This window comes from Eschrichtius robustus, chromosome 6 (genome assembly GCF_028021215.1).
Source record: "Eschrichtius robustus isolate mEscRob2 chromosome 6, mEscRob2.pri, whole genome shotgun sequence".
Taxonomy (NCBI): domain Eukaryota; kingdom Metazoa; phylum Chordata; class Mammalia; order Artiodactyla; family Eschrichtiidae; genus Eschrichtius; species Eschrichtius robustus.
This window is the reverse complement of record NC_090829.1, coordinates 107,083,903-107,228,081: the sequence shown is the minus strand read 5'-3', so window position 1 is coordinate 107,228,081 and position 144,179 is coordinate 107,083,903. Positions and strand designations below refer to the sequence as shown.

General features: G+C 37.4%; 1 protein-coding gene and 2 pseudogenes across 4 annotated transcripts; all 3 read right to left on the bottom strand.

Moving 5' to 3' along the window:
• Positions 1-11,691: 11,691 nt before the first annotated feature.
• Positions 11,692-14,100, bottom strand: LOC137765948 (eukaryotic translation initiation factor 3 subunit E-like; annotated as a pseudogene).
• Positions 14,101-64,657: 50,557 nt separating this feature from the next.
• Positions 64,658-66,604, bottom strand: LOC137765812 (uncharacterized; annotated as a pseudogene).
• A 159-nt stretch (positions 66,605-66,763) lies between these two features.
• Positions 66,764-114,504, bottom strand: VGLL3 (vestigial like family member 3). 4 transcript variants are annotated; one of them, XM_068546906.1, is made up of 4 exons: positions 114,042-114,500; positions 102,123-102,408; positions 92,589-93,122; positions 66,764-73,068 (listed from the first exon to the last, which is right to left on the bottom strand). In XM_068546906.1, exons 1-4 carry the CDS (start codon positions 114,165-114,167, stop codon positions 73,025-73,027), a joined length of 990 nt encoding a protein of 329 aa, XP_068403007.1. In that variant the 5' UTR covers positions 114,168-114,500; the 3' UTR covers positions 66,764-73,024. The 4 variants fall into 4 exon arrangements, with proteins under 4 accessions (XP_068403007.1, XP_068403008.1, XP_068403009.1 ...); XM_068546907.1 differs by having other exon boundaries at positions 102,123-102,405; XM_068546908.1 differs by having other exon boundaries at positions 102,123-102,240.
• Between the last annotated feature and the right edge of the window lie 29,675 nt (positions 114,505-144,179).

Below are 144,179 nucleotides of genomic sequence, written 5' to 3'. Positions count from 1 at the left end.
TTTGTTATTAAAATAAAATATATGGATAACTGATTGGCTGACCAAAGTGTACTTTCAATAACACTAGAATTAGTACATATTTTTGAATTAAGAATGGATTTAATTCAATGTATATAAGCTTTATAATTTAATTCTCTATTATATCTGAGTCCTTCAGGTGTGTTTGAGAAGCAAAGCAAAGTACAATTGTTTTTTAAAGTCACAGGTTAAAAAGTATGTGAAATACTTTGGGAAACATTTCAATTGGTTGCTGCACAGATAATAACCTTCAGCATGTGGTCGTGAATTAAATGCAAAATAACATCAGGAGCCCTGCTTCAAGAAATAATTAGGCCTTCTGCAGAGTCATTCAGTAAAATTACATTATTGTGTTCAACTGAGAGGAGCTGTGTAGAATTGTATTTGTAAAATATAATTGCAGGGACAGCTGGCCTGAAAAAAGACGAATCTTAATAATATACGTTGCTGAGGTGGTTGGTTGTTTACTCCCCATTATGAGAGTGGTTGATAAGAAGAACAGTCATTTGTTGCATGGGAAAGAGAAATTAATTCAGGAAAATGATGATGTAGCTTCTCATGCAGTTTAACTGAATTTTAAAGTGAAATGTATTGTTAGCCATGCAAGCAACATGCCTGGAGGATTTGTGCTCCTTGCTCCCACTCTTGAAGCTTCAAATCTTCTATGTGGCCTTTCTCAGTTGGCTTCTTCTTTTATTTTCTTAACTTCCCTCTTGTAATGTAAACATGGGAAAGAGAAAGTGGTGGAAGAACAAAGGATAAGCATACAAAATAGCTCCACTCCTTCTGCATAAAGCTTTAATAGGGAAATGGTACCACACTGAGATTTTTTGAATAGATTGATAATAGCACGTTCATTTAAACCAAATGGGGAGCCACTGTATGTTTTGCCATTTTAAAGTCAATTTCACTTTTACTTAAAGGCCCTCTAGATTTCTTTCCACCCTTTGTCAAATAGGATGATTGATTTTATCAACATAAGTTTTCAATGCCATTATAAACTCACATGTGCTAAAATAAATGTCTTGACACCCTCAGGATCCTGAATTATACAGACTATCACATGAAGTGTGGAGGCTAGTATTTCACATACAACTTACTGTCATGTAAATTAAATCAAGGGAAGACAAAGAAAACATTTTGGTTGATTATCAACTCCACAGAGAGCTATAAGATTTAATATGACATTTAAAAGTAAGTTAAATTTTAAATGGCTTTTGATTATACAAATGAATATTAGGTAAATATTTGAGGTAATTATCCCTTAAAACCAAAACTTTAATAAATGCATTTTATTAGTCTTTATTGAGAACTGAATATTTCTATATTTAGACAATGCCATAATACCTTTCTCTTTTAAAGTATTGGGGTGACATAGCTTTATTTCTAAAAACAAAGTTTGTAATTTTCAGGTAAAATATCTAAAGACAAAGTTTTAATTCTTCAGCAAATATTTATTGAGGCACTGTGTGAGAGTCACTGTCCTATGCAGTAAACAAAACACAGTACACTCAGGGAAGTGATATGCAAAAGTGAAGGTGGACATTTGTAATGTCAGCAGTGATAAATGTAACAAGAAAAATTAAGCGGAGTAAGGAGATCAGTAAAGCACGTACACGCAGGTTGGTCAGGGAAGTCCTCTCTGAAGAGGTGACATTTAAGCAGGGCCCCATCTCTGATTCTGGTGGGGGTTTTTTTTGGAGAATTATTTAATATTTTTATTATTCTGAAATTGAGGAGAAGCCAAAGCTGCCAGAAAATTGTAAGATATACATGGAGGAATTCTGTTCTATCACAGGAAACCAAGTCAGATGACTTGGATATATGTACAGCTGAGATTCACAGAATGCTTTTATTAACTTCACTTATACAGAAAATATGATTTCAATGAAGCAGTGGGAGCTATAAGGAACCGATTTTTAAGTTATCATGTCTTATGATCTTACGGATCAAGAATTCAGGAAGAGCTCAGCTGGGCTATTCTGTCCTGTGTGGTTTCCACTAAGGCCACCTTGGGGTTCAGCAGAAGACGGGCTCATCTGGAAGGTCCAAGGTGTCTTCGTTCACACATCTGGCGCCTTGGTGTGGATGACGAAAAGGCTGAGGTTGGCCAGGGGCTGCCAAGGAGGGGGACTACACGTGCCAGTTAGCATGGCAGGCTCAGGGTTGTCGGGATTCTTGTGTGGTGGCTCAGGGTTACTCAAGAGAACGTTCCAAGAAACAGTAAGTAGATGTTTCTAGCCTCCTAAGATCTAGACCCAGCACCTGCCCACAGCATCATTGTGGCTGTATGTTATTGATCACAGCGGTCACGGTACACACACAGATTCATAGGCTCCAATTCTTCATGGGAGCAGAGTCAAAGAGTTTGTGGCTACCTTTAATCTGCCATAATATCCATTTTAAAAATGACAAAATTTACTCAAAAACGGTGATAATAAGCAAACTAACCTAAAGTGATTGGATAGCTCTATAGATCTGTTACATTTGGTGTGGGTGTATGTTTGTGTGTATAGTATTTGAACCAAACCTAAAATGATATTGGTGCCATAAGAACATGGCATTTTCCCACTTGTATACTCTAGAACCCGTAAATTAAAATCCAGTCAGAGAAACATTATTTAATTATATATTGAGGGTAGTGACATGAATCTATGAAATGCAGCAAAAATTAATGCACTATTGGTGTTTCTCTTATAAAAGGGGATTTACAGATGGTTTATTTTCACCTCAATGCTGATTTTAGGATCTTTCAACTCTTACATAAAAGATACAATGACCACTCATTGTGACATAATGATCTCCTTTATTTTTAAATTCCCACTGAAAAAAATTATAAGTATGATGCCCATATTTGACTTACAGGCTGTGTTGTATCTGCTTGAGAATTAATTTGCAAACCATTCTTTTGGTAGCCCTGAGCTGTCAATCCAGTCAGTATGGTCTCTGCTTCTGATGTCTTCTTTGATAGATAATTCTAAGTTCCAAGCCAATTACTCAACCAATTTTACCTACAGTAGCAATAAAATCATCCTAGTATTTTCCCTAACTGTGGTACATTTTTTATTCATGTTCGTTCACTAGGTCTACTTTAATAGGACAAATAAGATCACTTAGAATATCTGCTATAGCCATGGAAGTCCTTAATTTAGGTATTAAGGATTTATAATAATTGGGATCTAATGGTCATTATGAGTTAATATTTTTAAATTACTTTTTTCTGTGTAAAAATGCTTTATCTAAGATATTTAAATAGCCAAACTTTTACTGTGATATTGTTAAAACTTTGTTAAATTAACATTTGTTAAGTGGAGCACAGGGTACTGAATGGTGAGTTATGGTTCAACTACAGACCACAAGAAAGTTGAACTAGAGAAGATTATTACTCACAGGTCCTGGGGGAAGTACATGGCACTCTAAAGAAGTTACATAGATTTCTCCAGATATATGCCCAAGAGTGGGATTGCAGGATCATATGCTATGGCAGCACTATTTACAACAGCCAAGACATGGAAGCAACCTAAATGTCCATCGGTAGCTGAATGAATAAAGATGTGGTATATATACAAAATGGAATACTACTCAGCCATAAAAAAGGATGAAATAATACCATTTGCAGTAATATGGATGGACCTAGAGATTATCATACTAAGTGAAGTAAGTTAGAGAGAGAAAGACAAATATCATATGATATGGCTTATATGTAAAATCTAAAAAAAAAAAAATGTTACAAATGAACTTATATACAAAACAGAAATAGACCAACAGACATAGAAAACAAATTTATGGTTACAAAAGGGGAAAGTAGAGGGTGGGAAGGATAAATTGGGAGTTTGAGATTAACATGAACACACTATTATATATAAAATAGGTAAACAATGACCTACTGTATAGCACAGGGAATTATATGCAATATCTTGTAATAATCTCTAAGGGAAAAGAATCTGAAAAAGAATATATATATATATGTGTGTGTGTGTGTGTATGTGTATATATATATATATATATATATATATAAAACTGAATCAGTTTGCTGTACATCTGAAACTAACACACCATTGTAAATCAACTATACTTCCATTTAAAAAAATTAAATAAAAAAAAGTTACATAGAGAGGTCAAGGCAGAGTGCAGGCAGAGAAAGAGGCAGGTCCTCGAGCACATGCTTTTATTAAGGTTCCTAGGCGAAGTGCTTTGGGGTTCCCAGGCTAAGGCAAGATTGGTTAATTCAATTCAAAAGAGTGGGGTTTTGGTAAGCTCCACAGGGGTCTTATCTAAAGGGAGCACACGGAGAAGGCACTGAGAGGTGGGAAAGATTGTTGATCACAAGAGCCGTTGGGGAAGTATTATCAGAAACTTAATTTGCTTGTGACTCTGCAGACTGTTATTTGGGGGCACTTTCATGAGGGGCTAGTGTCAGTTTAATACCCTCATAGGCTACTTAACCAAACAAAATGGATGCAGAGGCAACAATATCATGGAGTAGCTTAGCTAAACTCTCAAAATATATATTAAATAACAAAATGTAAAATTCTAGAACAGTATTGGCTCCACTATAACAGTTTTCTGAATTATCTAAATTCTGGTCTGTTTGGACAGCAAGATTTATATTTTGCCTGAAATCACTTGAGGTTTAGCAGGGATTCCTATTTCTTTATATTTAGGAAAATCTGAAGATAGCTACGTGTGCTATTCTGAATGCAACACACTTGCTTTTGACATTTTCTTTCATTTTTTTCCATGTGAAGTCCCTCTGACACTAGGTATGACTAGAGCCTATATTAATAAGATCTTTCAAGACTTAACTTCTCATAACTTATTTTTAAGGTAAAGAACCTGGAAGACGTATGTCTGCATGAGTTGGAAACCAAAAATTCCACTTGCATTTTTGCTCATTAAACACACAAAAGTTATTCAGAAACTGACCCAAGACACATGCCAGTTGAAATAACTTAAAAAGGAAATGACTTTCTTTCTCCTTGTGCTGGCCTCATGGAACAGTCTCATTTACTCTTCAAAACATGTTATAAAGTTTGATCTTGACCAGGAAGTTGAGAGAATGTAATCACAGTCTGTTCTCTTTGAACTGGCTGGGTCTGCCAGCCAACTTCTCTTCTGGCATTCCCAGACTCAAATTAGTCTTGCGATTAATTAATAACCACTTTAATTCCTTTCTTGAAAAGCATGATAAAAAAAAAATCATATCCCAACATTTAAATGCCTAGCATTTAATGTCATATAATCACCTGAAGGTGAAAATAATATCTGCCTGGCTTGATTTCACAGTTACAGGAATGTCTGGGTCTAGATATCTGGGAATATTTGAAAGCCTAATGAAACTTTTTGGTTTTTATTTTTTTTTTCAAAGTTATTCTCTTTCTTTCTGGGCTTTGGCATTAGGTAAGTCTATCTAGAGATGATCTGATAACAAGTGATTTTTATAGGAAGCACTCATAGCTTTGAGCAATTTATAGGAAACATTCATAGCACTGAGTGTTCCTTTAGGTTTACCAATTTTATTTTCTAGAACCCAAAGGTAATTTTTATAGTGGTGGATCCATGAGCATTAAAAAATAAGAGTTAATTCTTATTAAGTTGTTACTCCAAGTGCTTCTTTGTGTATTAACTCATTTAATCTTCATGATACCGCTATGAGGAAGATACTTTTTTGAAGGGGAATAAGGGGTCATCCCCAAATATAGATGGGGATTCTGACCCAGAGAAGGTCACAAAGCCAGTAAATGGTAGAATCAGGATTTGAAGTCAGCCTGTTCAGCTTGCCCGGTCCTTATCTGCAATATTGTTCTTCCTCTCTATATTAGATTTAGGAAGAACTATCTGTAAAGATTCAGTGGCCTTAGGATAACTCATAACAGAACCAGCATATTCAAAATTGCTTGGTATGAGTCATTATGTAATTTTCAAGTTTTCAGGTCTATGAACTTTGTTTATGCTAAACTCAATACCTTAGAGCCTGTAGGAATATATAATCATAACCTCTTTTGGCAATGGACACTTCTATTCATAATTTCCCATGTATAATATATGAGAATCATTTGGACAGAAATATATGTATATATATATATGCATATAATAGGGAAATGTTATTATGATTATTATATTTTAAAATATAATTTTCCTTTTAAGTTTACCTTGTTTGGAGGAGTTTCTAGAAGGAAAAAAAAAAAAATGAGTCAAATTACATTTTAGAATTTCTTTTTCCTAAATTAATGTTTTACCCTCAGTGACCTCATGAAGATATTCCAGAAAGGCTGGGGTGGGGGGACATCTTTAAAAGTTAGAAGTATTTCATGTATTTTGGTGTTCAACACCATGGTCTTTCAAGTGACTGAAGCATTGCTAAGAAAAAGTAAAACTCTGATGTCAAAACAGTAATTGCTTTTTTTATATTTGCAACTGATCATAGGACTTAAGAGAATTTTGATCTTATGGATATGTCAAACACGTAGTATTAGATATATAGCAAAATTTACTCTAGGCAATTTTCAAGGTGATTTTAAAAATCATCTTAAAATTAGTTTTTATATTATAGATCATGGAAATATTTCTTAAATATAACGACAGAAATAGCAAGATAACATTTTTCAAATTGGCTGTTTCTTATAATTTGTTAAACAAAGACCTTCTTGTGGAATTAAAAAAAAAAAAATTAACACATCAGCAAAATATGCTAGCTAACTTTTAGCATGTGTGAGATGAGTAGCACATTTTACTTAAACTGCTATTACACAGTGTGGTGTTTCTGCTCTGACTACCTAAGGTTTGGACTTATGAAAGTATAAATTCAAGAAATTTTGATTTGAAAACATAATAACTAGGTCCCCAAATAGGTCCTCCTTGTGATCTCCTCAGAAGTGAACAGTTTTTTTTCTTTTTTTCCAGGTTGTTTAGCTTTCGCATTTGGTCAGTGAATCAATAAATATAGAAGTTATAACTTCTATGGCTATTGTAAAACGTTCGATGCTTGGTGTGGATATAAGAGGGCAGGAGGTTTTGAGACTTTATCTTGCCAATGTTTTGTGAGAACATCAGAATGTCCCTGAGGCTGGGACCATATGTTTTTCATCTTGAGTCTAGCACATTTCCTGACACATAGTAGGCAGTTGAAAATATTTGTTGAATGGAAAAATGACTGAATGGCTGAATGTGCTAAACTGTTCCTGCTTCACATTTACAGGTTATTTTTAAAACTGTTAGAGTGAGGAATATACTCATTGAAAACAGCACAAAATATTTTCTTTTCACAAATCTCCAAGGATTTTTGATAGGTGTGTTTGTTCCCCAGTGTGCCAAAAGCTTTAGTCACTGTTCTCTTTTCAATACAAGCATCAAGGAAGTCTTTGGTTAACTCTCAAAACACTTAAATTTGCTTTTCCAATTGTTCTCTTTGCAGAAATGTTAATTTACATGTTGAATTTTCCATTTTTTACATATCATTAACAGCTTTTATGCATGATGGCTGACAGTTATAAGCAATTTTTCTTAAAACAGTTCTACCTATTGAATATCATGTAACCATTATTTTATTTTACATGAACTTCTCAACAACTCTAAGATGTAGGTATTGCAATTATCATTCCTATTAACCTAGGCCTAGAGTTATTAAAGAATCTGACCTAGTTTGTTCCACTATTAATAGGGCCAGACTTGTCAGATTTGAAATTGTTCCTATGGTCTTTGACAAGGCTGTTTTTGCTGGCATTGTATTATGTGTATGTATGTACCACATTCATTGCTTTAATGTATTTTTTTTAAATAATTGGTTCCTAAGTTATGCATAATCAGTTTAGAGCCCTTGCTTTAAGCAAATTCCTTCCTTTACCTTTAAGTCTAGAACCAAAAGTGCATGGCTGGAGATGTCAATTTTTCAGCATATTTTATACAAATAATATAACTTATTTTTAATATTTGAAAACCTATCATATTTTCTTTTACGTTTCCACATTCTTAAGCATATATGCCCAGAGATATAAAAGCTTGAGGAATAAAAACAAATTTTACTTTTAAGCACCAGATTTGTTTTTCATATGGTAAAGTCTTTGATTTGTTTTGTTTTCCTGCTTCCCAAACCTGCTAACATAGTCCTGCCAGGATACAGGCAGTTGTTTATGACATTCTAGTATTTTTCAGGCAAAGAAAAGGTTCTTCTTTTTGTTTTTTTTTTTTCATACTCTTCTTTTACTAATGTAAGTCAATATACCATCAAAAGTTATTTTGATTTTTGTAGAAATGTAACAACTGATTTAGGGGCTTAATATAAAGCTCCAATTCTATTATAATACTCTTAGTCTCCATATTTTTGCTTTAGACTGTCTAGATGGACAAATAAATTGACAACTTTAATCAATATGTCACATTCGTAAGTCAAGAAAATCCATAAATTTATATGGATGGATTTCCCTGTTTATGCAGATAATCAATCCTTTAGTCTATCTACATATTTATGAAGTAAATTAGAGAACAAATGAATGAACTAAGCCTACTTCAGCTGTTTGTGAGAAAAGCCAAATCAATGAGGCAGTGAGACCATAGTGGGAGGCCATGGATGCCCATTTGAATATTATAGGTCCTAAGAGAGAAAATCTTTTCCTTATTTTAATTATTGACGTTCATTGGCATAATTTGAAGATTATTGATTCAGGAGTCAGAGGCCTGATTGTTGGTTGGTTCTGCCATACAATACTGTGTGACCTGTTGTCATTTACTTAACCACATTAGATCCCAATTTCCTCATGGAGACCATCACAACTTTCGTTGACTCATAACTTTGCGGTGACTATCAAAACATATAAGATACTACGCAAAAAATAAAAACATTGTAAAAACTGCAAAGAGCCTTAATAATAGATTTTTCTTATTAACATAAAATCAAAAATCATCTGGAATTTGCCTCATTTAGATGGAACCCTAAACCCCAGTAGCCTGTTTCTTTTTAAACCTTCATAATTTTCCATGTCTACCCCAAGAATAGCAAATGGGAATTTTCCTTGAGGAGTTTACAGATCATAGAGATGAACAAGGCAAGTGAGCATCTGTCATTAGATCAGATGACTAAACTAAAACCATTATTTCAGATTGCCTTAGGTCTCATGTACTCAAACCAGCAGCAGTAGTCTTGTGTATACGTGTGTTATGGGCACGAGCGTCTTTGTGCCTGTGTGAATTTTTGCCTTTATAATAAATATATATTATCCTTTCAACAAAATAAATAAAATTTCAACTTCTGAATGATCCACTACATGTTGGAACTATTCTAAGCCAATACTCTACGTCTTAGAGGAAACCTCTCACACAAAAAGAAAATAGATTTATGTTTCCCACAGGACAGCAGAGCTGGAAGACATTATACAGAAGAAACAACTAGTTTGTTCAAAAGGACCAGTATTAAAAAGACACACATTTTATGTTATCATGTAGAAATGATGAATGATACTTCTTGTAGATGGTATCAGATAACAATAAGAGGAAGCATATCTGATAGCTACAATATTGAGCCCAATTAGACGAAATGGGACAGCAGTACCTAATGGACAGCACACATCTGTTGTTACAATGTGAAGTACTCCGTGGAATTTGAGAATTACCCAAGAAAGTGTAGGGAAATTTCACACAATCTGACTTTGTCTCTAGTTGATATTTCAGTTGCAGAGACACCATAAACCTGTTTTGATGCTAGAGTAACAGCACTCCACCAAAAAAATCTAAGTATCATAAAACGAATGTTGTTATTACTAGAAAGAAAGAAAGAAAATGTTGTATATTCAAGACAGAAATAACTTTGTTTTCCAAGTAGTTAACTAAAAGAATATATACTATTTCTTCTGTTGCAAAAGTTGATTCAGTCTTGAAATATAAAAATAAAATTCAATGATACAAATGGCAAGGAACTAATTTATGATGACCTCATAGATATGTATTCTTTTTATTAAGAAACTAAAAAATGACATTTTTTTAAGTTGTGCTGGGCTTCAGCAGCTGTGATCGTATTATTATAATCAGCTATCTAATTATGTTGGAATGGTGCAAATTTTTTTATGTTTAATAGCTCAGTGGTCAAGATACCCAAAACTAGCACAAGTAGAGATTTGAAAATGAAAGTAACTTAGTCTAAACCTTTTTAGAACAATATACATATATTTTTGTAAACTAATGTAAAACTGATTTTAGTATTAATCTGTTGTTCAGTTTCAACTACACCTATTCGGAGAGTTGCGACTACTTTCCTATTTGGAGAGTTGTGACTGAAAATAAATTAATGACCCTTTCTTTAATCAGAACATTTAACCCAAGAAACTTCATTTACAGTGTCTAGTTTTAAAATAAACCACAATTCAATGAACAAGTATGATAACTGAGTACTGAACCTATGCTCTAAAACCTCTGACATATTTTTTTCTCTGATGTTAGGAATAATGAAGTAAAACTTAAGAAATAGATGTAAGAAATGTACAAAAAGATGTTGCAGTATTTTCTTCTATAAAATTGGCAGACAGTGTTTACTGTGAAGCCAATAAGGGCATTTGGTATGATCGTCATCATACCACTTTCTTTTTCAGCATGCTTTCAAGTTTCCCTAAGTTACACATGCTATTTGGGAAAGAGAAATATAAGCAAATTTAGTAGCATAATTGGAAATGAATGGGTCATCACGTGTGGTTGTAATATAAAATATTTTAGGAGTAAGGCAAGTAAAGCATAATGGTTTAGATCTGTTGCTCTCAAACTTCAGTGCACATCAGAATCACTCAGTAGTGATTCCTGAGTGGGCCCAAGGATTTTTATTTCTAACAAGTGATGAGGTGATGCTAATACTTCTGAATCAGGGGGCATACTTTGAGAACTACTAGTTTAGAGGTACATGAGTTGCTAATTTTACTTCTGAATTAAACTTAGAGAATGTAAAAAATTTTATTGTTTATAATTAGTAGAACAAGATGTTCAATTTTAGCCTAATGTTAAAATCCTATGAGTGAAAGGGTAATTGAATATAAACTTAAAGGGTATATTGAGAACAGATTTATTACAATGGAGTCTGCAGTTCATATGACTGTATAATAGAGTGCCTGCTCAGAGCCCTAAAGATGAAAGCACTGTTGATATTGGCATAAGACCAAGACAATCCTAAGAGCAATAACTAAAGCAACAATCAGTGCTTGTTGATATTTTATAGTAACATATCAACAATACACCCCAAATGGAGACTAGAGGAGCAAAGCAACACCATGTGACAAAGTTAAAGGAGATGCCGTGTACGAAGAGACAAAAGAAAGGTTTTTGAAGTCTCTATTTGAAGAGTGACTACAAATGGTCATGAATTGGTACATAGCTCAAGGGTATCCAGCTGAAGTGGATAGGGGGAGTTAAAAGTCCACCTCCAATCCTTGCACCCAGATACCTGACACTGAGGCGGGGGTGCAGTTTTAATTGCACAAAATCATCATTTGTCCAAATGGTACATCTTTTTCTAATTCATCTCCCTACTTCAGGAGTCTATGTTTTATTTTATTATTTTTTTATTTTTTATTTTATTTTTTAATGAAGCACAGCCAATTTTATTCAAAGTCTCCAAAATTTATATTTAACATGTTAATTGTTTCTAAGATGTTTCACCTTTGTAAAATGGTTTTATTTCACCTTTCTTTTATAGATTTTTCATTTTTTCTGTACAGTTCTTCGGGAGAAGCCAGAGTCCTGAATTACACAGTTAGGAACCTCTGACCTACTATTCTGATTTTCTTCTCAACATTCATGGCCAACACCTGGCTTTTAAATGAAAAGCTTTTGGTCTTTTCAATCACTTGCTGATAGGGTGAGACTGCACTGTTACCCATAACCACATGACATAATTTAGAATCAACCTTGGCATCCAGTCTTGTATTTCTAATCAAATTTACAACCCACCTTTCAGCTTCTTCTGGAGTCATGTTCAGTTTATCTGCCAACATGTTAATGCTGATACACTGATGGATGCGACAAAAAGTCTCAAATATGAAGAGACAGACATTTTTAATGAAGTCCTCCAGACAAGCCACCAAGAAAAAACTCATTCACTAGCACTGATTCACATTCCCTCAGCTTTTTCTGAGCCCCGTCAAAGTGAAGGTTAACATATAAGCATTCAACAAACTCTGTAATTGGGTCTTTACATGTGTAAGACTCCTGTTGAATAACGTGGCCCAGATCTTTTAGCACCTGCGGCGTTTTCAAACATCTTTCTTTGTTATGACTGCTGTGGTCAAACAGTGGAGAATATGTGGACACATCGTCTGAATTGCATTAAGATACTGCGGATGGTACAGGAAGAGATCGATAATGTTATCACGCCCTTGGGGTTATTGAAGAAAACAAACAGAGACTAATGAATCAGCCATGTTCGCTGCTGAAGAGACTGAAGCGGAGAACTCACAGAATTGTATCTATGGTCTCTTTTAGCCATGTAAGGTCTTCCATGGCTGCATCCCAATTCTGCATTAAGATTTCAGAAGCCAGTTTTCCCCAGAGTGAACTCAAAGCATTTCTATCCGTTGCTGGAACTGACACTCTAAAGAAGTAAAGATATTCTGCAGCTCAAGAGTAATTTCCACATTTATATAGGAATTTTGCATACCGAGAGTGTCTCTAAAAATTCCTGCCTAAAACCATGTTTGTCTGCCAGGTAGTCAAACCGCATCTGACCATCCCTGTTTGACTGCATTTGCTTTGTAGTTTCTGGATCTTCAAACATCTTCACAATTGGTTCTGTTTCTGCCTGAAGCTGTTTCAGTTGTGCAGCAACAGTGGTTCTTTTTTCTCTCAAAGCATGAGGAATATCATCAGAACAAAGGTTTTAGTGTACATCCATAGCAAAGGCTACCGTATTGTTATCACTAAGAAGATCCACTTTCCCTTGTAATAATTCTTTTTCATTATATATCTCCTTTACAGAGAGAAACTCAAGCAATGAAAAGACTAGATGCCGATCCGAAAAGTTTGCAATGTGAGTAGTCAAGTCGTACTCCACCTTCTTGCCAAGGAAAAGTAAAGTGTAGGAGTCTATTTTTTAAATTTAAACCCAGTAAGCCAAGGAATTTAGGCCAATTTGTTAGTTCCTGAAATATGGAAAGAAAGCAACCACAATTAATGCTGGTGCTATAGTATTGGGTTGGCCAAAAAGTTCCTTTGGTTTTTAAGTTAAAAATAAAAGACATATTTTTCATTTTCACCAAGAACTTTATTGAACAACTTATTCACCCTTTTGTCCCACTACCTTCTGCTATTTTCCAGGCAACTTCATAATTCCATCTTCCCAAAACTTTTTATTTTTTTGAGCAAAGAACTGTTCCAGGTGCCTTTTACAGTCATCCAGGGAATTGAAATTTTTTCCACTAACAGAATTTTGTAAAGACCGACATCAATGGAAATCTGAAAGTGCAATGTCTGGTGAATACAGCAGATGAATCAGAACTTCCCAGCCAAACTGTAACAGTTTTTGCCTGGTCATCAAAGAAACGTGTAGTCCTGCGCTATCCTGATGGAAGATTATGCATTTTCTGTTGACTACTTCCGGACGCGTTTTGTCGAGTGCTGCTTTCAGTTGGTCTAACTAGGAGCAGTACTTGCTGGAATTAATCGTTTGGTTTTCTGAAGGAGCTCATAATAGAAGACTCCCTTCCAACCCCACCATATACACAACATCACTTTCTTTGGATGAAGACCGACCTTTGGTGTAGTTGGTGGTGGTTCATTTCGCTTGCCCCACGATCTCTTGCGTTCCACATTATTGTGCGCTATCCACTTCTCATCACCCGTCACAATTTGTTTTAAAAACAGAATGTTTTCCTTACGCGTAAGTAGAGAATCGTATGCGGAAATATAGTCAAGATTTTTTTTGCTTAACTTATGTGGAACCCAAACATCAAAGTGATTAACATAATCAAGCTGGTGCAAATGATTTTCAGCTCTTGATTTGGATATTTTGAGTGTGTTGGCTATCTCCCACGTGGTATAAGGTTGATTGTTCTCAATTATTGTCTCGATTTGATCACTATCAAACTTCAACTGGTTTACCTGACCGTGGAGCATCGTCCAGTGAGAAATCTCCAGCACAAAACTTCACAAACCACTTCTGACATGTTCAATCAGTCACAGCACCTTCACCATACACCACATAAATCCTTTTTTTGCGTTTCAGTTGCATTCTTACCTTTCTTGAAATAATAAAGCATAATATGCTGAAAGTGTTGCTTCTTTCTTCCATCTTCAATATTAAAATGGCTACACAAAAATTCACCAATTTTGATAAGTTTTTTTTTTTTAATGCATGCTGATATGATAGCTGTCACAATACAATCTAACAAAATTGTTTCTAATGAAGTTAGACAACTAAGCGCTACTAGAGCCATCTTACGGAAAAAAACAAATGAACTTTATGCCCAACCCAATACTTTATGGTTACATGACCTTAACTAAGTGGTCTAACTCCTCTAGGCTACAGTTCCCTAAAACATGAATTGAAGTTGTTGGAATGAGTAATCTCAAATGCTCTTTCATCTCTGAAGTCTAATAATCTTACGTTTAAAATAAAGTAAGAGAGTATCTGAATAGAAAAAGATCATGAGCATTGACACCAGGCAGATCTGGGTTCAAATCCACATTCAGAAAACTTCCTTGCTGAATGGGTTTGGATGCATCATTTAATCTCTCTGAGTTTCAGCTGACTTATCTGCAAAATAGAGAAAACAATTCTTGCTTCATAAGAACAAGTAAAACTGAAGAATAATGAGTTCCAATATAAATATTCAATATTTTCTTAAAATCATTGAAGAAAAAAATTATCCCATTATATTTCTGTTCTTGGTAAGATATAAAATCACATAGAATGAAAAATCACACCTACCCCCATATCAAATCTCCCCTCTCCCAATACTGTAAGGTTTAAATACAATAGTTAAATTTTTTAAAAAAGATTGGAAAGAAGGAAGGAAGAGATAGAAAGACATGGAGAAAAGAAAAGAGGAAGGGCTGTGGGGAAAAAAAGAAATATTTTTTACTTCCAGAAGAGAACTCTTTCTCCTTAACCCAAAATGACTAAGTTAAATCATGACAGTAGAAAGATATATAGAACATATGGAAAGTTACATACTATAAAAATTAACTTGTCAACAGCTATATATGAAAGGTATGACTACAAAAGGAATAAACATAAGCACTATAAGAAATATCTAACAGGTAAATACTACTTAAAATAGTTTTGGAAGTCCTAGCCAGAGCAAGTAGGCAAGAAAAATAAAGGCATCTAAATTGGAAAGGAAGAAGTAAAACTGTCACTCTTTGCAGATGACATAATATTATATGTAGAAAACCCTGAAGTCTCTACCAAAACACTGTTAAAACTAATAAATGAATTCAGTAAAGTTGTAGGATACAAAATCAATATAAAAAATATGCTGTGTTTCTATACACTAACAACAAACTCTCAGAGAGAGAAATTAAGAAAACCATTACACTTATAATTGCATCAAAAAGAGTAAAATACTCAGGGATAAATTTAACCAAGGTGAAAAACCTGTATTCTGAAAACTATAAGACACTGATTAAAGAAATTAAAGAAGACACAAATAAATGGAAAGATATTCCATGCTCATGTATTGGAAGAATTAATATTGTTAAAATGTGCATACTACACAAAGCAATATACAGACTCAGTGATTTTTCACAGAAAAAAAAATCCTAAAACCTGTGTGGAGCCACAAAAGACCCCAAGTAGACAAAGCAATCTTGAGAAAGAAGAACAAAGCTGGAGGCATCACACTCCCTGACTTCAAACTATATTGCAAAGCTATAGTCATAGAAAAAATATGGAACTGGGCCTAAAAAAAGAGACATAGATCAATAGAACATATAGGTAGTTCCCAAATAAACTCAATGTATATGGAAAATTAATTTATGACAAAGGAGCCAAGAATATACAATGAGGAAAGGACATTCTCATCAATAAATAGTGTTGGAAAAACTGGACAGCAGCATGCAACAGAATGAAACTGGACCACTTGGACCACTGTCTTACACCATACACAAAAATTAACTCAAATGGATTAAAGACTTGAATGTGAGACCTGAAACCAGAAAAATCCTAGAAGAAAACATAGGAGGTAATTTCCTTGGCATAGTTTCTGTGGTTGTTTTTTTTTTTTTTTTGGATTTGAAACCCAACGCAAGGGCAATAAAAGCAACAACAAAAGTGGGACTGCATTAAACTAAAAAGCTTCTATACTGCAAAGGAAATCATCAACAAAATAAAAGACAACCTACTAAATGGGAGAAAATATTTTCAAATCATACATCTAATGAGGGGTTAATATCCCAAATATATAAAGAACTCATACAACTCATTAGCAAAAACAATTCAATTTAAAAATGGGCACAGGGCCTGAATAGACATTTGTCCAAAGAAGACATACAGATGGCCTACATGTACATGAAAATGTGCTCAGTGTCATTAATCATCAGGGAAATGCAAATTGAAACCACAATATCACCTCACACCTGTTAGAATAGTGTTATCAAAAAGACAAAAGATAAAAAATGCTAGCGAGGATGTGGAGAAAAAGGAACCCTTGTACACTGTTTGTGGGAATGTAAATTGGTGCAGCCACTATAGAGTATGTAAGTCCCTCAAAAAATTAAAAATAGAACTACCATATGATCCAGCAAATCCACTCTGTGTATTTACCCAAAGAAAGCAGAAACACTAACTCAAAAAGATATATGCACCCTCATGTTCATTGCAGCATTAGGTACAATAACCAAGATACAGAAACAACCTAATTGTCCATCAATGAATGAAAGAATAAAGATGATGTGGTGTATATTTGTATACACTGGACTATTATTCAGCAAAAAAAAAAAAAAAAAAAGAATAAAATCTTTCCATTTGTGACAGTATAGGTGCTGAGCATATTATACTAAGTGAGCATATTATACTAAGTGAAAGAAGTCAGACAAAAAATGACGAATACTGTAGAGTCTCACTTATATGTGGAATCGAAAATAAAAAATAAAAAGAAGCTCGTAGATACAGAGAACAGCAGATTGGTGGTTGCAAATGGATGAAAGGAGTCAAAAGGTACAAACTTCCACTTACGAAATAAGTAAGTCATAGGGATGTAATGCACAGCATGGTGACTATAGTTAATAATACTGTCTTGCATATTTGAAAGTTAAGAGAGTAGATCTTAAAAGTTCTCATCACAAGAAAAAAAATATGAAGCTGTGTATGATAACAGATCTTTCCTAGATTTACTGGTGATTATTTCTCAATATATACAAATATCAAATCATTATGCTACATGCCTGAAACTAATATCATGTTGTATATCAATTATCTCTTTATAAAATAAATTGTCAACAGCTGTATATGAAAAATATGACCACAAAAAATGTATGGAAGCACTATGAGAAATATTTAACAGGTATCTATAAAAGAAAAGATCAGTCATTAAGATGGCAAATTCTCAAGAGTGTTTTTAAAGGATGGTAAATGGTATACTATTTTCTAGAAATGCTGGAAACGGTGTGGCCATAGAGACTCCAACTAAATCTTGTTTGAATCTTTATTCCAACACTGTGCTCCAGTAATGTGACTTTGGTCCACAGCCTTGATACCAACACCTATCAAATGTAGATTATACTACCTACTTCTCTAATGAATCTGTTGCTTACTAGCCTGGTGACCACATAACAAAATCAATTTAAATGCTCCCAGTCAGTTTCTGATCTATCGCTAAGTTTTATCTCTTCTGAGCATTAAATGAGATAATGCATTTAAAGCACTTGCACATAGTAGTCATTCAATAAATATCAATAAATAATTAATATAAAGATTAGCATAAAAGTTCCAGTAACATGCAGTTAAAGATATTTACATGTGGATACCATCATTTCAATTATTTTAACACCCTAGGATTTTTAGCTCTGTCAAATGAGTCTAAAATATTTATGGTTTCTTCAAAAACTGATAAAGGTTAAATGAAGATGAATTAATTTTCTACAGATTCTATTACTTTTCATGAGACAAAGGAAAAACATGGCTACCTTAAGATTCACATTTTCCATAGAAGTCAAGTCATAGCACTACCATATCTGAATGTTGGTCAGTGTATCCAAATATCCAAACATAATAACACAAGCAGTACTTGCCTAAAACACAAATAAGTCCACTATTTATGTGTGGGCCCTGAACATTGTTTTTTAGAAATCCCAAGAATATGATAATGTCTCAACAAATATCTTTTTATCTTCTTAGTATCTGAAATTCCAAAATTTAGTGCTTCTTTAAGTTTAAAGCTGTGATCCCTCTTATCATATTCAAATATTCCTGAGAAACATACTTTTTAATGTAATCATTGGTCCTTCATACTTATTCTCATCTATAATCATGATTTTGACCAACTGCTTCCCCTGACACAGCCAGCCCCATAGTCCAGGTGACTTTTCCACTCCTCTTTGGCTGTGTACTTACAGTCCAACATAAGCCCATTTGAAATGATTAAACAGCAGTGAAACTGCTCACACTACGAACTAAATGTCTTTATTTTTATGTTTTATTATATTTTATAAGTAAATATGTAGGTATATTCACAGATCTTAAAAAATGCAAGTCAAAGAAAATCAGTATCATATTTCACTCAGAGATATCCTATGTAAATAGCATCAAAGAATTCATACCCTGCTATTTTCATATATCAGAAGTATTTTCCCTGATGATTAAGTATTTTTATAAGTAACTGTTCTAATGAATGTGTAATACGCATTCACACACTTGTGCTATAATTGTTTTCAACAACCCTGATTGTTAATGCTAATTTTTCTGCATGACAATAAGTATATTTATAAATAAACACGTGAGAACCTACGTATTATTTTAGCTTCCTAAGAGGGGAACTCGTGATCCAAAGTTAAGAAATCATCTACTTCTGCTAAGTACTTTATTTGCTTTCCTGAAAGATCATAGAAGTTAACTTTAAATAAGATCACTATCTAAATCCTTCCAGTAACATTTACTTTTAGTTTAATGGAAAAATAACTAATTCATGTTCATTGCAGAAAATTTAGACGATACGGGGAAAAATGAAAAGTTCTGAGAAATTTTACCATTTACAGTGAATAGTTGTCCTTGTTTTCACCAGAGCTTTTCCGTGCATATTACACACATATTTTTTAAAGGACGATACAGAATATACAATTTTGAGCTCTACTTTCTTTTTCTCTTTACATGGTATCATAAGCATTTTCTAATGTTCAATTCTCTTTTTTTCTTCTTTATCCCAGTAGTCACCACTGTCTACACTGTTGCCTTAATCAGAAACTCAGAGGAATCACTCCAGACACAACTTTCTCTCCTTTTCCAACATCAACAGCTTAAGCCCTCGCATGCGCTCTCCTAGAATAACTCATGTGAGCTTCAGCTTCCCTCCAACCATATTTCCACTGTTTCTCTCACTTGTGCTATTGCAGGTACCCCTTACCAGGTCTTTCTACCTCCAACCCAGCCATCTTGTATCCCATAATCCATGATGCTAGAGAATCTTCTTTCTAATATTGAGACAAAATCCTGTTATCCCAATGATTACAATGATTCGTTTAAGATAAAACCCTGGTTTTTCAGTGTAACATCGTTCTCATTCACTTCTTTAGCTTCCTTCATCTCTTGACATTGTCCCAGTTATAACTTGCCCTCAGGAAATGCCAACCCACTTGTTCTTCCTTGACTGTGTGTTGCTCTCCATGAGTACGTAAATTCCCTATTAAAAGTCTCCTGTAGAGACTATGGAGACACACAATACCTATATTTAAGTCCTGGCTGTGCCTGCTGTTGACCTTGGGCAATTCACTTGACTTGTAGGTACTTCAGTTTCCTCACTTGTAAAATTAGGTTAGTAACAGTGCTTACCCATGGGATAGTGATGAGGAGTGAATGAGTTCATATTTGTAAGGAGCTTGGAACAGTAACCAACACAAGTAAGTGCTATGTAAATGTCTCCTAAATTGAGGCTTTCATGTTGCCCTGTTATAATGCTTAGCTTGCACACCCTGCTTAACTTTGAGATCGCTCCAAAAGCATTTTTCTGAAACTAGACCGAGATGCCTGCCTCTACTCTTTGACCTTTGTGCTATCACTCTGTGCACAGTGTTGAAATCGTCTACATTTGTGACTCCCAAAACTGTTCAGTTGTCTGAGAGAAGAGGTTGCCTTTCCTCTCTTCATTGCCAGAATCTAGCACAAAGCCTAAGCAAGGCCCTGCTGGTTGTGGGCCATCAGTAACTGTTTTGCAAATGAACTGGCAATTTTGATTAAGGTCTTGTTCACTACTTGTTCTTTTCATGTGCACTGTGTTTTCAAGACCCTAGTTAAATTTAAGAAAATAGTTTAACGACCAGTCCTTACAATAGATTACAAGCATGCAATCTAATTTTAAAAAGAGACCGAGTCAGAATCCACTTTTATCTGCCATTTTACTATATTATTTTCATGCAGAAAGCAAGTAGCACATGCCACATAGTACTTTAAAAATTAGCAACCCACCACTCATATTTACTAAGATTAAAAGTTGTAGCAATCAGAACTAAGCATGATAAGAAGACATGAAAGAAATAAAAAGACATAGACCCTACTTTTAAAGGTGCTTGGGGGTGCTCTTGAGTTTCAGAGTATACATCCACAAGATTATTTAAGATTACTTAAAGACCTGTGACAGGCTATAATTCAGAGGATAAGCAAACTAGAACAATGTCTTATCCATAAGTATAAAGAATACATAAATGGAACCAGTAGGACAGAATCATTCAGCTCAACAATGAAATGACTTTTAATTCAGATTATTAAGTCAGACAATTGTACAAGGATTTGAAGAGAGGTTAAAAATAGCTATGAGAGATGAATAGCACACTTAGTCACGAAACTAGAAATAAAACAGATGAACTGAAAAGAAGATTTTTGGAGGTTGTAAAGCAGTTGGCAAATTCTCTCTTTCTGACATTCTCTCAGGAAATGAAATAGGTGAGTACACTACAAAGCCTGGAATTCTCTTTCCATACAAGTCTTTAAGGAAAGATGAGTAAGATAAAACCACTTTGTAAATGAAGATGCTGCAAATATATAGATATTCTTGTAACACCACTAATGTTATTATGAAGTTTATAACAACAGTACTAATAGTAAATAATAACATAGTAATAGTATAACAAAGGATATAATGGTGAAGATTACCATTATATTAATAGAATAGGGAAAGCAAGAAATAAGGACAAATATAAATATTCTAGATTATGTTATTTACATACTTGAAAAACTGAATACCTGAGTATCTAACATAAACTATACCAAAGCACATGCTATTACTTTCCTAATAAAAAGAAAGAGCTTCAAAGGCAAACAAATAATTTCCAAAGTCTTTTTGTCTCCAAGTCACTCTTACACAAGAGGAATTTGATGAGTTAAGTGTAAATGAATAAGAAACATGTGGATTACATTTTCTTTAAAAATACACAAGGGTTTAAAAATAAAGGAGAAAAAGTGTTTGGCACAATGCATTTTCCGTAAAGCCAAACCAAAAACATTTGAGACAGTTTTAGATTGTAGTATGACCTTCCACATTGTTGTATTTGTCTATTAACCTAAAAATAAACACTATTTTTCAGTAGGAGAACTGAAGCCATAAAATATACACCAAGGTATGGATATGAATGAATAATTTCTTAAGGATTTAACTGAGTTGTTTTTTTTTTTTTTTAATAATCTCCCATCCAGAGATGTTGAAGCAAATGCCCACCACATGTGTCATACTCTGTGTCTATTCCATTATTTCTTCATAATGTTTCTGGTTCATGTATTAGAGGAGACAACATCTGAATATGTGTAAAAAAAAAAATGTCAACCTTCCCCTAGTGGTAAGATTGACTTAACCTCAACTTGTACTCTTCAAATAGTTCCAATGTATTCTCAGTTTGCATCATTTTTAATACTTTGGTCCACGCTTTATTCCAATTGCTGCCTATGTATTTGTTGGAAACACATTGTCTATGATGACACTCTTTTCCTGTAAATAGGCAAGAATTGTACTGAAACTTGAAGAGCTGGGTTATTTTGAGATTTACTGGTGAGTAAGTCAAGATTGTGGAACACACCATTATGCCAGGCAATGTCCAACTTGACAGCCTGCAACAAGTGGAGAGAACAATTAAGCAAGAACACCAAAAATAGTTGGTGTTTTTATTTTTGTTGTTTGCTGCTGTCTCACCTGGTGTTTCTATTCAAGCACGCCTGACACTTCAGTGATTTGGGATCATTGTTTTGTTCTTCTTGAAATACTGATATTGTAATGATCATTTTGCTATTCCTCAAATTCTCCCAATCATCATGCAACTTTATCCTTTTATCCCTATACCAACTTCATCAACTTTATCCCTTTTATGCCAAGCACAAAGTTTTGTCAGTTATTTATTTACCTTTCCTCAAAGTCATCCTTTCTTTTTTCTTTCCATGGCCAGCTTCCCAAAGGAGACACTTATCTCTCTACCTCTAACCTGCAGTTACAAAAAGGAAGAAATCATCAGTCTCCCTTCCACTTCAAGTATGAACCCATAGCCTGATGACAGCAACTGGGGTTTCGGCACTTATTCTGCATTTCTGGGCTGCTTTGCTGATACTGCTTATTCTATCACTTTTCTACTTAATAATCTTTGAAAACACCCCATTGTTCAAAAGCTAAAATCCTAGCCCAGAATACTAGAAAGCAGTATTTACTCAATAAATATTTGTTGAAAGAATGGAAGTATTCCTCTCATTTATAGCTGTCTAAAATCTATCTCCAAACCACCTCTTACTACATTTTGAAGCACATAAACTCTGTGGTAGGCAGAACGGCTCTCCAAAGATATCCATCCCCTAATCATTGGAACCTATGGATATGTTATGCTACATAGTAAAAGAAACTTTGTAGATATAAATTAAGGTTACAGACTTTAAAATAGGGAATATAATATGGATTATCCAGGCATGTTCAATATAATCACATGAACACTTAAAGGTAGAGAATCTTTTCTGACTGGAGGCAGAAAAAATGTGTCAGAAGAGAAAGCAAGATATATGTGACAGAAGGGAAAATCAGAGAGATTCCAAGCACGAGCCAATTTGATGTGCCCTTGCTGACTCTGAGATGCAGGGACCCACAGGGAAGGACCTAAGAGCCACTAGATGCTAATAACAGCCCCCAGCAGACAGCCAGCAAGGAAATGTGGACCTCAGTCCTACAATCACAAGGAACTGGATTCTTCCAAAAACTTGAATGAGTTTGGAAGAAAATTCTCCCAGGGCCTCTTGATAAAAGCCCAGTTGAACAACATCTTTATTCCAGAGCAGAGAAGAGAAACAGGGCAGAGCAAATAGCCAGCGAACAGAACTGTAGGATAATAAATTTGTGTTATTTTAAGCTAAGTTTTTTTAATTTGTTACAGAAGCAATAGAAAACTAATACACTCTCAAATAAGTCGTCCTTGAGTTATACCCACGTGTGTCATTGCCTTCACCTCTGATTGGCACACTACTTATGACAGTAACACCCTTTTTATATCAATTCCCAACCCAACTCTAACTCACAGAAACTTCTTTAAGATAATTGCACTGGGTCCCTCCCAGCAAAATATTTTAATTAGTTAAGGTTTGTAAAAGAAAATACTTAGGAGAATCTCTTTGGTTTAATTAAAACAACAGTATACCTTTTGGATTACTTGATACTGTATATGACTTTCTCTTTTGATTTATAACTATAGGCATTTAAGAAAAAAAAATGGAAGCCAGTGCTTAGCAAACCTAAATATGCATGTATAACATCTAGAGATTCTATTAAACTGCAGATTCAGATTCAGTAGGTCTGGGGTAGGACTGGAGATTCTTCATTTCTTGTGAGCTTTAATTATATTCTGTCACTTATTTTTTTGTGTGACCTTGGGTAAATTATTTCAGAATCTGAACCTAAATTTTCTCATCTGTAAAATGGATATAATAAGTAAAAATGTGATCATGAACATAAGAGAAATGCTGCTTCTTGTGCCCTATGACACAACCCCTTAGCCTACTGTAATCTAAGCTGCATTTTTCACAGACAGAGCTCATCACACTTATCACATCCCATATGAAACTATAGCCATATTTTTCTACTTTTCTGTTATAGCAACTCAGGAAGTATCAGCAAAGCAGCCCAGAAATTCAGAGAGTGAATGCCCTTGGATGAATCCATCAATCAGTGGAGCTAGGGATTAATAATCAAGGTCCCAGGCTCCGCTTCTTCATTCAACAAGTACATTCAACACAGTTCTTTAGAGAGAATGAAGCCCACAGTGGGATTAAGTGCCAGTTGTTATCAGTGAGAACAAATAGCTTCTTTACCTGTGTCACTTTCCTCATCTCTTCATTTATGTTTCTGGGTATCACCCTCTAAATAAGCTACATTTTAATAAGTCCTTGTCTTAAGTTCTGCTTTTAGCACCACGATCACTCATACTTTCACCTGTTTTAGAATGGGTTGAGCAGCAGGAGAGAGAGAGAAAACATCGGCTTATGGTGTAACTTTAATATTGAACTATATGGGGACAATGGTAATTTTAATGACCATGGAATAAGCCGAATTTTTAATTTGTTTGTGTGTTTGTTTGTTTGTTTATATTGGAAACCTTGCAGAAAGAGAATGACAGTCTGACGTTATACACCTATGAATTCAGGGAATGCTGGGAAAGCCAAAGGGCCTTCATGGAAATTTTTCAAAACTTTCGTTTCCTACAGCTAGGGGTAAACTTTGCTGAAATTCAAGCACAGGATTTAATAGTAAATGTAGAAAAACTGCAAAGGAGACAATGTTCGGCCTCAGTGTCTTCTAGGCTAAAATTATGGTGAAGATACAGAGTAAGCAGGAGCCTGAGGTCTGGAATGGTGATAGCTGTTGTACCCAAGAAGGCATGCATTAGTGAGAAGGACACTCGCATCTTTGAGAAGTTCATTGTGGCTGTCTTCTGTAAGACAGAATTAGCAGGAGGAGATGATGCCCTGAGAGATAGGGCCCTCGTGTCAATGAAGATGACACGGTTCCCGAAGAGCAAAGACCAGATGGTGGCACATAGCCATCAGGAGCAAAGTCAATATAATTACTATAAAGCACAGCAATACTAATGTGATAAACAAGGGGTCCTTAACTTACGGGGTTCTTTGACAATTATAAGACACTGTGATATGTCTAGGAGTGAAATAAATGAGCAGCCAGCAAGGGTGATGCTGGATATGAATAAAAAACCTCAAGAGGTAATAAACCAAGGCTTCTATTAGCTTCTGCAATGAAAAATCACTATTCCTTGCCCAGTTTCCAGATCTGAGCTAACCTCACACATAGGGCCTGGTGACCAAAAGGGAGATAAATTCTCTTGAGGAAAGACTCTGTCATGCCACCAAAAGCATGTATAATAAATGTTTCACCAATCTCTCCTTGAAAGAACCTATGGCCTTAAAGTAACTGCATACTGAGGAGGAAGAATACCCAAGATCTATCATGAGGCATTGAAAACTGAGCCTTACTTGATACTGAAATTAAAGTGACCCTAATCCCTAATATATTATTGCAAGGCAGTAAATGGATTTCTGGCCTAAACCTATCTTGCAATGGATCCAATCATTCATGGACTTACCCTATGTCATTTTCTAAAACCCTGAGTTTTTAATCAGGGTTTAAATAAGTATTTAGAAGTTGTTGGAAACCTTACGTTAGATTTCTGATCTAGAGAATAAGAGATAATAAGATAATAAGGGTAAAATATCAAGAGCACACTTGAGGTTACCCTACTCTTCCTGATCATGGTAGTGAATCAGATGTAATGCTGCATCTAAGGTGGAAGCATGTCATCACAGGATCAAAGAAAATCTGACAGAATGTAAGAATAGTCTCATAAAAGCTCAGCCAAAATGCCAGCATGGGGACGACACTTTCTGTGGTTAGGACACTGCCTTCTCTGATGCAATATTCATATTTAATCGACAGGTATTATATCATGCCTGTACCCAGTACTAGAATACACAGGTGTGGGAATCAAATGTTGAAAGAAGGATTAACCATTGTCACCATGCCTCTCAGTGACCCACTGGGGAGTTTGTGCTGCTCATTCCTGCAACTTTAAATTCTGCAAGATTCAAGATCTTTAACCCCAGCAGGGAAATGTTTCTTCTAAGGGATATACTAAGGAGTCCTCCAATCCTAAAGCTTCAACATATGATTAGTAATTCTGGGCCCCTCATACCTGTAGACCAGCACGTAAATAAAGGAATTAGTAAACTGACAGCGTTGTTGACTGTGATTATCGTGAATTTCTATGGTTGCTGTCACGTCATGGAGGCATGGAGGAGTATTGGGGGCACTGAGGTGGATCACTGTGGCTTCTGTCGGCCTTTCTATGTTCAACGATAACAGAAAAAGGCATTTTCAGCAATAACTGCCTGAAAAGGGGCAAGGCAACCAAAGACTCAGATGCCTAAGGGATGAAGGTCTGTGCTTCTCTTTTAGGCAAGCAGCTTATATGTCAACTGGGGAGCTGGCCAAGTGTGAGAGGACTCTAGAATAGGTGGTAGAGGAGGGAAATGATGAACATAAGGCATAGAACTGGGACGCACAGCTGTAGCAGGAAATAGAGCCCGCTATACTAACCCTGTCTTTAACCCTTTTTCTCAAGAGGTGGTGGCCAGACACACCTTTGAAAAGTTATTAAAAAGCTGAACTTCATGTGAGGCAGCGACATTTCTGAGCAGTGAAAAGGGATGCCGGGGCTTCCCTGGTGGTGCAGTGGTTGAGAGCCTGCCTGCCAATGCAGGGGACACGGGTTCGAGCCCTGGTCTGGGAAGATCCCACATGCCGTGGAGCAACTGGGCCCGTGAGCCACAACTACTGAGCCTGCGCGTCTGGAGCCTGTGCTCCGCAACAAGAGAGGCTGCGATAATGACAGGCCCGTGCACCGCGATGAAGAGTGGTACCCGCTTGCCGCAACTAGAGAAAGCCCTCGCACAGAAACGAAGACCCAACACAGCCATAAATAAATAAATAAAAATTTAAAAAAAAATAAAATAAAAAGCAGAGTTTAAAAAAAAAAAAAAAAAAAAAAGGGATGCTGTAGAATACCATTTGGGGGCTCTGTGTTAAGGTCCCCTGAGCAAACCTGCAATGTCAGCCGCAATTGTGGAGTGCTCCCTGCCATGCACTCAAGCAGCATCTCACCGCATGTGCCGGCTGCTTTGCTATTCTGATTGATAGTTTTTGCAGAAGTTACAGGAAGCTCACTCACCCTGCACACAGGGTAGCTTGGAAGTGTGAGATGACTAATGCCCATAGGGCACAACCCTCAACAGTGATGGACAGACGTGATGGCGAAGGACCCAGCTTTCTCTCCTTCAGAGAAACAATTCTAAGGGTCCCCAGCAGGACTGAGCCGCAGTTGCCCTCAGTGGTAATTTACTCTTTATTGGAATCTAGTCCTTCCATGCCTTCCATGCCTCATCCATCTTACTCTATCATACAGTCGGCCTACTGTCATTAGTTTACAATATTTATATGAACAAATGCGGTGTCCCTAGGCCCCTTCTTCTCAGGGCAGCTGGTTAAAACCCTATGAGAAATGCCTGAGCCTTGCAATATCTCATCATCCTCCCGGCCGCACCTACCTCAACCTAATGTGTTTTTAAATGTATGAATCTAGCATGGTCAAACCTGGAGTAAAACATTTAAGATGATGGCAGAGTTTAAACTTTGGGAATTATAAAATTCCAGATTCAAGGTGACTCCTAATTGATTCCATTTAAAACAGAACCACTTATCTCAAGAAAATGAACTTGAATAAAATTGTAAGTAGGTGAGAGTATGAGTAGGCATGCTACAGTTAATTGATAGGAAACATAGTTATTTTATCAGACTAGATATGCCCAGTGAATAAATATGAATAGTTAGAACCTTTTATAAAACTTCTGAAGAAATAATATCTTTATATATTATTTCTGCATGTATTAGATTCAAAGACTTTAAGAGAAATCATTGGATCATAGAATGTTAAACAGGAAGGACCTTGAAGAGCTTCCAATTCTGTCCTCTGTCTTTCTGTTGTCTTTCTTGCCCAGGAAAATCAATGTAGCATTAAGGTTAAACACAGAATCTGGAGCCAGATAAGCTTGGTTCCGGCCCTGACTGTGACCAAACTAATGCATTTTTCCATCTCTCAGTTTCTCACGCCTGCAATGAGGATGATAATAGGAGTAGCTAATGACAGGGCTATTGGAGAACTGAGTGACTTAACACATAGGAGATCTTAAAACAATTTGTTACATGCTACCAACACAATAAGTTTTATTATTTTTGTTTGTTTGTTTTCCTTCATTCAGCAACTGTTTATTGAGCACCTGCTATATGAAGTCACTGACCAGGTGCTAGAACTATAAAGACAACTGTCATGGTCTATGCCTTCAAGATTCTGAGAAACTGGGAAGAGATGAATACAAGATGGAAAGGACAGTGCAACAGGATAAATGAATATATTTCCCTGGAGCAGTCTTTTCAGATGAGATGATATTTTAACTAGCTCTTGAAGGTTAAGTAAGAACATTCTGGGAAGTTGTTGCTGCTGCTGCTGCTGATAATGATGATAATAAATAGTAATTAATAATACAATCTTTAGTTAGTGGGTAACATTTACTTGCTCCTCACGATAGGCCAATTTGTAATATCAATATGTATTATTTTGCTTAATCTTCATGAGTTTGGTTTCATTTTTTTGTTTGTTTCTTTATTGAAGTATAGTTGATTTAAAATGTGTTAGTTTCAGGTATACAGCAAAGTGATTCAGTATATATATATATATATATATATATATATATATATATATATATATATATATATTCTTTCTCAGATCCTTTTCCACTATACATTATTACAAGGTATTGAATACAGTTCCCTGTGCTATAGCGTAAGACCTTGTTGTTTATGTAGTTTATATGTTGTAGTGTGTATCTGTTAGTCCCAAGCTCCTCATTTACCCTCCCCCTTCCCCTTTGGTAACCATAAATTTGTTTTCTATGATGGACCTAGAGATTATCATACTAAGTGTAGTAAGTCAGACAGAGAAAGACAAATATCACATGATATCACATGATCACTTATATGTAGAATCTAAAAAAATGAAACAAATGAAGTTATATACAAAACAGAAACAGCTTCATTTTTATCTCTAGCCTTGAATTTAGGAATCTGAGGCAGAGAGAGATTCTGACATTTTCCCAAGGTCACTGGGAGAGTTAATGGCAGAGCTGCAGAGCAAGCTGGGGCAGAAAGGCATTTTAAGCAGTGAGATAAACAGTGGAGAGCACGCTTAATTATGAAAAAGCAAGGTTTGATGCTGAAGGAGAAAAAATTCAGAGTGGCTTGAGTACTCAGTGTTCAAGGTGTTAAAGATGGTGGAAAATGGTGAAGAATCCTGAATATTTTGCTAAAAGCTTGAGCGTAACACAGAAGGACCCAGTAGGAAAGGAGTAGCTTGTGGAAGTTTATGAGGAGAAAAACAAGAGTAATGCTACCTTTTACAAAGAAATTTACATCCATCATACATCATCTCACTTAATTCTTTCAACAACCTGTGATCTATGTAACAGTATTCTTGTTTGAAAAAAAGGAAGCATACATTTAGAGAGGTCAGTTATTTTCCTAAGGATTTAGGGATGACAACTCTGGAGGTGGTATACTTGAGTCACATCTTAATTGGAGGCAAGGGTTAGAGGGAGGATATGGTAAAGTCAAATGTGACTGTGGTTTCTGGAGTAGGGCACTGAGTTAGAAATGACGCCATTAAATGAGATTTACAAGAGAGTGTGAGGGTTACAGGAGGACATAAAGAATTCAGCTTTTGCATAAAGACTTCGTACGGATTATCAGACTTCCTGGTAACAGAAGCTTTTAGATGGGCCGTTGAAATATACATCTAAGTTCTAAAGAGATGATAGATAAAAATGGCAAAAAAGGTAACTATTTGAAAAGTATTAATGAACTTTATGCTTTTACTTTTCTGCATATATAACCATCATGCCTATTGACCTGAGGTCCAGGGCTATAGGCATCAGTCACTGGGGGATGAGAAAATTAAGGTCTGTTTCAGAAGCAATGGAAAGAGAAAAAGAGATGATGACAGAGTACCAATAATATTTTACAATAAGACAGTGATTTTAAATCCCAACACTGTAGAGAAAAATAAAGATTAGCTTGATTTCTTTAGTTTCTATTAATATATGAAGGACTAAACTAGGTGTTTTCCAGTAGAGAAAGCAGCCACATTCCCCTGAGGTCAATATGGAAAGAAAGGTGACAATATGATAAGTGAAATAACACTTCACCCTGACCTTGAAGGTTGGTCAGAAAATGGAGGTGGGGGAGAGAAGGAGATTGCCTTGTGACTCAGTATTCCCTCTCTGCAGTTGATCTGGAGGTGAGGAAAGTCTATTAGACAATTTGAGGAGAGTACCAAATTCAGGGACTTGTGACTCACTCCTTCCATTGAGATCATTTGTGTCGACCCAGGACACTCTGCAAACTGTGCTAACGTGAGGTACCCCAGTCTGATCAAGAAGGTGGAGCAGGGACTTCCCTGGTGGCGCAGTGGTTAAGAATCCACCTGCCAATGCAGGGGACACAGGTTCGATCCCTGGTCTGCGAAGATCCCACATGCCGTGGAGCAACTAAGCCCGTGCGCCACAACTACTGAGCCTGTGCTCTAGAGCCCGCGAGCCACAACTACTGAGCCCACACGCCTAGAGCCTGTGCTCCACAACAAGAGAATCCACTGCAATGAGAAGCCCTTGCACCGCAATGGAGAGTAGCCCCCCCTCGCTACAACTAGAGAAAGCCAGCACACAGCAACAAAGACCCAACGCAGCCAAAAATAAATAAATGAAATAAATAAACTTAAAAAAAAAAAAAGGAAGGTGGAGCAGCGGGGTAAGAGACATGGTTGACACTCTGTTGGTCCTGCCATAGTTCTATAGAAGAGGGACCACATTGGAAGTCACCAGGTCTGTGAGTAGCCCTACTGTAGTGGGATCAGTTAACTTGGGTCAAGACCAGACAGATGCATGGAGGAGAACTGCATGTCTCTGTCAAATGAAACTGAGGGTCAGCTGCATTAACCAGGTGGGAGATGCCTATGCTCCTGGAAGGACAGTCACAACCCTAAGTTCAAAATCTCAAACTTTAGTTTCAGAGGCATGTAGGAGGGCTAACTACAAAGTAGACAAGACTGATGGCAAAGATATCAGTTAGTGCATGTGCAATAAACAGAGGGAGGCTGAACCAAAATAAGACAAAACTAAGAGCCACCATGAAGATATATGAATGACATGCCCCTTCCTCTATCCTGAAAATTCAACTTCTTGGCAAGTGAAGTAAGAGAAGGCGAAAAATAGCTGAACCCAATTTCTATTTGTTGTCTTTGCTCTTTGTGCCTATTTTTATCTTCTACTTTTTTGTGTGTGCCTTTTGTGGTTTTAATTGAGCATTTTATATGACTCCATTTTCTCTCCTTTCTTTACATATCAGTGATACTTCCAAGACCACTTTCTTACTTTGTTTTCAATTCTGCATTTTTAAATTGAAATATAGTTGATTTACAATATGAGTTTCTGCTGTACAGCATAGTGATCTCATATTTTTATAGATTATACTCCATTTAAAGTTATTATAAAATGTTGGGTGTATTCCCTGTGTTGTACAATACATCCAAGTCCACTTTCAATTAATACTTCATGGGTAGTGTGAGTACTTTAAAATAACAAAATAATCCTAATTCCTTCCCCTTATCCCTTGTATTACTATCATCATTCATTTCACTTATATATAAGCATACATAACAAATATACATAAGATACATACATAAGCATAACTAAAACTTTTTTCTATCATTAACTTGAAAAAAATTGTTAGAACAATGAAGACTAAGAAAAAAAATTTTTTATCTTACCTTCACTTATTCCCTTTCTTTATATAAATCTGAGTATCTACATTATTTTCCTTTTCTCAAAAGAGGTTGTGTTTTTCTTAATATTTCTTGTGAAGCAGGTCTAGTGGCAAGAAATTTCCTCAATTATTGCTTGCCTAAGAAAGTTTCTATTTCTCTTTCACTTTTGAAGGATAATTTTACAGCATACAGAATTCTCATGTGGTATATATATATTTTTTCCTCTCAACACTTGAAATATGTTGTTCCACTCTCTTCTTACTTGAATGCTTTCTAAGGAGAAGATGGATGTAATTTTTATCTTTATTGCTCTATAGATATGGTGTTTTTCCCCCTCTGGCTTCTTCCAGGATTTTTCCTTTATCTTCAATTTTCTGTATTTTAAAAACATTACCCCAAGGTGTACTTTGTTTGTTTGTTTTCGCTTTTATCCTGCTTGTTGTTTTCTGAGCTTCTTGGAGCTGTGGTTTGGTGTCTGACATTAATTTGGGGAAATTCTCAGTCATTATTGTTTCAGATATTTCTTCTGTTCCTTTCTCTCTTTTCCTCCTTCTGGTATTTACGATACGTGTATGTCACACCTTTTTGTTTTCTTACAGTCCTTGGATATTCTTTTCTGTTTTTCTTGGTCTTTGTTCTCTTTCCTTTTTAGTTTTTGAGGATTCCATTGATGTATCCTTCAGGTCAGAAATTCTTTCCTCAGCCATATCCAGTCTACTAATAAGGTCATCAAAGGCCTTTTTCATTCATATTACAGCATTTTTTATCTCTAGCATTTCTTTTTTATTCTTTCTTAGGATTTCCATCTCTGCTTACATTGCTCATCTGTTCTTGCAGGCTGTCTACTTTAGCCATTAGAGCCCTTGGTATATCAACCACAGATTTTTGATTCCTAGTCTGATAATTCCAACATCCCTGCCATGCCTGGTTCTGATACCTGTTCTGTCGCTTCAAATTGTGTCTTTTCCTTTAGTGTACCTAGAAATTTTTCTTGAGAGCTGAACAATGGCAATACTGAGTAAAAGGAGCTGTTGTAAATAAACCTTTATTGATGTGGTGGTGAAGTACAAGGGGAGGGAAACTTTTTATAGTCCTATGATTAGATCTCAGTCTTTCAGTGACCCTATGTCTCTGGACTGTGAAACACTTCACAGGTTTTTCACAGGTTTTTTCTCCCCACTTAGCTGAGAAAAGATGCTAAAGTGGGCTTGAGTTAACTACAATCATACCTTGGTATCTGTGGGGATTGGTTCCAGGACCCGCCACAGATACCAAAATTCCAGGACGCTCAGGTCCCATAGTCAGCCCTTAGTGTCCATGGCTCTTAATCTGCATATTCAACCAGCCAGGGATCATGTAGTATTTATTCAAAAAACTTCATCTATAAGTGAACCCAGGCAGTTCAAACTCATGTTGTTCAAGGGTCAATTGTATTTCCCTTCTGCCACATGGAAGACTAGAGTAGGCTAGAGTTGGGTGTTTCCTTTCCTCATGTCATTTAGCCTCTGATAAAACCCCAGCAGATTAGGCTCTGGTTAACTAGTTTCTCCTGATGACAAGCCTTGTTAAAAGTAACAGACTAGGGCTTCCCTGGTGGCGCAGTGGTTGAGAATCTGCCTGCCAATGCAGGGGACACGGGTTCGAGCCCTGGTCTGGGAAGATCCCACATGCCGCGGAGTAACTGGGCCCGTGAGCCACAACTACTGAGCCTGTGCGTCTGGAGCCTGTGCTCCTCAACAAGAGAGGCCACGATAGTGAGAGGCCCGTGCACCGCGATGAAGAGTGGCCCCCGCTCGCCGCAACTAGAGAAAGCCCTCGCACGGAAACGAAGACCCAACACAGCCATAAATAAATGAATAAAATTAAAAAAAAAAAAAAGTAACAGACTAAGTTTGGGATTGACATGTACACTCTGATATATTTAAAATAGACAACCAACAGGGACCTACTGTATAGCACAGGGAACGCTGTTCAATATTCTGTAATAACTAAATGGGGAAAGAATTTGAAAAAGAATAGTTGCATGTATATGTATAACCGAATCACTTTGCTGTACACCTGAAACTAACACATTATTAATCCACTATGCTCCAATATAAAATAAAAATGAAAAAAAAAAAAAAAAAAAAGAACAGAGTATAGGTATCCCCTGCTTTTGAAAGTCTGCTTTACACCTCTTCACTTTTATGAAAGACCTACCTTAGTACCTGCTTTCACTAACCAAAAGAAATCTGAAGAGGATCTTGGCATTTATGAAAAAGGCAAAAAACAAAATTAGCATTGCGTGTTTGTTCTGCAGCGAGCCATTATAGAGGCAGCGTGCACCCAGAGCAGTAAGGGTGGCCCCGCCAAGCTCCTTCCCCGGGAACTACACTCAGCATCAAGCCACCAAGGCTTTGAACTGTGTCTGTGAGCATCTGTGCTTTAGCTCGATTTATTTTATGCATCCACTGGCAAAATGTATCCTAAGGTAATTGCTTCTTTACACCATTTCAGTTTATGAAAGGTTTCATGAACTCCCTACTTTGAAAATGAGGGAAACCTGTCCTCTTGGGTATTTCATAATAGTTCCTTTTCTGCCTCCCCCTGTGGGAAGCCTGAGGGGATTTTTCTCAGACATTTACTGTGAGAATCTGGTCAAGCTCCTGGAAGTAAATCTCGCAATAATGTGGGGGGACCCCTATGACTGAGTCCCTCTAGAATTTTTAACTCTCAGATGTGTCCACGCAAAGCCTCCAGAAATGGATCAAGTACAGTTTAGGTTTCTCTACCCCAGCACTGGCTCCTGCAGCAGTTTTTGCTGGTGAGTCTCTGCTCCTATAAGCCAAGACTCCCTGTATTTGCCTCACTGTCTCTCCAGTCTTGGGGGCAGCAGCTTGCCCTGTGGGCATTCCTGTCTCAGGATGAGTTGTTGAGTTTTTCAGCCTGTCCAGCTTTTTACTTGTTGTTAGAACTGAGTGGTGACTTCCGATCTTCTTCCACACAGAACTGGAAACCAGAAGTCCACCCGTGCTCTTTTGCAGTGTGCTAGCAGGCCTCAGAGAAAGAGCCATCACTGTATTTGTGCATGCATGCTGTGGATGAGAGAACAAAGAACATCAGAACAGCAAAGCATTCTTCAGGCTATCCAAAATGAGAAGGTAATTTGAATGTATTATAGCAAGAGAGCCTTCTTGCTGGGAATTGGAATCCCTCTCCTTGCTGCAAGAGATCTCTGGCCATCCATGAGCATAAAGAAAGAAACCCTGGGGCAGTAGCCCCGGAGACTTGCAGTAGAGTCAGTGCTGTCTTCCTTGGCCATTCATAAGCTTTCACAGACTCAGCGCCAAACTGAAGTGCTGAGGGTAGAGAATAAGAGATCTCAGGATTTGTTTGGAGAGAAATGTCTATTTGAAATACATATACTAATAACATCTGATAGAAATGTGATCAAAACAATCTGATATGGTTATGACTCGAACCACTTTAAATATACCTTGTATGGAAGAAATATGTTGCAAAAATCTATATTGGGGCTTTAAGATGGAGGAAATGCCAAAAGAATGTGTATATTTCTTAGGGGGTCAGATAATGGGGGACTACAAACAGCTAAACAAGGTTAGACTGAAGAATTATTGGTTAGTGGTAATTCAGTTTCCTTCATTGTGTTCTTAAAAATATTTCTAGGAATTGCAAATAATTTTGAAACCTTTAAAAGTCTCAAATGAAAGCCGAATGTTTATAAAAATGGTTGGACCATTTCAAATGCTGCAGATTTTGCAACTACACTGTCAGGCATCCCAGGATGTTCTTTCAAACTCCCTGGGCAATAAGTAGAGGAAGTAGGTGTAAAAAAGAACAAGCTTGTGAAACAATTTAAGATTTTCCTCCCTGTTCCCTAAACAAGCATGTATTTTACTACCATAAGGACAAGAAATACTCTTACTTGAAAATGTGAAAAATCTTCTCATCAGTGCTTGCTTTTGAAATTTAGACTTTGGCTATAGGTAGACACCTAGAAAAGGAGCTGCTTTATTTTGCCAGAGTACACTTTTATGTATTTCTTTAAGGAAGGATTTACACGTAGTAAACTATCTGAGTTTTTACATTTCCAAAATGCTTTTGTTTCTCACCTTGATTAATAGTCTTCTTGTGGATAGATATCAATTTTTAAAACCATTTATCCTAGACATCTATTTGAAGGAATGTTCCATCATCTTCTATCCAAGGATTCTTGTGAGAAATATTTATGATGCCCATCTTAAAACCAATCCTTTGTTTATGGCTGTTTAGTTTAGTATTGATTTAACTTTTGTTTTAAGTCCTCCTGCCAACAACTTTTAAGATCTTCTCTTGTTCTAAATTTTGTGATATGTCTAGTTGTGGTGTTTTTTGTTTGTTTGTTTTTTTCCATTGAATATTGTTTTGTACTAGAGGGGTTCATTCAATCTTGAATGCACCGTTCTTTTTTGTGCCCTCAGGAAATTCCATTTTATTTTCCCTTTGATTATTTCATTCTCTCTCTCTTAGTTTCCCACTACTTCTGTAACAAATTACTACAAACTTAGTGGCTTAAAACAACATAAAGTTCTTATCTGTAGTTCTGGAGATCAGAAGTCCTAAAATCAAGGTGTCAACAGAGCTGCATTTGTCCTGGATGCTCTAAAATGAATCCATTTCCTTTTCTTTTCTAGCTTCCAGAGGCTACATGCCTTCCTTGGCTCATGGCTCCTTCCTTAAATCATTCAGACTTCCACTGTCATCACTTTCTCTGACTCTGACCTTCCTACTTCCTCTTATAAAGACCCTTGTGACTACATTGGGCCCCCCTGAATAATTCAGGATACTTTTCCCACTTTAAGATCCTTAGTTTAATCCCATTTGCAAATTCTCTTTAGCTATGTAAGGTAACATATTCACAGTTCTGGGAATTAAGATATAGATATCATTCGGAACCACTGTTTTATCTACCACACCCTCTATTTTCTTCATTTGGCATTTCTGGAATTCCTATTTCATAGATGATGTCCTTCCCAGAATGACTATCTCTATCTCTAATACTGATTTCTTACTTTTTCATCTCTTTCTCTTCTTGTGTATATTCTGGTAATTTCCTAGATTTTTTCTTCAAGTCTATTTTTAACATTTTATATTGGTGATTGTTTTTCTCTTTTTATACATAGCAGTTTATTTTTATTTTATAAGTTCTTCTTTATTGGCTTTAAACTTAGGTGCCCTTCATCTGATTTATCTTTCAAATAAGTCCATCTGCATTTCATTATTCAGAAATTAACTAAATATTTGTTCTGATGATAGCTTCACTTTACTCAGCTCTGTTTTTTGTCATTTGTGTTGTAATTTCACTGAATTTTCAGGAAGAAAGTGAAATAAATATATGTGCTCTCTGTTACAACTTGAACTGGAAGTTCTATAAGCCTTTATTTTAGTTGCTTTACAAATAGTAAAAGATCTTCTGTGATGGATGCAGGAAATGATAAGGAAACCTAAAGAAAAGCATCTCTAGGAAGAGAAATAGTGGCAACTGGAAAGGCAGATGAATATCAGTAATAGTCAATAAAATGTTTAAAAACAAAATTTAAAAAGCTGTGAGAGAGGCATCCTAGTAGCCAATGGACCAAAATCTGAAATATTTGAAAGAAAATAATTACACTTCAGATGAAAGTTAAATTGACCTCCTATACAAGAATGGTAGAATGAGAAATAAACACAAGGCAACACATTAATTGTTGGGCTTCACCCTGAAGGCCTGCAAGGCCTGTGCTTGCCCAGCTTCAAGACTGAAGAAAGAGCCTGGAGTCGGCAACAGAGACATCATTCCTTTAATGGATGGGGGAGCTTACACGCCGGAAGCAAGGTGCTGGAGCTACACCCTACCATGTACGGTGCACGGCAGGTGGGCTCATTAGTTACCAGGAAACCAGCAGAAAACCAGCAGAGGGACACGCCCCTCACTGCTTCTGATAAGAACAATCACTAGCTGGGGCCTGGGGCAAGGATGTAGGAAGGTCAGTCATGTGAGTAGGATAAAGGTGAGGCAGGCAGTGGTTGGGCAGAGGATGTACAGAGAGCAAGAGAACAACCTTCACTTAATGAGTGGCCATACATTAAGCAATAGAGATTCTCTTAATCTAACTGCCAAATGAGAAAATAAATTTAGAACATGAGAGTAATGGGAGTTGCAGTGGTCAATATTTAGGTTTTTAATATTTTCAAGTGTTGAAAAATATTTAAGGAGATAAATTTTAATCCAAATAAATTGGCTTGAGTTATGTAATAGTTCAGGTTCTGTGTTAAACATTCAACAAAATACCAAGATGTGATGCATGAATATAGTGGGTTTTTTTTTTTTTTTTTTTAAATTTTATTTATTTATTTATTTATGGCTGTGTTGGATCTTCGTTTCTGTGTGCGGGCTTTCTCTAGTTGCGGCAAGTGGGGGCCACTCTTCATCGCGGTGCGCAGGCCTCTCACTATCGTGGCCTCTCCCGTTGCGGAGCACAGGCTCCAGACGCGCAGGCTCAGCAACTGTGGCTCACGGGCTTAGTCGCTCCGCAGCATGTGGGCTCTTCCCAGACCAGGGCTCGAACCCGTGTCCCCTGCATTGGCAGGCAGACTCTCAACCACTGCGCCACCAGGGAAGCCCCTATAGTGGGTATTTTTACCATCCGATCGGCATAAGAAATGTGGTGTTTCTACAAACATTGTGGGTATGAAATTTGTTAGACTGGGGGTGTGACTTGACCTTCACTCAGTGCTCTATTCTACTCTGTGAGTCAACCAAGTGACACTAACTGCAGACAAACTCTAGGGCATCTTTACTGACAACGCATAGCAACTCCGACTTGAAGAAGGAACCACTACAGGATAGGACCACCTATCAGCATCAGAATCACAACTGTGCTAAAGCCAGGGATGTGGAGAAAACTATGGCTTCCTGGATTGTTCTTGGGCAAGCACAACTGCCAGCACCCAGCCTGCTGATAGCCAAGGACCTGACATATTACCAAGCAAGGACTCTAAGGATGTATTAAAATGTATCCATGCAGAGGTACCCTCATTCAGGACCAGAAAGAAACCATTGAATAACCAATGTACTAGTTGCCTGCCTTCATCAACTGCTCTCAAATTCCAAATGTTCTGTTCGGATTACCAACTGTAAACTTAGAATCTGTCCCATCCTTGTCCAATTCTTGGCACAAAACTACTTGAAATATCTAATGACATGTGAGGTGGTTTAGTGCGGTGGTTATGGACCTTCCCCTTGGATCCAGACTCTCTGGGTTTGAATCCTATTTCTTCCACTCACCAGCCATGTACGAGCTTGAAACTGTTGCTTAAATTGTCCATGCCTCTGTTTTTCCTTCTGAACAACCAGGAAAATAACAGCACACACCTCTTAAGGTTACCGTAAGAATTAAGAGACTCAATATACACAAAGCCGTCAAAAGAGTGCCAAGACAAATAGGCACTAAAAGAATGCAAATTTGATTATATGCCATTTCCTGTTTCCCTTCCTTCCAGGAATAAATGAAAGGCTACCACATCAGTGTATCAATATATTGATATGAATAACTCTCACATTAATAATTACTTTTTCAAAATTTTAGTAGTCATGAGGCTGACACTTGAAGTACTTGAACGATAGTCTTGGACATCCAACAACATTGCAAACTCATTCTCAACTCAAATGACCCCATGGAGAAAGTCCGACCATACTTAGCTCCTCTGCTATAGCTTCTTTAGTACAGAAGTTGATCTGGACTATCAGTATATTTGAGGCCAACCACATGTGTTCTTCCTCCAACCTCTTTCTTTCATCTTTTGGTTCCAATCTTCTTTCTGTCTACATTTCCAGTAATGACCCTTGTCTTAAGTTTCAAAGTTGTAAGGGTTAAACTACTTTCTCATTCTTGCTCTGAGAATAGCATTGCATTCCACCCTCTTTCTGGAAAAGGGCTCTGCCCTTGAATAAAAGGCAAACTTGAATACTATTGAGTCATGATAAATGGTGAAACTTAAGCCCACAGGACTTTATCTTTGAACATATTTTTACCCTGACATCTTGAAAGTATTACATGATGCAGTTATCTCCACAAGTTTTTTTAAAACTATTTTTCCATCCCAAACGTACCATTTCAAATGAGACCTCAATTTATTACCATCATCATCATCATCCTTTCATAAACTCCTACTGAGTAAGTTGCTTCAAAGATATTGTTAACACTGAAAAGTGTATCACAGGATCTTGGTCACGGAGAAGTTAAGAGTCTATATGGGGAAATTGTACAAGTGCCGAAAGATTATGGACCCAGGTAAAATTTACTGTGTAGCTTATAATTTCAGCAGGTAATAAATGCTACATGCAGAATAAAGAATGGGTTTGAAGAGTCTTAAAAAATGAGTAAGATTGAGACAAGAAAAGTGAGTGTATCAGAGCATCCTCAAAAGGATATACGTAGTGAGCACACATCGCAGAATCTGGAAGGCATGTGACACGTCTGAGAAATAAGAATAGGATGATTTGGTCACTGTAAGAAATTTTAATATGGAATCACTTTTCCATCTAGTAAAAACTACAGAGTTCATAAGAGAAGAGGAAAAGAACCCAAACATCAACAAAAAACACAGTACGGATGATGGCTATTAGGCAAATATTCTTCTTGCTGTAAACTAGTATTCCTTTTGTATGTTTTTCTTCTTTCCCCTTCCTTTTTAATGGGGACCTAATGTTCCAAGAATCCATTTGACTTTGGCAAGCTGTATGAGACACCAAGCAAGAGCATGTTTAATATGCTTACATGAAACAAATAAATAGAAAGTAAAAAACCAAACATGCAACAAGCTAGAATGATTGTCACCTGAAGAATCCAGAAACTGAGAAGAGCCTGGGTGGTGTACCCTATGTGAAATGGGTGTCAGTGTCTCCAGAAGACCCCTGCTCCTGCTACACAGGCTAGCTTTGTTCTATTTCATGAAATGGCCAAGCTCTGTGGTATACTCATTCTTTTTTTCTTTCTCTTCAAAGGTTAAAACAAACAGGAGAGATCAGATGATGATCATAATAGGAAGAATGTGGGTGTGGGAGGTGTGAGAAATAACTGCCTGGGGCCTGAGTTGGTTCTCCCTTGGATGACTGGAAATCACACTGTGGCTGGATGACCAGAAAGTACACCAAAGACTTTGAGTAAAATCTACAGGCCAGGCCCATAGAAACAGTATTCTGCGAAGATAAGTCCGATCATCACTTACTCATATTTGCCAAAACAATCAGCCAGGAGAAGAACGTCCCTCTCCCCTGAGTCTCTGCTTCTTTCTCCCAGGATGTAGTGTTGCCTATTAGGACCATTGGGATTGCCGCAGACATATCCTGACAGCTGCAGAAGATTTTGGTAACAGCCCTAATTCCACTTTCCCTTCCATCTGTCTGCAGATGGTTTAAATTTGACCCCTCAGGAAAAAAAAAGAAAAAAAAAGAAAAAAAGCATCCTACCAAGAAATAATTACTATGCTTGTAGATTTCACATCAAAAAAAAAAAAAATGACAGGATTGTGATTTGCAGGAGTCTTGTAATTGTAGATTATGTTGGGAGTTTGACACTCATTCTGAGCATGGAGGTTTTGACACTATTTGGAGCTGGATTGCTAATATTTCGTGTAGATTTATTCAAGCTGTCAATCATAACAACATAGAAAATAATCAGAAATGTCAGCCAGGATGCTGAAGGAAGTCAGTCCTTTCAAAACTATTAGAATTGCTTTTATTTTTCTTTTTCAAAATATCTTTCAACTACAACAGGATGATACAACACCAGAATGTTTCTGTTTATTATATGCCATCTGGATTTCCTTTATTAATTATAGAATTCTTCTTTCTACAAGATTTTTCTTCTAAAAATTGCAAAACTATTTAAAGGTATTATTTTAAAATTCACTATACTTTAAGGAGATTATCTTGGTGTGAATAACATAACCGAGATAATTTAGGAGAAATAAAAATGTAAATAAAGTCCTAGAATATTTCAAAGAATTATAGACTCTTAGAATCTCTATGGCCTTAAAGTTCTCTGGTCCAAGCCTCTCCTTTGTTAAGTGGGGAACTCAGGTGCAGGGAGAGTTGACATGCCCTGAGCCACTCATTTTGCTTACCACTGAGCCAGAAGGAGATGCCAGCTCTCCTGATACCCAGTTCTGTACTCCTTCCACCAAATTTCTCCTGAGATGTCCCTTTGACACATAAGTCACACGTAAGTTGTTCTTTTAAAATAAGTCAATTTTTCAGATGAACAGATAAAGAAGATGTGATACATATATACAATGGAATACTACTCGGCCATACAAAAGAATGAAATAATGCCATTTGCAGCAACACGGATGCGACTAGAGATTATCATACCAAGTGAAGTAAGTCAGAAAGAGTAAGACAAATACCATATGATATCACTTATATGTGGAATCTAAAATATGGCACAAATGAACTTATCTACAAAACAGAAACTGACTCATAGACATAGAGAACAGACTTGCGGTTGCCAAGGGGGAGTGGGGGAGGGAGAGGGATGGACTGGGAGTTTGCGGTTGGTAGATGCAAACTATTACATTAAAATGGATAAACAACAAGTTCCTAATGTGTAGCACAGGGAACTACATTCAATATCCTGTGACAAACCATAATGGAAAAGAATATTAAAAAAGAATGTACATATGTGTATAACTGAGTCACTTTGCTGTACAGCAGAGTGGCACAACATTGTAAATCAACTATACTTCAATAAAAAAAATAAAAATAAGTCAATTTTTTGTAACTATTTCATTAATCTTCAAATAAAAATCTCTGAAATAGAAGGAATTTCATTTTTAACATATTAAAGCCATATTTTAGGGTACTGGCTTTGTGAACAGTGTTGTAGAGCCTACCAAGAAAAGACATAGCTCCTTATGTCAAGAAGCATATCATTCTTTGGGGAAATTATCTTGGGAAATCAAGGTCTAGGCACGTGAAACTGTAAGATTCTAAGGCTGTATATGAGGGAAAATGAATGGCACAGAAGATACAAAAGAAAATAAAGCTTTTCCTTAGTTTTCAACAGGTGCTCTGTGAATACTTGTTGAGTTGCACTGAGTGTTTTCACTTGGAGAGCAGCTTCTCTCTGGGAAGAGGAGGGGATAAGACAACATTGTCAATAAAAATTCTGTAGACTTGGGTTTAATTATGGATATTTTTAAAACATATTTAAATGTAAAATGAGTCTGGAAAGACATTTGAGTGTTATGTATTTATTCTAAAAACACTATGTTAAAAGTACAGATTACATTAATATGTGAGAAAAAAATTCTTCCTTTAAATAATTTTCTAAGTATTTTATCAGTAGCTTTCTGATCTGTGATGATGATTTTATGTGTCAACTTGAATAGGCCATGATACTCAGATATTTGGTCAAACACTAGTCTAGACATTGCTGTGAAGGTAGTTTTTAGGTAAGTTTAACATTCAAATCAGTAGACCGTGAGTAAAGCAGATTAGCCGCATAATATGGGTAGGTCTCATGCAATCAGTTGAAATAAATGTTTCTTGCATTAAGCAACTGAGGTTGGATGATTGTAATCACAGCCTAACTTTCCTCTCCTTTCTAAAATAAAAATAGGTATTACAAGAAAAAAGAATGACGTCCCCCAAAGAAGAGAAAATTCTGCCTGTCATCCACAACATTAGCTCTTCCCTGGGGTCTCCTACCTGCCAGCCTACTCTGCTGATTTTGGACTTGCACAATGAATGAATGAATGAATGAATGAATGAATTAAAATACGCACACATACATATCCTATTGCTTCTGTTTCTCTGGTGAACCATGACTAATAGTACACCATCAACTTACCCATCTAATAAAGTATCATAAAAATTGACTGCTCAAAGGAAGATACGTCTCAATGCTTTGACAGAAAGTACCAAAGTGACTTGGAGATCAATAGAGAACTATCACTGTGACCATATGATTACTGCCTTGGACTGTGGTGGTTGGAATATTCTTTTGCAGAAGAAAAACTGCTAAGTTCTACCATAAAGGCAGGTAGTCTGGGCTCTAGACTCAGAGATGAATTGTGCCTTGTCTCAGTATTTATTGGCTGTATGTGTTTAGTTAGGCATATCAGCTCTCTGAATCACAGGTTCATCAGTTTAAAATTGTAATTTATTTAAAAAATTACATATAATAATAAGTAACTATGTTCCCATCCATAGGAAAAATACTCTACGGTATTTCCATTAATTTTTACTGTATATTTTCTTTCTTCCAAATGTGAAAGGACACTTGATTTGTGGAATCCTTTGGAGAAGTTGTATCATTTCAACTGGATGACTATTATTGAAGAAATATTTCCATGGTTGGCTTATAGGCTTCCTAGGGCCAAATGAGAATTAATATCTTAATATGCGTTCAGCTTTTTGCTCAGTGATTAACATAAGTAAAAGTAATCAATAAATATTTGTTATTGTTCATAGCTGCGGTAGAGAAAATGTTCACCAAACATTTCTTGCCCACATTTCTCTGTGTTCTTGCAGCTTGATAGGACCATGTGAATAGTTTGAGCCAATCAGATATAAACAGAAGAAGGAACATGTTTAATGTCCAACAAATTGGAAACAAATTGCACTTTCACTGTGCAAGTCCAAAATGAATCCATTAAAAAAAAAAAAAAAAAAAGTAAAAGCTGAAAAGACTAAGTGTTTCAGACGTTGCAACTTCAAGATGTAAAGAAAGCCTTCCTTATTCTGGGTTCTAGAGCAGCTAGGTGGAGTAGAGGTCCCTTGTCAACCTCTACAGTGAGTGTGAAATAGAAGTTTCTTGCTTGAAGCCTCTGAGATTTGATGATTGTAATCTCAGCCTCACTTTCGTATTCTGTTTAAGATGATGATGAACCATGCTTGCCCTTCAATAAGAATAATCAGTGACATTCCCAAATAACCAGAGACTCCAAACCACCATTATATTAAGTAAAATATATTGAATTATCTACATAATTTGTACTAAGACAACATGATGAGGTGATTCAGATTGAAAAGAGTGTTTTCTTTTTAACATTTTGTTTGTTTATACATTTGTTTTTAAAGTTTGACTTTCAGTGAATTTATATACTTTAATTTCCTTTTCTTTTCTACTTCATGTAGACCTTTTAACATTTCTTGTAAAGCCAGTTCAGTGTGATGAACTCCTTTAGTTTTTCCCTGTCTGGGAAATTATTTTCCTTCAATTCTGAATAATAACCTTGCTAGGTACAGTATTATTGGTTGTTAATTTTTTTCATTTAGGACTTTAATTATATCATGCCACTCCCTCTGGCCTGCAAAGATTTTGCTGAAATATCAGCTGATAGGCTTATGTGGATTCCCTTGCATGTGACTAATTGTTTTTCTCTAGCTGTCTTTAAATTCTCTCTTTATGTTTAATTTTGACATTTTAATTATAATTTGTCTTGGTGTGGATCTTTTTGGGTTCATTGTGTTTGGGGGGGGGGGGTCTCTGTGCTCCCTAGACCTGGATATTTGCTTTCTTCTCCAGGTTAGGAAGTTTTTCAGCCATTATTTCTTCAAATAATTTTTCTGCCCCTTTCTTTGTCTCTCTTGTCCTTCTGGGATCCATATAATGCAAATTTGTCCCATAGATCCTTTAAACTATCCTTATTTAAAAAAAAATTTTTGCTTTCTATTTTGCTTGGGTAATTTCCACTATTCTGTCTGCCAGATCACTGACCATTCTTCTGTACCATCTAATCTACTGTATTTTTTATTTCAGTGTTTATATTCTGACAAGTTCTTTCTTATGTTTTTTCTTTGTTGAAGTTCTCACTGTGTTCCCTCATTCCTCTCCTAAATTCAGTGAGCATCTATTTTAACCATTATGAACTCTATATCTGGTAAATTTTTTTTTTTTTTTTTATCTCCATCACATTAGGTATTTTTCCTGGGGTTTTATTTTGTTCTTTCATTTGGAATATACTCCTCTGCCTCATCATTTTGTTTGACTTTCTGTGTTTGTTTTCATGTGGACAAAACAGATACCTCTCTCAATCTTGAAGGCATGGCTTCTGTCAGAGTGTCCCCTGTGCAGACTGTGTGTACCAGGCAGTTTTGGCATGCCAACTAGAGCTGAAGCAGGCACATGTGGGCCATGGAGTCCTGGGGCACACTGTGATGGGGCTGCCCCAGTAGGAGAGCTGGAGCTGGAGTGGACATGGGCAGGGAGCCCAGGACATTCCAAACTGGTGCTCACTTGGGGATAATGGCTGTAGCTTGTGAGGGTCAGGATTCTGGGGGCACACTGGCACTGCCTTAGCTGGTCAGTTAGAACACCTGGATTGTATTCCCACCTGAGCTATCAAGGTGGAAGGGGAATGTCAAAAGTGGTGCTTTTGGGTACCTCCTACCTCAGAGAGAGTCTCGTCATTTCCCCACCCATTTAGCAGACGCTCTAGGGTTAGTAAATGAATATCCTTGATGCATAAACTAGGTGCCCTTTAAACCACTGTTTTTTGGGGGGTTTTTTTGTTTATTTATTTTATTTTATTTTATTTGCTGTGCCCCAGGTCAGGCAAGTCTGCACATGGTTCCCTCAGTGATAGCCCTTCCTACTGCACGTTGCCACATCAGGGGTGGGATTTCCATAGATACTGTGTCTGTGACTCATCTGCCCCTCTTTATGTGGTCCCTCTATCATATAATGTGCAAAAGCTGTTCAATCAGCCCTCAGTTCTTCTTTAGGATGAATTGCTCTATATGTAGGTATAGGTTCAGTGTGTCTGTGGGAGAGGTTAGTTCAAGGTCTTCCTAATTTGCCATTTTGGACTGGACCAATTCTGTTATTTTCTTCATCTACTTTACCCAACTATGTAGTCAGGAATATAACCAAAGGATGGATTCAATAGGCCCACTTTGAGATAGAGGTTTGGCCAAAGTCTATTTACCAGCCACCTTCCATAAGCCTCAGCGAACCATAGTCACATCTCAGGTCCACAGGGATTAAGGTCAACTCAGAGTCAGTGTCTGGGATTTTTCCCTTTCTCCAGTGCAGAGTCACTGGCAAAATGACTATATACTATATCAGGGGATGTTTAGAGGATGATTTACAGTCTGTACACATAATGGTTACAAGGCCCTCCTCAAGAAGGCCAACTGAGTTACTCCATTAAATCCTGTATCCAATAGATATAGCCTATCTAACTTTCTATTCCACCTCCTTAGTCTAACACGCTCAGGATCCATTCATGTATATGCTTCTCAGCTTCCAAATGGTAAATATGAGCAAGTTCTTTCAATCTCTGTGATGTGTAAGCTGTCTTCTCCCAAGATAATTAGTGATTCTCCCCTGGGTCTTATTGGAACCTGACTCTCGTTTTTGAAGAATGATGTGGGTATTTTATGAAAGAAGGTTAGTTTCCTCTAAAAGAGGAAGGGAGTTGTTTGAACTGGCAAATGAATTTTGGGACTCAATTATGGGATTTATTTAATTATGGGGGCCCAGGTTTTCCAGCTTCCTCTGAGAACACCCAAATATTTCTGCCCACGTCTAAGGGAATCATTCTTCCTCACTAAGAAAATTGGTAAAGTTGTCTGTCCAACTTGCTTTAAAATTCTCCAAACTGTACCATAAAACTTTGATTCTGATCTTCAGCTGTGTCTACAACTGAATTAAAAAATCCATTTAATGCTGTTATGAAGTTCTCTGGTTTTCTACCAGAGTTTTGAGCTAAGAGTTCAAAACTTTCAGTTAACCTTTTTTTTAAAAGCTTTCGCTGCCGTTTCATATACTCTTCTATCCCTTACAATATTTATAACCATTACTGCTGCCACAGTGGACGAGTTCAGTAGATTTCTTAGTTCTTAGAGCCCTGATACTTCAAATGGATTTGGTGACACTGCATACCATGGATTACTAAAATTCTCCTTTTTGCCTGCAAGGGGGTCATTCCTACATTCATGCTCTAACATATGAACAACTCTATGCCACATAATTTCTTGAGGATTTTTTTCCTAGGACCATTCCTTATAGGCAAAAGTGTGTCTGCCACATTTCAACCAGGTAAACGGAAATCACTCTGAATACTCAAAGTAGCAAATTCAATGCAGGATATTAGTTTCACAGTGATGGAAAAGCTAAGGGGATGGTGAAGTGAACCAGAGATTAGTAACATCAGGAAGCTTCTTCCACCCGTAAGTGAGGATCAATATTAAGAGATCCTGAGGCCAGGGTACCTGGCATTAGCTGGGAGTATAGCAGGAATAGAGGCTACAGAGAAGCCATAGTCATCTCTGGAGATATAGCTGCTGCCAGAGATGTTGTTCAAAGTAGAAAAGGAGAAATATCTCAGCTTCTCCCTGACTCTTGGTCTCATCCCTCAATCTCCTGCCATTGCTGGGAGTCAATCCTCCTGTGATACTGAGGGAAACACTGGAAAGTTTAGGAGGAGATCTGAGAGCAAACAGTCCCTGGATCTACAAATAAATAAAAGTCGTTGCTCTTTCCAGAACAGAGTGGTTTACTAAGGAGGAGAAAAAATTTCCCCCTCCACCTTGGAGTGAACTGTTCTGTTTACATTGAGCAGCTACCACTGTGTAATGAGGATGGCATCAGGCATCATGTGCATAATCTACCTAGAATAAAGCTATTACAAGGAAAAAAAAACAGACCAACTATGCATTAGGACATTTACCAGGAGAAAGAAATTGAGGAGAAACAAGCATTTACTTTTCAAAAATAAAGGAAAGAAGATTTGGTCAAATTGCTGATAAAAGACAATGTGAGAGAGACTCAAACACACAGTACAGCCAGACCAAAGAGGTTGAGGATGTTTTTAGAACACAGAACTCTATCCATTTAACTAGCTTTATCCCACATGAGAGATGGCATTGTGAGGAGGTAGTAAATGTTTTTAGATTATGGTGATAATTGTTCTTCCTGGTGAAATGGTGAAAGACTGTAGGTAATTACATGGAATTTGGATGCAAGGAAATGAAGTGGTCAACACATTAATTGAGGCTGGGGTTTGAGGACAAGATGATGGAGTAGAAGGACCTGAGTGCACCTCCTCTCACAAAAACACCAAAATCACAACAAACTGATGAACAACTATCAACGAAAAAGACTGGAACCTACCAAAAAAGTTATTCTACTTCGAAAGACAAGGAAGCCACAATGAGACAGTAGGAGGGGCGCATTAACAATACAATTAAATCTCATACAGCCTGGGTAGGCAATCCACAAACTGGAAAATAATTATATCGCAGAGGTTCTCCCACAGAAGTGAGAGTTCTAAGCCCCATGTCAGGCTCCCCAGGAGTCTGGAATCAGGAAGAGGAGTCCCCACAGCATTTGTCTTTGAATGCCAGTGGGGCTTGATCACAAGAATTCCACAGGACTGGGGGAAACAGAAACACCACTCTTGGAGGGCACACACAAGGTCTTGTGCACACTGAGACCCAGGGGAAAAAGCAGTGACTTCATAGGAGCCTGGACCAGACCAACCTTCTGGACTTGGAGGGTCTCATAGGGAGGTGGGGGAGGGGGTGGCTGTGGCTCACTGAGCAGAAAAGGACACTGGTGGCAGAGGTACTAGGGAGTACTCATTGTCGTGAGCTGTCCTGGAGGCTGCCATTTTGATGCCAAGACCTGACCCCATCCAACAGCCCTTAGGTTCCAGTGCTGGGATGCCTCAGGCCAAACAACCAACGGGGCAGGAATACAGCCCCACCCATCAACAGACAGGCTGCTTAAAGTCATCCTGAACCCACAACCACCTCTAAATACACTCCTTGACATGGCACTGCCCACTACAGGGGAAAGACCCAGGTCCACCCACCAGTGGGCAGGAACCAGTCCCTCCCACCAGGAAGCGTGCACAACCCTATTAGACCAGTGTCAACCACCAGGGGGGCAGACACCAGAGCAAGAGGAACTACAATCCTGCAGCCTGTGGGACTGCACACACAGAAAGTTAGACAAGATAATATGGCAGAGGAATATGTTCCAGACAAAGGAACAAGATAAAACCCCAGAAGAACAACTAAATGAAGTGGAGATAAGCAATCATCCGGAAAAAGAATGCAGAGTAATTATAGTAAAAATGATCCAAGATCTCAGAAAAAAGAATGGAGGCACAGATCGAGAAGATATAAGAAATGTTAAACAAAGAGCTAGAATATATAAAAAACAAACAAACAGAGATGAACAATACAATAACTGAAATGAAAAATACACTAGAAGGAATCAATAGCAAAATCAATGAGTCAGAAGAACAGACAAGTGAGCTGGAAGACAGAATGGTGGAAATCACTGCCATGGAACAGAATAAAGAAAAAAGGATGAAAAGAAATTAGGAAAGTTTAAAGGACCTCTGGGACAACATAAAATGCACCCATATCTGCATTATAGGTGTGACAGAAGGAGAAGAGAGAGAAAAAGGTCCTGAGAAAAAATTTGAAGAGATAATAGCTGAAAACTTCCCTAAAATGGGAAAGGAAACATTCACCCAAGTCCAGGAAGCAAAGAGAGTCTCATACAAGATAAACCCAAGGAGGAACACACCAAGACACATATTAATCAAACTGACAAACATTAAAGACAAAGAGAAAATATTAAAGGCAACAAGGGAAAAACAACAAATTACATACAAGGGAATCCCTATATGGTTATCAGCTGATTTTTCAGCAGAAACTCTGCAGGTCAGAAGGGAGTGGCACAATATATTTAAAATGATGAAAGGGAAAAACCTACAACCAAGAATACACTAGCCAGCAAGGCTCTCATTCAGATTTGATGGAGAAATCAAAAGTTTTACAGACAAGCAAAAGCTAAGAGAATTCAGCACCACCAAACCAGCTTTACAACAAATGCTAAAGGCACTTCTCTAGGCAGAAAAGAAAAGGTCCCCACTAGAAATAAGAAAATTATGAATGGGAAAGCTCACTGGTAAGAGCAAACATACAATGAAGGTATTAAATCATCCACACACAAATACGATATCATAACCAGCACTGATGAAAAGAGGAGAGTACAAATGAAGGATATTGGAAATGCATTTGAAGTTAAGAGACCAGCAACTTAAAACAATCTTGTATATATAGACTGCTATATCAAAACCACTTGGGAACCACAAACCAAAAATCTACAATAGATATACACACAAAAAAGAAAAAGGAATCCAAACACAACACTAAAGATAGTCATCAAATCATAAAAGAAGAGCACAAAAGAGGAAGGGAAGAAAAGAGACCTACAGAAAAAAATTTAAAAAAAAAAGATTTTTAAATGTCAACAAGAACATATATGTCAGTAATTACCTTAAATGTAAATGGATTAATTGTTCCAACCAAAAGACACAGACTGGCTGAATAGATACAAAAACAAGACCAATGTAATATGCTGTCTACAAGAGACCCACTCCAGATCTAGGGACACATAAAGACTGAAAATGAGGGGATGGAAAAAGTTATTCCATGCAAATGGAAATCAAAAGAAAGCTGGGGTAGCAACACTCATATCAGACAAAATAGACTTTAAAATAAAGAATGTTACAAGAGTCAAGGAAGGACACTACATAATAATCAAAGGATCAATCCAAGAACAACATAAAACAACTGTTAAATATATATGCACCCAGCATAGGAGCACCTCAATATATATGGCAAATGCTAACAGCCATAAAAAGAGAAACTGACAGTAACAAAATAATAGTGGGGGACTATAACACCCTACTTATATCAATGGGCAGATTATCCAGACAGAAAATCGATAAGGAAACACAGGCCTTACATGACACATTAGATCATATGGACTTAATTGACATTTATAGAGCATTCCATCTGAAAGCAGCAGAAAACATATTCTTTTCAAGTGCACATGGAGCATTCTCCAGGACAGATCACATGCTGGGCTATAAAGCAAGCCTTGATAAATTTAAGAAAATTGAAATCATATCAAGCATCTTTTCCAACCACAAGCTACAAGATTAGAAATCAACTACAAGAAAAAAACTGTAAAAAACACAAACACGTGGAGGCTAAACAATATGCTACTGAACAACCAATGGATCACTGAAGAAATCAAAGAGGAAATCAAAAAATGCCTAGAGATAAAATGAAAACACAATGATCCAAAAACCTATGGCACACAGCAAAAACAGTTCTAAAAGTGAAGTTGATAGCAATATAATCTTACTTCAGGAATTAAGAAAATAAACAACCAAACCTTACACCTAAGGCAGCTAGAGAAAGGAGAACAAACAAAACCCAAAGTTAGCAGAAGGAAAGAAATCATAAAGATCAGAGCAGAAATAAATGAAATAGAGATGAAGAAAACAATATAAAAGATCAATGAAACTAAAACCTGGTTCTTTGAAAAGATAAACAAAATTGATAAACCTTTAGCCACACTCATCAAGAAAAAAAGAGAGAGGGCTCAAATCAATAAAATTAGAAATGAAAAAGGAGAAGTTGGCAATGGCACTGGAGAAATACAATGGATCATAAGAGACTACTACAAGCAACTATTTGCCAATCAAATGGACAACCTAGAGAAATAGACAAATTCTTAGAAAGGTACAGTCTTCCAAAACTGAACCAGGAAGAAATAGGAAATATGTTGACCAATCACAAGCACTGAAATTGAAACAGTGATTTAAAAACTCCCAACAAACAAAAGTTCAGGACCAGATGGCTTCACAGGAGAATCCTATCAAACAATTAGAGAATACTTAATACCTATCCTTCTCAAACTATTCCAAAGAACTGCAGAGGAAGAAACATTCCCAAACTCATTCTATGAGACCACCATCACCCTGATACTAAAACCAGATAAAGATACCAAAAAAAAAAAAAGAAAATTACAGGCCAATATTACTGATGAATATAGATGCAAAAATCCTCAACAAAATACTAGCAAACAGAATCCAACAACACATTAAAGGATCATACACCATGATCAAGTGGGGTTTATCCCAGGGATGCAAGGATTTTTCAGTATCAACAGATGAATCAGTGTGATACACCACATCAACAAATTGAAGAATAAAAACCATATGATCATCTCAATAGACGCAGAAAAAGCTTTTGACAAATTTCAACACCAATTTATGATAAAAACTCTCCAGAAAGTGGGCAAAGAGGGAACTACCTCAACATAGTAAAGGCCATATATGACAAACCCACAGCAAGCGTCATACTCAATGGTGAAAAACTGAAATCATTTCCTCTAAGATCAGGAACAAGACAAAAATGTCCACTCTCACCACTATTATTCAACAGAGTTTTGGAAATCCTAGCCACAGCAATCAGAGAAGAAAAAGAAATAAAAGGAATACAAATTGAAAAAGAAGAAGTATAACTGTCACTGTTCGCAGATGACATGATACTATATGTAGAAAATCCTAAAGATGCTACCAGAAAACTACTAGAGCTCAGCAATGAATTCCATAAATTTGCAGGATACAGAATTAACACACAAAAATCCGTTACATTTCTATACACTAACAACAAAAGATCAGAAAGAGAAATTAAGGAAACAATCCCATTTACCATCACATCAAAAAGAACAAAACACCTAGGAATAAACCTACCTAAGGAGGCAAAGACCTGTACTTTGAAAACCATAAGACACTGCTGAAAGAAATTGAAGATGACACAAACAGATGGAAAGATATACCATGTTCTTGGATTGGAAGAATTAATATTGTCAAAATGACTATACTATCCAAGGTAATATACAGATACAATGCAATCCCTATCAAATTACCAATGGCATATTTTGCAGATCTAGAACAAAAAAATCTTAAAATTTGTATGGAAACACAAAAGATCCCGTATAGCCAAAGCAATCTTGAGAAAGAAAAACACAGATGGAGGGATCAGGCTCCCTGACCTCATATACTATACTATAAAGCTACAGTAATGAAAGCAGTATAGTACAGGTACAAAGTGAGACTTATAGATCAGTAAAACAGAATAGAAAGCCCAGAAATAAACGCACATACCTATGGTCCATAAATCTACGACAAAGGAAGCGAGAATATACAATGAAGAAAAGACAGTCTCTTCAATAAGTGGTGCTGGGAAAACTGGACAGCTATATGTAATAGAATGAAATTAGAACATTCTCTAAAACCATATACAAAAATAAACTTAAAATGGATTAAAGACCTAAATGAAAGACCAAATACTATAAAACTCTTAGAGGAAAACATAGGAAGAACACTCTTTGACATAAATTGCAGCAATATCTTTTTGAATCCACCTCCTAGAGTAATGAAAATAAAAACAAAAATATACAAATGGGACCTAATTAAACTAAAAAGCTTTTGCACAGCAAAGGAATCCATAAACAAGACGAAAAGACAACCCACAGAATGGGGGAAAATATTTGCAAATGATGCGACCAACAAGGGATTAATCTCCAAAATTTACAAACAGCTCATGCAGCTCAATATCAAAAAACCAACAACCCTATGAAAAAATGAGAAGACCTAAATAAACATTTCTCCAAAGAAGACATACAGATGGCCAAGAGACACATGAAAATATACTCAACATCGCTAATTATTAGTGAAATGCAAATCAAAACTACAATGAGATATCACTTCACACCAGTCAGAATGGCCATCATCAAAAAGTCTACAAACAATAAATGATGGAGAGGGTGTGGAGAAAAGGGAACCCTCCTACACTGTTGAAGGGAATGTAAATTGGTACAACCACTATGGAGAACAGTATAGAGGTTCCTTAAGAAACTAAAAATAGAGCTACCATATGATCCAGCAATCCCACTCCTGGGCATATATCTGGAGAAAAACATGGTTTGAAAGGATACATGCACTCCAGTGTTCACTGCAGCACTGTTTACAATAGCCAAGACATGGAAGCAACCTAAATATCTATCGACAGATGAATGGATAAAGAAGATGTAGAACATATATACAAAGGAATATTACTCAGCCATTAAAAAGAATGAAATAATGCCATTTTCAGCAACATGGATGGACTTGGAGATTGTCATACTAAGTGAAGTAAGTCAGACAGAGAAAGGCAAATATTGTATGATATCCCTTATATGTGGAATCTGAAAAAAAAGGTACAAGTGAACTTATTTACAAAACAGAAATAGACCCAAAGACACAGGAAACAAACTTATGGTTACCAAAGGGGAAGGATGTGGAGAGATAAATTAGGAGTCTGGGATTTACATATACACACTACTATATATAAAATAGATAACCAACAAGGACCTACTGTATAGCACAGGGAACTCTACTCATATAGGTAATAACCTGTATGGGAAAAGAATCTGAAAAAGAATGGTTATATGTATATTTATAACTGAATCACTTTGCTATACACCTGAAACTAACACAACATTGTAAATCAACTATGCTCTAGTATAAAATAATTTTAAAAGTTGTTTATTGAAATTTATTTATTAATTTTCCAGTGGGAGTCATAGAAGCCAACATGGATTGTTAAAATTTGGTTGGACACACCATAAAAGATTTTTTAAAAAAAAACTAAATAAGTAAGGGCAAGGCTGGATAACCTGTTATGTCTTTAGTGTTGTATGTAACATTATCTTCTGTGTTGGAAATAATTATTTATAGGAATGCTGTAAATTATTTTTTTTAATTCTACATTTCTATTTTGCAACCATTGAGTAATTCAATCCTGCACACTGAATGCATGGGATGAACAAAATTTCTAAATTATACACAGGTTTGAACATTAGCTCCTTGAAGGACAAGCTATGATAAAAATATAAATTCCAGGATGTCAAATTCCTAAGGGAATTGTGTCTCTCCTGCTTTTTTCCTGTTAAGATTACATAAACACCAATGGCCTTTGTTGCAAAGAGATTTGGAATTTTCCTTTGTTCCACTGTGTACAACATTGTCATTACTGAATTTTTATAGTCTAGTCTTCCACTGACATCCGAAGAAGCAGTCAAATAAAATTCCAATTAGATTATTCTTTCCAAAATTTTCTTGCCCTGGGAAAATATTAATGCTGATGTCTAAATAGGTTATAGCAGTATATTTTTTAAAAATACACATAGAATCAGAGAACTTTTAGAGCTAGAAGAAGTCTTAGAGGTATTCTAGTTTTGTTTACCCTATTTCATAGATGAGGAAACACAACAAGGATATTTAGTAAGTTTTCCAGAAGCACATAGGCTGTTAGTGACAGTCAGGTCAGGAATACATTTTTTTCAGATAATCTAAGAAAGCATTCTTTCGGTAATATTTCATTGCACACTAAGACTTCATTTTGTGGGGAGCATGTGATGTGGTTCTTCTTTGTGATCATGAATAGTTGCAAACAACACATAGACTTTTTTATTCTTGAAGAAAAATAAGACTGGCTTATCCAGGGGGTAACTCGTTCCTCACTATTCTCAGCTTCAGGTTATTTGTACATAAATTCTTCAGTTCAAAGTCATCTTACAAACTGTTTTTCTCTTGTTTGTCTATGTTGAATTCCTTCCAAAATTTTCAGCTTTCGTTTCTGCCTTCCTCTCTCAACCTGAGGCCTTTTTTAATCTCGGCTATTCAAGATGGAACTCTCTTATCATCTTTGAATTTATAGTTTAATGTACTACAACGGACAAGAACTGGAAGTTAAAAATACAAAGCCAAGACAGCCTAGAAATAAACACACATACTTATCGTCAATTAATCTACGACAAAGGAGGCTTGAATGGATATATAATGGAGAAAAGACAGTCTCTCCAATAAGTGGTGCTGGGAAAACTGGACAGCTACATGTAAAAGAGTAAAATTAGAACATTCTCTGACACCATACACAAAAATAAACTCAAAATGGATTAAAGACCTAAATGTAAGACCGGAAACCCTAAAACTCCTAGAGGAAAACATAGGCAGAACACTCTTTGACATAAATCGTAGCAATATTTTTTTGGATCTGTCTCCTAAAGCAAAGGAACTAAAGCAAAAATAAACAAATGGGACCTAATTAAACATAAAAGCTTTTGCACAGCAAAGGAAACCATCAACAAAAGGAACCATCAGTTTTCTCCTACTGAATAGGAGAACATATTTGCAAATGACATGACTAATAAGGGGTTTATATCCAAAATATATAAACAACTCATACAATTCAACATCAAAAAAAAAAAAGAAAAAATCCAATTAAAAAAAGGGGAAAAGACTTGAATAGACATTTTTCCAAAGAGGAAATGCAGAAGAACAACAAGCACATGAAATGGCTCAATATCACTAATCATCAGGGAAACACAACCAAAACTACAATAAGATATCACCTCACACCTGTCAAGATGGCTGTCACCAAATATCAAACAACAAATTTTGGTAAGGATGTGGAGAAAAGGGAACCCTTGTACACTGTTGGTGGGAATGTAAATTGGTACAGCCACTATGAAAACAGTATGGAGGATTCTAAAAAAACTAAAAATAGGACTACAATATGATCCAGAAATTCCACTTCTGGGTATATATCTGAAAAAAACAAAAACGTTAATTTGAAAAGGTACATGGGGTCTTCCCTGGTGGCACAGGGGTTAAGAATCCGCCTGCCAATGCAGGGGACATGGGTTCGAGCCCTGGTCCGGGAAGATCCCATATGCCACAGAGCAACTAAGCTGGCGAGCCACAACTACTGAAGCCCATGAGCCACAACTGCTGAAACCCACGAGCCACAACTACTGAAGCCCGTGTGCCTAGAGTCCATGCTCCGCAACAAGAGAAGCTACCGCAATGAGAAGCCCGCATACCACAACGAAGAGTAGCCCCCGGTCGCCACAACTTAGAGAAAGCCTGCGCACAGCAACAAAGACCCAATACAGCCAAAAATAAATAAAATAAATAAATTTATATTAAAAAAGAACTTGTAAAAATTTTTTTAAAAAAGAAAAGATACATGCACCCTAATGTTCATAGCAACATTATTTACAATTGCCAAGATATGGAAGCAACCTAAGTGTCCATTAGCAGATGAATGGTTAAAGAAGACGTGGTAAATACACACAATGGAATACCACTCAGCCATAAAAAAGAATGAAATTTTGCTACGTGCAACAACAAGGATGGAACTTGGAGGGTATTATGCTAAGTGAAATTAGTCAGACATAGAAAGAAAAATACCGTATGATATCACTTATACGTGGAATCTAAAAAATACAACAAATAGTGAATATAACAAAATAGAAATAGACTCACAGATATAGAGAACAAACTAGTGGTTACCAGTGGGGAGAAGGAAGGGGGGTTGGCCACACAGGAGCAGGGGATTAAGAGATACAAATGATCATGTATAAAGTAAGCTGCAAGAATATATTGTACAACAGGGGCAATATAGCCAATATTTTATAATAACTATAAATGGAGTATAACCTTTAAAAATTGTGAATCATTATATTCTACACCTGAAACATATAATACTGTACATCAACTATACTTCAATTAAAAAAAATAAGCAGTTGAAAACCACCCTGCTAGAAAGGAACATCAGAAGTAGAGAATTAAATGTTTGCCGGTTCTCAATCTGTGGCATTTCAGGAGCAAAAACAGACACAGCCTCTGACTCGGGAGAGAGCATTTACCTGAGAGCCTGCCGTTTCCTCCTCTTTCTCCTCATGCTTTGGATTGTATCCTCAGGCAAGATTATGTTGCGGAATCACATCTGCATCTTGAGAACATACCTTCAAAGGCATCAGCACAACTCCTTCGCCTGCTCCCACTGCATCCAGAGAAAGAAGGACCTTGAAATGCTGAAAATGCCAACCTCTCCAGTCTTTTGTCTCAGGAGAAATTCAGGAACAATGAACTCCTAGATGAAGACCAAATTGTGATTTGTTTTCTTTCCTGTCTGCATGTGCTCTCCCCTTACACAGACACCCAAAAATTCTGCTAAAGCATGAAGTCTGTTGGTTGCACTGACCTGCCCCGTCCAAACACAGGCAGAGCAGGTTCTGTTACCCGCCCTTGGACCAATGCCTGGACACAACTCTCACAGATATACCCAGTAGCCCTCGTGCTTAATCCTGGCCTTAGCTTAGAATCACCTGGAGCACTTAATTAAAATAGCATTGATGTTTCCACCCAGATCAATAGACGGGCTCTGAGGGGGAGGCACAGGTGATGTTATTTCTCAATACTCCTCATGTGATCCTAATGGATGGGAACCACTTAGCTAAGCATTCCTTTTAAAGCTTTAAAGTGCGTGCAAAATCCCTTAAGGATAAGGGGCCCCAATCTAAGAAGCTATGATCCTGCAAGTTCGCACTGGGGCCCATGAAATGACGTCTTTAACAAGTATTTTGCTGCTTATGTTGTTCCAGCAGACTCGTTTTCAGCAGCACTGAGTTTGAGGTGTCACACAGCACACCTGAGTCCTCTGCATGCCGTGAAGCTTTGGGAAGGGAACATCCAGAACTTCGGGCTCCCATGGGCCAATTCCTAGTGTCTGAGCTCATCCTGGAATTGGCGTGGCTGTGTTGTCGCCTAGAGCACATGCGGCGGCCATGGAGAGAATCACATGGTGCTTCAGGGTTGTCTAAAACGTTCCCCTCAGAATTCTACCCAATGCTACCCTTTGTCCTCGAGTCCTTTAGCCCCCTGTCTCCTCAGGGCCCATTTGATTCACGGGGCAATCCATGGTGTGAGCACCTGTCCACAGGTGAGCAGAGCCTCCATCCCCAGGAGACCTGAGGCATGAAAGTGTTTACATCACAGCTTTGCCTGAAAATAAACCAAAGACAGCAGCAGAGGATAGATTAGCATTTTATGTTTGGAATGGAGAGAAACCCTTCCAAATGATGCCATGAATGCACATTTAATGATGCACAAAGGAAGTTATGATACATGCTAATTAACAAAGGAGATTATAACTGGAAAAAAATGCAAAGCCACACACCAATATCCGGTGAGTAGGACTTCTCTTTACCACGGAGACACGTTGAAGTGGCATGTACACAGACAGATTTGCCCGGAAGCAAATGAGGCTAAAGCTTCAAGGCCCCTTCCCAAGCCCTGGGATGCATCCCAGCATTCATGTTGACATATGTTTTTGCAAATATTTCAAAAATAAGCTATTTTAACCACAATCATTTCAGAGCACTCTCTTTTTCACTCAGATGGTCCTTATTACACTTTCCCTGCATGGGGTAGTGGATATTAAGCTAAGGGAAAGTTTAGTTGGTAGATATACACAGTTTGGATTTGGATTGAGTGGGATATATTTATAGCATTCTCAAACATTTCCAGGGGTAGATAAGTAATCATATCCTAATGTAATGGCTTCTAGGGATACTTCAGCCCCTCACTGTGCTGTTTCAAAAGGGGCTGAGAGCATGTTACTTTATGAACAGGTCCTATGAGGGTTCCACTACCAAGTATAAGAAGAAGGTACTGGAAAAGGAACATGTTTGAAATGTGATAATAAAAGCACGTTGTTTGAAGAGTGCTATGTTATACCATACTTGTGTCTTAAGCAGGTAGTTAATACAAATTTACATGATTTTTCTAAGTTTTGTGGTTATAGTATTCAGTCTCTCAAAATCTGTTAGTTGTGATTTCTAATTCTAAATAAATATTCACTTTCATACATAATTCAGCATTCGTTTTGTTTCTTTTTCTTGAAAAGCCCCCTATCCCCCAAACTTTTATGTCTCAGGTCCCACAAATCATAGATCAGCCCTTGGGTGAATAACTTCCCGGAAAGAATCCTTTTTGGCTTCGGACAGCCTGATCCTGGCTCATTCCAGGAGCCAGAACTGAGCCAGGCAGGGGTAGGAGAGACCTATTATGAACAACCAAAGAAGTCAAAACCTCTTCTGAGAAGTGCAATAAAAAGATCAACATCAGAAAGGGTTGAATTCTGTTGACAAATCAAAGGGGCTCATCATGGGGCCAGGAAATAGACGAGTTCAGAAGTTTCACAGGCCCAGATGTACCACAGAGAGCAAGGAGCAGTGGTTCCATCAAAGACATTTCCATGAAAAAGCTGGCATTCCTAAGACTTGTTTTCATGAATGTGCACTGCCTAATAGGAGGGTAGTTTGGCCTATTTCAAATAGTCAGTACAGACACTACGTCCACTGACAATTGTCAAGGGAAAAAGATTTAACACACACGTGACTTCAAGACCGCAGCCCCTAGGCATTGAAATCACCACTTTGTTTTCCTTGTATTAGTATTTTTAGCATATATGGTTGACCCTCCATTTAGCATAAATGGAGAAGAAGAAAAGATGTTATGTTGTACACACAAACACACCCAAATTCTAGGGCTCTGGGAGAGGGAGATTTCTCCTGCTCTGTTTTTTGTTTTTGTTTTTAATAGATCTTTATTGGAGCATAATTGCTTCACAATACTGTGTTAGTTTCTGTTGTACAACAAAGTGAATCAGCCGTATGCATACATATATCCCCATATCCCCTCCCTCTTGAACCTCCCTCCCACCCTCCTATCCCACCGCTCTAGGTTGTTGCAAAGCACCAAGCTGATCTCCCTGTGTTGTGCTTCCGGAATCTAAAAAAAAAAAAAAAAAAAAAATGGTACTGATGAACCTAGTGGCAGGGCAGGAATAAAGACGTAGACATCAAGAATGAACTTGAGGACACAGTACGGGGGAGGAGGAAGCGGTGGTGAAGTGAGAGTAGCATCGACATATATACACTTCCTGCTGTGTTTTTATGGGATTTGGAGGAAGAAGAAAATGGGAATTACTTCCCTCTTGCACAAGTTTATGTTAATCTGATTTCTGATGCAGAAATTCGACTAGACTTTTTGATTACTCATCATGGTGTATCAGTCATGAAATTAGCTGCCCAGTAATTTAGTTCAGGGACCGCAGCTAGCTGCGGTATAAGCAGTTTAGAAGCCAGGCATCCCATCACCCAGAGTAGGGCATTTATACTCTTTCTTACTTATATTTTATATGTGAACGTGAGCAAACCATAGGCACTCAATATTAATTTTTTAGTAGATTGAGAAGCCAGCTGGTGCAGTGGAAAAGAAGTGAGCTTTGAAGTTACACAGACTGAACATTCAATCCTAATTCTGCTTTGGACAAGTGATCTAAAATCTCTACAACTCAGCTTTCTCATCTGTAATGTGGGAATTAAAAAACCCACCTTGGAAAGTTGTGTGAGGATTCAATGGAGTGACTGTTGTGTCCTTCTTACAAGTGCCTAGTAAACTGGGGCTGTTAGTAATTGATACAGGAAATCATACTCTTCCCAGGAAGTCTAGTGTTTAACAGGCATATATACATTATCTCATTTAATCCACATATCTACTTTACAATGCAGGGATTACCATACCTTTTTTTACTGATGAGGAAGAATACTTTTTCCCACATCAAACAACTGACAGTTAGAGAGTAAAAAGGTCAAAACCCAATCTTGCAATTTCTTAGCTTTCTGACAGAGAACCTGCAAGTTAAGATATTGTGTGTTTTTAAATGATTTATTCCATTACCATTAGTCCTGCCCCAACACACACTCAGAGTGTGAAAAATGAGAATACTTCATAAACATTAACCTAATTATAAAATAATCAGGTTTAAAATGTAACACTGATTGTTTCAGCAGAGAAAACAAGAGCTCATCCCTAAAGAGCTAGTGAGTTGACATTTTCAGATGAAAACTATGATAAGATGTCAACAGAAAGAAGCTATAATTCTTCCAACCCATTATTCACTATTTTAATGAGATTTGAGATTGACCTGAGTAGAAGAATAACCAGGATCCTTCAGACCAGAGGAATATGTTGAATGCGTTGATTCTGTATCCCCAAGTTACAAATAATGATCTACAGTTGCAAAATCTGTCTGAACTCTATTTGGCTTGTGAAAGCCACCTTACTCTAGCTTGTTCTAAAGAATCTTCCCCTTTCTGGCTATTTTTAGTTCCTCCTACTGTCTTTTTTATTCTAGTTGGCTAAGAGATCATTAAAATATGTTCACGGCAAATACATTCAGATGTGACAATAGCAAAAACTTTGGGAACAGTGTGGTGTTCTAAGATTCTATTTGGGGGCTTGAATCCTGGCTTTTACTTGTGGCCAAGGGCCCTTGGGCAAGAGCTTCCCTGATCATTTACTCAATTACTCAAACTACTGAAAAATAAGATTAATAAAAAAATCATAGTATTTACCTAGTGTTAAACTATTTGCATATTTTACTAGTCTTCATAACTCTATGAAGTAGTTATTTTAAATATCTTCATCTTATGGATGAACACAATGAAATTTTAAAAGCTTAAGGAAATTGTCCAAGGACATACAACTTCTAAGTAGCATCACTAAAACTCAAATCCCCATTTTTAAAATATTGCTAACAGCCTCCCAAATAATGCTATCCACATGTTATTTGTGAAAATTCCTTGAGATAAATTCATGTATTGTTCATGGTATATAGAGGACTTTTAGTACATATCCCTTCCTGTCTCTTTGTATCTACTTTTTGTTTTCTCAAAGCAGTTTGCATCTTTTTATTTCACTTGATCTTCATCTGACCAATAGAGAAACTTTGGAAATTTGGGACTAAATGATATCAACAAGTTTCCCGTGGAACTGGTCCTAGGACCCAGGGTTTCTCCTTTTACGTTTGCAATCTTTTCTCCTCTCGAAACCTGTCAAAATCCTGTAAGAAGTGACTTATATTTTTAACTTCTCTTGAGTCCTCTCTTCCTTTTTAGGCTTTGGGTAGAAAGGCATATGCTTATTTTCATAAATGGATGAGTGCCTTGATAAGAACCTGATAATACACACTTAAAGTGATTACTCTGATCTTTGGAATCTTCATGGCAGGATGGCCACTCTCAAGAGGACTTTCCCTCCCCTCGCAATGACAAGCCTTAAAGGAATCTGGCCTGAGGAGCGTCTGGGCTGTGTGCAGGGCTGGTGTCAGAGCAAGTGCAAGCTAGTTCCCCGAAGCTCAGCCTTTACAACGTGGTACAACTCAAACATTCCTTCAAGGCACCGCCCACCTTTTCCAGTGGGAATCTACTGAAATGATTCTCTTGGAAGCAGTGTGGAGGAATGGGGGAAGGGTGTTAAGTAGGTGTTTCCAGAGGAGATAGTGGATGGGTGAGTGGGTGGAGACAAAAGGGGGAAATGACAAGTAAAGATGGAAAAAATAACCACTACTGCCACCAAAATACTCTGCTCAAGGAATGAGGGAGTACACCTTACAGCTGTTAGCACTGGTCAGCATGTTTTGCATATTTACATATACCAAGTATTTCCAAACAGCCTTGTGTTTGTTTTAAAATCCCACACAGAGATGTCTGGTAAAGCTGTCACTGTGAAAGGGTTATTTTCTTGGTCATGTTTGCAAAACTGCTTTCAAAATTCTGTATATACAACATAAGAGACAGAAGAGTCACTGTCATTACCCACGTTATAGAGAAATCTGGACTAGTCCATTTACCCATCAGACAACGGTCAGAGTGAAACACCCACATTCTAAGGCAAAAAAAAAAACCACCTGGTTGGTTGAAGCCAATTTTTTATTATTACTTTTGCTTCAATACAAAACAAAAGACAAAACATCACCCAGTGATCCTTGGTTAGTCCCGAACCCACCAAAGTGTGATTTTCTTAGTTACTGCTGACTCTCATCTTTGATTTAGGAGTTGAGATTTTTTTATGAAAAATGCTAACACTGGATGGATTTCTCATATAGCCATTTTCTTTTGGAAACATAAAGCTCCACAAAACCACACATAGCCCATTTGAAAAAGATTAGGGAACTTCCAGCAGAAGGAATGGGGTAGTTTAAAGCTATATTTTCCTTTTAGCAAGATCCACAAGAAAAGGATAGAGTGTTGTGCTTAAAGGGGAACAGATTTTGTATTTTTTGGCAAGATATTAAATCCTCTGTTGCTATATTTGGCTTTCTGCAAATAGTCTTTCGTACAAGTGCAAAGCAAAGATCAATGCTGGTGTTCTTCATTCAGCCACAGCCAAACTTGGTATGAAAAGTAAAACGGGCTTAAGTGTTGTTTCAAGAGATTCTAGTTCATTTATTGATCAACAGCATTCTAGAGTCTAGGTACCTACTTTACACATTAAATGTATCAAAACATGTTTGCTTTCCATAATAGTTTTTCCCCTGCTTAACTGATAACAGATGTAAGGATTCAATCTGGACAGAAATGTAAAAGCTTTACCAATGTAGTCAATGTAGTCATATATGGATATTTAGTCAAATGTGTATAAGCAGGTCAAATGAGATGCTTGGAGACTTAGGACATCACAGGATGGGCATATATTCCCAAAAAAGGAAGCAAAACAATTAAATGGTAGTTGATTGTCCCCAGAGAAAACACACTTCAGCTAGGAAGAATCTGTACCAGATGTCCTGCTCACCACCCCCCTGAGTGCCTGTCTGACATAAAGACAACATAACCCTTTGGATTCGAAGACACTATAATAACCACATAAATGTTTGAAATAGCAACAAGAATTTCCTTTATATGCAATTATTTAAGTGACTGTAGATGAATCCTACACAGATGACCATTGCAAACATAGAACACGCCTTGCTAGTTCCAGTGATATAGTAAACCCTCTTAGATTAAAAGGCTGATAAAAATTAACTGAAATCTAATAGTAATTGTGGTAGGTTGAATAATGCCCACTCAAAATGTTCACTTCCTAACCCCCAGAACCTGTGAATATGTTACCTTACATTTAAGGACTTTTTAAAAATTAAGAACCTTGAGATGGAGAGATTATCCAACGCAATTACAAAGGTCCTTAAAACTTGTAAAAGAGAGGGTCAGAGTGATCCCATGTGAGAAGGATTTGACCAGCCGTTGTTGGCTTTGACGATGGAGGAAGGAAGGAGGCCATTAGCCACGGACTCTAGAAGCTGGAAACACCAAAGGAACAGATTCTCCCTTATATCCAGAAAGAATGCAGCTGACAGTTTGATTATAGCCCACCGAGACGGGTGCTGGATATTTGATTTATAGAGCCATAAGATCGTAAATTTGTGTTGTTTTTAGCCATTAAGATTGTGGTAACTTTTTACAGCAACATAGAAAACTCATTACACTTGTCTAGTCTAAATACGGCAGACAGTTGAGAAGGCTGTGCCACATTATTTCACCTGTGATGATGAAGGTCTACTAATCGAAATGCTGATTTCCAGGCTTTGCATTTTCACATTACAAATTCATTTAATAAGAAAATAGAAGGCCCCTGTAGAGAAACTCCAGCTTCCTTTAAAAATAAGGTCTTGGACTTCTCCTTTCCAGGTGCACTTCTTCAATGTCAATGAATTGTCAGGAAAGTTTTGTTTGTTCTTCCACACTACTTACAGAAGCTCCACATCAACAAATGTAAAAGCAAAACAACAAAGTACACCTCTCCCAAAGAGTTAATTGATAACTTCAGAAGCGTTGTGCTAAAAAATTCACAAGCCTCATAGCGCATTTCACTTGCTCTTCTATTATAAACACTTGTTTTGTAACCATACAATCCTCACTATGACATATAAATCCCTTGGCTGTAGAAATTAACCTCATTAAGAAAAACTAAGGTGGTTTAATTTCTAAAGATATTTGCTTAATTGAATAAGAAGAAAAGAGAGAGCTTTAGTTAATTGTCAAGAAATGCAGACAAAACCAAATTGCTACATTAAAATATAAACATTAAGTTCACATTAAGTTATTTATTGAAAAAATTGAAGTTGACATTTGTTTTTATTACAAAGTCCTCCATCATCTCATATCATCAACATATAGTTATGAGACCTGCATTTGAAGAGTGAATAGAAATACAAAAATGTCTCTTCCTCCAACCCCATGAAAAACAACAACAAAAAATATGATTTTATAATTAGCTTGTGAAGCGAAAAGTTTTATGAATTACATATATTTTGTAAATTAAGAATGACAACAGAGCTAAGATTAGTTAATTTCTCTTTCTGGACATGTAAAATGAAGATAGCATAAAATTGCCCACAAAACTAATAAATCTGGAATTTTTTTGTATTTCAGGGTTGTAAGATAACATTTATATTACAAGTTTTCGGTTCACTTAATCAAGTGACAAATATAAAGTTCACCATACTATGTATTTTTTTTTTATAAAAGCTTTCACCTTATCTAGATTTATGTGATGAAAACAAATTGAATCTATGTTTTCCCTTTCAATATATGCACTTTAAAATACAAAGAATTCACATGAAGAGCCTTCCCCATATTGCATATCCAGAAAAATGTATGGAATAGTAATTTTAAATCAGATACAATATCCAAGATTGTAAATAGTCTAAGAAATGAAATCAAGTGTGTAAATAATCATTAATTTTTGCCCTAGCCACAGCATAGAAAAAAATGTACACCTCTATCAGTATCTCTTATCAGTAAGAGATATCATTAGAAAACTTCACATCTTATGCATATACCAAAAAAAACTAATGAAAGAATCTTGTATTCTAAAAGAGTTATTCTTAGGGCAAAATTTAGTAGTCCAGAAATTGTTAACAAGGAAGCTAATCGATGATAACGTGGCATTTTCTACGTGTCATTGTTTATTTACACAAAAGAATTGGTAAATTACACTTAACTCAATTATCATTTCTTGAAACTTTAAAAGAAGATTTAGATAATTGTATTGGATCAAATGAATTGGCATTTTCAAGAGAACATTAGTTTGATCAATTATCTGAAACTATAAAAATATTTTTCAAACAGACAAAAAAACACAATGGACAATAAAAGGAATAAGAAAATTATGATATTTTAACTATAATGACTATTTCTATACTTTGGAAAGTGTATAGAGGGAAATTCCCAGCGAGCACTAAAAGAAAAAAACCCACTGAAGATTCTGAAAGTCTGTTCTGTGCCCAATCTCCATGACCAAGTTACCAATTAATTAACTTTTTTAAAAAAATTAATTAACATTTTGAAGCTATTAGAACTGAGGTTCCCTTGCAGGCCTCACCTGTTCCCCACTTTCCATTTGTGTGTAGTTTACATATCCTTCTTCAACATACATTATTTTTTTTTAATTTTATTGAAGTATAGTTGATTTACAATATTGTGTTAATTTCTGTGGTACAGCAAAGTGACTCAGTTATACATATATATATTCTTTTTCATGTTCTTTTCCATTATGGTTTATCACAGGATATTGAATATACTTCCCAGTGCTATACAGTAGGACCTTGTTGTTTATCCACTCTATATATACTAGTTTGCATCTGCTAATCCCAAACTCCCAATCCTTCCTCCTCCCACCCTACCTCTCCCTTGGCAACCACAACTCTGTTCTCTATGTCTGTGAGTCTGTTTCTTCAACATATATTATTAAACTAAATTTTTACCCTGATTTTTCTAAAATGACTTAAATAATAGTTTTAATGTTTAATAATAGATTTAAAGGATTCTAGGGCCATGTTTTTAGAGAATACATTTTAATTTCTCTCTCAAACCACCTTAAATTTTTTGAAAGATATGTCTTTTATCCTGAAGGAGGAAAAAAAAACAACTGAGTCCTTAGGGTCCTGTACATTAAAATTGGCAGGCTGATTTCAGTCTTGGTCTCATAGTTTCAGCTTTTCTGCTGTCCTGTCTGCTGTGAAGATGCTCAATCACAGGAATTTTAACAGCCATCGATGCCCCTTTGTAACCACAATGGCTCAAGTGAACCCTTTCCATCTTCAATAACTGACACAGTGTCAACATCTGCTTCCAATGAAGTTGTTTCTTTTTTTCTCAAGTAGACTAAGTCTGCTGACTGAGATCATAAAGGGTTGGGGTTTTTTTCCTCCTCTTTTCATGCAGAACGTTTTTTCCACCATATTTTGCAATTTTTTCTCCAAGTCAAGTAAAAAAAAAATGGGATAACTTCAAAAGAGATGTTTTTATTCTAGGTGCTAAGGAAGCCCAAAATATAATGAAAAAATTAAAACTTTGGTGATTTCATGAAAATGTCACTTTAATTTTGGGGACAATAATACACGGGGTCCTGGATGAATAAAAGTTTGGAACATGTAAGAAAACTCAGAGTTGGGTCTACATACCACTAAAAGGTTAATTTATTTTCCTTCATAAACAGCACACTAAAATAGAGATAATTTAGAAATTTACATTTTATCTTCAACATCTAGTAGAAGGCAAAGATTCTCTTGCAACAATTTCTTACAGAAAAGCACAGTCATATCTATTTGATTGCTACAGAAATGGGTGTGGAAAGTAAACAGAAGTGATGTTTGGGAGCTCAATTTTATGACTCACTCAGCTGATAGGTATTTGTGGTATCTGTCATTTATTGAATGTCTACTATGAGCCAGATGATTGAGTATATATATATGATTTCCAGCCTGCCAGTTAGGTATTATTATCCCACTTTACTCATGAGATAAATAAATGAAGCACCAAAACACACATCTAATTATGGCTAAACCGGAACAGAAAATGACCTAATGTCCAAGCCAATGTTTTTGGGTTTTTTTTCATTAATTCATTCTGCTTCTCTATTTATCCTCTAGTCGATCTGTAACATAAATACTAGCCTTTTCTACCTCTTAGTACCATTGTCCCATTGACTTAATTTGGCAAACATTACATAACCAAGGGACACTCAGTAAGGGATAGAATGCAGTTTCTAAAAATATAGTTTCGATTGCCATTTGTATAATGAATAACGAGCTCCTCAAGGGCACAGTTTATGCCCGTGCCTAGAATTTTTTTTTAAAAAAAGGTTTTTACAACATTGAAGAAATTAATTTCTCAATTATTTGCAAACCACTTGTTATCATTTGCAAAATGTAGAGCAATATCGGCCATTTTTGCTTAAAATAGTGATGTAAATAACTTTAAGAGGAAAGAGAGAGGAAAAAAGCTAAAGGGGAAAGTTAGGAGGGGACGGTTAACCTTAAGACGAAGCATTGATTTTTACATTTAGAGGTGCTTTTCAAATAAACAGTGAGGAACCAAATAACCTGTAAAGATCTACCTAATCACTATTTTGTTGTTTCTTAGTTCATGATAGTTTAGTGGTTGAAGCATAGATTCGATGGCAAATCAATGAGATGATTTTCTAGGGTCTAGCTCACAGATCTTTAGAAAGCTTGAATAAAGGCTAATTTATAAAATAACCAAAGGTGGAGTGGTTCCAAATGAAATTGGGGAGGGAGATGGTAGCCCTCAATAAAGCAGTCTGGAAGCCTCCAAAATTAACAGTATCATTTTGGTGCGAGAAAACCAACCCAGAGAGTGACAGCATTTTAAACTTAAACTCAGAATCATGCTAAATTACAACTCATCCTCTTTTATGACTTTGGTGATAACAGTAATATGATTATAGCAATGGGATGTGAGACAATTACAGAGACAGGCACTCATCTTTTTTGACTCACATTTTGATCCACTCCTTGTATATGCAAGGATCCAGTCCCTGCGATGTGCCAGCGACACCTGGGCCTGTTCTCAATGGGGGATCTCACTCACAAATCTCTCCTGTGTACAGCAGAATTCAGATCCCCAACTTTTCTTGGGTCCTCAGAGCCAAGGAATGTTTTATCAGATAGTTACCAGGAGTGACACAGGGCAGAGTGTCACCCTAATTTCAGGGTGAAGCTATCTAATTGTCAGCTCTCTCGCCTTAAATTCAATTCAGTGGAGAGTAAGGAAACGGGCAGAAAGTCAATACGTTTCTTCTCATAACTGGGAAAATCCAATTGAACGATCTGAATGAGTTGGAGTACAACCCTGTTCTAAGAGAAACTGCAAAGGAAGTTAACAGGTTCCAAGGGAAGAGGAGGAAAATAAATATCCCCAGTGAGTCATCCCATGGGAGCTACTGAACACTGGTCTTTGAGAATTCAGGAGGACACAAAGTAAAACAAATTTTATAGATTCATTCAACCTTGTGCTACACAGATTTAGGCAAATTACAGATAATTGTATCAAATCAAATTGTAGATCAAAATGTAGATAATTTAACCAAGCCACTCCCTAGAAATCTAAGTTCATATCATTAGTAAGTGGAAGATTCCTTACGTTTGGACCTCACATTAGGTTAAATGTGCATACTGTGTTAAGAGGAGTCTGGTTAAGAAGCAATATAGTGATGAAAATACAAGAGAGTGTATAGATTTATAACTCATAAGATGCACCAGGAAAGAAGGCTATGGCATAAAAATAGAGTTAAGGGAAATATTTGAAAATTATCTGTGAGAACTCTGCCTAGCTAAGCAGAGACTATGTTGTTCTTATATCTAAAATGTTCACACATATGAGATACACTATTTAAGATGGAAAATGTATTTCACTAAACATTTAATTTCACATGGGTGAGGACAGGGATGGGAAAAATTTGAGAAACGTTTTTAACAATCTAAAACTTCTATATAATACTACCTTTTTAATATGAGCCATCTCTGGAAGCAAATGAAAGAAAGAATGGACTTTACATTGAAAGTCCTTAAAATACCAATAACCGCTACCTTTATAAACCTAATCTTTTCCTAATAGCATTTTAATGATAATCCCAACTTTTTCTTATTTAGATCCTGAGGGCCATGTCAAGTTGAATCCTGAGTCCTCAGTAATAAATTTCAAATAATAAGTTGTCAATTTATTAACCTAATTTCAGTAATTGTAGTATAAATCCCAATTTAAATTTATCTTGCCCCCATTTTTTATTAAAAAGAACTAAATCAACTAAAACCAGAGTTAAACAGACAAAAAAGACGCAAAAACTGATTTAAAATATTACATATGCAATACATTATTTTTCAATTTAAAATGATGGGTAACACTCTCAGGAACAGCCATTGAATTAAAGGCTTTGTGATGCGTCTAGTACCTTCCCAAATATTATCCCTTCAAACTATCTTCAGGAAAAAAAAATTCACTTAAAATATGGCAAAAAATTGCCATGAATGAATAATTATAAACAAGAAAAATAAGTCACTGGCACTCAAAGTTAGCATGATTAAATGTGTTCTTTTTCCAGTAGTTGGATATAAATTCTGGTTCCATTTTTCAAAGTCAGATGGACAAGAAAGATAATTATATACTCTAGGCAAACTCTCCATCTGATTGAAAGTTTATGCCAACTTTCTTCTCAGTCAACCTCCAAGCAGACTTTGGGAGAAATCAAAGTAATGAAATAGCCTTTCTTTAGTGTGATCATTAAAAAACTTCCTTTTCAAGCTTTACATATAACTCAGAGCTAAGTGAGCTAGCATGGAATTAAATCTTCACTGAGATTTAATGTAAAACAATACCATATTGGCTTGGCTATGGTGCTACTTTTGTAAAAAGGAGAAACTATCAAACATTTGAGGTAACCTAGAAAGCACAGAGCGTATCACAGACATCTTAAAGCCAAGCATTTTAAACATTTTTGCCAGTGCTTCTCTGAGAGCAAGTTCTTTAAACAGAACTTAACAATTTTTACAATATTAAAAAAAAAAACACATCCCTCAAAAATAGCCCATCGATGCTAAATCAAACTTTCTGTATTTTTACAAAAATAGATGCACATAGAGCTACAAAATTTTATTCCTGAAAGAATGATCATTTTTTTGTGGTTCATCTTTTCCTGACAAGGTGGTTGGTTCAAAAAGAAAAAAAAAAAAAAAAACTCAAAAAAAGTGTCGAACTGAAACAAAAATTAAACCATGTATTGTTAAAAGCAAGACAAAAAATAAAAGAGAGTTGCACAGTTGGCAAAGGCTCAGATGAGGGAAAAAATAAACAAAAATGCTTTTCTTCAATGTCTATGACCCACTCTGCTTTCTCAAGAAAAGGCTCCAAACCAAAGCCAGCTGGATAACACTTCCTCTTTTCCTTCCATGTCTACTGTGTCCCACTGCAGAATGACAAACCCTGGCAGCATCTTTTCCCAGTGGGCCCACGGATTCACGCTTCAATCTAACTTGCTAATACTGTGTGTTTCAGTACCATGGTGAGTCCTTACTCTTGTCTTGATGCTGTAGACCTAGAAAAGGTGACAATGAGAAATAGAAAAGAATCAATATACGTAGCACTCAAAAATGGGCATAATCTACAATGCACTATGTATAGAAACCAAAAAGACAATTGAGCTTACAATTTTCAAAAAGCCAACCAACACAGTATGTGACAAAAAAAACTCTAGAGCGGTGTTATTTGCATGGTACACATTCTTTACTATGGTTTTATCTTACTAGAGTAGGTGTGAATAATAAATAAAATAATATAAATGAAGATTTCTTCCTTCTAATCCCAAAAGGAACTGATATGGGGGAAAATGATATAACCTGTCTTTGGGCATTTAGGCAGCGCTTCAGTTCATACTTTTCAGCAATCATCAAATGACAGTTTTGGACTAAGGTAGTGGCTAAATTTACTGATTTTTATTGCCTTTTCTTTCAGAAACTATTTAAGATGGCTTATAAAAATCCATATCTCAAAGCCAGAAAATGAAATTTACAGATAAGTTTAAAAATTGGAGTACAAAAGGAAAATATGTGAACACGTATGAATTCCAACTCAAAGCTAGAATGATTAGGATGAAGTATATCAAAGAGGAAACAGAAAATATGACTCTGATTTGGTTCTAATGTAGTCAATTGACTAATTTCTGATGTGGGCAATTAGCACACCTTCTTCAGCTTACACTCACTTGAATCACTTTATTTTTGTCCTGAGGCATAATTGTTTGGAAGAGTGAAGACTCCAAATAATGGTTGCTCTTAAGTTGTTTAAAACCAAATACCTAAACATGAAGAGAAGGCTATTAAATAAGTGAGTAGAAATGCAGTGTGACTGCTGTTATGTGGGTGCTAGGATCCCAGGCTGTCTTCTTGATTTTTTAACCTAAACCTGTTTTAAGTCTGGGCTGGATGTCAGAAATTGAATGGTTAAATGAGCCAGTATGGTTTTCAATGTAACTGTCACTAAAACAGCTGTAGTGATTTCATTGCTTGTCCTTCAACTTGTTAAAGAACTTTATAAAACAATGTGTGTCATTATAAAGCAGATACAATTAGTCAGTCATTGATAGGAGACATTAAGACAATCTACAAAACAGATTATGTAAAGGGAGGAAGAACAAATAAAAGGAGTCAGAGAAGCACCTCATAGAAACACAAGGCACAATCTCTGGTTTATAGCGTTTGTATCCTGGGAAAAAGCAGCGCTTCTAGAATGCCAAAAGATTAGCTCCATCTTAAGTTTTTTCTCATGTATACTAGCATTATGTTTAGATACAGAGTCAATAGTTTTCCTTTCCCATTTCAAAAGAAGAAGAGAAGGATAAAGAGAAGCAGGAAGAAGAAATAAAAGGATCTGGGATGTACCAATTCATTCTAAGTTTGCTTTATTCATTTTCAAATAATTTTGTGGTCAGAATAATTTGCAACCTGACAAAGTCTCCGTTGGGTGACTTTTATAATCTAAACCACCTTAACTGACAATCTGCTGACTGCATAAATATTTTTTTCATTATTAAAACGTCTCATCTTCTGTATGACTCAGTATTTTCCACACTTGAAGACTACATCAATCTATAGAATGTCAGCACTGCAAGTCATGAATAGTGTTGGAATCATCAAGTGGTTTGAGTGTCTTTTTTTCTTCTTAAATAAAAGCAATCCTTAGTTTGCCTTGCAAAGACAGATGACTCCCTCAAAAGCATGTTAGCCTTTTTCTGTGGACAAGGATTACATTACTTAACAGAGCCCTAAATATTCTAACCAGAATAACTGGTTGGAATAACTTTCATTATAACTTCGTCTCTTCAATTGTTTTGTTTCTAAAACTTTGCATTACTCCAAAGCAAACCTTAAAAAAAATCAATTCATCTACGCCCTGAAACATATTAAATAGCTAATGTTGTCCTTTTGGCTTAGCTTCTTCTTAGTGATGGGACATATATAAAATTTTTACTTTGATTACTAGGTATCTATACCTGTAAATTTCAAAATAGGTGTAAGTAAAGCACAAGAAAATGAACAACCACAGGCAAAAGACCCTACTACTAGTAAGTTGTAACAGGAAAGCAGGACTATGATCTTTCTTGTTAAACACTTGTTGAAGGAAGATCAGAATATTTAAGAATCAGCCAGTACACTTAGTTTTCCAAGTAAGGGTGAAAGGGGACAAAGTCATTAACCCATGATCCTTATGTGGTCTATATATATCTTTAATCCATGATCCTTACATGATCTACAGTTACTTGGGGTTTCCCCAAATTTTCTTACCAGAACACAAAATCAACTCTGCTATTATTTTGTTCCTATTCAGGCTTTTTTTTTGCCTTCTCAATTCCTCAACTCAAACCTATATGCAATTAGTTTATAACACATTCTGAAATCTGCCCACTGGCTAGCTGAAATCACCCATGTTTTTCTCTTGATGTTAGTAACTCAGTTTTAGTTTTATTGTTTAGTCTGTGAGACTTTCCATGAAAGGAAAATAAACATCATAACAATAATGTTAGCAAACACTTTCTTAGGGCTGAATATGCCAGACATTGTGCTGCTTTATGTGAAATATCTCATTTAATGCTTCCAACCATGCTAAATATATATATATATATATATATATATATCCATTTTACAAATGAGAAAACTGAGAGTAAGAGAGGTTATGTTAACTATTAAGTGGTAGAGCCAGGACTGAAAATAGGTGGTCTGATATCGGAGACAATGGTCTTAACCACAATGAATATGGCTCCCCTTATGTGGACTATATTGTCTGTAGGCTGTGACACTAGCCTATACTCCTGCAACTCCCTGAGTCAAAATCCTTTCATTAAATTAATTCGAAGAAAAGTCAATACATTTTTTAAACACCTTTATTGGAGTATAATTGCTTTACAATGGTGTGTTAGTTTCTGCTTTATTCCTTTTTGCACTGTTTAGAAACACCCTGATTTAACAGAACTGATACCAGTGTTAACAAAATAGCTCTCCTATTGTGTTTTTTTAAACTATACATTTGAAAAGCTTTACCCAAGACACAGCAAATGATTACACAGTAGTTAGTTTGTTATACTTCAGATGAAGACTACTCCAATCGTGTAATGGACATGTTTTATTAACTGATGTGTTTTTTTGATATGTGTCTTTAATATAACCACTCCTCCCTGCCCCCCACAGACCTCCCCAGTGTGAACACTGAAGACATAGGGTGGCCATTTGACTCATGAGGTGGTTGTCAGAAATGGGACCAAAGAACAAAGACATCACATTGTTGGCTTCAGAGTTTGAGTCTGGGATGGAGTTAGGAGAAAAGCCTGAAAGGAAATGCAAGCCCACAGACCCGGTTCCTCCCTTCAGTTCCAACACCACCACCGCAATCTGACCACCAAAAGAAAAGGGAAAAAAAACCCAGACCCAGGAATAGAACAAAGGAAGGACGAACATAAGAAAGAAATATAGAATAATTAGTAGCAGGAGAGAAGTCTTGGTCGCAGAAGATCATAATAGGACTTCCCTTTAAAATTTGAAGAATCTGACTATATATCAAGGCATCATAACTCATTTTCTAGCTGAGATTTTTGGGAGGCTGTTGCTTCACAGATTCATCTCTTGCAAAAGGCTCTGGGAATAAGGAAGTAGAGATGGCGGCAGGGTGTGTCTAAGCATAGAAAGCCTAGAAACTTCCCCCTCCCTAGTTTCCTTCAACTCCAACGTGTCTGATGAAAAGATCTTAAAGTTCCCATGGGCCCCTGCAACAATGATACAGAAGTTAGTTCAGAGAGATTTCTGGCAGGCCTGCTACTACATTCCATAGTAGTGGGTACCCCATGGAAGAAGATGTGGGTATCCCATGGCAGAAGATGTGGGTACCCCATGGCAGAAGAAATGGCACGAGCCACCCCAGCTGAGCACCTTGGAGGGATGATCACCAATATTAGGAAGCTGAACTCGAAGTAATTAGTCACTGTTGGGGGAGCACAGTATGGAGAATGCACAGAGAAACAGTGGGGGGAGGGGAGAAGCTTGCAAACAAAGGCCAAGATAGGAATGAAATGACACGGCCAAGAGCAGAGAGCAACCTCTCAATCAACAATGTTCACAATGTGACAAACAACGTGATGCAATGTGAAGCAATCCCTAGGGAGAGCGTGAGGGAAGCATCTGAGAAGAGGTTTCAACTCTAAGTGGGACAGTGTTTTAAAAAACTGAGCAATGAAGATATCATTGGGCTGGACTATGAATACTCAGAATTGATGAAATTACTGTACAGCACAGGGAACTATATTCAATATCCTATGATAAACCATAATGGAAAAGAATATGAGAAACAATGTATAAAAAACATATGTATAACTGAATCATTTTGCTGTACAGCAGAAATTAACACAACACTGTAAATCAGCTATACTTGAATAAAGTAAATTAAAAAAAATTTGATGAAGTTAAATTTTCTGTTATGTGGCAGAAATAAATAATAAATTGGCTTACTGAAAATGTTACACTCCAGCACACCTGAGTTTTAGGGACTATGTGATTATCAGAGTCATATCCACTAGAAAAGCATATCCTACTTCTAAGGAGGCATAATCACTTGACAACATCATTGACTATTGCTCATAAGTAAGTTGAATATGCTTCCAATTAATTTTATTGCTGGAGATAAAAGAAGTAATGTGGTAACCATGCACTGGTGAACATGCTGTTGATAAAAAGAGAAGAAGAAAAATAGGAACATAAAACCTGGATGTGCAGGTAGAATATTTTATGACTGAAAAGTAAAGAAAATACTTAAATGAACTTTTCATTTCATAGATATTAAGAGTCTAGAAAACCCTTGTGGATCAGAATGCTTGCTATTAGACTAAAAGAAGCTGGTAGCTTATTTCTACATTAAAAAAAAAATGAATCCCTGCTTCATCTTTGCTTTAATAAAGAAAAGCTATAATTATTACAAATATAAATATATACAACACTGTATTGGATGCTATATCAAAATATCCAACCTTCACCAACAACCTGACATCTAACACTGACATACTGTCAAATGATCACAAACTATGTGATGTGAGAGACAGTCATATTATCTTCTCCTACTTTATAAAATTATCACTGCTAATGATCATACAACTGCATTTGTTTGTCTGAGGCCCGGAGCAATCAGTTTAAATGTTAGTTAAGAATTTCTAAATAAGATCTACATGGGGGTAACACCTTAACACTAATGAAGGGAAAAAAAATAAGAGTGAGGGCTATCCAATTTGGGAACTATGATTTCATTTCAGGTGAATATCAAGATAGATCATGTTTACTCACCATGGAGACCTCCCTTTATTTGTTTTTAAAACATCTTTGTTTTTTTAAACTTTAAAACATCATAGATTTCTTGTTTAAAAATCAAGTTACAAAGTATTTCAAAAGTAAAAGTTCTACATAATGTACCCTGTCATCACACAACTTGCTGAGTATACTTCAGATGTACATGCATACACCTCTGTTTATCCTGTGCTACAACATGCTTATTTCACCAGCAATATTATCTTGGAAAACCATTTCATGTCAGTATATGTAGATCAACCCTTTTGAAGGGCTACACAATATTCATTCTTCCCTATACCATAAATTACCCAGTACTCTATAGATATGCATCATTTGGATACACACACACGTGTGTAAAAATATATTTGTTACTTATGTGAATATTTTGGTAGATAAGGAAAATTCCTGAAAATATGTTTGTATAATTGCTGAACCCAAGCATATACCCACATTTATGCTTACATATTTCATCGTGAGGGGTGTGTTTCAGAAAGTTTGTACCAATATTCATATTTTTACTATTATTTTCATTATTATAGATTAAAAGTATCTAATCATTTCGATTTACATTTCTTTCAATATTAATGAAGCTGAACATTATTGAGATTATGGCATTTCTTCCTCTGTGTTTTATCTTTGGCCTATTTTCTACGCTTTTAAGAAAGTAATTTCCTCATTGATCTCTAAATGCTTTTTGTATATTAGGTATATTAGCATTTTTTCTCATGTATTGTATTTTTGGCCAATTTGATGAGCACTAAGTACCTCCATACTTAGTACTTAAATTTTGGACAATAATTCTTTTAAAAGTCATCACAAACAAGATGCATTCTTGAACCAGACCAAGGATTAAATTTATTATGACACTTAAATTACAATTATTCACTTATCACTACAACTTTTACATACTAAAACAATAATAAAAGATACCTAACTATGACCGAGTAATAACTGATTAGCAGAGGGAGGGTTTTCAGTGTATAGAGACATTTTCTCGGGGTACATTTAGAATTGGCTTAAAATCTCCACACTGTCAGAAACAATGAGGTGAAAACTGTCTGAACCTGCCGAAATATCTTTAATTCAGATTCAAAAGAGGAGTAGAAGAACTTTAAAGCTCTCTGAACCTGACGTTACCGGTAGACCATAATTTACTGCATTATTGTAAGAAGCATGGCACCCACACACCTGCGGCCAACATTGCAGGTGACTAGCAGTTCAGTGCCCAGGTGTTTCCCACTGCTCCTGGCCCAGGTGGCAAGCCCCCTTAGTCTGTCTGCCCTCTCAGACCTCTCCTCCCTCCGAAACCACAAACTCATGCACAGACTCTCCAGCCTTTGCCTTTAGCGATATCCACTACCTCAGACTTGTGCACTTTAAATGCCCAGCTGGAAGGGAAATTGGCAAGTACTTTAAGCATAAGAATATGGAATTACAAACCTGGACCAGCCATTCTAAAACCGACCTTTTGGACAAATATATAATATAAATCACAGAGTTAGGTAGTTTTTGATCACAGCAGCAATTTACCACGTTCAAAATGTCAGTGTCAGTGTGATAACCTCTTGGCTGAGAGAAGCTGGGGACCAGGAGGTGCAATATGGCATGAAGACACCTCTCACCAAGTTAGTGACCTCAATTTCAAAGCAGATAAAAAGTAACTTTGAAGACAGAGACAAAGAATAAAGCAAAAAAGGAATGGGGAAGAGTGAAATGAAATACCCTCTGTGATTTCTTCTACAGACTTTCTCCGAGAACTGGAGAAGAGCAAGACCAGAAAAACGCCTGGATCACTTATTGTAACTGAAACCACAAGTTAAAATACTCTCAAGAGATTCTAACCATCCAGACATCTGCTGGATAACAAATACAGCCAAACATGCATCTTTAAAGAGGTTTCTAGGTTATGCAGTGACAGCTTTACGATCCAGAAAATAGATAATCCAACCAAAGGAAGAGCTAATCTGGATCCACTGCTTACCCATAAAACCTTAATTAGGGACACAACACCAATACAGCAAACATTCTACCTGAAACTATGAGTTAGTTAAGAACTCTAAAATTTTAAAACTTACTTCAGAACTGCAGAAATACAATGTAATTTTTATGCCCATTTAGTTTAAGTAATCAATCTTCCCATTAAATCAAAACATATTGGAAAATATTCAGTAAGAATGAGACATGGTGTATATAGATCAATTCTACACTGACATCAGTAATTTTTCATCTCACTTCTATGTGACACGAATACAAGCTCACTCTCTGACATTATCCAGAAACGTCTGTCCAATCCAAGCAAACATAAATAGGGCTTCAATGATTGTGAAGATGCTAGATGTCACCTGATACTGCTCAAACAAGGCAGCTATGAAAATAAGCATTATAACACATGCTTGTGGTCAACAAAAATTAAACGCCCAGTTTATCAGGCTGTAACCAAACAAAAAACGGCATATTTTGCTTCTCATCGGTCTCTTGCAAGACTTTTTTTGGTCATCTTTTTGCCAAGGAATTCAGAACATGTTGGCCACAGACAACTGTTTGTGAAACCTTGTGTTGTTGATAAATAGAACAATAAGAGAAGAGTTAGACAGCCAGAAAGAGAATAAAAAGTATCTGTAAATTCCACAGGCCATATAGAAATTTTGTATAGAATCTTTGTAGCTTATTTGAAAGTCAATGTGAAATTGCCTGGGGACAAGTTCTAAAATGGATTTCTTCATTCGAGCTGTTTCTTTTAGATGCATGCCTATATGTGATACAGGAAATAGGAAAGCATTACTGAAAAGACAATTTGCTGATACAAAATACACTGACCCCTGAAACAAGCCTTTTAATGCTTTGAGTGGTTCTCCATTAGAGTCATGTTAGAATTAAGTATGAGTTTATTGAACTTCTATAGCTCTCCTCTCAGGCAAGCATATAAGCTTCTCTTGGGAAGACACTGTGTACTCTGACAACATCCCCAATCCCCATCCCCAATCAACGACAGGCAGTTGATGACAACTCCTTCAAGAAAATAATCAAAAGATAATGGTGTTGCCCAATTTTGCTTGCAATTTTTAAGAAAACATTTCAGAAAGCAAGAGATGCCACCCAATTTATATAGCTACTGATAGCAACTTGTTCACAAAATTAATACTAGAATGGAACATGAATCCATTTTTAGTTCACAACTTTTGAAGATTAGCATGTATTAATGGAGCTTTGGTGAATCTAATTATACGCATAGTCTAACTTCCTTATTCTGCACATAAGATTTCCTTTCGATCTATGTGAGTGTCAAGAACAAATATCTCAACCATCCATAAGCACAATGGGATAGGATGTACTTATTAAGTAACCCCTACCACATGGTAGAGCGTTTAGATGGAGAAAACTATGTTTAAAAATGTCAAAGATGTATATTCTGATGACCCTTCAAATCCTTATCTTCTTGATTCTTTATCCTCCCTTCTCTCATAATCTGCCCAATCAATACAAAACCACCCAGTTTTCAAGGTATGGCCAATACCAGCAAACACCACTACTGCGAAATTTGACTCCAATAAATATCACAGCTATTCTTCAAGAACAGAAACAAATGAAATTAGAAATAGTCAGGAAGTGATAGAGGTATTTAAAGTTTGCATCTCAATTATGCATGATGCTTCACGTCTCCAGTGTGACTTTTTCTGTTTGAAATGCACCATATTTATTAAGAATAATGAGAGCTTTAGCTCTGCACCATGTGTCACCATCTAGAAAACACAACCACGTTCATTAGTTCATTGGAATCTCCTAGTTGTGCCAGAGTAGGGAGTATCATCTCCATTTTGCATCTAAGGAAGAGGAGTGGAGAAGTTGTGAGACTTGCTCAGCATAATATAGCTACGTGAAGATACGGGTCCTGGACTCTATTTTTTGGCCCTCTGCTTTTTCCATAAACATCTCTGCAAAGATTAACGTTCCTGTATTTACCATCATTTTATGAGCCCCTAAGTTTGGGGGAAAGAGTAAATTATTGATAAAATCAATCTTTCTCCTTTTTCCTTGTCTCTTTCTCTTACACACACATATGCACATACATACATACATACATATTTTTTCTCTTATTCTCTCCTCCTTAAACTCATATTAGTGACCCCAATACCTTCAGCCCCAAAAGGAAACACAAATTGGCAAACTAGTCTTCTCTTCTTTCATTGAATTGTTAAGTACATGTACACATATGCAGGATTTCTTGCCATCCATTTTTTACAAAAAGGGCATCTATAGGCACTTCTTCATCTTTTTTTTTTTTGTTTCAGTCAGCAATACCACACAAAACATACTTCATTCATAGATTACCTTCTTGATGGCAGTCACTTGATTCCACTTTTTTGCTACTATGAATATTGTCACAATACACATTTTTGCACCTCTATCCTCATATGCTGCTGCTTGTATTTGTGTGGCATAGACTCACAAGAGGAAGAATACTGTGCCAAAGGTTATGAGAATTTTTAACTGTAATACATTTTCTAGTTCACTTTTTTAAAAAGCCTACAATTCTTTAATTTTCTACCAGCAATGTATGAAAAATAGCATTTTCCCTTAACCAAGATGTCTTTCACAAGGATTCACACACACATATCACACAGGCAATTATTTGTATTATTATGCAAATGCATCCTAAAACATTCAGAATCCTCTCAGAAGGCTTCTGCATTTGTCCTATAAGGTCGGAGGAGGATCTGTGGGATGAAATCCCCAGGTTTCGGGTATTGTGACATTATGGCACCATTCTAAGGATGAAGGGCCGGGAGAGAGCATGGGCAAGATCTACATGGCCCTGGGAGAGCCGAGGAGTTTCATTAAGGTCCTGCAGAATCCAGCCCTGGATACTCAAAACTGACAGCAGTGCTCTGGAATGCATTTCTCCCTCTGATTTACCATCCTGCTACTTTTCATGCAGATCTCACTCTCTGGCTGGGATCTCCTGGCCTTTTGCATGCATCTCGAAGATGGTTTCCATTACCCTTCTGGTCACGAAACTGTCATTCTGGACATGTGCCTTATACAACTAACACCATTCAAGAGTGTGTAAATACTGTAACATACTTTTGGTGTTCTTTCTTTTTTTTCCCTCTTAGTGGAAAATAGACTTATGCCATAGGCCAAAGAAAAAGAAAAAGGATTACAGAAAGTGTGAAGCAATCAGTTGTTAATTACTAAAGTCTTTACTGTCACCAAATCATAATAAACTGTAAAAAAAAAAAAAAGAGTCCACAGGAAGTATCACTTTATAAACATTCTTCCTAGTATTTTTTTTAACCCACAACTATTTCTTTGTGACATTTTAACTATTCTAATTGAGATATTGCCCTCAAGGTAAGTACCCAGAAATCTATAAATCTCTATCGACCAGCGTGACTGTCATTGAAAAATCACATAGTCCTAGGGATGGCTTCTGTATTCAAATGCCATTTAATGTGTCTCCCTGCTGAAATCAAATGATTAGAAGTAAGCTTCTGTGTCTATTCTATTTTATGACATTATTAAATAAAATTCCTTAACTTCTTCATTTATAAAAATCATTAATAACGTCAGGAAAGACTTCAATGAATCACCAACCCCATAACCTTCCTATATATATTAAATGACTAGTATATATGTTCCAAAGAAGCGGTGAAATGGAAAAGAGAGAAACTGCTTGTAGTTGAGCTCCTATCGTATGTGTTGCTTTGATGCCTTCTCTTCTCTATGCTGAAAAATATCTTGGTGTTTTAATATTTTTTAGAGCTCTTACTGTCCTGTTAATTATTACTGTGGCTCTCAATGATCTCTCTCCAAATTTAGCATATTTCTCTTTCATTATAAGGCCTGGAATTGGGGCACTAGGCTATCAGGTAAATATTCAAATGTCTTAGGTTGGTAACTCTTGGTTTCCTTTGGTCTTTTATTGTAAATGTATATGTTTAGAGAGAGAAATGATTTCCAAGAAGTTACTGGATACAAAGCTCCATGATTTTGATACCCTTAATATTCCAAATAAAAGCTTGTCAGCACCAGACCACCTACAAGGAAGCATGGGTCTTGAGAGGTGATCTAGAGAGATGGTAACTTACAGGCTGGATGGAAAAGCAAGTGGTAACTTTATATCCATTTCTCTTTCATGGAGAGAAACTGCTTCTCCATTTGCTGCTCTAGTATGTGAGCTCTTTTTACCCAGCTCTTTTACTTCCTATATTTGATAAAACAAAGATATTTATATTTCTAATGGATTTCAATGTAAAGCATCCATATAGTATTAAGCAAGACTGATCTTAACCAATGAAGTAGTTTAATTAGCTTATTTCAAAGGGAACACTGTATAATAATTTTGAGCAATAATAATTGCAACTTAGATTGCATTAAAATGCATTTTTGGTCATTTATGAAAGACGTCTCTCACAAAATATTCAGATTAGAAGATTCAGATTAAACCAGATTTATATATATATATATATATATATATATATATATATATATACACATATATATATATATAACTATAAATATATATGTAGAACTATGAACACATATATTTATACATATATAAGTGCATATATGTATAAACATTTACACATATATAAATATATATATATAGTTTATAGGCCTTATATCATAAAAAATTCAGAAAACCATCTAAGGTGATTCTACTTTTATGATATTATCAGACACATAGTGTCTATGAAGAAAAAAATAAAAGAAGGACGTTTGTGAACTCCTAACTTCCCTATTGTTGCCCAGTGTTCCGTGTTCACTATCAAAATTTAAGAGCTCAAAAATATTTTTTCCAGGTTTCTTAACAGAGTATTTCTATTTGCAGGTTAATCAAGCCCATTGGTATAAAAGTCTCTTCAGAAATAATTTGGTATATGCCTCAACATTTGAGAGAATACTAGAAACATAGCTTCCTGTACTTATGGAAAATTTCACAAACCTGCATTTTTAGATCTATTGATTATTATAGTTACAGTTTTTCTCTGTCTCATAGGAACTGATGTCCCATTCTTTGATATATAATCTTGATTTCACTCAATATCTGAAGGTATGTTCATCAATGAGAGGTGAATGTTTGATATCTGGCTATAATCACACTTTGGGGCGGAATCACATAATGATTCACTCATTGAATCTACTACTTATACAAATGTATGGTTAATGCTTATATGATAAAATGTTTGAGAAACCAGAAGGTACATCAATATATGTAAATGCTCTTTTAGCTCCAGATTTCTTAAACCTGTGATATAGCACAGAATATTGTTGAATATCGTTTTATTTTTTAATTTTAGGCTAACCTAAGTGTATCTTGTCAAAAAGAATATGTACACCTCAACTCTAAGTTGTTTATGTATATTTTATATTGAGTTATTGTAACATTTCTCAAAGTAAAAAAAAAGATAAATTTATAACAAAATTGGAGTTAAAATAACTTGAGGGAGCCTAAGAAAAATATATCTGTGAATCTAGAGATGAAAACAAGCTCAAGCTATGAGCAGCTTGTGTTTATAGAAAAAAAGTCATACCACAAATCATGACTCTTTTTCCTTTCTGTAAATTTAAATACAGTGGATGAAGTAGAACTTATAAAGTCAACTTTGTAATTCAATAACAAGACCTCATTAACAAATCTTTACTTGAAAAATTAATTCAAACTGGCTGGAATATACAACATTGTATGTCTTACATTAGGTAAATTATTGGTAATAACAGGAAATAAGAATGACAACATTTCCATAAGATGCATTTATTTTTGGTTATGGCCACTGACAGATGAAATTGTAGTTCAGAATTTACTTAATGTCATCATGAAAAAATCTGAGCATGATAAGAAGAAACATATTCTTGCATTCATATATGCATATCTAATAATATATTGTATCACAATCACAAATATTGCCACATTTAACTCTCCTCTCCCTAACACACAAAGTGGCCCCATACAGTACTCTGAGATTACTGAAATTAATCTGCCATATCCTGGGTCTTCCCTTTTTCAGCTTACCCTCCTAGGTATTATCTTCAGCCCCACCTGTCCTTCCTAAACTATACCTCTTCACAGCAGCTAAATGTTAGGTGAAAGTTTCTGATGGAAGTTGAAAGCTACATGGCTTTTATGATGGAAAAAAGGAAACAGCATTTCCCAAAGAGCATTCCATGAGAAGTTAATAAGTATGCTAAAAACAAAATGTGCCCCAAAGAAAATCAGATTGGAAAATCTCTTATTAAGCAAAATTTAAGATGTTTCTTTACTAAAGAATGCATAATAGCCTTTTATACGCTAAAGTGAATTCTGATCTCAAAGAGATGTAGGTAGCAGGCAATGTTAACAGATTCATTTCACCATAGACCTTTCTGTTTTTCAATTAAGCCCCTCTTATCACATTCAGGAACTACTGTTCCCATGGAAGCAATAAAACCCAGTTTTGAGACTGCTAAAGGAAAGGGGAAAGTGTTACGTGGGATTTTAATAACAGCCTTTTGGTAAAGATGGGTATTTTGCACAAGGAGGGCAGATACAGATGCCCTACAATCATATCAACACACTGATCGTTCTGAGTGATGTATATGAAGTATCCATTCAACAGAGGGAGCAATAAGTGACAGCAAATCAGGCAAGGCAGGAAAGTAGGGCCAGGGCAGGGTGAGGCAAAATTTAAGGAGGTATGTACTTGCACGTCTTGGAAAGTGAGTATCTCTTTAAATTTTGAGTTGAGGCACCTCACTCTCCTCACCCTAGCTTGGGCCCTTCAGAAAAGATGGACCATCTCTCCTCATGCTTGTAGAAGAATTTTGTCTACCAAACCCCAGAACTCTTTTCTATTACTGTATTACGATACTCTGTAATTAAATTAAAAAAAAAATTATGGCTATAGTAAATGCTCTTTGAAATATTTTCAAGAAATAGATAGGTATATAAAATAAAAAGTGAGGTTCTCTCAACCCCATAGTTCTACTAGGTACTAGCCAAGAGAACTGAAAACATATGTTCACCCACAAACTTGCATATGAGTGTTCACCCACAAACTTGTATATGAGTGTTCATTACATTATGCTTATTAGCCAAAATGTAGAAACAAACCAAATACTGAATGAATGAATAAACAAAGTGTGGTACATTCATACAATGGAATAGTATCCACCCTAAAAAGGAATGAAGTTCTGATACATCCTGTATGGATGAATCTTGAAAACATAGGCCAAGAGAAAGAAGGCAGACACAAACGGTCACATACTGTATGACTCTATTTATATGAAATGTCCACAGTAGGAAAATCCATAGAGGCAGAAAGTAGATTAGTGGTTGCCAGGTAATAGTGGAGGGAGGAAGTATGGAATTTCTTGTGGAGGTGATGGGAATGCTCTATACTAGACAGTGGAGATGGTTGTAGAACATTGTCAACATACTAAAACCCACTGAATTGTATGCTTTCAAATGCTGAAGTATATGATATGTGAAATACTGTTCAATAATAAATTTTTTAAAGCTAAAATGAGTGAAGGTATGATCACTTTCCCTTATGTAGCCAGAATTTATAGTGCACCTACTATGTGCAGGGCACATCTGTAAATGTTTTACTTCATTAACTCATTTAATCCTTGAAACCACCCAATGAAACATCTTTTAAAGATAAGGAAGTTGAGGCACCAAGCAGGTTAAAAAATTTGCCCAAAGCCCTGTAGCTAGGAAGGGACAGAGCTGGGCTTACAAAACCAGGCAGTCTAGCTTCAAAGCTCACATTGCACACTAATTACTAGGAGCAATGACCATTAAAAATTGGGGTATATACTTCTAGGCACACACATGCATATGTATGTGTGTCGATAGATAACAAGTACTCACACGGGACTATACATACTAGAGGTCAGCAAACTATAGCCCATAGACCAAATCAGGCCCACCATCTGTTTATACATAATCCATGAGCTAAGAATGGAAGAATGGATTTTATATTTTTAAATGGTTGAGAAAGAAGGAATGAAAAAAGAAGAGTATCATTTCATGACACACAAAAAGCATATAAAATTCAAATTTTAGTATCAATAGAAATTTTACTGGGACACTGCCAGCTCATTTATTTTTTTGTCTGTGATGGGCTTCTACACTACAAAAGCAGAGTTGAGAGGTGGCAACAGACAGTGTGACCCCCGCAAAGCATTAAATATTCCTATCAGGCCATTTACAGAAAAATTTCACTGACCCTTGGATTATACCATACAGGATACTCTAAAACTTTCTTAGGTCACTAAACATTATATCATGTTCAACCTCCCAGACTTCTTAATTTCATTAAATGGCTGCAAAATTAAAATGCACCCGAAAGTATTAAATCTTCCCCCTATTGATGAAAAGGGCATATTCTTTATCAAATTTCTCTCCAAATGGTTGGATTAATTTATTTACCTCTTAATGTGAAAATGACTTATATTTTGGTGGCCTAAGTACCTGGTCTTTGGGAAGTTTTGTGCCTGTCTCACCTGAATGCAGGCTCTTTTCACAGTTGCTCAATAGTCACCTAACAAAGATGTTGAGTTCTGAGCTGTTTTGGGCTGCACGGTCAGGTCAGCTTTGCACAGATTACATAGAGGGACTCATCTCTCATTCTTCTCAACAATCTTACCTTCCCTGCTTGGGCCTATTACACAGAAACTTCTTTTACAAGTAGTTAGAAAAGTGGAAGAGTAGCTGCCGCTCTTTTGTTGTCCGTCTGTGGTGGATACTGTGGTGGGCTGTCAGGGCCCTCACTATTCTGTGTTGAGATATTCATTCTCCTGCTGTTGGCAGCTCATGACCTTCAGTTGTTTTGCTTTGGGAATTGTTTTCAGCTGAACAAGGCTACCTTGCCTAATGTCATGACCTTTTGTCCAGGGGCAAATCCATCCAGTAACTGATCAGTGTGGGAATATAAAAGCCCATCCAGCTTGACTTAAGGCAAGACAATTATAAAAGGCCATCCCAGATCTAGAGCTCCCTGTAGAATCCACTGAGGTTCAGTTGAACTTATTCATTGTGAGACTTCTCCTGTTCAATTCTTCTCTCATTGCACAAAGATGTTGCGCTGAGAACATTACTGCATAAATTTCCTACAACCAAAACTGCATCAGAGAGTCTGTTTCTTGGGGAAACCGACCTAAAACACTCCTAACTAACTCTTCCTAAAGGAAGAGAGATGTGATATTTGATAAGATGCCTGAGAATAGGAGAGGAAAATGAGTCCCTGTAGCTTAGCCCCTTCAACTCTCTCTTTTTGGGGCCACCCCCATGCAGGGAGGTGCATGCTCCTCCTGCTACCTTTGTAAGGTAAGTCATGCCTCAGACTATGCTTTTCTGAGGCAAATCTGACCAACCATCATCTCTTTTCACAGTAACGAGGCTCTAAACTGTTGTGACAAGGAAGATGTCTATGGGAATCTTCTCTGAAGACTAGATTTTCCCTAGGATTGGATCTCCCAAAATCTAAATTTAGCTGAGGATTCCAGGAAGTTAAATTATGGTAGTAGGCTTAATCTAAGAGCTCCAATTTGGCCTGATCAATAATTATGCTAATGATTTGATCTTTATCTGCTTGATTCCTTTGTCTTTGTTTGTTCAGTTGGGTTAAAACTATGGGACAGGAAAGAATGATGATCATCATCCTAAACCCACACTGACAAAGAGGAGCACTACATACATCCAAAAGGTAAACCTTCATTCCTCAATATTAACCATTTACAGTCTAATTTAACAGTTTTAATTAATAGTCTCTTTTACCTATATAAACAGGGAGATGCTACCCCAGCAACTCTTTAGATTGGGGCAGGTCTTAGTTCAAATCCACCTTGAGCATTTGTGATTTAGGAAGCAGTTTTCAAATAGGAAAACTGAGCTGTGTCCTTATCAGTAACTGAATCAGAGAAGATCCATCTCAGATTTGGTTTAAGGATTAAAAGCAAAAATACATATGAAGTATCTCTGGCAATACCTTATATAGTGGGTATTCAATACATATTAATTCATAGCTCAGTAAGTATTAAGAACTATTATATAATATACCCATATGGGTGCTCTCTAGATTCTTCAGAGAGAACAAAAATCCCCTCTTCTACTTCCAAAAGGTAGGAGGATGACTTTTCATTCCAAAGAGATTATTTCAAGCCAAAATTCTAAACGAGTCAGTGAATCGGGGTCACACCAAAATTAACAAGTACAAAAGTAGGTAATAAGTGACAGAGAGAAACAGGGAGCAAAGGCAATCACATCCACCTTCCCCTTTATGTTATAAAATGCAAAGGTTAGATGCCATAGACTGAATGTTTGTGTCCCCGCAAAGTTCATGTTAGATCCTAACCCCCAATGTGATGGTATTAAGAGGTGAGGCCTTTGGGAGGCAATTAAGTCATGGGGTGGAGCCCTCATGAATGGGATTAGTGCCCTCATAAATGAGATCCCAGAGAACTCTCTTGTCCCTTCCACCAAGTGAGGACACACTGAAAAGACAGTATGTATGAAACAGGAAGCGGGCCCGCACCAGACATTGAATGTGTTGGCACCTTGGTCTTGGATTTCCCAGGCTCCAGAACTGTGAGAACTAAATGTTTGTTGTTTAGCCCACCCAGTGTATGGTATCCTGTTGAAGCAGCCCAAACTAAGAAGAGAATGTTCCATTTTCCTGCTAAGAGCATTGTTAACTCTGGCCACGCAGGTACCCGGAAAGCGAGAGCCTGCAGAGACTGGCTGCCAATGATGGCAGCTACCAAACTGGGGCTCTCATTAGATTTGACCCCAGGCATCAAACAACTCAAGAGTCACCTTCTTACTGTTAGTATGTGGCAAAGGAAGGAGGGAAGCCTGTGGTGGTTAGCCCCATCATATTCTCTTCTCTTAGAGAGGGAGAACCAAGTCCCCGGAGAGTTTAGAAAAGCAGCTTGAACCCAGAGGCTGAGTAGGAAGCTGAAATGGGTAAGGTTAGGCAATGACCAACACTGGAAAGCTCAGCAGAGAACCAGTTAACCAAGATAAGAATGTTTCACTTATGTCAGGGTGAACGCAACTTGATGCTCAGCATTTATTACTCTGGGGATTTCTCTGCTGTGACCCAGCATTCAGATGAAAGATCTTGCACACTAAGAATAAAACTAAGAAAAACTATGAAAAGAGTGAGTTTTCTCATCACAGGGAAAAAAATAAAGAATTAAAATTTATAAAAAAGAAAAGAGTGCGTTTCCTTAAACTTCTGGGAAGAAAATTCTAATTTGTCGCAACGTGTTCCAGGAAAAGAACCTGGGATTGGAGGTGCAGGTGGCTGCCATTGGAACGTTGATTCTGGGGATATAATCACTGACCTGATTTGTCTTCTACCTGATTTGCCTGTGATGCTTGTGATTTTGTGAACTCAGAACTATTAACACTATTAATATGAGTAATTTGGTCCAAAAATCAAGCTCAAACATTTAACACCATGACCTTTGGAACTAGTGAATTCCAGAGAGGAGCTGAATGCTCTGTGAAGAAATATTTCCCTTACCAATTTTTTTCTAAATCTGTTGAACATAGACGTTAGAGTAATCTCAAGTCTGATGCCTTAAAACAAGAGAGAGAGAGGGAGAGGAACAGAAAGGAAGGAGAAGAAGGAGGAAGAGGAAGGACAGAAGGAAGGAAAGAAGGAAAGAAGGGAGGGAGGAGGAAAATAACAAAAGGCAAATGAAGGGAAAGGAAGGCAAGGGGAAGAAAGGGAAGAGAAATCCATTCCTTTAAAATACGTTCCATAATTCTTTTTAAAGACCATGATTATATTACATGGATTATATTCCAGAAAGCAGTTTGGTTTATAAATAATAAATAAGACCTGACAAAAAAGGGAGAACGAAAAATTACTGAAACATTCTATTTCTGAATTCTGTTAGGCATTACACATCACTGGTAGAGAGCACAGAGACATGGGAGAATTAAAGAATGTGTTTAAATCTTTGTAAATATAAGGTGCCAGAGATTCCAGTTCAAAGAAACAGGTTACTAGCTTAAGAAATGGGAGAAAAGTTCTGAGACCTCTCTCACGCAGTCATACCAGTTTCTGCAGGAATGCAGGAATTCTTGAAAAATGGTTAGTTCTATAAACATATGGGCACAGCGGAACTTTCCATGGAAGAGAAAAAAAGTTTTCCAGGTATTTAAAACATCCTCCATTTTTCTGTATTTATTTCATTAATTTTTCTTCTTTTATGGAAAGGAGGAAATTGCCGGGCTCACCTGTATCAAACCCCACACTTGGCACTAAGTCCACGGTTCCGTGAAAGGCTCCGGCCCACGCTGAGGTAGCAGTGGTGACTGTAGTCGGATCTGTTTTTGTGATGTCACACGGGGGAGCGGGAATCCTGGCCGCACGCACAGACGGCATCAGCAGGGGCCCATAGGATGGATCCAGGGCAGAGCCAGCAGAAGGGTGGTGGTGATGGTGGTGGTGGTGGTGGTGGTGGCGGTGGTGCATGTGGGGGTGGTGATGCCGCATGTACATGTCATGCATGTGGCTGTAGGACGGGCTCACCTGAGATGCCAAAGGGTAGTGCCAGGACTCGGACACGGGAGGGGGAGGGGCGGGGCCAGTCTGATGCAGCCCATGTCCTGACCAGGGGCTGGGGTCAGCGGCAGTAAAGGTGCCAGGGGGTGCAGTGACCTGGAAGTCAGGATGAACTCCCCCCAAACAGGGTGCAGATGGGGGCTGGTAAGAGCTGGTCCAAAAGGAAGTCGGGAAACTACTCCGCTGGCTTGAGAGAGCTGAGCTGTCTGAGAAGACAGAAAAATACATTATTTACATAAGATTCAGTTCTGGGATAGACTTGCCTCTACTTGTCCAATATTTTACAAGCAGGCTAATTAGTATACACTCTTTTTCTCCCCACACAGAGGTGAATAGATACCAGGTAAGCCTCTGAGTTACCATGCCAAGTCAGTGCTCAGGGGTCCAGGTGCTGAACGAGTCCCCTGCTTTGTTTGCTTAGCTTAGGCTGTCACAGTCTAGGCTGAGGTCGGCAAGTCTGGGACTGGAAAGCTTCATTTCCTCCTGTGTGTCTTGCTGCCATCAAGTCTGAGCAGAGGTCACAGGTATACAAGTCTCAGGTAAGAAAAGCTTATGCCATAGACGTGATTCAGGTAGGTTGGAAACGATGATGTTTACCAGTTTCTTTTAAAGGAAAATACAATTTTCACCCAAACTAACCATTTTAATGCTGAAAGTAACAGATGGAAGTAAGATCACAATGATGCTTGCCAACCCCCATTTTCCATCACGAAGAGTATGTTCCAAGCTTATTTTTTCTGTACAGGTCTGGGAGTTTCTAAACTGAAAATAATAATAGTTCACATTTAGTGTCAGTGACCAAATGCCCAATACTAGGCCAGGAGCTTTGCATGGATTTGATCTCATTGGATCCTCACTCCAACTCTATGAGGTAGTTACTGTTATTATCCCCATTTTAGAGATGTGGAAACCGAGGCAGGGAAGAAGCTCAAGAGTCACAGCTGGCAAGTGGGAGACTGGGCTTTGAAGACAGGTAGCCTGCCTGGATGGCTGGCTCTCACCATACCTGTGCCGCAGGACAGCACACTTGTAACTATAAGCTGAACATCTAGAATTTGGTGACGATTCTGTGGAAATCATGAGTGGAGGAGATTCAACTGGGGTAACGGATTTGAGGAGATGTTTAGGGAAGGGGAAATGATATCAGAGAATAGCATTTGGAGATAAATAAGCAAGAGGGAGAACCGTCCTCGACTTTGCTTCAATTCAATTTCTCCACTCAATGGTCTTGACATATTTATATAGACGACCTACTACGTGTGAAACATGGGGCAACTAGGGATGACCGGACAGATATCACCTTTAATCACAATCTGGCAGGGGACAGATAAGTAAATAGACATGAGCAATGTAACTTGGTTTGTGCTCTCATAAGGGGAAATACAGGGAGAGGGCACTAAAGCTGCCTAAGAAAATAATAGCTAAATAGAAAGGGTCAGGAGGGCTAGCCTTGTGAAGAGGTAGGGAAGAGTGTTTTAGGCCAGGGGTCACCCCGGGCCATGGACCGGTAGTGGTCCATGGCCTGTTCGGAACCAGGCCACACAGCAGGAGGTGAGCAGCGAGAGAGCCAACGAAGCTTCCTCTGTATTTACAGCTGCTGCCTATCATTTGCATTACTGCCTGAGCTCCGGCCCCTGTCAGCATTATGGTGAGTTGTATAATTATTTCATTATATATTACAATGTAATAATAATAGAAATAAAGTGCACAATAAATGTAATGCACTTGGATCATCCCGAAACCCTTCCCCCCACCCACCTCCTCTGTAGAAAAATTGTCTTCCACGAAACAGGTCCCAGGTGCCATAAAGGTTGGGGACTGCTGTTTTAGGCTAATGAAAAAGTATGTGAAAAAAAGGCCAAAAATTACACATACACACACAAATAGCATTTGAGGGACAAAAAAGAGTTCAGTGGGCAGATGGTGGCAAACAGACTATGGTCTAAGAAAGACCCACATGGGTATGGTTTTATGAGCCACGCACTAAGTGTGGGCGCTGTCCTGAGGAGATCCAGTGAGCTTAAAAGGGTTTTAATCTAGGGAGCGTTACAGTCAGAACTGTGTTTAGAAAGCTCGATACCTCCAGTGAGAGCCGGGTGCCTCCAGTGCAGGGTAACTAAGCAAGCACTGGCCTGGGAGTCTGGGGGGCTCAGCCAGAAAGCTGACACCCAGCAATTACCCTGTCTCATTGTAGGACCCCAAATGATCTGTTGGCCTCTCTGTGGCTCAGTATCTTCCAATCAAATATGAGGCATTTGAGCTCATTTAATTCCAAATATCTTCTGGCCCCATACTTCTAACCATTCTGTGACATGTCCTATAGAGTATTTGTATCTATAGGTAACGATAAGGTTGCCTAGTACATTAGTCATGAGAGTACAGTAAAATCGTATTTTTATACTGGGTTCCACACAAAAGAACCTTGCTAGATCTTTCCATGGAATGAAAGATATCCTAAGAAGTACTGTGAAATAAAAGTATTCAGAAGTCTGACATGTTCACGTTCTCACGTCATAAACTTCCAGGACATAGTTTTCTTGCCTCAGGGAAAGCTTATATAACTTGACTCAACCCCTACATATGTAATTTGATGAACGTAATTACGATTATCACCGGGTTGTTCAAACATTTCCTTTCTCTAGCTTCCCTAAAGGCTGTGGCACTAGCACTGCGAGCTTTTCCTCTCTCTCCCCATCAGCCCTACAGCAGAGCTATCAGCCACCCCATCCGTAGACAGATAGCTAGTCAGTGTCTCAATTCAAGTTTCCTCCCACCCCCTGCTCAGGATCTCCATGGATCTCAAAACCCTTGAGGAAATCTAAGCGATGATGTCTTCAAGAGGCAAAGGATGAAAGGACAAACTATTCTTCCAACCTTCCAATAGTCCTGGCAAACTTTTACTTGAATGGCTTAGTTTTGTCACAATCACAATCTATCAGAAAATAGCACTTAAAGTCACTTACTGGCATTGAGGCAAATATGTTCTATTTAAGAATGGTCTTCCTTTGACATATGAAACGTGGCTGCTAATGACAAGAAGGAAAATTGTGTAAGCTGTAGGAAGAAAATTCAATTTGCCTTAAATGATGGCCGTTCGTAGAATATTTCTATCATACCCACAGTAGAAAGCTGTTAACGTTTAAAGTTTAAAACTCATACAAAGAGTTTACAGAGGCTCCTTATGTTATACAGTGCAGCTTTGCCACCACCAATCTGCTCCTTTGTTCTCACAGATCCAATCTTTGGTGGCAAACCCTTCATTCTGCTCATAATTTGTATCTCTTGTGGGGCCAGAATCCCATTATAAAAACAGCTGAACTCAACCCACAGGTGTGTGCCAGAGACAGAGAGTTCTCTTTATTAATATCCCCCATTAAAATGTCAAAAGTACAGAGAGTATATGTCATTTCCCTGGATGCTTTCCTTTTGTTTCTTTCCATTTGTATGTCCACGGACCTAATTTTATTTTACAGATGCTTACGCATTTTGGATATGTGTGCAGAAATATGAATAATGAAAAAATTCCTTACCAAAAATATTATCCTACTTATGACATATTGTATTGTGATTAGTGAACACATTAGCATTGAAAGTAGAAATCTATTCTAAAAAATGCACCCCATAGAGGCTGAACAAAGCTTTAAAATGCCCCAGGGAAAAATCAAATTAGAAGCAACTTAATATTTTCCCAGTCAGTATGTCTCCTGAGATTAACATAAAGTTTGCAGAGATCTATGCAGCCCTTTTCAAAAATAATGTTGCAGTCTACAAGTAAGTGAAACTATATTGAACAGAATATGTTTATGGACAAGTCTACATTTCAAAACCACTATCTGGTATCTTGATTGTTAAAAAAGAAATTCTTGATACAAAGAAACAGATGATATTCTTTGTTTCATGCCTGGGAATCAGTGTGCTTATTTCATATGTGTGTAAATTTTTTCATTACATGACTCTTTGCTTACAAGTATTTAATCACAGCCACATTTTTTGGATGAAAAAGCTTATGAAAAACTGCACACGCTATTTCCATGCAATATTACTTTTTAGCAATTCAGAACTATGCGATATTCACACTCTGTGGTGACTTTGGGCTCAATGATACTGGATATTTGGATGACATTAACACTGAGTCTAACATGTACAAAAAGTCTAAATATACTTTGGTTCAGTTTGCATTTGGGATTAAAGAATATTACACATGCATACACACCCTTATTTCTAAACAACAACAAAAAAAGAAAAAGAAAAAAAGAAATTGTCCCATACAACCCACCCAAAGCATACCCAGTAATCTCACTGGTATGGTTTTTAGCAGAAATATGTCTTAGGGACATAAAAGACTTTAACATGGAACATCAAGTGGTTCTTTCAATTTCACAGTAGCTGGGATACTTTTTACATTAAACTTCAATGTCTCTGAAAAACAACCTAAGGGCAAACATTTTATGCAAGAGAAAATTCAACATATAATTTTAAAAAATAAATATTTTGTTACCTAATTTTGAAAAAAAAATGAAAACTATATTAAAAGGAAAAATGGGACCATAAAATGTTGTAGAACCTCTAACTTAAGTCATCTTAAAAATCTCCAGAAAACATATTGTTAGGATAAATACTGATTGGAAACATCCATGTTAAAAGATAATATTTACCTTTTTATTAACCTCAGTGAAAAAAAATGCTACTCCATTCTCCACCTAGAGGGCCCTCGCTCTAATTTTAATTCCCTTCCTCTTGTTCTGCTTCCCATAAAAATAAATCATTGGGTCAGAGGTGAAATGATACGTGTTCCAGTGTTTTCTGTCACTCAGGCATTAAGCATTACCGTTATATCAGAAGACTGCCCTCCAGGTATTTTGTTCTAGAGTTGCTCAAAAATGGGCCTTGTGACTCTAAAGTGAGAGTTTCAAGGGGTGCTGTCAGATGCCCTACTCCTTGGAGACAGGACAATGAGATAAACCAGGCCTCAATTTCCTCCCACGTGTTTGTTCTAAGCTTCCCAGCAGCGATTACTTCCAGTGCCTCTTAGAGATGCCGCCCAACTCCCTCCGTCCCTGTCTCAGTCGGCCCAGGAGATAGGCCCTCTCTCCCCTTCCTCCTCTTTGCTAAGTTTAATGCTCATTTTGAGAGGGCTTTCTTATGAGAATGTTGCTCCAAGAAGACAGATATAGATCAGTCATGCAGAAAACATTTACTTTGCAACTACAACAAGAAAAAGTATATCAAGTTTACCACTCAGCATAGTTTTTAAGCCAGTGACATATTTGTCTATGTCTCAACTTAACTACTCGCTTTCCCTACACACACACACACACACACACACACACACACACACACTTTCTGTAATAACACTTAAGCACTGAGGTCAGTGAATAGACATATTTGAAGCTGATGCTTCTATTGGATGGGATAAGGAGACAGTCAGATTCATTAGGTTTTCTTAACTGAGAAGCCCTACTCAATCCATGAGGAGATATAATGGGAGAAGCGGTAGTCGTTGTGATGTCATGTCAAATAAAGTACAAATATTTCCTGTCAACTGTTTGCCTCAAAGCTGCAAAACGTCTAAAGAGGACTTTCCTAACTCCATCAAGATACAGACGCAACGTATGACCGCTGTTCCATCATTAGCTGACACTCTATCATTTGCCTAAAGATTTACTGTGGAAATACATTCTGCAACCAAACATAATTCAGTTTTAAATTCCTTTGAAGTACTGTAGCACTTGTGTAGCACTGTGAAAACCTCATGCCATAAATTAGACCCTTTAATTTAATACAGCTGGTCAGCAGCTCCTCCTAAAGTATTATTGCCACGGCCATCAACATTGTCAATAGCCTTGAGTACTTAGTATGTCCAAAACACTGTGTTTTTGCCAGGAATACAAACTTCCAGAAAACAGTATTTCTGAATAAAGATCCAAGGTTGGTTTTCTATGTGCCAAATGAGTGGAAACTTACTTAAGGAAGAGAGAAAAGGCATCTGACCTTCAGTCAGTGCCTTGCATCAAGCCCTATGCCAAATAATTCATATATATTATCAAAATATCTTTACAACAACCCTAGGAGATGGGTATTAATCAACACATATTATAGTTGAAGTTAATCTCAGAGAGACTTTGAGAATTAATCAAAGATAACATTGCAACCAGGCAGTAATAAGGTCCAAACTTGAACCCAAAACAAACATAATCCAACCAAAGACCGCATTATGCAAAGCTGTGTTGCTTTGGCAATTAATACAATATTTCCAGCAACTCTCTTAACTAGACATGGGAATCTCAATTTATTATACTTCTCTTTAACATATTCAGTAGTTGCTAAGTCCTTAATTACATTTTGTGGATTTCATATGAATCTTATCCAACTTATGTATGCTTAACTAAAAACACTAATTCACAACTAGAAACAACTATGGCAAAGTTTTATTCACGAGTAGAAAGTAAATAATACATTTCAAATCATAGAACTTCACAGAAAAAAAGATTTCAACAACCACTTAATTCAACCCCCTTATTTTATAAATAAGAAAACTGTACCCAAAGATTGCATACAACTTATTACTAATAAATTCTCTATCAAGGATTTTTTTTGTTTTCTAATCCTGGGTACATGGTATGAACTTGGTTCATCTAATTTAATCACTCGACCATTCAATTCATATTCCATATTTTTCACATAGAAATGCATTATCCTGAGTACTGGGGAAAACGATGTGAGTTAACTAGATAGGATATATATAGTCTCAGTGGAAGAGGAAGAGATGGAAATTGAAGAGCATGCTGTGTTTGCCTGGGCTACTCTGATAAAGTAACATACAAAGCTCTAAAAATTCTGGTCTCTACTTACACCTCTTCTTTTCATTCCATTCACACTAGTATTTCGGCTTCTCGTTGAACACTCAAGTTCAATTCTTCCTCAGGGCCTTTGCACTGGCTGTTCCCTCTGCCTTAAATAATTTCTCCCTAGATATTTGTGTGACAAGAAGCGCTCTTATTTCCTTCGGGTCTGTGCTCAAATGTAAGTCTTAGAGAGACCATCTGTTATCACCTTAAGTAAAATAATACCTTGCATCTCATTATATATATATTGCCTGTCTCTTTCACTAGAAAGCTCCATTGAGTGTAGAAGCTTAGACTCTCCTGTCCATTGCTATATTCCCACTACCTAGAATATAGTAGGACCTTAATAAATATTCGCTGGATAGTTAAAAAAAAAATATTCGCTGCATAAGTCAATGAATGAAACAGGAGATAGATTTGAAGGCCAGATTTAAGATAATGCCAAGAAAATTCTAATAATACTTAATAAGACATTACCATTATCCACACTTTCTATACTGAAATTTGACAGCCTTCCAAAGATCCTCTCCATTCAGTCATGCAGATTATGGGAAAAACACTGATATGTAGAGTTTTTGCATTTACACAACACCTCACTTAAAACTATTATGGTTATGCTACTTTAGACAATCACTCTTACATCTAGCTATAATTTGGGGATTTTGCTCCTATATTCCAAGTTAAATGATCACTGGGTTGCATATGCTAGTATACTAAAAGAATTAGGCATTGCATTTATTACTCTCCTGGGACTGATTGTCGTGATAGGATTTATTATTGATATATCAAACTATTTATTAAAGCCAGCTAATTCACTGAAGTTTTCCTATTTTCACCCTCCACAAGCTATTAAAAGTATTCACAATGTGCTATCAAATAGGACATTGTTGGTTCTATTAGCATCTTGGGATTTCAAGGACTAAGTTCTCAGTTCTTGTGGGAAGTCCATAATTACTAATCAAATAAGCAGTATGCTTCCCAATTCACCTCTACCAAGGTCTAGGTCACTTGAATATGGATTCCACCTTCCTCTTTAAAGTCACTGTGTATGTCAATGTTGTTCATATTTATTATCAGAAAGGAGAAAAGAAGGGAGGGATGGTGAAAAGAGAGAAGGGGAGGGGAGGAGAGAAAAGGGAAGGAAAGGCAGGCAGACAAGAAAGAACCATCCTTCTGATGCTGAGAGGGGACCGACCACTCATCACCTCTCACCTGCCCCCTACCACAGGTGACCTACCACAGGTGACCTATCACTGGTGGCCAGCCTCTCCTCACCATAGGATCACATGGGGCACTTACTACAGTGATTCCCAGAGCCTCCCTCTGGAGCCTCTGTCTGATTCGAAGGTCCCAATAAGGGGGCTGCAATCTGTGATTTTTAGCAGCACTAGATCAACAATTATCAAACTTGAGCCTGCACCTGAATCCCTGGGAGGGCTGGTTAAAACACAAGGTACTCTACCTCTGAGTTTCTGATTCAGTAGGTCTGGGGCTCGGCCCACAAATTTGCATTTCTAACAACTCCCATGTGATGCACATGTTCCTGGTCCTGGAAACCACACTTTGAGAACCATTTTACTAGATTCTTCTTAGAACCAGGTGAGTTCAGAAGAAACATTCATCACATATTTCTCTAAAACTACCATTGGAATGATGGATTGTTTTTTTCTAATGTTGTAATTATCTCAATTAAGTTGTCATCCGACCATTTTCTGTGAGTCAGAAATCAGATTCAAACACACCTCTCTGTGACCTCTATATAGAGGGAAATAAAGGAGAGGAAGCCCAATCTACTGCTTTGCTTTACTGAGTTCAAAAAAAATAGCCTAAACCAGGGAGATACAGTCAATAACGTCTGGGTTGTACACTACAAAGAGTTAACATCACAACAAAGCAGGACAGAGAAAGCCATCAAGAGAACACAAAAGGCTTTCAAAGTATGTATTCCTGGGTCAGACTCAGACCTCTGCTATGTCATCACGTAGCACCTAGTGGAATGACCAAGAGCTAATTTTTAAACACTGATCCAGGCACGCCTATTATTTAGAGATCCAAATTGGGCCATCGGGGCTTAAGGAATGGTGCTTCGCAGCTCAATCCTGCCACTATAAACTCAGGCCAGTTGCATCACTACTCTCCATGAGGAATTTAAGGGGTGTGACTGCATCCTTTCCAACCCTGCATTCCACATGTGACAAAACTGATCCAGCTGTTTGTCTGAAAGAAATTCCTTGCTGTCCTTAAAAATTAAAAAGCGAGTGGATATCCGTCCTCCAGGGGCAAGTCTCCAGCTGGAACCTGGTACAGACGGTTGCGAAACAGAGCCAGTGCCCTGGAGAACATCTGCTTTGGAATTCTTACCTCGCCATAAGGGGGTTAGCCCCATCTTGCTTTTTGAAATGGCAGATTCTGGATGAAGGGTGCTGGCTTGGCCCAAAGCTCTTGAGAAGTGTTCATCCACTACTGACCCAATGTCTCCCTGGAAATAAGTGAAAAGGACACAGCGAGAGTTAAGGTACTCCATCTCGGCAGGCTGGTCTCTCTCCTCCTCCTCCTCCTCCTCATCCTCCTCCTCCTCCTCCTCTTGTTTGCTGGGAAGGGTGACTTCCAGAGAGTCCTGCATCTTGCTGTATACCGCTAACTTCTTCTGGGATGGAATAAACAAAACACAGTATCAAAGACAGTTTGTAAAAAAGCATTAACTAGTTAACTTTTCACTAAAAAAAAAAAAAAAAAAAAATCTAAATATTAACATATGTTCACAAACTGATTCTTCTTCATTTGCTTTACTCCATCTTCCCCCTCCCCAAACCAGCCTTCTGCTTCCCACCCTGAAAAAAAAGACTTTGTTATTTCAAATTTGGCGAAAACAAAAATGTCCATTATCCAATGGTATATTCTCAGACTGTGAAAGGCAGGCTTGTTTTTTTCTTAATTTAGATATACCAAAAGGAGAATGACTTAAAAAAAAAAAAAAAGAAAGTGACAGATCCCTTCCATTTTTGTTCCCTTTTCTATTTTAAAGAGTTAATGTACAGCAACATTATAGTTCAGGATGGGGAGGAATGGAGATGGTAGGCCTAACTGTCTGGGGGAGGGGTGGAGAAGAAAAGAGTTTTCATAAATGAGATACACTAAAATAAAAACAGGAATGTAGCATCTTATAAAAGGATTTGGCAGATGTGCTGAACTCATTTCTCAAAAATCAAACTAAAATGACAAAATAAGTCTGTGTGAAGATCCATTTTGTATGGAACACATTTTTCAGATGTTCCACTTACCACCATTATCATAAAAGGGAAAAAAAAGGTATTATGATGACTTGCTGAAAATAATACAAGATACTAGCAATGGCTAGGATGGCTTTCAAATCAAAATGAAAAAGGTTTGGTAATTTTAAAATATTTTCAAAACAAAATCGTAGCTCTAGTAATAGTTTATCTTATGACTGATACTCTTATATTTATTGCCCCATTTAATCTTTACAATTCTATAATGTGGTTATTATTACTCTCCATATTTTAAATATGAAGAAGTGAGGCACAGAGAAGTGAAGTAACTTGCCAAAGGTCACAGAGCTTACAAGTGATGGACCCAGAATGCATAATAAAAATACACAGATGTACATATGTGTGTACATGTATGTGTCAGAGGAGGGCAGGGGAGGGATATCTAGTGCGGAAAAAAAAAATCACCAAAATGTTATGTTTTGTGTTCTTTTTCTGGGTGGTAAGCTTGTAGTTGGTTGTTATTTTCTTATTCCTACTTTTCAATATTTCCAAATATTTTTCGTAGAGCACATATCATTTTTTATAATCAACAACTTTAGTGCAAATTATACATAAGAAAATAATGCTAAAAAATTATAAAACTCATTATCTTAATGACAAAATGAGCATCCAATCATCTGTATACATACAAAACCTGCCCCTTTGTCATACCACTTTTCTTATTTCAGAAAAAACTGCATGTTGGAAAGTGAATGTCAGTAGAAAAAAATAAATCATTCTAGAATATTCAGTAAGCACATAGTTTGGCAAGTGTTATCAAAACACATAACCAAGACTCAATGTTTCTAGTGTTAATTACCAGCCCCCAAATCTGTACCCCAAATTATAAATGCCTCATTCGAAAAACTGAACCCCAGCAACGAATATGTTGTTCTTGCGTGAGGTACGGTCTGAAATGTTCAGGCACATTACAAGCTGCTGCTTATTATTTAGGGCTGTTATATATACACACTCACTATATGTATCTCCCTTTTTATTTGAAATCTGTGTCAGTATGGTTATCGTTTCTTGATGAATAGATGATTCATTCCCTGTGAGTGAATATGCGTTGCTGATGAATAGGTGATTGTAATGACTGAGTGGTTATAAAATTCTTTCAATCTGTTCTGCACAGATTTGAACACGGTTATGTTTAACTTCAATAGTAAAAAACACCGTAGTAATATAGGTTATGTATAAAATGAAAAGATTGAACTAACTGACCTCTACAGTTACTCCTGGCTTTAAATTCCATTATAAAGTTACATGAATATTACTATTTATTAGTCAAATCACAGTACTGCTTCGCCGGGCACATGTGCATTTACCGAAGTTATACCATTTTAAGCAAATACACACACTCTGCCGAATATTCAGGCATACTAGAAAGAAGCACTGTTTTTTGGGAAAAAAATTAAAACTGATCTACAGAGTGGCTTCACTGCCTTAAGTGTTCAGTATTATCTATTAAACCGATTTCTTTTTTCTCATTAACGCCCAGTGCAGCATCAGTTTGTGAGAGTCAGGCTTTGCATCTACTTGTTTAATTTGTTTAATTTTAACGCTTATTCCTTAAATGAAAGAGCCTTGGCTATGTTAATTATCCAAAGAAAGACAATTTTTTATTTTATCCCAATTAGCAATTGATTCTTAGATAAAATAAAATTAAAGTTATATATATGTGAAAGATTTGAGAACTGCAAATCAAATGCAAATATAGCCTCCATTAGTATGCAAATGTAGCATAGCATTATGATCAATAATGGTATCAATAAAATTTCTTAATTTTTACATTGACGGCAGTTGAATTTAAACTATAGATTTTCAGTCTATTTAAGATTACACAATTTTCGAAATGCTATATAATTTTATGTTACTCTTTTTTAACCAACTGCTGAGTGGTTGGATACAAATAAGTTATACATTTTTCACTATGAAATGGGGAAAAATTAAGCAAAATCTTCCATTGTATCAAAATACATTTTATGAGTCTATTTTCTAAATGTCAATTCTGTCAACGGATGCATTGATTCCCTATAATCTTTATATTTCCTATATATGTAATATATATCTATATATACACATATGCATTTATATAAGTATATGTTGAAATATTCCTTTCAAATAGCCGTGGTACTATAAAAATATCTATATTGACTACTCTATTTAAATACATTTGGGGAGGATGATTATAAAATATACTTTTTTTTCCTCTCTCCCAGCTCTTCGAGGCAGGTCTTCTACTAGTTAAATAAACTTGCTGGAGACCATCAAAAAATAAAAAATAAAAATGGAGCCTATGATATAGCTACCAATGGGCAGGATATAAAGCATATTTATCACCCCCCTCTTGCATTTTGCATCAATTTTCACAAATTTTAGTGTACCCATTTAAATATTTACGTTTACAACACACAGGAGCATTTATGATCACACCATCAACATCACTGGTTAAAATAAGAATTCTAAAGCATCCAAACAGCCTGATAGCTTTCTAAAATGGCAACACTTAATTTACATACATTTTTTAAACATCAGGTGTGAGCATGAAGAAAACGGGAACACACAATTTAAACAGCAATTGATCCATATGCTAACATTCACACTATCCTAATCTTCTTCCCCAATGACTCTTAAGCCTCAACTGCCTTCTGTTATCTGTGCTTTTGTGACTGTAAATCAATCCTTCGCTTTTTTTAAAAAAAACTCAGTATGTTATTTATGTACACTGTTGCCATATTCTGTATTTACTTGGTGTTTGCTCCTTGGAATGAAACTTCCCTAGTGTTATCTTCATTGTTGAAAGTAATATATAAAATTTAAAACTTGAAAATAAATCTCAAATCATCAGAACCTAGATTTCCTGAATCAATGCTGAAAGGCAATGTGGTTCATACTTTTCTCAAAATGCACTATCACACCCTAAAAATAGCTCAATCTGTCAGAAGTCTTCATGTTCTTCTTACTAGACACTTACGAATTATTAACAAAAATAAGTCATCAGAAGGAATTTCAAAGACTACAATTTGGTTTATTGAATGCACCTTAACTGGCTCATTTTCCTTTGCAGAGTAATGACAAATTTCCTTCAGGTAAAAGAACCCTAGAGTTAGATGAAACAGTGACCGAGTTAACAGGCACAGAGTTAAAATTAACTCAGAAAGACTTGAAAGTAGCAGTGTGAAGGAGTCCGCCTAGGCAGTGCGGACCATGCCCGAACACCTCACAGCCTGCCATCAGGCACAACAGAAACAAACTCGCACAGGAATGTGCCGGGGAAAGGATTTGTCTGACAAGAGAAAGACTTCCATGTCAGGAGCCAAATACCACTAACTTCCCAAGGCTTAAGCCTACAAAATGCCAAATGATTACTGTGCATATGTGGAAACTTTTTTTCTAAGGAAACAAAAGTATTTTAATGAATCATTGGATATTTGGAAACAACTATTTTTTTTTTTTTTTTTAATTTCTACTGGCTATCTTCTCTAAATGCAATGGTTCTTTCATCCTGAGATACATGGTTAGAGCCTGTAAGAAAGGACCACTAGCCCATAGTCAATGTTTCAAAACTGTAAAGCCCATAAAGCAGTGTGTTGCTCTTTGATCCTATTTTTCTGAATTTACTTGAATAACAGATTTTTAAATCTATCCCAGAGAGACTTGAAGTTTTGGTCCTTGGCCTATTTGGAGGAGGAGGAATCAGGTTGAGGGAAGGTGGGTCAGGATAAGGAAGATAGTTCACAGACCTTTGATATTTTATTTCACTAACTGTCACACATACACAAATATTTTGTCCAAATAATTATTCTCAATGTGTATATGCAAAAACTGATTAACTTGGCCAGATCATCTAACTAGTAAATGGCAAGGATGGGATTAGAACCTATTTCTGTCTGACAACAAAGCATCTGCCAAGAAAACAGACTAAAGAAAATGAGTCTCTATATAATATTTAGTTTAACTGTATAAACAAATAGAAGCCCACAGTCAGCGTGGCATCTTATGCTAACTAAAGAAAGTCTAAAGTTATTTATAACACTTAAAAACTAGGGATGTAAACATATCAAAGATATGGCTATTAAATAATGCAGTGCTCTTCAAAATATATGTATATCTAGATGAACCTGCCCTTCTATATCTAGAAATGTGTTGTCCCCTTGGCAAGTCAGATACAAAATACAATTTTTCTGGAAATCCTATTTTGGAAATGTGAGTGGAGCCAGTTTACTAGACACACTCAGACCTCGAGATTCTGTGTTTGTTTGCTTTTTTTATTTTTCTTAACAGTAGGAGGAGCAAACCAAAAATACTATTAGCTATTTTTGAGCACACCTGCCACTCAATGATTCTGGTCATTATCAAAAAAAAATCAAACCCATCCCCTCAAAGGATGAAATTTTTCCAGTTTTGAGGATGTTAAAAAAAATGTGCCACAGGCTGAGAATTTCAAAATTTGCATTCCCAAAATGTTTTAAGCAATGATCGCATCATGAGGGTATGTGTTCTCTCTCAAACTGACTGCTTTGAATGAAACAACAGTTTCTGATGTATAAATTTCTGGTATGTTTACACAATCCTATTACTAGATTTAGGGTATGATTTCACTTTTTAAAATTTATCTGTTAGTCATCGAATTGCCAGTTAATTCTTATTTTGTGTCAGTCATTGTGCAAAGGCTCGGAGCCACAAAAATGAAAGTCATAGCAGTTGAGAGAGGGTTGTAAGGAAAATGGTAAAGAAAGAGAACCTCCAGGTTTATCCACATGGCTAATTGTCTAATTTCTCCAAGTAGCTAATATTCAAAAATTTAAAAATGAGAAAAGTAAGAGGGTAACACTAGGTGAATTACTAATTGCTTTTGTTGCTTCTAAAGAAGCCCAGATGGAAAGGGAACATAGTAGAAAGAGAACTGGAATGGTTAAGGGGATTTGACCAAAACTAGTCCATGAATCTGGGTAAGGCACCGAAACCTTTGGCCCTCAGCTTCCTCTTCTGAAGATGAGGAATTTTGACTTCATTATCTCAGAGGTCTCGTCCAACTCTGTAGGCTAATAAGCAACATGCTGGAGCTCTAGACAAACTCACACTTAATTTTGTTTCTTACGTTGGCTGCCTTTTCTGATTTTGCAGGACACTGGTCAAAAAAACCGTACAGATCATTGAAGACTAATTCATTTGCAGACATAGGTCATCTAGCCCATTCCTAGGAATTAGTTTGGCTACTTCCTTTAGCTATCTTCACAGTAACCAGAAAGGAGGCATCCTTCAAATATCCCCACCCCATTCCCCAAGGACAAGTGTTTTCGCACACTAAAACAACATAGTTTTAAGAGGAAAGGACACCTGTTCGGTTTAGGCCCTTCTTCCTTTCTTTTCTTTCCTTTTTTTTTTTTTTTTTTTTTTTTCTCTACTGAAGTATGAGACAAGTGAAAAATAGTTCCGTTATCCCAGTTCAGACCATACTTGTAAATTACTGAAATAAATCTGGTATCCACTGAAATATCTATAAATATGGCATTCGTGACTTGCTTCTAGCAACAGACGTTTGGGTCTAATGGTTCAAGACACTATTAGGGTCTTCCTAAATGAATAGTTAAAGCAGAAAACCAGCTGCTGAAAGAGGTGCTTTTTAAAAGAGTCAGTGCAAAGTTTTGACCAAAATTATTTCCTCCACTATCTCTGCCAGAGTCTGAAATTCAAGTATTGGAGAGTTTTTGTTTGTTGAATGAAAATGTTTTTCTAGAGACAATACCTTAAATCGTTACATATTACTAGACGTATCAGTTTTGAGATTTCTTTTTAAAGCCAGTTGGAAATAGGGCCGATGGGAATGGGACTCAAGTTAAGTGGGCCGGGTTTTAGAATGGCAGTCACTTAACTCTCGAGTTCGCTTTAGAATCTGCCTTAGGCATCTTGCGCATGATATTTTTAGTCTTATTGACAATCCCCTTTGCACAGAAAAACACAAGGCAGAAATGTACACACTGCCCAACCGGGTCAACACAGCATCTCTTCCGTAGTTGCCCAAGGAAGCACCGTGCAGGATTGTTCTACCCACTGATCCCCCCCATTTCCGCTGTTATGGGTCATGTCCCCGTCACCTCCAACTCTGTGAGATGTGAGACTTTACCAAGCGCTAAGTGAAGTAGGACTTCCTTGCGTTGAATGAAAATATCCTTCACTTAAATTTCCACAGAGTGCTGCCTTGTCCCGGCATTTGGTTTTTCTGGTGAATGTAGTAGCCTCACTGCACATGATTTTATGGATTTCAAGCCTGCCCTTACTATCCGTATTGTAATCTCCATTCTGGTTGACTGCCAGAGACAACAGTTCAGTTTAGTTATTTCAAAGTTTAATTTTCCTTCTAGCTTTGAATTTTCTGGCTGGAAAGTTATTGGGAGCATAAAGCTCTGGGGCACTTGAAGCTTCTAAGTCTCTACAGTCAAGTTACTTTGTGTAGTTTGGAATCAGAGGGGCTGTTCGCTCTCAAAGAAGTCCTGTATGAATTCTTATAAATCGACTTAAGTCCTTGCTTACAGTTGCAAGAAAATTATATCCTCCAACTTAAATAAGTGGACTGTGTATTGAAACTATTTAGAATGTAATTGTATGCTTTCCTCTTAATAAATCTAAACTTATGTTGGAACAGCAATGATATATGAGGCACTTAAAGCTGACTGTTAATACCACTTCCTGCATATTATTTTCAAATAAATACATGTTCATTTGCTAAGTGGATATTCTGCTTCATCAGCAAAGGATGCAACACGGATAGCAAAAGTCATTAGCATAATACAAATGCTTGCAAAACAACTTTGGAATGCCTAAACTAAAAACGTACACTACCAAGGACTTGGAAAGAATTTCAAGCTCCAAGGCCAAAGAATCTACTGCATATTAATCTTCTTTATCAAAAAGTTGATTTGGAGCACTAAAGACAAAAATAAGCCTATTGTGCAATAGCAAAAAAAAAAATCTTGGGAGACGGCATGGTATGGTGGAAAGATGCTCTGCTGGGGAGCAGGGGATCCGGTGGTCCTAATTTTGTCACCAATTAGCTTTGAAATCTTTAGCCAGGCATTTCAGCCCTATAAGCATGCATTTCCCCATCTGTAAAAGGAGGGGTTGAAGTATGTTTTCCCAGGGTTTTTTTCCTAACAAACAGAATCTCAGATTTTATGACCTAACCAAGGTGGCAGAGTCCAGAGAAAGAGTTTGAAAAACTCCTTACAAACTTAGAACTGGAGTTCTGCCTCCCAAGACTTTTAATTCTCCTAAGTGAAAGCAGGCATGCATATTCACCCAGCTGTCACCCTTGAAGAGAGCAGCGTCAATATGCTCTAACTTATATGAAGCCCAAAGTGCGATTGTTAAAAACCCCTATGCACAATTAGAGAATGGGCGATTGTTCTCCTCTGCTTTCACCACCTCACCTATGAACTCACCCAGTTCTGAAAGCTTTGCTTTAAGTATCTCCCTAATGTTAACATTATGAAAATATGGGGGGAGGGAGATTTTAGACGACAGATCGTCTGCATTTAAGATGAGGAATCTATGGGGTATGAAGGGAATTTATGATTGTTTCCCTCAATTTTTCCTGACACATACTTTGAAATTGTTTTCTCTTTTTTCCTACTGTCACTGTTGGGATACAAACGCATTCCTTTCTGTACACGTTCTGCAGTGTCATCATGCCTTTGGAGCACGTGCTGAGAGACTAAGTCGAGAGTTCTCCTGAGGAGTTGGTAGGGACTGATGCATTCAAGCAATGAAGAGATGGTGGGCACAGGGACCAGAGACCTTAGCATTCCTTAGCAAATCCTGGCTCTATAAAGCACACTGTTAGATTTATGCACGGCCACACAATTTCTAGGAATTAACGTCAGGGACTATAAAACTGACTCTTTAGGTGTATTTACATTTTACTTTGATTCACTTAGCCTACTGTATGCTTAAGTAACACACTGCAATGCAGCCTGATGTATACGCAGTTCACTGTGTTTAAGGTACTAACCTATTACCCACCTATGATTCAATTAAAAAATGAAACAAAATTCCAAGTGCCTTTTACACTTGTAATTACACAAAATTACATTGTACTTTTAGGTGGAAAGCTGCGAATACATGTGCCTGGAGCATTAAGTTCTACTATGTAAAAAAGAACTTCTGCTATATAATCATGCATTAAGAGGAAAATATACCTATGTTTAAAATCTATCATAATAAACCCCTATGAGATAATAATTTACAAGGACTATAGAGCTATATGGACTTGAGGAAAAAAATCAGTTCAAAGATACACTACAATAACTGAAAATACACAAGTGATACAAAACTTTAATGCTCTCTGTTCTAACATTTTCTAAATGACCATTAAACTTTGTAACTCTGTCACTTTTCCTGTCCTCAACAAGTCAATTTTTCAAGTACAGTAGGACTCGTAGCCCTTGTTTCTGTCTCCCAGGCAAGATGCTATTAGGGGTCACTTCCCACGTACGGAGAAAGCAATCTTCATGGATAATAATGATAAAACCTTATGGAATGCAAAAACAACCAAAATATGTATTCTCAGATGACTACGTTGGGGCCAAGTCAATATTAGTCCCACTTCACCCACGCACCACATAGTCTAAAAATGCTGTCAGCCTGATAAGAATTTCCTGATTTACTCTGTTTTCCAGCAGAAAATATAGGTCATCAAAATAAACCCCTGACAGTAAAAGAACAGTAGTTACACTACTGTCTTTTTATTTTGCTAGCCAGTTATATAGTCAAATAGTTGCTTTACCTGACAAAAAAAGTAATCTCGAAAAAGCCAGTGTAGTAAAAGCAACATGAAAATTTCAAGCACACTTTTCAACTACGTTCTTAAGTTCAACTCAGCCCAACATCTACTTAAACAATATCTACAGAAGCTCAAAGGATAGCAGAAATTGATCACTATTTACTAGTATGTGCCACTCATCGAGGTGGACAATTCAGGTGAAAAAGAAAGCTCATTTTTTGGTTTGTTGACGGTCTTAGCAAAAGAATACGATTTGAGAACTGAGTTTCGGGGCAACTGCAAAAGTTAGGTAAGGTATTGGAGTTATTTTTTTATTGAAAGCTAAATTTCATGATTAGTTATTTATAATTTTTCTGATACCGAATTTTATTTTCTAGCTCAAAAAAGTATGCCAATTCTAACCCCCACTAGAGAGTCGTATTTTAATGGAACTATTTTCACAACTCTGGAAAATAAAACCTTATTCACAACTATTCTGCTAAAGTTATTTTTGAAGGGGAAAAATACCTTTCTGAATGTTTAGTAAAGTTTGAGGCTGTTGCTCGTCCACATTCCAATTGATAATTGAAGGCCTCTACAGTCTCTCAGATGGAAGAAAGTAAAGAAGAAAAGGGTGGTTGATCTGGGACACAGTGTTCATAACACACAGAAAATGGATATCCAGCGTCTCTTTGCATCACTTGCCTGACTTGGACTTAAATGGTTTCCTCCATTACTTATATCTTTTATATTAAAGCCAAAGAAAAAGAGCACAACCAAAATGTTTTAACCTGTCACCCTTGATCACAAATTACAAAAAGTTTTCCCATTCCCCTCCCTAAAAGTAATCTTGCTTTGAAATGCTTAAGATGACGAAGGAAAAAAAAAAAAAAAAAAAGATAGCTAGAAAGTGAGGCTCCTTCCTCATTTGCCCTAGTTGTCCTGGTTAAGCTCACATTGCTCAGCAGATAAATCTAGAGTATGTACTCTTCCAGAATCAGCTGAATTTCAGTCCCTAAATTCTAAACAGAAGTTATCATTTCTTTCCAAAGAGTAGCACAATAAATCTAGTAAAGAGACAGGGGTAGAGGAAATAAATTAAATGGCCAGATTAATTAAAGGGCCAAACCCTGAAGACCACAATAAAATATATGTTTTTTAAGAAACTAAAAAAAAAAAAAAAAAAGTCAATCAATAAATTCTGTGGATGTTAGTTTCGGAACTATATCTAGATCCCTGATAGGTGTCTCTACCTCAGAGTATGTATATTTTTTTAAGTCTCACCAAATCAACCCACCCTAATTCCCAGAGTCTCAGGACCCTATTTTGGTACAGCCCCTGGCCACATGCTCACATATGTGTTTTATGTAGCGCTAACTAAGCCTTGACACACTGCGGGCGAACAGGGAGGAGCGTCCAGGGGTACCTAGTGCTTAATTCCCCAGAACCCTACTCTCCCTTCTAAAGGAACTTTATCATCTCCCTAGTTCCTGAATCCTTCTTATGCAACAGCATTCAGTCACTCTTGGCATGGTGGATACCCAGCATCCAGTGATCCAAGGTTACCTCTTAGCTGGGAAAGGAAAGGGTTCTTCTGTCCAACAGACTGAACCATAACGTCTCTGTGCTTTGATGGAATTAAAAATGAATGAGGAATTTGGGGAACAATCCCTGTCACCTAAGTATGGAAGATGACAGACTTTGCAGAGTACTTCTAGTAACATTTGACAGATATTACGCTAGACCCATGTTCCACCATAAAAGTTCCAGAAAAGTCATTCCATGGGCCCACTGTCCAGGTGGCCTCCCCTATGCCAGTGACACATTTCATCCTCTTAATCAAGAAAACCCTGAAACACTCCACCGTTTCAAAGGAAACAAAATATTTGGTTTAAAGGAAGTTTACTCACATACTCCTAAGACAGATGCCCTTGGTGAGCTTCAGAGAACTGGGCCCTAAGAGCTAGGGTGGCTACGAGGAACAGCTTCTGAGCCGGTGACAAGAGCTCACTGAAGCCCCCAGCCAGGTAATGCCTCACTTGGAATCCCCACCCGTCCACCTGGCAGCTCGTCCTTCCCGAAGCCTCGTCTCTTCTCTTCTGATGGCTTTCTGTTCAAGGGCGCTCCCGCAAGTCTCAGAGCATCCTCCGCGCCACCCGTCCCAGAGGGACGTCTTGGGAGCCCCAGACCGATACTCTCGCTGCCCCTCGCCCCCGCCCCCGGCAGGCTGCCCGGTCGGTGACTCACCTGCTGGCCAGGTTGGGGCGCCGGGTGGTAATAGGCTGTGGGGCAGGTTGCAGCTGCCACGGGGTTGGGCAGATACTGGGGCGCTCCATACGGCTGGGGGTGATACATCACCTCCGCACAACTCATGGCAGCCGGGGCAGCGGCGGCCCCGGAGCTGCGGCCGCTGCTCTACGCGCTCGCGCGACGGGCGCCGCCGCAGCTGCCGCCTCTGTCGCAGCCCCAGCTGCTACTGTGGCGAAGGCGGGTCCTCGGCGGCCGTGGGCTCCGCGCGGGGCGCGGGCTCGGGAGGGGTTGGCAATCGGCGGGGGCCCATGCGCGGGCACCCTCATCTTCAGCCCCTCCGGGTGTCCCCTGGCCTGCGCTTATATAGCGACTCGGGGACGCACTGGCCCGCCGCGCGGCGGGAGCATGGCAGTGCGGGGCTCGGGCGAGGGCAGCGGCGCCCACGGCAGCGCCAGCCGCAGCCGCAGCCCCGGCCGGGGTCGGGCAGACCTGGGGAACCGGGCTCTGGTTTGCATATACACAATGCACGCCCGGGGCTCGTCCTATCACCGGCGCTCCCGGCTGGGCGAGGACCGGGAGGCGGGGGCAGAGGGAGGGGGCCGACAGGGGAGGAGGGGGAGCACCTCGCCTCTCCCGGCTCTGACGCGGAGCTCCGCGAAGTTCCTCCAACTCGGTCGGTGGCGGGCCGGTCGCCCAGCAGGGGGACCCCGGGGAGGGCCGGCCGCGGATTGGAGCGAAGTTGCAAGCTCTCTCCGCCTCCCGGCAGCGGGGTGGTGGTGGGAGGGAAGGAATGGTATGCGAGAGGTTCCACGCCGTGAAAGCTCCGCGGGTTCCCACCCCATCTCCTGTCACCTGGGCGCCGGGGCGAGGGCTTCCCAGCCCCAAGGAGCTTTTACAAGGAACACCAAACTGGAGGCCAAGGCTAAAGGAAGGCCAAGTGCACTAGGAGGTAAAACAGAGCAGGCGCAAAATGAGCTGGAATTGGCTCCTACATTTAATATAACCGTAAGTGAAAGTTAACTTCATGGCAAGCGCGCACGTGCCAAGAATGCGACGCGGTTTTCCGTAAGCAATCTCCGCTTTAAGTTAACACCTTCATGGTATGACCTCCTTGCGGGACGTCAGCCTCTTCTGGCTTTTTCAGCCTGGTTTCCATAGAGCAACAGACAGTGACAGTCGATTAAACCCATCCAGCTATTATTTAAAGGTTGATTTGCACGTGGTTTACAATCCTCTCGGAAATGAAAAGTTTGTTCCTAGGAATGTAATTGTATTTCAGTATAATCAGGTAAAGTAGAAAAGATTTATACTTATTTTATAAATAAGCAAACTCTCTGACCAAGTGTATCTCTCCCCCTATATATGACACAGAACAATCTCTTTCGTTTTCACAGAGACTATCCTTTGAGGAGAAGTTAATCTAGATGTTAAATGTCCTGATGTTGTTATGGACAGACTTGTGTCCCCCTAAAATTCACGTGTTGAAGCCAAACCCCCAATGAGACTGTATTTGGAGACAAAACCTATCAGGAGGTAATTAAGATTAAATGAGGTCATAAAGATGGGGCCCTAATCTAGAACTGGTGTCTTTATAAGAAGAGGAAGAGATGCCACAGATCTGCCTGCTTTGGCACAGAGGAAAAGCCTTGTGACACCCAGTGAGAAGCCTCAGTCTACAAGCCAGGAAGAGAGGCCTCACCAGAAATTAACTCTGAGGGTACTTTGATCTTGGATTTTTAGCCTCCAAAACTGTGACAAAATAATTTCTGTGTTTAAGCCACCCAGCCTGTGGTATTTTGTTATGGCGGCCCTAGCAGACTAATGCAGATGTACAGTACTAATATACTGTTTGTATTGTTAACCTTTATATGAATGTGTATGTGGCTATGTATAACTACACAAACACACAAATATATAAATGCATATACACTCACACATGCCCTCACTCATACACTCAAATATACAAACTATAGTAATTGGATAGGAACTCTTGGCTACTCACAGCAGCTCCTATTCACTCACTCATTCTTTCATCCACTGAAAATTAAAAATATATTAAGAGCTTTCACAGTTTAGACTTTGTACTCTTTGTAATGGAGGAGTATTCCAATCAGTAACAGACATACAAATTTATTTAAAATGTGTATTACTGCCTTTTCACAAGTTGACAACCAGTGGTCATACCCATCTTCTGTGTTCCAGGTTCATCTACTCAGTTTCTGTCTGGATGGCTCCACGTAGATGTTCCGTAGGAACCTCAGTCGTAATAGCACTAATATTTTCCCCATAGCCCCAACCTGACCCTCCTCTTTTAATCCCCATTTCAGGTGTTGAAACTCCCACCCTAGTTGCTGAGCCGGAAATCTGGGAATCATCCAACATCACAGTCTCCACATCTGGTCTTGGAGTCCGTTTCATCCACACTTTTACCTTTCTACTGGCTCTCTCCACTCATCTCTTTATCTCTGCTGCTATGATCCTTAGTTCACTCAGCTCCTCTCACCCAGAATCCCGCAAGAGGCACCTACCTGATTTCCAGACCCCAAGTTCAACCCTCTTCTCATCCATTTTTCATGATTTGTCTTCCCATTCTTTTCCATCCCAGCCACTGCAAATCCAACAAAGTAATGATGCTTGACCCTCTTTTAAAAAAAATTTCCCAGCAGCTCCCCACAGTCCACAGTCCCAACTCTTTAACATTCAAATTTTGGCCCCTACCTATGTTACCATCTCCTGCAACTGTCCATTCAGCCATTTGAATTGAGACCTCTCTTTCTAGGAAGAAGCGTGTTCGCTTAACACCACTAACTTTATCTTCAGATAATTTATCTGTAACTGATTATTTTTTTGTACAATTATGTGCTCAATATGTCTCCTCCACTAGACAATTGCTGAGACCATTTATATCTTGTACATCTAACATTTAAAAGGTGTTCAGGCTATTATTTGTTGACTTAGAAAATAAAGGCAGAACTAGATCCAACATGTTCATACCCCAGTTTCTGTATCTTCCCTGTGCCCCATACAGCCTCTATCTAGTATGCTGCAAATATTTACTGTATGACAAAGATGTAGTTCTCAGATCCTAGTAAGTCATGGACTCAAAAGTCTGGAGGTATTTGGCAAAATCTTTCTATAATGCAATATCTTTGCTTTGATACCTCCCTTCATTTCCATATTGCAGCGATGGAAGAAAATGAGAAAATTAAGATAAATTCTGCCCAGACAGAATTAGAATCTAGAAGAAGCATAGACAGAACAGAAGGAGAAAATAACCCGTCAAAGGGTGGAGTCTTTGTTTGCTCATTAATAAAAAGTAGGATCATTCCTGTTAAGGAGAGCTAATTTGGAGTTCTGATAGGAAAACAGATGCGCCTTACTTCCCCCAGGTAGATGTTTAGGGTTTTAGAATAGAAAAGAATCAAAAAGATCACCTAGTCTAAAACATCTTCTTTCAAAGATAAGCATACAAGTGGTCAGATTAAAATCTCCTAGGGAAATGGAGGCAGAACTAAAACCAAAGTGTCCAGGTCTCTGAACTCTTAGTTCAGTTCTTTATCACCCACAGTAATATTTATAAACAAACACATATGTAAATCTACATGCATGCATACATTATATGTGTGTGTGCATACATGTACCTATTTGTGTATATCCATTTATGCATATAAGAAGAGGTTTTAGATGAGATTATCCTTTGGTGAACCTTGAGTTGTGGAAAAGAAGTGAGGGGAAATGTAGGCCAATTACATTTGACAATAGTGAGTCACCCACACCAGAGAATTTGATCTAACCACTGGTGTACTCATTTTCATATCTGTCACGCAGAGGTGGGTGTCACAATTACTTGGAATAACTCAGCGATGGGATGGAACTTGATAATTTGCACTTCTGAGCTCAAGTTCCTCAAAAAGTACTCATTTACCTTCTTTTTCTTCTCTGTGTCCACCACTGATCTTCTGGTTGAGTGATGTGGAACTCAAGCCTACCCATCCAGTGTTTACCCTCCTACTCTTTTCTATCCCAGCCACCGTAGTTTTAATAGAATACTTAGATGACCTTAAATGTTCCCAACTCTTCTGAGTCAGGAGTTTACAGTCATTATATTTTTGGTCCCACCCACCAACTTTCCCAGAATATTTCCAAATTTTCCAGCTGGAATTTAGCGGCGTGAACTCCCCAGACCAGTTTTATTTGGAGGGGTAACTTGAAGTAGATTTTCCCAATATTTCTTGGGGTAAGACAGGGCAAAGAGGGGGGCAGCTTTTTGTTTTTGAGGGATGACAACCAGGCTTGTCTTTAACTTAGGGTCTCAGTGTAAGAGAGCACATGGGACCTGCAGTGCCTGTGCTGGACATCTCAGCATGTGTATCCAAGCTCTCTTCCCAGGCCACCAAACAGCTGATTCTTGGCCAGCACTCTGGCCCACTGATAACGCAGCCTGCTCTAGGAATTACCGCTCTGAGCAAGTGGACTTGGTTCATTTGCTCAGAAAATTCCCAGGTCTTGAGGACATAAACGTGGTTGTTCTAGGCAGAATAACGCCTATGAATATGTTTATCATATAGCAAAAGAGAGTTAAAATTGCAGACGGAATTAAGGCTACTAATGAGTAGATTTTAAGATAGAAGAATTATCCCAGATTATCTGGGTGAGCCCAGTGTATGTAATCGCAAGTGTCCTTTTAAGAGGGGAGACAGGAAGCAGACGAGTCAGTGTCATATTTTTTTTTTTTTTCACACACACACACTGTATTTCATTTTTACAAGAGATAGACTGACACCAAGCATTGTACATGGATGACCACAACAAAAGCAACAATGATTGCAATTACCAAACCTGAAACACACTCATACTATGTCATAATATTGACATTCAGTCCAGTAATCCTCCACTGTAACAGCTCCTTTACTTTGCAGTGAAAATTTATTTGTATATTCTTTGCCTCTGAGTCCTTGTGGGATTTTTTTTTTTTAAATTCAGACAGAAAGTCACAAAAATTATACTCATCCTCATCAGTTCACTCAGTCCCATGTAATTAATTTTTTTTTCATCTTGATCTTTTGTTAGCACTTTTACGAGTTCATCAGTTTTTCATTAGAGTTCTGAAAATGCTTATTCATTCAGTTCAGCAGTACAGTCAGTTACCAGAAAACCTGTACTTGTCAGAGTCTTTTCCATGAATTTCTTGAAGATGAAACCCTTTTATAGGAACATATTTGCAAAAGCATCAGAGTACACCCAGAACTGTCTGTAAATGACAAAAGACTTAAAAATGACCACAGTTAAAGATTTGATGAAAGTTCATAATAATGCAGTTGACAAGAAAATTAGTTATTTCTGAGATATACATTTTAAACTAATAACTAGGATTATGACTTATAACATTATACCAGATCATATAAGATTTTTAGAAATTTCATGTAGGGCTTCCCTGGTGGCGCAGTGGTTGAGAATCTGCCTGCCAATGCAGGGGACATGGGTTCGAACCCTGGTCTGGGAAGATCCCACATGCCGCGGAGCAACTAGGCCCGTGAGCCACAATTACTGAGCCTGCGCGTCTGGAGCCTGTGCTCCGCAACAAGAGAGGCCACGATAGTGAGAGGCCCGCGCACCGCGATGAAGAGTGGCCCCCACTTGCCACAACTAGAGAAAGCCCTCTCACAGAAACGAAGACCCAACACAGCCATAAATAAATAAAATAAATAAAATAGTGTTTAAAAAAAAAAAAAAAGAAATTTCATGTAATGTCTGAAACATTTATATTAACATATTTCCATACACATAACCCAAGGAAAGTTTAGCATTAGTTGTTTTGTTTGTTTGTTTTTTTATACTGCAGGTTCTTATTAGGCATCAATTTTATACACATCAGTGTATACTTGTCAATCCCAATCGCCCAATTCAGCACACTACCATCCCTACCCCACCACAGTTTTCCCCCCTTGGTGTCCATATGTCCGTTCTCTACATCTCTGTCTCAACTTCTGCCCTGCAAACTGGCTCATCTGTACCATTTTTCTAGGTTCCACATACATGCGTTAATATACGATATTTGTTTTTCTCTTTCTGACTTACTTAACTCTGTATGACAGTCTCTAGATCCATCCACGTCTCAACAAATAACTCAATTTCGTTCCTTTTTATGGCTGAATAATATTCCATTGTATATATGTACCACATCTTCTTTATCCATTCGTCTGTTGATGGGCATTTAGGTTGCTTCCATGACCTAGCTATTGTAAATAGTGCTGCAATGAACATTCGGGTGCATGTGTCTTTTTGAATTACGGTTTTCTCTGGGTATATGCCCAGTAGTGGGATTGCTGGATCATATGGTAATTCTATTTTTAGTTTTTTAAGGAACCTCCATATTGTTTTCCATAGTGGCTGTATCAATTTACATTCCCACCAACAGTGCAAGAGGGTTCCCTTTTCTCCACACCCTCTCCAGCATTTGTTGTTTGTAGATTTTCTCATGATGCCCATTCTAATTGGTGTGAGGTGATACCTCATTGTAGTTTTGATTTTCATTTCTCTAATAATTAGTGATGTTGAGCATCTTTTCATGTGCTTCGTGGCCGTCTGTATGTCTTCTTTGGAGAAATGTCTATTTAGGTCTTCTGCCCATTTTTGGATTGGGGTGTTTGTTTCTTTAATATTGAGCTGAATGAGCTGTTTATATATTTTGGAGATTAATCCTTTGTCCGTTGATTCGTTTGCAAATATTTTCTCCCATTCTGAGGGTTGTCTTTTCATCTTGTTTATGGTTTCCTTGGCTGTGCAAAAGCTTTGAAGTTTCATTAGGTCCCATTTGTTTATTTTTGTTTTTATTTCCATTACTCTAGGAGGTGGATCAAAAAAGATCTTGCTGTGATTTATGTCAAAGAGTGTTCTTCCTATGTTTTCCTCTAAGAGTTTTATAGTGTCCAGTCTTATATTTAGGTCTCTAATCCATTTTGAGCTTATTTTTGTGTATGGTGTTAGGGAGTATTCTAATTTCATTCTTTTACATGTAGCTGTCCAGTTTTCCCAGCACCACTTATTGAAGAGACTGTCTTTTCTCCATTGTATATCTTTGCCTCCTTTGTCACAGATTAGTTGACCATAGGTGCGTGGGTTTATCTCTGGGCTTTCTATCTTGTTCCATTGATCTATGTTTCTGTTTTTGTGCCAGTACCATATTGTCTTGATTACTGTAGCTTTGTAGTATAGTCTGAAGTCAGGGAGTTTGATTCCTCCAGCTCCGTTTTTTTCCCTCAAGACTGTTTTGGCTATTCGGGGTCTTTTGTGTCTCCATATAAATTTTAAGATGATTTGTTCTAGCTCCGTAAAAAATGCCATTGGTAATTTGATAGGGACTGCATTGAATCTGTAGATTGCTTTGGGTAGTATAGTCATTTTCACAATGTTGATTCTTCCAATCCAAGAACATGGTATATCTCTCCATCTGTTGGTATCATCTTTAATTTCTTTCATCAGTGTCTTATAGTTTTCTGCATACAGGTCTTTTGTCTCCCTAGGTAGGTGTATTCCTAGGTATTTTATTCTTTTTGTTGCAATAGTAAATGGGAGTGTTTCCATAATTTCTCTTTCAGATTTTTCATCATTAGTGTATAGGGATGCCAGAGATTTCTGGGCATTAATTTTGTATCCTGCTACTTTACCAAATTCATTGATTAGCTCTAGTAGTTTTCTGGTGGCATTTTTAGGATTCTCTTTGTATAGTATCATGTCATCTGCAGACAGTGACAGTTTTACTTCTTCTTTTCCAATTTGTATTCCTTTTATTTCTTTTTCTTCTCTGATTGCTGTGACTAGGGCTTCCAAAACTATGTTGAATAATAGTGTTGAGAGTGGACATCCTTGTCTTGTTCCTGATCTTAGAGGAAATGGTTTCAGTTTTTCACCATTGAGAATGATGTTTGCTGTGGGTTTGTCATATATGGCCTTTATTATGTTGAGGTAGGTTCCTTCTATGCCCACTTTCTGGAGAGTTTTTATCATAAATGGGTGTTGAATTTTGTCAAAAGCTTTTTCTGCATCTATTGAGATGACCATATGGTTTTTATTCTTCAATTTGTTAATATGGTGTATCACATTCAATGATTTGTGTATATTGAAGAATCCTTGCATCCCTGGGATAAATCCCACTTGATCATGTTGTATGATCCTTTTAATGTGTTGTTGGATTCTGTTTGCTAGTATTTTGTTGAGGATTTTTGCATCTATATTCATCAGTGATATTGGTCTGTAATTTTCTTTTTTTGTAGTGTCTTTGTCTGGTTTTGGTATCAGGGTGATGGTGGCCTCATAGAATGAGTTTGGGAGTGTTCCTTCCTCTGCAATTTTTTGGAAGAGTTTGAGAAGGATAGGTGTTAGCTCTTCTCTAAATGTTTGATAGAATTCACCTGTGAAGCCATCTGGTCCTGGACTTTTGTTTGTTGGAAGATTTTTAATCACAGTTTCAATTTCATTACTTGTGATTGGTCTGTTCATATTTTCTGTTTATTCCTGGTTCAGTCTTGGAAGGTTATACCTTTCTAAGAATTTGTCCATTTCTTCCAGGTTGTCCATTTTATTGGCATAAAGTTGCTTGTAGTAGTCTCTTAGGATGCTTTGTATTTCTGCGGTGTCTGTTGTAACTTCTCCTTTTTCATTTCGGATTTTATTGACTTGAGTCCTCTCCCTCTTTTTCTTGATGAGTCTGGCTAATGGCTTATCAATTTTGTTTATCTTCTCAAAGAACCAGCTTTTAGTTTTATTGATCTTTGCTATTGTTTTCTTCGTTTCTATTACATTTATTTCCACTCTGATCTTTATGATTTCTTTCCTTCTGCTAACTTTGGGTTTTGTTTGTTCTTCTTTCTCTAGCTTCTTTAGGTGTAAGGGTAGATTGTTTACTTGAGATTTTTGTTTCTTTAGGAAGGCTTGTATAGCTATAAACTTCCCTCTTAGAACTGCTTTTGCTGCATCCCATAGGTTTTGGGTCGTCGTGTTTTCATTGTCATTTGTCTCTAGGTATTTTTTGATTTCCTCTTTGATTTCTTCAGTGATCTCTTGGTTATTTAGTAACGTATTGTTTAGCCTCCATGTGTTTGTCTTTTTTACCTTTTTTTCCCTGTAATTCATTTCTAATCTCATAGCATTGTGGTCAGAAAAGATGCTTGATATGATTTCAATTTTCTTAAATTTACTGAGGCTTGATTTGTGACCCAAGATGTGATCTATCCTGGAGAATGTTCCATGCGCACTTGAGAAGAACGTGTAATCTGCTGTTTTTGGATGGAATGTCCTATAAATATCAATTAAATCTATGTGGTCTATTGTGTCATTTAAAGCTTCTGTTTCCTTATTTATTTTCATTTTGGATGATCTGTCCATTGGTGCAAGTGAGGTGTTAAAGTCCCCCACTATTATTGTGTTACTGTCGATTTCCTCTTTTATAGTTGTTAGCAGTTGCCTTATGTATTGAGGTGCTCCTATGTTGGGTGCATATATATTTATAATTGTTATATCTTCTTCTTGGATTGATCCCTTGATCATTATGTAGTGTCCTTCCTGGTCTCTTGTAACATTCTTTATTATAAAGTCTATTTTATCTGATATGAGTATAGCTACTCCAGCTTTCTTTTGATTTCCATTTGCATGGAATATCTTTTTCCATCCCCTCACTTTCAGTCTGTATGTGTCCCTAGCTCTAAAGTGGGTCTCTTGTAGACAGCATATATATGGGTCTTGTTTTTGTATCCATTCAGCCAGTCTATGTCTTTTGGTTGGGGCATTTAATCCATTCACGTTTAAGGTAATTATCGATATGTATGTTCCTCTGACCATTTTCTTAATTGTTTTGGGTTTGCTTTTGTAGGTCCTTTTCTTCTCTTGTGTTTCCCACTTAGAGAAGTTCCTTTAGTATTTGTTGTAGAGCTGGTTTGGTGGTGCTGAATTCTCTTAGCTTTTGCTTGTCTGTAAAGCATTTGATTTCTCCATCAAATCTAAATGAGATCCTTGCCGGGTAGAGTAATCTTGGTTGTAGGTTCTTCCCTTTCATCACTTTAAGTATATCATGCCACTCCCTTCTGGCTTGTAGAGTTTCTGCTGAGAAATCAGCTGTTAACCTTATGGGAGTTCCCTTGTATGTTATTTGTCGCTTTTCCCTTGCTGCTTTCAATAATTTTTCTTTGTCTTTAATTTTTGCCAATTTGATTACTATGTGTCTTGGCGTGTTTCTCCTTGGGTTTATCCTGTATGGGACTCTCTGTGCTTCCTGGACTTGGGTGGCTATTTCCTTTCCCATGTTAGGGAAGTTTTCGACTATAATCTCTTCAAATATTTTCTCTGGTCCTTTCTCTCTCTCTTCTCCTTCTGGGACCCCTATAATGCGAGTGTTGTTGCGTTTAATGTTGCCCCAGAGGTCTCTTAGGCTGTCTTCATTTCTTTTCATTCTTTTTTCTTTAGTCTGTTCCGCAGCAGTGAATTCCACCATTCTGTCTTCCAGGTCACTTATCCGTTCTTCTGCCTCAGTTATTCTGCTATTGATTCCTTCTAGTGTAGTTTTCATTTCAGTTATTGTATTGGTCATCTCTGTTTGTTTGTTCTTTAATTCTTCTAGGTCTTTGTTAATCATTTCTTGCATCTTCTCAATCTTTGCCTCCATTCTTATTCCGAGGTCCTGGATCATCTTCACTATCATTATTCTGAATTCCTTTTCTGGAAGGTTGCCTATCTCCACTTCATTTAGTTGTTTTTCTGGGGTTTTTTCTTGTTCCTTCATCTGGTATATAGCCCTCTGCCTTTTCATCTTGTCTATCTTTCTGTAAATGTGGTTTTTGGCCCACAGGCTGCAGGATTGTAGTTTTTCTTGCTTCTGCTCTCTGCCCTCTGGTGGTTGAGGCTATCTAAGAGGCTTGATGGGAGGCTCTGGTGGTGGGTAGAGCTGACTGTTGCTGTGGTGGTCAGAGCTCTGTAAAACTTTAATCCACTTGACTGTTGATGGGTGGGGCTGGGTGCCCTCCCTGTTGGTTGTTTTGCCTGAGGCAACCCAACACTGGAGCCTACCTGGGCTCTTTGGTGGGGTTAATGGCAGACTCTGGGAGGGCTCATGCCAAGGAGCACTTCCAAGTACCTCCGCTGCCAGTGTCCTTGTCCCCACGGTGAAACAGAGCCACCCCCCACCTCTGCAGGAGACCCCCCAACACCAGCAGATAGGCCTGGTTCAGTCCCCCCAGGGTCACTGCTCCTTCCCCTGGGTCCCGATGTGCACACTACTTTGTGTGTGCCCTCCAAGAGTGGGGTCTCTGTTTCCCCCAGTCCTGTCGAAGTCCTGCAATCAATTCCCACTAGGCTTCAAAGTCTGATTCTCTAGGAATTCCTCCTCCCATTGCCGGACCCCCAGGTTGGGAAGCCTGACGTGGGGCTCAGAACCTTCACTCCAGTGGGTGGACTTCTGTGGTATAAGTGTTTGCCAGTCTGTGAGTCTCCCACCCAGCAGTTATGGGATTTGATTTTACTCTGATTGCGCCCCTCCTACCGTCTCACTGTGGCTTCTCCTCTGTCCTTGGACGTGGGGTATCCTCCTTGGTGAAGTCCAGTGTCTTCCTGTCGATGATTGTACAGCAGCCAGTTGTGATTCTGGTGCTCTCGCAAGAGGGAATGAGAGCACGTCCTTCTACTCCGCCATCTTGGTTAATCCCCCGAGTCAGTGTCATAGTGATGTGAAGTGAAAACTACTCTCCAGCCATCACTGACTTGGAAGATGGAAAGGAACCACAAGCCAAGAAGTACAGGCAGCCTCTACAAGCTAGAAAACACATGCAGTGGGCTCGCCTAGAGCCTCCAGAAGGAATGCAGCCCGGCCAACAACACCATTTTGGACTTCAGACCTCCAAAAGTGTAAGATAATAAATTTGCATCGCTTTAAGTCATTGAGTTTGTGGTGATTTGTTATAGCAGCAATAGGAAACTAATCAACAATTTAGTGGGTGAGTGGGTGCTAGAAGGGAGGACTTGGGTGAGCATGTCCCCCTTTGCCCTACAGATTCCTCGGAGGAGAGGCACAATAGGAGGAGAACCAGTGAGAGGTTCTCTAAAGCTCAGGGGCCAGGGAGGGACTCTGGCTGCCTGGATCTAAGAGTGGTTCTAATAATACTAATGGAATACACGGAGAAACAGAAGGTCAAAACTCACATGCAAAGCAATAAAACCACTTTTTGCAGTTGTCATTTAGGATCACCTGCCTTCAATGGGCCCTTCTCAATGCCCAGCAACTTTACTGTGTTCCTCTGGCATGCCTACCCACATCCTCTTGTGACTACTGTCTCCTGTCTTCTCCACCATTCTCAAATCCCACAAAACCACTTTCTCCACTTTCTACTTTTCTATTCACTCTTCCACCCATATGCAATCAGATTGCTGCCTCATCACCCCACCAAAATTTATTAAGGTCAGCAGTAATGGTCATGTTAACAAGTTCAAAGTTTGTCTTCAACTTCATCCTAAATGATGCTTTGTAAATTCGGACACTGTGGATCAATCCCTCCTTCAAATTGCCTCTTCTCTTGACATCCTATCATGACGTCCCTCTTTGCTAATCTGTCTCCTTACACTTTGGCTACTCTTTCTCAGTTTCCTTTATCAAATCCCCCTCTACTTAAACTCTGAATATAGAGCTTCTTAGTCTCTTCCTGGGCCTTTTTCTCATCTTACTCTATCCTCTCATCCAAAGAGATCTCATCCATCTTCACATCACTTCTATATGCAAGTAACTTACAAAAATTAGCATCCAGCCCAGAGCCCAAGACTCACAGATTGGAGATATATCTTATATGAGGTTCTAAAGTTAATAAATAAAGCAAATGAAACCATGCATGGTCCAAATTATTATTGACAATTTCGTCAAAGCCCCACAATGAACTGGATCACATATACTGTGTCTCAGTAAGTGCGACACAGACAATTCAACCTCCAGCATCGAGAAGACTGCCTTTTCTTGGGTTGACAACCAGGTGAAAAATTGGTCCATGTTTAGGAGCCATATGTTTTTTTTTAAAATACACTAATCTTCAAATGCTAAAATCATACTCAAATTGGCAAGATATATGCATAATGTAAGAGAGCCATGTGGGGATTTAGACTCAAGGAATAATAGATTCATGTCTCCCACCTTAATCTTAACTCTGGGCTAGTTCTACTAAGTTTTAACTCACTGGTGAGGATAATGCTCCTTTATCATAAATTCTCTCTTCCCCTCTCTTTCTCTTTCTCTCTGTTTCTCTTCTCTCTCTGCCTCTGCCAGCTTACCTCCACAGCCTCCTATCCATTTTCTCCTGGCCACTCTGCAAATTTGTTCCAGCACATGTCATCCATCCACTTGCTTCAGTCCAATGAACCCTCTTCCTCAGTCTCTGCATGCACTATTTACTTGGAAAACTCTTCCCACTACTTGGCCTACTTACTATCTTAGGACTCAGCTTAAACATGCTTCCCCAAAGACACTTTCAAACTTAAAGTACACCCCTATTCTGTCCCCACTACTCTCTCAATAACATCCTGCTCACACCCCCTTCCTAGTATTTATCCTATTTTGAAATATAGGCTTTTTCTTAACCTTTTTCTCCTGTCTCCTCATTATGATCCATGAAGGGATAAAGTATATATGTTTTATTCATACTCATTCAATGAAGTAATTATTTTACGCTTCATTAAAGGATAATTTCCTTTTGGGTTCAACATGGTCACAGTTGTAGGGATAGGCTTTGTTTAAAGGTAGATGTTTTGCCACCCAAAATGTAGGTTATAGACTTGTTAGGTGATTTAAAACATGTGTCTTATGAGAGGATGAAGAATGATGAAGGAGGTTTATATGGATCGGGTGTTTATGATTTTTCTGTTTTCATGGGCAAGATCATGATAAAGGGAACTCACATTTTATGAGCATCTGCAATGGACCAGGCATTTACACTGATTCCTTTTCTCTCACTCATTTAATTTTCACAATAATCCCATGAAGTAGTTGGTATTACCATTTTAGATATGAAAAAGCTAAAGGTCAGAGAAATTAAATATTTTAAAGATCACCTAGCTGGTGAGTGGCTGAGCCAGGATTTGACCCCAGGTCTGATTCCAAAACACTTGTATTTTTGAAAAAATTATTATTATACCATATATTATATAATAATTAATGAGCACTAAGTCTAACGAAATGGCCTATGTATATATTTAACTTCATGTGTTTGTGTGAAAGAGTTAAAAAGATAGTTTCACCAAGGAATTGATAAGCCTCATAAAAATTTCTTAGATCAATTATTTGTCTAGTGGGTCAATTTAATTAAAATTTCCTGCTGAGCCTGAGTTTCTGGCTTTAAGAACTAGTTTGGAAAGAAGTGGATAGGGAGCTCCTGAAAGTTCTCAAGTTCAGTGGAAAAACTGATTGCTAGGGATTACAGAAGTAGCTTCAAAATTTTCTCTTTGGGTAGAATTGAGAAGTTTTTTTCTCAAAAGTACTTTTATGTTTAATTTTTTCTCTTCTATTCGGTTCCTTTCATAATCTATTAAAAATTGAATAGCATCAGATTTGTGGTTACCAGAGGCAGGGGTTGTGGTAGGTGGGATTAGATGAAGGTGGTCAAAAGGTACAAACTTCCAGTTATAAGATAATTAAGTACTAGCAATGTAATGTACAACATGATAAAGATGATTGACACTGCTGTACATTATCTATGAAAGTTGTTAAGATAGGAAATCCTAAGAGGTCTCATCACAAGGAAAGCATTTTTTTTCAATTTCTTTAATGCTGTACCTATATGAGATCATGTATGTTCACTAAACCTACCGTGGTCATAATTTCATGCTCTACGTAAGTCATATCATTATGGTGTACACTTTAAACTTATACAGTTTTTTAATCATTTTTTAAATTGAAGTATAGTTCATTTACAATGTTGTGTTAGTTTCAGGTATACAGTAAAGTGATTCAGTTTTATATATATATATATGTTCTTTTTTTACATTCATTACAAAACACTGAGTATGGTTCCCTGTGCTATACAGTAGGTCCTTTTTTTTTTTTTTTTAATTATTTATTTATTTATTTATTTATGGCTGTGTTGGGTCTTCGTTTCTGTGCGAGGGCTTTCTCCAGTTGCGGCAAGCGGGAGCCACTCTTCATCGCGGTGCGCGGGCCTCTCACTATCGCGGCCTCTCTTGTTGCGGAGCACAGGCTCCAGACGCGCAGGCTCAGTAATTGTGGCTCACGGGCCCAGTTGCTCCGCGGCATGTGGGATCTTCCCAGACCAGGGCTCGAACCCGTGTCCCCTGCATTGGCAGGCAGATTCTCAACCACTGCGCCACCAGGGAAGCCCAGTAGGTCCTTTTTGTTGGTTATCTAATTTTATATGTAGTAGTGTGTATATTTTAATCCCAAACTCCTAATTTATTCCTCCCCCCCTCCTCTTTGGTAAACATAAGTTTATTTCCTATGTCTTTGAGTCTATTTTTCACACATGAGTGATATCATATGATATTTGTCTTTCTCTGTCTGACTTCGCTTAATATGACTATCTCTAGGTCTATCCATGTGGCTGCAAATGGCATTATTTCCTTCTTTTTTTATGGCTGCATAATATTCCATTGTGTATATATACCACATCATTTTTTATCTATTCATCTGTCGATAGACACTTAGGTTGCTACCACATCTTGGCTACTGCAAATAGTGCTGCTATGAACATTGGTGTGCGTGTATCCTTTCAGATTAGCGTTTTCTCTGGATATATGCCCAGGAGTGGGATTGCAGAATCTATTTTTATTTTTTTAAGGAACATCCATCATGTTCTCCACAGTGGCTGCGCTAATTTACATTCCCACCAACAGTGTAGGAGGGTTCCTTTTTCTCAAAACTTATACAGTTTTATGTCAATTATATTTCAATAAAACTGGAGAAAAAAATTTGAATAGCTTTTGATATTACCAGAAATGTGGCCTTAGTTTCAGGAAACAGAGACTTTGAATGGAATAGGGAAGAGTGGCCAGAGTAGGCAGGTGGACAGGACAGCAAGCCATGTAGAGGACAGTGATGAGGGAAGTTACCAGGTGGTCGAGCTCTTTACCAAGAGGGCAGGGGCTGGCTGTGCTGTGGGCTGACTAAATCAGTAAAATCAGAGTCAAAAGGGTCCTTCAGATACTCGCATGAAGAATGAAAAGAGCACAAACCTTAGCTCCAGACAAAACTCTGAACTTCAGTGTTCTCATGTCTAAGTGGAGATAGTTATATTTAGAAGGCTTCTGTGAGGATTAATAAATAATATACGTAAAGCTCATAGGGGAGAACCTGACCCGTGCTGAACTTCAAAATGTTAGTTTATTTCCCTATCACAAACCTCCCTCAGCAAGTTGTGAAACAGACAAACTGCATACTGTATATGGAACAAGACCTATCATAGAATAACTAAATACTTAAAAAAAAACAACATAATTTGGGGGTCTTTTTAAGAGTTCTGTTCTAAAAACGCACAAGCCAAACATCCAGTCCTGTGAATTCAAGGACAATCTAGGGCATACGACACGTGAGAGCTGTGCATGGCACATGCCTGTTGTGTTTTGCATTATTCTATTCTCTTCAGCCTGGTGAGATTTAATGGCTAAGCTTATAAGAGTCAGCATGTTCTCCCTGCAGAATGTTTTAAAAACATTCATGCAAGAATATCTTAGGCAGGGTTTTTTACAGAGATATTATTTGTACTCTGATTCAAGACGCTATTTTTTTTCCTGATGATTTTCAACATCTAGTAACGTGCCACTTCTCTGTCTTATTTACTTCTCTTATGATGTGTTTAGGTCAGAGCACATGGTGCTCATTACAAGTTGAAGATCTCATGTAAAGACTGCGAAGATGAAGTTTCATCTATTTACAATTTAATAAGGAGGCTATTCTTAATCCTCCTAGTTTGGTTTGTTTAATAAAAAGTGGGATTTTAAGTATCTCCAGTGGATCCAGCAGAGACATACAGCAAATAGCATCACCTGCTTCACCAATTTCTCACCCATTGGAGGTTCATCGCAACTCTCTCTTAGTACCTCTGTTTACTATTAGAATATATTCCCGAAACAGTCAGCATGCTCTCTCTGTAGAGTTTGTTGAATTTTTTCTCCTCTAGTAATTTTGGCTGGAATTGTAAGATTTTATAGTACTCCTTATTTATATATTTTATAGAGATTTAATAATAAAGGAATCCAAGTTGGGAAACAGTGAGATGAGATGAAGAGATACCAAGACACTTTTAGCCTGCATCAACAAATCAGCACAGAGTATGTATTTCACCAAGAAATAGGATCATTTGTTCTCATGGAAGATAATGACAAACCATTAGTTCAATGTGTACTTTGAGTTGGTTGTTTGTTGCTTTGCTAGCTTTCCTGGTAGTAATGGCTGATCTGGGCTAATCTAACTACATTCTCTCTGTCAGCCTCTGACAAGTGGAATATATTCACATGAAGTCTGGCCTGGTATGGGTGCAGTTCTGTCCTTGGAATGGAACAAAGCTAAATAGGCCAGGAGGGACTAAAGCCTTGATCTTGGCATCATTAGCACTGTGTTCTAACCCACTGGGCTAATAACCCACAGACAAAGACCAAATGGACTAATAAATCACAGCAGCCAGCATAATCTGGTTTGAATTTGTTTCTCATTTTTAATACATTTGTTTTCTAATTTTATTTAAGTATTTTAGGGTAAATGAAGCCAAAGTCCCATGTTGCTATCATTCAGAAGAGAGAAGGCAGAGAGGAAACACTGTGTCCCACCACTTCCCACAAACACTGGGCACAAAGGGACACTGTAGGCTGCACTCTCCCTTGGACAAGAGGTGTAAACCTGGAACACTGAGGGCAAATCATGATTTTTATACGTAATTTTTGCTTAATAAGAACAAAAGAGGCTTTGTATTTAAGGAAAACTTTTTGGACCACCTTGAAGGCCAATAGCTTTTATGAAACAAAAAAATCACTCCTCTGTTTTGTTGCTTGTTTTTTTGCCGGATTGTCATGCATTGTGTTTGTTCCGTGCGTCCAAAGATATACACACATCTTCAAGTCCTAAAAGTAATTTAGTTGCATCACAGCTGCCCACTTCGTTCTTACTGTATGGATAGGTCACTGGAGAGGTTGTCTTCACATTATTGTCCCTGTGGCTATGGATGCCTGGAATATATTCAAAATCCCACCTACTTCCAAGGCACACTATAAGCAGCACTTATTGTAGGAAGCATATCTTAACATTTGAAAATTCCTTTATACTATTATAATTTGTGTTGCTTGCACCTTATATTCGGTGACTTGATTATATGCAATTATTATTGTTGTTCTTTAGTTTGCTCTGATCATTTCAATTATCATAACTGCCTCCCTCATGAAAAGATTCAAAAGACAAATTCCATGAGGGAAGAGGCAGAGTTAGATATTTCTTTGGTGGTTCGCACAGCACAAAAAGTGGGTACAGTGTAACCCTGCTTAGGTTAATTTGAATTGAATGACTGTTGCTGTGATCAGAGAATGTTGTGGATTGTCGATATATAAACGACCTTGCTTTGGTCTCTTTAAACACCATATAAGAAGAACACAAATGCTAAGGACTTTTTATGTGACTATTAGACAGAAAATATATCTTTCATTATTTTTAGCTTAATTTTCATATTTTCTTTAGAATAATGTCAAAATGTTGGGTATGATGAGTAATACTTTTGAAAATACTTCTTTTTTTCATTTTCTAAGGATTTTAACATAAGCAGTCTCTTTAGTATAGCAAAACTGTAGTACAACCGAAAAATACAAAATCCACTGAGATTTCAGGAGATATAGATCAACTCCAGTAACTATAAATCATAGTAGCTTATCCTTCATATGTTAGTGTCCAGAGAGACTGCAAAATCAACTCCATCCTGGCAGTATAGTTAGGGACAGACTTCCTGAAATTATCTAACTATAGCAGAAACCAAGATAAGGAAATTAAGTAACAGTAATATTAGCAGTAATACTAATAATAACACCAGTAATAATCATAGTTAACCTTTATGTAGTGCCTGCTATGTGTCTGGCATGTCTTAAGCACTTTACATATAATAATTCATTAATCCTCACAATAGATTAGGAAATCAAAGCATCAAGTGGTTAAGTGATCACCCAGGCATTCTGTCTCAAAGGGGTATTGAAGAAAGTTGACATGTAATTTTGGCAGTTCTGAATAATTTTATCCATTCTATCATAGGAAGCCACAGTCTCTTGTCTACAACTTTATCTTACAGCTGAACAGACAACATTCATCTCTAATGTCTACAATGATATTCTGTGCTCTAGATAGCAGTGGTCTTCACCAGAGGGACAAAAGCACGAGTGATAACCTGTCCCTGTATATACCAACCTGGAATCTTGAGGAGATAGGAACGCACACAAACCAACGAAAATAAAACAGTACCTCTGCTGCCTTAATACTTGTCCAGTTTTCTTACTTACAGTATCCAAACATAAATTTTATTCTTTCTTAAAAGTGAATAACTGAAATATTGGCATATCTGCTGCCAACTTTGTAGGATTAAATCTCATAAATTCTCAAGGACTGAACTGTTTGTTTATACTTTCTCTGGAAGCACACCATGTTCTTTATGGATAATAACAAATATTTTTAAAAATCTAAAAGTAATTTCAGAGCATTTGATAATCAGGTCATGACATAATCAACTTCAGATATGCTACAAATATGAGGGACTTGATGTGAACAGATGGGAGAGATAAAGCTATTCTTGGGCAATGTGAGATGCAATATTGAATATTAATTGTTACTTCCAGCTCAGGAAATGTGCAAAACCTAGTCATTAACTACAGCATTGCTCCTCAAAGTGTAGTCTATGGTCCAGCAGGATCATTATCATCTGCGAGCTTGTTAGAAGGAGAAAACCTCAGGCCTCAGCCCAAACCTGCTGAATCTGAAACCACACTGTGATAAGATCTTCCAGGTGATTTTTATGCATGTTAAATATGAGAAGCACCAAACTGGAGTGTTTCTCTATGGCAGTTTATTTATTACAAAATCATGTTCCAGGCATTTACGTCATTTCATATCCTCATTCTGCCTATGAGAAAGTTAGAATATGTACATGTTTTTTCATGATAAAACTGTTGCTAAGAGAGAAATTCTCCTGGGCCAAATACATAGAGAAGGTGACCTAAACCTAGATCTTCTAAATCCAAATCCAGTACCTTGTCCATTCACAACAGACCATCTCTAGTTGTCAAAACATTTTTAAGTTGGGGCCTTAGAAATGCAAAAGTGTTGCCTGTATGTTGTTAAGACATAACATATTTCCTATTATAACTCTGCCTTTAGTCCTCCTAAAGGCAGAAAAGGTAATCGTAGTCAGATACAAGTAAATTCATTCATTCACTTCAGGATTTTTTCAACTTTTTCTGGATACATTCAATGATTTCAGATTAAACTGGACATTTTAGATCTTCCGCTTCTACTCCTGCCCGAAATGATATTAGGCTATTGGGAGTGGGGTGGGACGAGGGGCAGGAGAGCAGTGCATCTGCGGCACTGTGCCAGGCAGGGGAGCCCACGGCTGCCTGGGCTTCTCAGTCCTGACACCCACTTAGCCATCGCTACTCGTTTCCCCTGCTATGGCGACACTCCTGGAAGGCTGCTGCCTCTCTCAGCACGCCGGAGAGAGGGCAAGGGCCTGGGTATTCTCCCTTTTCCAGTTCCACTTATGCCTGACTTCTGGTGCTCCTCCCCCCTTTTCTGGAGCTGACTTTGAAGGTGAGGGTGGGAGGAGAGTGGACAGGGCACCCGAAACCTGCTCTCCTATGCCTTCACCAGCGTCTAATGTTCTAGCTTCTTCTACAACATTTCCCTGTTTCTTCTAGCCCAGAGAGTTCTTATCGAAGTCAGGAAAAACTTGATCTTCTAGTATTCCTGTGTGGCTTTTTTCAAAGCTTAGAAGTCAAGAAGTTGATAGCTTTGTTGCCCGGTTTCTATAGCTGCTACTCCTCCTTGAGGCAATGCCTGCCTGAAGTCTAGTGCCCTAAAGGGAGGAGAGGTGAACAGGTAAAGTGGAATGAGGTAGGCCAGCATCCACTACTACTGAAAAGTATTATCCTTCCTGGTGTCCCATAATTTCGTGAAATAATGTGAAAGGCTAGAGGCACTGGCCTTTCTAGAGTTTAAATCATGGGAAATTAGGCTCTTTCTAATCTGTTTGTCTGACAATATCTGAATATATTCAGATGGATTCAGTACTCAATGATATGCTTTAAATGTTATCGACAACCTAAGGGATGTCCATAGGAAAATAATCAAAATGGTAAGGTAGCTGAGAATGATTTCATGTGAGACATGATTACAGAAACGATGATAATTTAGGCTAGAAAAAGTAGAGACCAAGGGGAAATAAGTATTTGAATGTCTATCATATCATGTGGAAAAGAACAAACTTTTGTTGTTGCTGTTGTTGTTTTTGTTGTGTTTTGCTCCAAGGGAGGAATTGGAATCAATGAATTTAGTTTAAGAAATCAAATTCTAGTTCAAATTAAGTATACCAGAGACAACACTGCCATTTTCATTATATCCCTGAATGGAACAACGTTACAGAAGAGCCCCAATTCCTGACACATTACTTGAAAGAGAAAGTCACTAGGAAGGTGAGCTTCCTAATCCTTATTGAATGATGGTATGAGAAGAGAAATAAACTTTTTATTACATAATATCATTCACTAATATTTTGTGATTTTTATATTATCACAACATAATATAGTAAGGAAACTTGACTAATACAGTAAGGAAGAACTTCCAAAGAAAGAAGTTCAGCAATGGACTGGATTTCCCATGCAGAAGTACCTACCCTATTATGGAAATTGGCAAGCAGTAAAAAGAACACATTTACTAATAAATGTATTCATAAGTTACCTATTCATTTATTAAACGATATATCCAATGAGCACGTACTATGTGCCGGTTATTCTATTATGCACTAGAGAAAAAGTAGTAGGCGAGATCAGCATAACCTTTCAGCATTAGCTAGTAGTTTTGATTACATGATTCTCATGTTTGCTTCTAATTCTAAGGTTTTTAGTGTCAATTCAATAAATTAACTACAAACTCCATCCTACTGTACAATGTTCCTATAACATTTAGCCATCCTCAATTTTTCTACATACACGAGAATATATGTATATAGGCATTTTTGTGTTTATACAGATATGTTTTACACTTCTCATAATTCACCTAATAATTGTTAGGAATTGTGAAGAACCTGAGATTTTATCCACCTTGCAAGTTAACAAGTTAACTTGGATGCTAATAGAAGGCAAACAAGTCCTGCATCAGGAACAAAAGATATTTATTATTCACAGCATGGCTGTATCTAAAATATCAGCATTTGCACTGATTGCCTGAGTCCCCAGTTCCTACAAGGAGGAATGACAAGATCTAGGTGACACATGCACATGAAATGGGTTGCAGAAAAGGAATCTCAAATTTAGGAAATGTCAGTCGTTCAGAACTGGCTGCAAGCAAGCCTGCCCACACTTTGTCCCAAAGAGAGGCATTAATTTTTTTTTTTTTCTTTTTATGATGGATAACAAATGAACAGCTCTCTGCTCTAGGGGGAGACACTGTATCTTCCAAGGTTGTTTTCCATATAAACATCCCTGAAAAGATAATCAGGACAAAAGGATGTCAGTGCTTCTGCTCACAAGCCATGCAGAAACTCTAGAGGTCCATACAAAATTGTCTTGCAATAAACATACCCACTAGATTACAAGCTGCCATGAACCAGAACTAAGCCCATCCTTTTTCATCACCATACCTTCAATACCTAGCAGAGTGCCTAGGGCACAGTAAAAGGAGCTAACACTTGTTGAGGTCTTATCATATGCCAGGACTTTTTAAACATTGCATGTGTTAACTCAATTCCAGCAACTATAAGACAGTGACAAATATTACCTGAACTTTACATATGAGGAAACTGAAGCCAAAAGAGTTTAGCAACTCATCTAAGATCATACGGCTAGCAAATGCATTTCTTAAGGAAGTAAATTGAGTGAATGGATGGAAAAATAACTTTGAAACAGAAAAGAAGCATCTGCAATGATATGCATCAAGCTATGTACCGGGTTACAACTTTGAGTTTGAATACAGTGCAGTTTGTCCCAGGCTTCACATGCTACTAAAACTCAACTAAAATCAGAGGCTAATGCATATTGTTATATATCTGTTGATTTCTGTAACTGCAATCTGCTCAGAGATTCTACACATAAGTCTGTGCTATAACATGTCTACTTGAAGGTTTATTGTCTAGATTTAATTTGCCTGACTTGGCCAAACTTCATGGTAAAAGACGAATTCTCTCTGAAAAACTAGGAGAATTTATTTTATACTTATTGTTCTTAGCAGTATGTTCATTGGCAGAACATTAAAAGCAAGTAGAATTGCTGTTTTATTAACTGTGGAATAAATGTACAATGGAAAAACTAGCTCATGACTGAAACAGAGAGAAGTCATTTCTGTGCTATGTACTGTCCCTGGGTGTAGACAGGACTATAGCTGTACAAAGTACATACCACATTATGTCTTGATTTTTGTTTTTCAAAAGAAATGCAATCTGTCTTTTGTTAAATTTCTAATTTCCCTCTTCATAAAATTATCTCTTTTGCCCAGATTGTAAACATAAATTGATATGTACTGAGGTAGAAGGAGACTGAGAAACATGTATTACGGCGTATCAATAGAATATATATGGAGGGCAAGGTGGGAGAAGAGAGGAAAAAGTTCAGAAAATCAGGAAAAACATGTACTCATAATTCCACACCCCAATATAAATCCATTGTTGCATTAATTTGTGTATTATCTTCCAATATTTACTTTAAATGATTCATCAATAAAGTCACACAACACATATTTATTGAGCACCTACTATGTGCCAGATACTGTTTAAGATGCCTGGGATATAGGGGTGCCCAAAATGAAACAGACAAATATTCCTGCTGTACCATTCTAGAGATGGCTTTTTAGGTAGTATATATCAAATTTTGAAAACTACTTTTTTAATATAAAAACATTTTCTCATGTTACTCTTTGGTTTTTATAACCATCACTTTTAAGGACTGAATTCTCTTACCCGAATAGCTAATGATTTAAACTACTTTTCTGTGGTTGCTATATTTGTTGTTTTCATGTTTTGGCTGTTTAGCAAATAACACCATAATGAACATCTCGACAGATTGATTTTTCCTCCATGTTTTATACAAGTATATTCTTTCAGCTTATATTTCCCGTGGACTTGTGCCACCTTTGGACACCATTCTGTTCTTGTTTTGTCCAAGAGTCTCATTCAACACATTGAATTTTCTGTCAGCAGCATCAATCATCACTGAATGATTTCAGAGGTGCCAAAGAGTGATGACCCCGCAATCTCCTTCATCCGTAACTGATAGTTGAAATGTCGAGGTTAGAGTTCCATCTTTGTTCTCTTTTAAAATGTACATACCACTGCTATACTAATATCTTGCATATCTACAATCATCCACATCTATATCTACAATCATCCACATCTTTATAAGAACAAATATGAAAAGAGCAGACTTGATAAGGAAAAAAGAAGAAAGCAGGAGGCCAGGGGCGACCACTGTACCCTATGCATAAATGAAGGCAAGGACATTTCTCTCTATATATATATGTTATCCCTTGTTTTATCATTACTGTGAAATACCTGGTATGGGATTATCTGACATTAAAGAATTCTGTTTAAGTGCAAGCACATGTGTAGTTAGCTGGGTAAAGTTAGCAGGTTTGAATGTCGTTAGTACAACATTTTAGTTGTCTGGAGTCAATAAATAGGAGTGATTTTTATACATCATCACACTGTTATAATACCTAAGGGTAAGAAAAAGCTGGGGATGGGGGAGGTTCATAGATTGCTATAATTGTAAGATCTAGTAGACATTTCATTTTCAGATGAAGAAGCTGAGAACTAAAAAAAATTGAAAAACTTGACCAAGTCATTAAAATAGTATAATATTTCCATTCAGGTATTCTTTCAGCTATAGTTTACTGCCTACTCACCTTGGTGAGTATTTGGACATTTTATAGCAGCCTTTGAAAAACTCTAAAAGTCTTTCATCTTTTTGGAGGAAAGAGGAAACCAGTAGATGCTTTTCTTTAATTTTATTTTCTCCTTTGACCTGGGATCTTAATAATTTTTCTGAACTGCTTTACAGCACATACTCTATATAAATGTGGAACAGGAAGGGAAAAGAAGAAAAAAAAAAAGGAAAATAGAATGAAATAACAATTTAAAAGGAAATTGAGTGAATTAAGATTTTCTTCTTTAACTTGTAACAATATATAAAGCTTAAACTTGTGTTTTTGATATGAAAATTAAAGTTTCCTTTTCATTACATTAGACAAAGCCATTCAATCTCTTCTTCGGGGGTCCTGCTTCCCAGGACAAAGTGAAGCATCCCCTTTTCCCTGTTGGGAGTTGAGCCAAGCATGAACATTGGGTTTCTTAAGACAAAGTTCCCTCTATTCTTAAGGAAGGCTAAATAATTTTTTTTTTTACTTGCTAATGGATTTAAGGGTCTGTTCTAACAGATGGCTATGTTCCTCTCCAAGAGCCTGATAGTCCTATTATGAGAGAAGAAGAGGCAGAAAGACAATTTGTGTATTTATTTATGAGAGAGCAAAAGGGTGTGGGTGAAAATTCTTTGGGAAATTGGGAAGTTGGGAAAAGTTAGAGCCCTGTAGAAACCAAAGGCCAAATGCCTCTAAGCATGGTCTTATTGTGGATCTGCTTTTAGAAACTCCAAGGCCAAGGAGGTGGGAACAAAGATCTTAGAAGAAGCACAATTCTAATGTCCAGGAGCTGCACTGGACAAGAAACCCAACTTCAGCCAACTGTCCAGTCACTACATGATGGAAATATCTCCCTTGCCTGCTACTGACTTAGGCTTGGGGTAACTGAGAGCAATGACCTGCACACATCATTCCTGTCTTCCCAGGGAACATTATTTGGTTGCTCCATGAGGTGGACTGCTCACAAATTGCCAGGATATTTGTATGCTGACGGATTACAAATCACTTATTATTGGGAAGAAATGTGAGTCTATAATTGGGGGCAGGATGAAACCTGTATATACAAAATATGCCAAACAGTACTGGAGACACTTAAATATATACCATTGCTCACTATTTTTTTAAAAATGATTTTTTTTACATGCACCCCAATGTTCACTGTAGCATTATTTACAATAGGCAAGGCACAGAAGCAACTAAATGTCTATCGACAGATGAATGGGTAAAGAAGATATGGTATATAGCTATACAATGGAATATTACTCAACCATAAAAATGAATGAAATAATGCCATTTGCAGAACATGGATGGACCTAGAGATTATCATACTAAGTGAAGTAAGTCAGTCAGAGAAAGATAAATATCATATGATATCACTTTTATGTGGAATTTAAAAATGATACAAATTAACTTCTTTACGAAACAGAAATAGACTCACAGATATAGAAAACAACTTATGGTTACCAAAGGGGATAGCAGAGTGGGGGGATAAATTAGGAGTTTGGGATTAACATAAACACACTACTATCGATAAAATAGATAAACAAGGACCTACTGTATAGCACAGGAAACTATATTGAATATCTCACAATAACCTATAGTGGAAAAGAATCTGAAAAAGAATATAAAAATTGATCTTGTTTTTTGCTATCAATTTTTCTGAGAGGATAGCTGAGTACTTGGATAAAAGTAGATTTTTGATTACTCTAAATACCTTCCTTATCAACTTCTTTGGTTCTCAAAGGGTTTGTGATTAAAGAAGTGAAAGTGAGGGGACAAAAGGCTACAGTGTCTTTGTAACGCACACACAATTAGGCATGAAATAGCTGGCAATGCTCCTTATTAAAGATGCGTAGGGAATGTTGAATGGTTAGACAGGAAGGGTCATGACGCTGCACCAATAGGGAATCTCATTTCGATTCAGATTTCAAACAGAACAAGACTCTTCCCACCAAAATTCTACACAGGATTACAGAATCAAGATAGAGAAGACAGCATAAAGTGCATCCCCTCTGACTGTCTCCAGTCCTTAGCAATCAAAAGATGCAGAACTATAGCATTACCCTGCTATCTTGGGATTCACAAAAGGAGATCAAGAATTTTATCAATAAGCTCTTTATGTAAAAAGATCCTTTGTAGATCAGACCACATGGGAGTGTCCAATACACTGCAGTACAAGTGTCTTAACCTCCTCCCCCTCCCAGAAAACACCTGTATGCAATCAACGTGATTTGATTTTGTTTTAAAATACTTAGTTAAAAATTAATCTGGATATTTATCTTAATTTAGCAGTTCTTCAACTGAATTACTTAAATCATGTAAGACTACTTTGAACAGAAACAAAGATTTGAACTATTTTCCCCCAATACTATCATAGCTTATTTTTTACTGTTTACTGGATCGTTAGTGGAAATAACAACGTAATCTTTTACCTCTTTTTCTTTATTTACTATGCTATCTTGAAATGAGAAAGAGAGTGAGAGAGAGACAGAGAGAGAGATTATATTTCATTCTGTTTTCTCTGCTTATCTTTCTGGACAATTATTCATTCTTGAATAATGCATGCCAGTTGAATTCGCACATGTTCATATAATTTATAAACTGCCAGAATACAGTTTTGTGTAACTACCAAATTAAAATATTATGTCCATTAAAATGCAGCGTTTCTTATTTACATTATGCAGTATTTCTTAGGGAATGGAAATGACTCAAAAGCATTTTGTAATTATTTACTGAAGCCCACTTCTCTTGTAAAGCTCACAGGCCATAAACTCCATGATATGCATTACATGCTGAGGGTTATTTCCTTAAAAGGAAAATAAAAATTAAATTTCTTAATTGTAAAATTTAATATTTAAGTTGCAGTTATCAGAAACTATATCTAAATTCATGAATTACTATGCCCCTCCAAAAAAAACTGTATATAAATGAATGCTTTGCTTGCTTTGTCTCTGTTAATTTGATTACATATTTTTAGGTATCTATTAGTTTTTTAATTATGTATTAAGTAATTTAAGTATGAAGTGACTCATGGAAGTAAATATGATTTCCTATTAACTAACATATATTGAGGCATAATTTGCATACAATAAAATTTCTCCCTTTAGGAGTATAGTTTTTTGAGTTTTGACAAACATACAGTTGTGTGACCACCATCACAGTTAAAATATAGAATACTCCCTTCATCCCTCCAAAAATGTCCTTGTTCCTAATTATTGCCAGGGTCTTCCCCCACCACCAGGCTCTGCCAACCACTGGTCTGTTTTCTTTTTCCACAGTTTTGTCCTTTCCAGAATGTCATATAAATGAAGTAATATGGTATGTAACCATTTAAATCTGGCTTCTTTCACTTAGCATAATGCCTTCGATGTTCACCCATGTTGTTACATGTATCATTAAGAGTTTGCTGATTTGTTATTGCTATTCAGCAATAAAAATTTTTCATTACTCTGTTGTATGGATGTACCAGAGTGTTTCTCCATTCACTAGCTGATACCTCTTTGGATTGTTTCTATTCTTGATAATCAGGAATGAAGTTGCTATAAACATTAGCATACAGATCTGTGTGGCTGTATGTCTGCATTTCTCTTGGGTAAGTGACTAGCAGTGGGATTGCTGAGTCACAATGCTAATGAATGTTTAATTTCATTTAAACATTTCTTTACTGCCCCTCACTATAAGTAGATTATACCCACCCTTCGATATCAGGGTTCTCCGTGTGACTTCTTTAGTCAATAAAATGTGAGCAAAGGCACCTGTACAGCTTCTGAGTAGAAGCTTTAAGGAGCAATGCATGATTCTTCCTCATGCTTTTCCCTCTATCAGGAGAACCACATGTCCTCAGGAGGGCTGCTCCTAAAGGCAGGATCTAGGGAAGACGGTGCTTAGCACAGAGCCACAGTCACCCCCGCAGCCTGCATATAACCTGAGTGAGAAATGAACATTTGCTGTTGTACAAAATGGAGGCTTTGAGTTTGTGACCTCAGCATAAACTAGCAAAACTGACTGATAAACCTCAGAAACTACTTAACTTCAGGTTACATTTGAAATTCACTTCTTTGAATGTCTTTCTTTACTCCCTTGGGCTTGATACATGACTGCCTTTCATTCCCAACCTCTTCTTTGCTCCTTCATCATTGGATCATCTTCCTACTGCCATTCTCTCCAAAACTAAGTCTTTAAATCACACGTTTTCCTCTTCACAGTAATTGTACTACAGTAGACGTTTAACTAGTCTCACAGTTTCCAATTTATACCCCCTAGCCTAAATTATGTATTCTTGATCCTGTATGACTTTTTTAAAAAAAAACAATACACTCATATTATGTTTCTACTAAAACCCTTCAGTAACTACTCATTACTCAAGGGCTAATCTAACCAACTCAACTTTGTTCATAAGGTTCTTCCGCTGGCTCTTGAATTCCCTCCTCTGCCACCTCCACCATTACAAACATCTTCCATACTCCACTGAATGGACACTCTCTTCCAATCACATGGGTATACTCCTTGATCCAGAATTTACAGCAGATATTTCTTTCTCCTTTGCACCCCATTTTTCTCTTCATTTTAAATCCTCCGAGACATATCTTAAACTCTATAATTTTAGAAAACATTTTACTAATTCCACTGAGGGTTCCCATTGGCTCCTCCAAGCCGTTCTCCACAAAGTGGCCCAAACGACCTTTAAAAACACATATCCATCATCCCTTCTCTCTACTTAAATTATTTCACTGGCACTTAGGATCAATACTAACATCTTGAAGCCCGATGGGTTAGCCACTATTTACCCTTTCAGCCTCTTCCCTTCCCTCTCTAGCACTTCGGCCATAGTAGTCCTCTTTTTGTTTCATTGGAACTTCATACTCCCTCCTGCCATGGGATCTCTGTGCTTGCTATTCTCTCTGCCTACAATGTTCTTCTTCTATCTCTCTTTTCCTACTTAACTCCTTTTTATTCTTTAGATTTCAATCCTATTATTGCTTCCTCAGAGAAGCCTTTCCTCATTTTTCTGAGCA

Coding starts and splice junctions, on each gene's coding strand:
- VGLL3 (XM_068546905.1), bottom strand. CDS start 114,167: ATGAGTTGTGCGGAGGTGATGTATCACCCCCAGCCGTATGGAGCGCCC. Junction 102,409..114,041: donor CGCCCCAACCTGGCCAGCAG/GTGAGTCACCGA, acceptor ATTCCATCCCAG/AAGAAGTTAGCGGTATACAG. Junction 93,123..102,122: donor GCTAACCCCCTTATGGCGAG/GTAAGAATTCCA, acceptor CTGTCTTCTCAG/ACAGCTCAGCTCTCTCAAGC.